Source organism: Emydura macquarii, unplaced genomic scaffold (genome assembly GCF_026122565.2).
Source record: "Emydura macquarii macquarii isolate MOO-44397 ecotype Brisbane River unplaced genomic scaffold, CSIRO-AGI_Emac_v2 contig_629, whole genome shotgun sequence".
Classification (NCBI taxonomy): domain Eukaryota; kingdom Metazoa; phylum Chordata; order Testudines; family Chelidae; genus Emydura; species Emydura macquarii.
Window position 1 is genome coordinate 4,220,019 of NW_027130766.1, and position 121,231 is coordinate 4,341,249.

Below are 121,231 nucleotides of genomic sequence, written 5' to 3' on the forward strand. Positions count from 1 at the left end.
CAGACTCACGTTCCCCAGCTTTTTTCTGCACCCATGAAGGCTAGGAACTTCCTTTTCTTTGTAAATGAAAGCTGAGGTTCTCACTGGAGCCGGTCGGGAATTTGTCAGTGAAATGGTTTTTCCATGAGAAAAATGGTGATTTGTCAAAACGAACACTTTTCTCTGGAAAGGGCTGGGTTTGATGAAACTTTCCTCAGGAAAGTTTCTCAGATCCTGGATGAAACTTCTGGTCAAAACCAGACAGCTCCTAGAATAGCCAATAGCCTAGTGGTTAGAGCACTCCCTGGGATTCAGAGCAGGACCTTCAACTGGAGTGTCCCATGTGAGTGCTCTGACCACTGAGCCATTAGCCAGTCTGGCTATGGAGTTTCTCGGTCTCTCCTGGTAGACCTGTTCTACCTTGTCTCAGTGTTTCTTTCTCTCTGACCCCAGTGAATATTTAGTTATTTATACAGGAGAAATTGACTCAGGATCTTGGGACTGGGTCTCCCACATGCCTGGTATGTGTCCCCAACCACGGGGCTATAGCGGCAGCCTCTTGTTCCCTTTCTGGTTTAATGCCAAGAAGGGTTCGGTTTCATTCCCACGAGGAACAGGGAAAATGTTGAAATCTTGACAGTTTTCAAGGGATGGGAAAACTGCTTCCTGCCTCGCTCTACTGACTCCAGGAGCTGGGTCTTGAAGAAAAACACCAAACAGCGTGAGGGTCAAGAGTCAGCAACGCTACAAAAAAAACCAACAACACTGGGGGAGGTGAAATCCTGGCCCCGCTGAAGTCCACGGAGTTTTGCCATCGACTTCAACAGGGTCAGGATGTCCCCCTGGGCCTGCAGGGCTCTCAAAGCAAGGCAAACTCACACAGGGCTCAGGAAGTGCCGATCGGACCTCCCGCAGGCCTGGCTAGAAACGGAGAGCCTGGAAGTGCCTGATTGCACTGCAGGGTTTCAAAGACCAGCTCACGCAGCGCTCGCAGATGGATCAGGCCCCATGCGAGAACATGGCCGTGGCCATGAGTAACGCTGAATTCTCCCTGAATTAGGCTCCATTTCTTTGGGTCATGGTTGGCTCCGCTCCTGACCAGTCACGGGTCCTCACGGCCTCCTTCCCTGGAATCCTAGAAAGCTTGAATCTCGCTGGGTTTACATATTCCCCAGCCACAGCAGCCTCCTCCGAGTAGGCAGGGTGCTTATTAACTGCTGGGGAATATCGCAACGGGAGAACTAAATTGCAGCCTTCAGGAGACAGCAATCTATCATTTCGTCTCCCTCAGTCACCGGGGAGAGCACTGCTCCGCTCAGACGTGATTTCATGAGCTGGGCCAGCCCCCGTCATCTCCTGCCAGCGCTCCTGATCCAGCACAATTCCTGCCTCACCACATACTGCTGGGACTCTGTATTTAGAGGATTAAAGGGAGGGGAACATGCCCACTTTGGGGGAGGGATGCGCTCAGAGGCACCGATAAAAATAATGGCTTAAGGGGAGCCAAGACATTCTCATCCGCAAAGGACCAGACTTGCTCTAGAGGGAGGGATGTGTGGGCTGGTGGTTAGAGCAGGGGCCTGGCAGGCAGAGCTCCTGGGTTCTAGCCCCAGGATGGTATAGAAGTGGAATTTAGTACATAAGGGAACTGGGAGTCAGGATGCCAGGTTCTACTGCTGGCTCTGGGAGGCAAGAGCAAGGGGAGTGAAAAGCCTGGATTCAGCTCTGAGTGGGAGCATTACCTAGTGGTTGGGGAAGGGGAGTTAGAACTCCTGGGATCTATCATCATCTTGGGATGTGACCTTAGGCAAGTAACTTCACCTCTCCTTGCCTCATTTTATCCAGCTGTGAAATGGGAACAGGACAACGTGGTCCAAATTCACTGGCGGCAGACAGCACAATTTAAGCAATTCAAATTTGCAAAGCCCTTTGAAAGCCATGCTCGAAAGGCACCAGAAAAGCACACAATGTTATTTAACAATATTAATTATCTGTATTGAATCCATTGGGGTCAAATCCCAACCTGAACAGAATCTGTCCAAAGCAGCCTTTCCAGAGGAGCGATCTAGCAGGGAATCATCCCTGCTTGCTTCTTTCCTTCTCTCCTGGGATATACGGAAGACTGTGTAAAGGCCCCCGCCTGCCCCTCCAACTCCCAAAGGCCCACAGAGCTTTCCCTTCTTAGATCTAGCTCTCCTGGATAATTTAATCTTGCTGCAGAGCAGAAAGCAGTGTGTGCGTGCACAAGGGGCTTAGTACATGTCAGGTATGCACAGCTAAAACACTCAGAATATATGTGAACCCTCTTGAACCAAGAGCCATGGGAGAACACAGCTTTTTCCCTGCACACAGCCCAGCTGAATATATTCTTTTGCTTCAATGCTGGCAGGTTCACACGCACCCCCCGTTTCCCCCTCCCCACCAGGTGTTTGCTTTGAGATCCAGGTTCTAACAAATCTCAAACCGAGCGACTCGGCTGCCGTTGCCACAGGCCACTCTGCTGTGGGTGGAATGTGTCATGTTACTTCAGTGCAATCTCCCCCACCGGACCAGCTCCCCCCCTCGGCTCACTGCAAATTGGGCCTAGTTTGTAAATCTTAGGGAGCCTTCCCTCGATCCTAACCTGGAGTTGGCGACAAAAGGACAAATCCAGCAAGTTCTAGGTGGATTCTGGTTCCTCCCGAATGAGCTCTCAGGGAGTTCAATAAGCTGAACGGCTGTAACAATAGGATCTTCATTCAGATCCCCATCTTTGGTGTGCAACAAGAGAAAACTGGCAGGACCTTCGCTCTTAATAGTCTAAGAGGGGTGAGCCGCCAGGAAGACGTGGTGCTCAGACTCCTTTCACTCTCAACAAAGTACCGGAAGGACAGCAGGGTGTTTTGTGATCTTTAGTTGTGGGCCAAATTCTCACCTGCTGGAAACAGGTGCAATTCCATTGATCTCCATGGGGTCACTTGCGTAAGGCAAGGTGCCAGGATCCAGCTCGCCAAATGTGCTCACCGTTAGAGCGAATCATCTCACAGCCAGAAGCCCTTTGAGCAGTCAGGTGCTGCTCTGATCTTTACTCATGATTATTTATTATCGTTTATATCAGCATAGTGCCCACAGTCATGGCCCAGGACCCCACCGTGCCAGGCATTGTGCGAACACAGATCAAAAAGACGCCGTCAGTCCCAAAGAACACATAATCTAGGGTCACAATTAAAGAGCTCTACGGCTTGGCTACACTACAAAAGGTTTGTTGATAGTTATATCGGTGTGGCAGAGGGTTGATGCAGCTAATGCTGACTGAAGGCATTTTTCTGCAGTCATCATAACACCACCAGAGAAAACATTCTCCTTTCGGCATAGCTGCGTCCACAGTGGGGTTTTGCTGGCATAGCTAGGTCGGCTGGGAATGTGGCTTTTGCACACCCCCGACCAGCACAACTATGTCAACAAAACTTTGTAGCGTAGACCTGGCCTCAGGTCTGCAGCAGGCGCGTTGCATGACTGGTTTCCAAGGGCCAGCCCAGAAATCAGTCTGTGTGAATTAAAAGGGGGATCTTCCAAGAAGGAGAAGGTGTGAGATCTTTCCAAGTCTAGCTACATTCACCAACATCGAAATTCCTCCTCTCTCCAGGGCAGGTTTCCCATTTCCTAGGGTGTTATTTACTGTTTGCAATCTTCCTACTTCAGGCCCAGTGAAAAAGAAGAGAAAGAAGCTACAATTCGAGTTGTGAGAACAACGGTTTGTTTCGGTTGCTGATGATTCCAGATTGTTTCAGGTCGAATCAAAAATGAATTATTTCAAACTTTGAAAATTATTTCAAAGCTGAAAAAAAATTCATTTCTGGTCAAACAAAATGTTTCATTTTGACAAACTCGAAACATTTCATTTCAATTTTAACCCTTTTTAAACCGTTTTTTTTAATCTTTTTTTTTTTAGCATGATAAAAGGACATTTTAAACCAAAAACTGGTTTTGAAACAAAAAAAAATCCAAATGTTTCTATTTTCTCAAGACATTTTTTAGGGTTTCTTTTTTTAACCCTGACCGAAATTATTAAGCAAAACCAACACACATTCACAAAACGTTTCAGTGTCACCAAATTTGCTTTTTTTTTTTTTTTTTTTTTTTTTAAGATTAAATAAAGTTTTAGCCAAAAAATTCCACCCATTCTAGCTACAATAAGCCAGGCCGGCTGCTCACCACAAAAGGACATGTGAGGCAAAGCAGTTGCCCATCCAAATTATGATGTGCTTTATGAGCATTGAAGCCCACGGTGCTAGGTACCGGACGAACATCTAAAAACAGTCCCTTCCCTTCCTCTCTCTACCAACTTAGCTTCCAGAACTCTACACGGAGGAAGAATTAGTCAAACCCTTGGTCTCCTGTATGGGTCTTGTAGCCAAACTGGCTAAGCAGGCTCAGGCAGGGTCAATACGTGGCTGGGAGATCTCCGAGAAACACCCAGCTGCTGCAGGAAGCGCAGCAGATGATTCAGTAGGTGGGGTTCTCCCCTCTGGGTTAGTACTAGACCAGCAGCCCAGCGTGGCTCCAGAGGGCGCTATGCCATCTTCCAAATGAGCTTGTGATCATTAATAATCCCATGGCCCTTTCTGTGAGACGAAGAGTATGAACATTGGTGTGTTGGCCAGATTCCAGAGTAGGCAATTGCTGTCTGCCCGTCTAACATTTCCCTGCACCTTCTCTTAGATACAGACCTTTGCTTTGCTAAACTGCTATGCAGTGTTGCTGTGTGCTGTTAACAGGTGCCACATTTCATCTCAGACGTGGCTGCATTTCAATGGGGCTGAATGTAGACTGCTTGTAAAATACACTGGGGTCCTTTGACATCACAAGTGCTACAGAGGGGAAGCATGGCCTTGTGGTTAATGTACTGCAGAGAGATTCAGGAAATCTGCCTTCAATATTCAGCTCTGCTGCTGACTCCAGGCATGTTTCTTCTTTGCTGTGTGCCTCGATTCCCCACAATGTGAATGGAAATACTTTTTTTTTTATTTAGACTGGAAGCTCTTTGGGGCAGGGACTCTCTCTCTCATTATCTGTACAGCACCTAGCACAATGGGGCCCTGATCCGAGTTTTGGATCTCGAGGTATTACTATAATAATAATAGAAATGCAAACTGCGATTAATTATCACTAAGGTAATAAAGGTATTAACAATTACTGATTCACTATAAGCTTATTATTAAATTTAAGATTGAAATAGAATGGAATGATTATATTTGAGATCCAGGGTGGGGTGTTTATGAACATTCAAACACAGCAATAAGGGGGGGGGGTGTCTTCTCCTCTGTAATCCTCCAAAGAAGCCTGGCAGGGATGGGGTTAAATGGGGGGCGGGTGGTACTCCTTGCCAGTGGTTGCATGGCAGAGAGAGAGAGAACATATATCACACGGAAATGTAAATAAATCCCCTCCTGCGTTCCCTCCTGGTTTTGCACGCCACTGCCTCCGCGCGAGCGGGGCTCGCTCACACACACTCACACACGTCCAGGGAGCCGAGAGGCAGCCGTGCGGCACCGGCTGGGGCCTAGCAAGAGACAGGAACAGGGCGAGGCCCCTCTCAAAGCAGATTTTCCTGCAGACCTGCAGGCACCTTTCGAAAACCACAAAACGGTAACCAAATAAACAACAGGGGCGTCTCCGGCTCGCCCCCACCCCCACCCATCCCCCTGCGGGCACTTGGCTACCCACGGCTGCCAAGCCGCTGGCTGGGTTGGCAAATCAGCCAGGAGCCTTTCCGTGCCAGGCCTGGGAGGGGAGGTGGGTACGGTGCTTTTCGACAGTCAGAGGGGAGGGCCGGGAAGAGCAGCAGGCAGGCTGCTTGGCAGAACTCCCTCTTGCCCTAATAGGACCCGAGCCAACCCCCCCTCGGGCGTGTGCATCCAACGGGCCAGCGCCCCTGCTCCCCGGGAGCCTCCCACGCGCCACCCCTACCTCCTCCCAACCCCCTCGTCGATTGCTGAGTCCACAGCCAGGCGCCAGGAGGAGGGGCCGGCGGACTAACAGGCCACAAGCGAAACGAGTTTGGCAGTCTCGGATGAATCACCGGGCATGACAGTCAGCCCGCGACGCCTGACGGAGAAAACGGCCGCATCTGACCCAAGAGACAGCACGAAGGGAAGAGAGGCCGGATTTGCCCTGGCCTGCCTTTGGTGTAAATCGGGAGTGATTTCCTTTTAAGTCAGTGGGGCTATGCTGTTGTAAATCAGGAGTAACTCTATTGTAGTCAACAGAGTTACACTGGTGCAAATCAGGAGTAACTATTGTAGTCAACAGAGTTACACTGGTGCAAATCAGGAGCGAGTCCATTGTAGTCAGCGGAGAGACACTGATGTAAGCAACAGGAGAATCAGGCCCTCTACGCCATGATTTTACTCCGAGCACATCTCCCACCTACCCCAGGCCTTCTCTGGCTTCCACCCTCCTTCCACATCAAGTTCAAGCTCCTTCTTGGTTTGTTTCCATACACAAAGAGCAACCGTGGGACACCTCCTCTTTATAGGAACACCCCCCTGAAACCTAGCCTGGTCCACAAAATGGGATCCACCTTGTGTTGGGTCTTGCTCCTGAACTTTCCTCCTGCCGGTTTTTGGAGTTTTACAACCACATTTTCCTAAACATTTTTCTCTCCCCTGTTAGTGTGAGAAAAGCCACAAAAGCAACAGGGGAAGCTGGCGCAATGCCTAAGCCAAAGCCCATTAAAGTCAATGGAAGTCCCTGTTCTGGAACAGCCGTCCAAGGGGACAAAAAACTAACAGGCTTCAAGACTGAGCCTGATAAGTTTATGGAGGGGATGATACGGTGAGACTGCCCACAATGGCACCCAGCCGATCTGCGAATACAAGCAGCAAATATCTTCAACGGCCAGTGATGGGGCGCAAGCTGGGGAGGGCTTTGAGTTACTACAGGGAATTCTTTCCCAGGTGTCTGGCTGGTGGGTCTTGCCCACATGCTCAGAGTCCAACTAACTGCCATATTTGGGGTCGGGAAGGAATTTTTCCCCAGGCAGATTGACAGAGACGCTGCGGCTTTTTCGCCTTCCTCTGCAGCGTGAGGTACGGGTCACTTGTAGGTTTAAACTAATGGAAATGGTGGATTCTCTGTAACTTGGAGTCTTTAAAACATGATTTGAGGACTTCAGTAACTCAGCCAGAGGGAAGGGGTCTATTACAGGAGTGGGTGGGTGAGGTTCTGTGGCCGGCGACCTGCAGGAGGTCAGACGAGGTGATCACGATGGTCCCTTCTGACCTTAAAGTCTATGAGTCTAGGAGACGTCATGAGACCCATACAGAGGAAACGGTGAGTCTAACGACCCAGAAAGTCCTGCACAAAGAATGCACAAGGTGATCAACCTAAAAAACCGCAGAAAAATAACATTTCCAGGACAGCGAAGGCAGGTGTTATTTGTAACAATAAAGGGGACAAAACCCCAGAGAGAGGTGTGAGGTTTAAGGGGGTGAGCTCCCTTAACAATCAGGGGTAACAACAAGAATAGAAGGACGAATTCTCCATGGGACACAGCACAACGTGCCTCTCTCTTGTAACAAACTGCATTTCTGCCACCCAACTGCCCACAGCTAACGCCTAGAAATTCAAGGACAACGCAATCGTAAGTTACATTGCTCCATAAGCCAGACCCCCACCTTGAAGGCTTCGATCAGCTCTGCCTGGCCTCCCCCCCCCCCCCACCCTTATTCCGTTTCACGCTCCTTTTTGCAATCTAAAGTCTGCCGCAGCCTCTTTTCTAACTGCTCCTGTTCACTCCTGACTTCAGTCCACTTCGTATGACCAAAAATGTGAGCTCCTGGCTCTTCCTCCTTCCAAAGCCATTACAGTGCCACCTGTTCCTAAAGTCTTCCAGCCACTACAAGCTCAAAGCTGCTGCGGGGTTGTGATTGTTTTTCGTATTAGGAATTTCAATAGCACTGGGGAGCCTTGACACCCAGGGTGCTAGGTGCTGTACAAACAGAAAACAAAAGGTCAGCCCTCACCCGAAACGGCCATACAGTCTAAACTTATGTATTTATCGATGTCATTCACCGAAGCCATCCGACAAAATTCACGGTTGTTTGCTTGTCATAGGTTTCCATGTCCACAAGATGAAATCCTGGCTACACTGAAGTCAATGGGACCGAGATGGCACCCGGGGTGTCATGAGATAGTGGGAGGGACTTCCAGGAAGAGCTGCTTTCTTTTAACCCTGGACAAGGAATTTTATTAGAATAAAGAAAACAATGATTTCCTCAAAGCTACCCTAAGCCGTCTGTCTGACTCCCCAGGCGCTGGAATCCATAGGTGCTACAACACCCCCTGCCTTGAAGTGGTTTCCATCATATCCAGGGTGTACAGTTTGGTTCAATGGCTCTCAGCACCCCCACTATAAAAATGGTTCCAGCGCCCCTGTCTGTCTCTGCTTCACTGTAGAGTGTCTGTCCAGAGCTTTCCCCAGCCTGACACCTGCTTATCTCCCTGCTACAGACTTAAAGCAGCGGTATCTTTGGAAAGAAGAAAGGAATGGTGGCTGAACAGTAACTCAGTTTTAAGGTCTAAAGGTTACACGAGGTTTAAAACACAAATGGATTCTGCAACTCTATAATAAAAAATAAATAAAATAATAACAATAAATTACAATCCAGATGCGCAATCCAGATCAGGACCCCTCCAAGTTCAAGGAAGCCACGATTTGGGTTCAAGCGCATCTTCAATAATAAATCTGTGGGGACTGAATGAATGGATATGGAGATAACAGAGTCCCTCTGGAGGTGTCATTGGCGGCGGCGTTCAGGCCAAGATACATCACAGCCGGCAAAATCTGAGCAAAACTACAGGCGGTGGCTGGTTTTGCAAAACCAAATCAGGACAGGTACAGGTTCATCCAAACCTCCAAAATGCAGGATCCTGGGACCCTTCTCAAATGCACATGGCAACTTAGTCAACGCCCCTGGCACTGCTGAGCCAGATCAGTGGAACAACCTCCAAAATATTGCTATGCAGGTGGGAGACTTTAAAGGGAAGCAGGAAGTTTCACTAGGGGTAGGGTTGATGGTTTGCCTAGATACAGTCAGCCTCTTCCGTGTCGTTACAAGGGCTTCTTGAGGAAGCAATGGAAGGTGGCAAGGTGACCGTCACAGGGTGGCTGGCTCTTTAGGGGATGTCTATACTACAAAACAAATCCCAACAGCAATGAGTCTCAGAGCCCAGGTCTCTGGGGGTTTGCACTATGGCACTAATCCAATGAAGACTTTCCTGCTAGGGCTTGCACCCGGGTTCTGACACCTGCCAAGGGGGGTGGGTCTCAGAACCCAAGCTCCAGCCCGAGTGGGAATGTCTGCACTGATCTTTTTAGTGCTGTAGCGTAGAACAAGCCTGAGTCTGTAGACCCTGGCTATGAGATTCACTGTCACAGGTGTTTCATTGAAGTGTCAACGTGCCCTATAGGGAAATTGGGCCCACTTACCTGTGCCAGATCAGCTACCACCCAACTGAGACTGATCATCACACCCTCTCTAGTTAGATCCTCAGGATTATCACCACCTCCCCTGGTGTGATCTTGGGTTCAACCTCTCCCCTCCAGTTCCTTGTGACTGCCAGAGAAAGGCTGGGAGATGATGACCTTCCAAACCACCAGCCAGGTTCCCCATCGTTCCAGGGAGCGTGGAAGTAGCGTGGGTCTCGCTGCTCTTGCTCAAAGGTTTTGGAAAGCCAGCTCCAGCAGAACATCAGTTCTCCACTAGGCCACAGCGCTCGCCGCATCGCTGGAGATGAAAAGCCTAGAGGCTGCAGCTCACCCGCACACACGTCCCTGCCTCCTCCTGCTACACCTCACCAGCCCTTCCAACATCAGCGTGTCTGCCAGACAGTTGCATGTTTGGGCACCGCAGATGGCAGACTTGGTGATTAAACGGGGAGGGAGGCGCAGCCATCTAAGACTACGTGGCTCCAGAAGGCTTTGCCAGGACACAATCAAATTACTCCCGAACCAAGAGAAAACTGATCTATGTCTGTCATCAGGTTGGTACCCGGTGGCGGCAGCCAAGACAGGGAATAAATATCCAGGTTTATGATCTGCACCAAATAAAACAGGGGAGGAGGAAACCGTGCGAATTCCTATCTCCCATCAGGGGCCAGCAAAGAGTCTCACTCTTGTATAGGAACCCATCCCAGATCAAATCATCTAGGCCAGTATCTTCAACAGGAGCTAATGCCAGATGCTTCTGAAGAAGGTGCAAAAAAGCCCTGAAGGAGAAAGCTATGGGATAACCTCACCACAGGGAAAGTTCCTTCTTGACACCACCAGTGAGGCTGGGGCTAGCACCCTGAAGCAGGAGAATTTATAGCTCTTTCAAAACTCCTGTTATTTTTCAGCATTTGCCATTGTTACTCTGCCTGTTCTTTTCTCCACATCCATGTCTGGTTCCTTTTTCGGAATGCTGCTAAGCAACCGGCCTCAATGGCATCTCGGGGCAACAGCTTCCACAGGCTAACTGTATTCCTGCTTCCACCCCACCCTCTGATAGGGGAGTCACTCTACAGCTCCCCATCCAATCCAGATCCACTCCAAGCCCCTCTTCTCCAGAGACATCACAGAGCCACCCCCGTCTCCCTCTGCACCCTACTGGGAATGCTACGGTCAAAAGGAATGTTAAAGAGACCAAGCCCAAAGGGGACTCTCTCAGCAGAACCAGAGGAGGGACACTTGTTATTCAGGCCTCAGCAACGGGACTCCCTAACTCCAGAGACAAGGCTGGCTTCATATCCTACCTCCCTGCCTGACCCAGAGCTTGTTGGAGTCAATGGAAAAATTCTCATTGACTTCAGTGAACGTTTGATCATTCCTTTAAGGCACAGTGCAAGATCTCTCTTTGCACGGGCCTCCTGTAAAGAAGGCTGCAAAACGGCTCTGTGATATCCACCTTCTCAATGATCCGTAGACATCTGATCACCAGCAGGAGTGGTTCACGAGCGGGTCCTTCACTGGACAATGTGCTTCTTTTAGGCTCTAACTCAGCAAGGCGCTTGCTTCAGTCCTGTTGACTTCATCAGTGGGACGGTCAGCACGTGCTGGAGTGCTTTGCACAGAAGCAGGCAGGGTCTCTGTTCTTGTATTTCGTGTACAGATGATATGGTGATGGGAAGGAGAGACAGATGAGATCGGGGGTGGGGGGTGAGGCAGGCCGTGCCCCAAAAGTCTGCGAGGCTCTTCAAGGCTGGGTGTATGTTAAATTCAAGTAGACACAAATCTAGATTTTGAATTTAAGACAATAACAAGAGGAAGGATGACCCAGTGGTTAGGGCACTAGCCTAGTACTTAAGAGACCTGGGTTTGAGTCCTCGTTTTGTCAGAGGTGTCCTGTGTGACCTTGAGCAAGTCATTTAGTCTCTCTGTGCTCCCCCTCCCAGTGGGGCTGTGAGACTAAATACATTAACTAGCAGGAGGCACTCAGCTACTTCAGTGATGGGGGCTGGATAATTGCCCAAGCCAGATAAATGAGTTCAGTTGATGTAACATACGCACTGGAGGGAGTAGGAGAAGGTATATTTCCCTTTACGCTCCCTTCTGTGTTTAGCCCAATGTGTTAATAATAGGGTAGTAAGATAAATAACCTTCCAATGAGCCAGTATCAACAAGCGCATCTTGCCTATATTCAGGCTGGGGCCAGGTTTTGAGAGGCGCCCGAAGGGCGCTGGGAGACGGGTATTTCCAAGGGTGGGATGCCATGCCAACCTGCTGGGCCCAGTGGATGCAGGTGAGATGAGGACGGTGGGAGCCAGCCAGCGCTGGATAGATAGATATCAGCGTGAACCTGAACCACACCAGCTGCGGTAGAACTCCGGCGACGCCGTCTACTGACTCGGACTGGATGCAGCAGAGGAGTTTGCGGTGGGTCAGTTCTGAGGCCTCGTGGGGTTAATCAAAGACACAGTGGATGGTTTATGGATTTTTTAATATATTTTTTTAAAGCCTCATTCATCTTATTTCTTTCTCTCCCTTCTCCACTCCCACCTTCCCAGGAGCCCCCGAGGGCAGAGCTGCTAGAGCGACTGAACTCTATGGTATGCGTGCGTACGTGCGGCTGACTCTTGGCAACCAGGCTGGGTGGTAAAATCACATCAAAGAGGCTGCAGTACCAGCAAGATGCAAAAGGGTGTAATTACCGCCCGGCTGAGCCATCCTACCAGACTGTTTGAAGTAGCTCAGAGCAGGGAGGCATCAAAGGGGAGAATGGCTCGCAGGAGCTGGAGAAGGAGGTAGAGAGAGACAGCCCAGGCACATCCTGTTATATAAAAAGGAACAAACCTAAAGGCATTTTACACTTGTCACCAAGAAGTTTCACTTAGATCAGGGCCTCTCTCTTCTGAGCACAGGAGCAGTTTTAAGGCAGCTCTGTTGGAAAAAAGGGAGCAGAAGCAGGTATATTTCACTCCTGACAATAGCGAACAGAACCTACTCATGGCCTGTGAGAATGAACCCTGGGACTAGCGCGCAGGATGCGGATCACCCTGCACTCAAAGACTGGGAGCAGAACTGGTCAGAAAACCGAATTTCCATCGCCCCAGAAATTCCAACGTTTTGGGAAAAAGTCAACCCGAAAAATCAAAATTTGAACATTAAAAAGAAATTATTCAGAAACATCCAAACCGCCTTATCGAAACATTTCATTTTGATAATGTCAGAATGTTATAATATAAAATATTAAGTAAAAATGTGTATGAATATATACGATTATATATAACATATTCCTATTTTAAATGAATATAATTTAAAAGTCGGAATGGAATGAAACAAGAACATCAACATGAAGTGAAAGGAGAATGTCAAAAAGAAATACTCCATTTCCATTTCAAATTGTTTAGAAATTCTTCCATCCAAATTGACACATTTCCATGAAACGTTTTGATTTTGACAAAACAACTTCCTCCAACGGCAAATTGTTCTGCTGAAAATTGTACCACCAGCTCCAGCTGTGAGAGGAAATCCGGATATCAGTGTCCTGGTGGGAGGATCCCTTCGCAGGCAAACACGGGACATGTAAATCCCGGCATCAGTGTGTGGATCCTATTGTGTTTGGAACTTGAAATGTGAGTCCCAGTTCACGCACGGGGCTAGGAGTCACAAGTCCTGCCTTCTACTTCCATCTCTGCCACTGACTTGCTGTGTCACCTTGGGCAAGTCACATCCCCTCCCTGTGCTTCAGTTTCCTCCCATCTGCAACATGAGGATAATAATGGCTTACCTACCTTACCCAGGTGTTGTAAGGGTTAACGTTTGTACTTTGCACAGGTAAAATGCTACATCGTGCATTGATAGAGTGTATTGCATGGGGCAGCTCTGGCAAAAGGAAGCAGAATGCACCACTGTCTCGAATGCCCACTTCCCCACAAAGGCTCTGTGGAACAAGGGAAGTAGCCAACTGACCTGGCAACCCCCCCAAAGAAGCAGTAGCAGGGAGAACAGATAGAGAGAGGAGACGAGGCGTGTCACACAGGACATTGCTGCATAGCAACCTGGTGAGCGGTAGATTCACACCCTGGCTTGCCGTGCAGTAACTTACCACACAGACAAGCCCTAACTTCCAAGCATGAAGCAAGACCTGAAAGCAGAGTTTGGGGTGGTTTCATGTTTTGTAACCAGTGCTGGCACAGCTCCGGCTGACAGGCACTGCCATGCGTGCCCTGTGTAGGATGACTCCCTCCCTTTCTCCTGCCTTGGTGCAGCTTGGGTGGTTCTCTGCACATCTCTCTTATGCAGCTACCCCTCCTAGTCCAGGGCAAAGGCAAATGTCAGGCTTAATGCTTCAGCCAGAGGTTTATGCTAGGAAATTTACAAAGCGTCCAGCCCTAAGACACTGAACATCAAATGTCAACATCGTTCCCTCTCCGCTCTCTTCACTGTCATCTTCCTACTGCGTGAGTCACGCCGGTTGCTAAATAAAACGTGAATTGGCAAACTCAAGTGGGAATATGAATGTGGCTGGTAGTGATAACTCAGTGAAACTAAACATATCAGTCATAGAGGCACTGGTGGGCAAATCTCCAGGTAGGAAGCATGTTTGAGAGCAACCCATGTGAGATTGTTAAGGGAAAAATCTCTTCCCTTCAACATTGCTGTTTGGCCATGTAAATGTATGGCACAATCAGTGGCTTTCATAAATAAATAACAATTGCAAACTAATAGCAATGAAGGTAATTGACTTGAAACAGATTGCTAAAGGATGTGGCGAATTCAGACTCTCCTGGAGTCTTTTGTTATGGCTGCAGTCAGCAGGTGACGCTGTTCCACAAAGTCTTACCAGTGCTTTTTGTTCACATGCCAGCACAGTTCAGCCTTTGAAGAAACGCTGTATTGTTAGTTTGCGATGTTTATTCTTTGCAGGACCTGTTGCAAGCAGCACAGGAGTTTGCTTTCTGCCTTGTTCTCTCTAACTAGAGTTGGTTCTTGGGACAGAGTTACTCCCCGGAAACCAAGCGTTGGTGTCGGCCTGAGACTTTGGAAAGAGGGGATTGCTTGATTGCTATTTCTGATCGCCTCTGTTCAAGGACTGGTGTGTCTTGTTGTAAATAAAACAAGTCACATTAAGAATATACCAACACTCTGTGTCACTGATTTCTCCTCCAACAGGAAGCAACCTGCAAAGCGCCAGTAATTTGGTATCATTCAGCAGAGGAGTGACACTTTGAGGTTGGGCCTCAGATTTCCAAAGCTACCAAAAGAATGTGAATGTCCAATTCCCTATTAAGATGAATAGAAATTGGATATCCAAATCCCTTCAGGCAGCTTTGAAAATCTCAGCAGTTCTTAAATAGTGCAACTATGGGGCATTGAGCAGGGTGCAGGAATCACGGGGGGAAGTTCTGTGTTATCTGGGTATATGAAACTCTAATAATAAAATAATAGTGTTATCTGGATTGCTGGAGAAGAGTTACCAGGATATTGAATGTAAAACTTCTAAGGACAGCCTCTGCCACGCTACGCATAACCCAGTGGTGAGTGTGTATCTTAGGTGACCCACTGAGCCAGTTCACCACAGTTGTGAGTCTGTTACAAACACAGCCAGGGCAACTTAGCTCTGTAACTCAAGCTGTAGCAGCTCCATTTAGCTCTGGAGGTCCCTGCGTGTTGCCTGTCACATCATTGACAAGGGAATTCAGGCCTGCTCTTTGCTGGGGATCTGGCCTGATTTTAGCCCCGAGGGAGGCAGAGAGGGCAATCCGCTATACACCGGTGCAGCGCACCCCATTTTCAAGCAGGAGTAATCGCCGCAGAAATGGAGTTCTCAAAAGCACTCAGCACTAGTCTGATTCTGCTCCCAAGGAAGCGAATGGTGAAGCCCCCATTGGCTTCAATAGGAATGGAGTCAGGCCAGTGCCGTGCGTCTGTGAAAACCCCCGCTCTTGTGACTTTGCCTGCCTACGCAGAGCTTTGCCCTAGCACAGTGCTTGCGCAACCGACACTGCACAGTACAACACAGTGGCCGTAATCGGAGCAATTCCCCAGTTTAGGCCACACCGTGCACAAGGGCTGATTTAAAACTAGATCAAATTATCGGGGGGGCCCTGAAATCTCAAAGGCATCTCCAGATTTCAGGGGGCTGCAGACCGCAAAGGCTTGGGTAAGCACCCCGAATGGAGGGCTCATTGAAGTTCACCCCAGTACTTTGGGCTGTGGTCCTGAAGTCATTATTCCCGTGCAAAAATCGCCTGGGAGAGCTGGCATACTTGGGGGTTGGCCCTATGGAAAAATGAAGTTTAAATGGACAGACTGAAAAATGCTGCAGTGTGCATGGTGAAGAGAGAGAGAGAGAGACCGGGGTGTGTGGGTTCGGCCCTTGCAGAGGAGGAAAACAACCTAACTGACAAGAGAGAAAAGATTCCAAGTCAGAGTCTACACAAGAATTCACATGTGCAAATGCACAAGTCTGCACACACTAGTGAACATGCCCATGCATGCACGCACGCACACCCCCCCCCCCCCCCACTTATCCTGTGTGGTAGCAGCACCACCATTTGGCACTCAGCCCAAAGCCATAAATCAGAGGCAGCAATCAAAGCAGGGGAGCTGCATTTCTGACAGGCAGGGCTGTGTTTATGAGCAGCTGCCACCCTCTCTCACCTTCTAATTTGGAAGTTTTCTCCATTAAACGTTCCTCCCAAGCCTGCTTTCCAAGTGCATGGGGACAGCTCCTTGAAGTGTCCCCGGAGACATGAGCTGAACTCAAGCAAAGAGCCGCGCAGGCTGCAACCAGAGTTTAGGGAGAACATCCGGCTCGTTAAATGGATGTGACTCTAGAGATATGAAACACCTCAGGGCACAGACAGCTCAGGCCCCAGGCGCGTGTGAATTTCAAAGCTACCGGGTTGATCCCTGCCACCCAATCAAGGCACCTTACTTCGCACCAGCACTCCCTCTATCCGCTCCATCCCCTCCAAACAAGCTCCTTTCACTGCCTTCCCTAACTCCTTACCCACCTCCTCCAGCCAGCCCTGGGGGTTCTCACCATCTTTCCTAGCCACATTTCTGGGCTTGACACCCCCATTTGCCCAGCTCGGTAAAATTATCCCCAACAGGGCTAATGAACTCACCTAGAGATAGGCCTGGTATTCATTCTCCCAGAGTGAAATTCGCCCCTACGCAGATGGTCAGAACAAAACATGGGTGTTGATACTGGACGCTTAGTGATCAGTGTGAATACTAGTGAGACACAGTATGCCCGATTTGCACATTAATAAGGTTTAATGTGCAAGGTTTTTTATAGATATATTAGTTGAATACAAAGCTGAAAATTAAGTATAATATGTTATACTTATTAAGCATGGAGAGCTAAGCAGTTATTTAGAAGGCTGTATACAGGAACGGCTTTTTTTAGGGGCCCCGCCAGGGAGTTAGTGGATTTTTTGGTTCGACTAGCAGCACCATTTGCGGAGTTAGGCGTGGATGGAGTGTGTTTTTTTTCCTTAAGTGGTAACTTTTTAATATTTTTTTATAAATAGCTTTTATTTCGTCATTTTGTATTTATTATTATATATGCTAATTATTTACACTGGGTTTTTATTTTTAATGATATGTTATTTGTATTATGATCATTGGGGTTGTCAAAACAACGTTTAGTGATAGGCAGGGCGGTGTAAAAACATGCTCCTTGGCGGTGAAAAAGCGTACCCCCAGACGTTTCAGGGTAACTTGGCTGTTTTTATTATGGTTATTTATGTGCAGCTGCAAGAATCCGTGTTGTGTATGTTGTTTTGTTATGTGCCCAGGGACGCAGACACTGAGACGTCTGCCAGGTTACTAAGTGGTCCTATTTATTTTTGCCAACCGGAAGATGTCATGCTACAGGGGTCAAATAGCCAAGCCAGCAGCTAAAGCTGGTAGGCCTGTATGACAGTGGTCAAGCAACTCAAATTGCACTGGGCCTCCAACGAAGGGCACCACTTAACTCCCTCTTAAGGCCTGTTTTGAGGCTGGCTGTAGCTCAAAGCCCTCTGTGCAGGGATCAATTTCACGCCTACTGCCAGAGCTGATGCCCGTCGTTTATCTCCCATCCTTAACGTGCTTATGTAGCCGTTATTATTGATCTGTGCTACGGTAGCGCCCGGGGCCCCAGTGCTCTAGGAATGGTATGTCCCCCTAGTGAGAGACCATCCCTGCCCCAGAGTCTGCAGACTCTGCAGTCAAGACTGAGGTGGGGGAGACCAGGAACGTGCCCGCCCCTGTTTTACAGAGTGGGAGCTGAGGCCCAGGGAGATTCAGTGACCAGCCTGAGTCAGTGGGAATTGAACCCAGGTCTCCTGAGTCCCAGTCTGGTACCTGAACCACAAGGATCTATAAGCATCTGCAAAATGCCCATCAGTGCTCGCTAATGACCGGTCCCGAGGCAGTGGCCCAGGGTGGCAGTTTGCTGACAGAAGCAACAGGATTGCTTGGGGCGCCAGGGCCTTCAATGTTCCCATGGAGAGGAGCAATGAGTCGCTTAGAAATATTCTCCAACACTGCTCTTCTACGCCCCTCACCTGCTGCGGGGTATCACAACAAGCCTGCATCTGAGCCCTTTGAGATCAGGATGGGGGAGAAGAAGAGGCTGGTGCTTACCCCAGGCTCCCGCCAGGTCCGGCGCTCACACATCAGGGAGGCCTTTTGCTGGGTGTGTGTGTGTGTGTGTTAATCCACACACGCACACACAAGACCAAAGCAGCTATCCTGAAAGCTCCATCTCACCACAGAGATAATAGGGGTTCTGTCCAGGAGAGGGGGTGGCAGGCTGGCTGGCTGGTGGGGGGGACTGTTTCATGTTCTCTGTCATCCACTGCAGGAGCCTGCAATTTGTGGGGACAGAGAGGCTGGTTTCTTGGGTGGTTCGAGCCTCGGGGATTGGAAGTTCCTCCCTGGCAGTGTCTGTCACCACATCTTGGGCCTTGGTTACTCCCTGGGAGGTCTCTGAACCCGGAGAGGGGGGCGGCAAAGTAAAATGATCAGCTCTCCCTCTTCCCCCAGCATAGACTGTCACAGGGATTAATAGAGGGGACAGGAGGGAACAAACTGCTTGTATGTGCCCCTTCCCCGACACACTCACAACTCCCAGGGCCCCCATGGGGGAAGCTGTAGCATCCTGCACAACCCTCATGTCCAAACTGTCCTAGGGAACTGAGCAGACGTTTGCTGTCTGATTTGCTCAACTGCTGGTTAGATGGGGCAGCTCAGTGTGTGTTACCCATCCTGGGGTCAGGGATAGGTTGCTCTTCTGGGGTTGATGCTAGATATTTAGGTATCTCTCTGTTCTGGCAGAACCTCGATTTTACCAACACCAGTCTTACCGGCAATCAGTCGTACAAACCGTTTTTCCCAGCAAGGGAGAGTTTTTTGGGGGGGAATCACATAACAAAAGTGATCTCCATGAAGAATAATGGCTGGATTAAAGTATCTTGGGGATCTGTGCACTATGGAAATGGGGGGGGGCTCCCCCACCTGAGTGGCATCACGATATAGCACCTGCCTGAGTGGCATCACGACCTAATCCACCGTGACAGGGGGGATCGGGGGAGGCGAGGGAAGGCAAATGGGCTAAATGCGAGTGAGTGGCATTGCAAACTGGCACACAGGGTCACAGCGCTACTCAGGGTTGGGGGGAGGTTTCCAGTGGTCAGGGTCCCCCTGAAATGAGGGCCCTGCGCAAGCACCTCGAGTGCACATCAGTTAACCTGGGCCTGTCGACAATCTCCTGTGTCCCAGGCATGTGCTCTAGCCACTAGCCCATGCTGTCTCCATGCTAGGATAGCATAGGTAGACATTATGAAAGAGGGCTAAGTCTTTTTATGAAGCCTCTGTACTTTGACCCCGTTTGGGGACGGGATACCAGACTAGATGGGCCCTCAAGTTGCTCTGACAACAGAGATCACCGGGATGAGACCATTACACAACTGATATCACTTTCTATGCAGCAGACAGGTGGCTCTGCCTCGGATTCTTGCCTGGTTCTGGGATCTCAGATGCGGTTGATTCAAAAGAGAGAGAAATTCGACCTTTTCCTTCTGCAAACAGCTTTGGCCACCCCCATTCATTTCACTGGGAGGCGTTTCCCTTTCCTCCTCCCTGAAGCACATAACATAGGCCATGGAACCTGAAGGATTCCAAGAGAGCAGATCCCTAGTCAAATGTCTTCGGTCTCTAGCCCGAAGTGGAGGTGCCCACCTCCCCCTAACATGCACACACTTGCCCTTCAGTCTCCTCCATTGGAAAGCAGGGTGCACAGCTGACCTTGCATTACAACACCCAGCTGCCGTTCGCAGCACCCCCTGACAAAGCACAGCCGATAGCCGTTCTGGTCCGACCTCTGCGCTTCTTCCCAGAAAAGAAGAAACTTTCTCACTGGGAAGAAAAACAACGACGTTTTATTTTCAGTGTTTTTCTGGGAGAGCATCCAGCTTTGGGGAGGAAAAAAAAACAACAGCAGCAGCAACAAAACCAACAAGGCCCAGTGCTCCCTGTTCCAGAGCAACTGGAAAAATGACATTCACTCTTGGAAGGAAAGCAAAGGAAACAGTTCCATTTCAGACTGGTCCCAGTTCCACACTGGTTTCACTTGAGCACGCACAGAGCTCCTCCCAAACTCCTTTCTAGAAGAGGGAACCTCTCTGGAATCAAGAGGGATAATTCTGCATGGTTCTTGCTGCCCCAGGACTGTAATTTACTCCCTGTGTGAGGGACATCAATGTCCCTAGAGACTGAAAACTAAAAACGGCATTCCCTGCTGCTGGGGTGGAGTGGTACAGTGGCACGGGGTCCCACAGAGCCAGCTTGAACCTTTTAACGCCACAGCAGTGGAAACAGCGGCATTATACACAGTCACACCAAAAGCAGAAGGAGTTGCAATGATCAGACACAGTCTCTGCCTCCCGAACGTTCTGAAACGTTCACCCTGGGCCCGATTCCCCTCCCGGATGCTGCTGTACACAAAAAGTAAATCCATTGGCATTTACACCGGCGTGAGAGATTCAAGCTCAGTATCTTTTCCTGCCCTGGACAGTAGCTTCCTCCTTCGCTGGAGCCTTCTCAGGCCCGGCTAAGGCGCTAGCACCGTCAGCTTCCCCATAGATGTGCTCTGGCAACAGCGTATAGCAATGCCCTAGCTCTCTGGTTTGGAGCACATGACAACGCTATGTTCACGCCCCCTCGAGAGCTCCAGAGAGACAAACATCCTCACGGCAGCACCAGCTGCCACTCCCCGCCACGGCGAGCTCCCTTGCTGCAGCGTCCTGAGGTCTCTCAATACTAAGCCAAGGGCTCCAGAAAAAAACGCCAGGGCTCCTGGCCGTGCCTGGGCGATGGCAGCTGGAGCTCCCGCAGCAGGCACGTTCAAAAGGGACTCCAGAAGCTTTTACAGCTTGCACTTCAGCACCATCGTCTTCTTCTTACCGGTGTCCTGCCTGGAGCGGCCACTCGGGTGTTATGAGGCCAGCGCACAAGACAGGATGGTCTCAGTCCTGCAGTCCTTACATAGGCAGAACTCCCATAGCACAAACGTCAGCAGACTGCATCGGAATCCCACCACTGTCTTCTGCTGAATTCTCTACCGGTCTCCACCAGTGGAGCGGTACCCCTAGGAACCAATAGCCCACTTGATGGGTGACTGTCCCCAAGAAGGGCTGGGCATCTGGAGCCAAGTGAAAATTCCCAACTGGAATTTCCCCGCTAGGCAATGGAAGTCAGGCCTGCAAGACAGGGGGGCCCTTGGGCTGCTGAAATGCCACCAGGCCAAGTCAGTGCCCGAGTTGGTGGCGTCTCTGCCTCCGCTCGGCTTTCCGGCCAGCTCCTGCGACCAGCCTGCTGGAAGGCGGGCGACCAGAGGCCTCGCCACAGCCAGCGCCTGTCTCTGGAGGGCCCTCCCGGGAGGAAATGTGGTTTCACAGTGGCTGCTTGTCCGTGGGATCTATTTGGAGACACAACCCCGCCCGCTTGGGAGCTTGATGGATGACCAGGCAGGAGGATAAAAGGCTTTCCTCTTCAAGAAGCCTGGCTAAATATAAACCCTTGCTGGCTTTTATGTGTCTTGAGCGCTAACTGAAACCAGCTGCAATGGTAAATCTGCTATTCCAGGCCCAGCCGCTGCCTCCAGGCCCCGGGGGCTGTCGCAGCCTGTGATGGGCCCAGCTCGAAAAGGCGGGCGCAGAGCACAGCTGCAGCTCACGTGTGCTCAAGTGTCGTATCGGGGGCAGAACAGGAGCAGAAGATAGCTGGCGGGATGGATTTTGTGTCCTTCCCACCCGCCCAGCTCCTCCGTGCTCCAGAGGTGTACAAAAGCTGTAACGATGCCACAGGAGCATTCCTGCACAGCAGGAACCCGAATTCTATTCCCCACTCTGCCGCCGGCCTGCTGGGTGACCGTGGGCAAACCTCATCCCCTTTCCGTGCCTCAGTTTCCCCACCTGTAAAATAGGGGTGATGATACTGCCCTCCTTTGTAAAGTGCTTTGAGATCTAGGGATGACCAGCCGCTACCTGGGAGCTAGGTCTCATCATCGTCATCTTCATTCGCTCCTGAGGGGGGTGCAGTACAGTCTGTGGCCGGGGAGGGCCATAAGCAGCTAGACAGGGCCTGGTCTGGGGTATCACAGTCACCGTATAACCCCGTCCCGGCAGTGAAGCAGCAGGGAGTTGAACATGGGCCGCGGCTCCAGGGTCAGGCCTTAGGTTGGAGCTGAGCGGCACGTGCTGAGCCAGAGCCACACAGATCTCTCCTCGCCGTTGAAAAACGAACCCAGGCGCCGTGATACAACGAGGATGGTCTGGGCAGGTTAAACCCACAGTCTTGGCGTCCCAGCGAGCCCAGCAGCGACTCAGGGGCCCAAGTGGTGGGCCACGGTGCCGGCCAGCCGCCCGCTGGGATGGAACGAAGGGCCTTCCCTTGGGAAGAAGATCACAGCATCAAGAGAGGAGAGCCCGTTTGGGGTGGCAGGCATGGAAAGAAAGGACAAAGCACGTTTTGGTGTGTGGAGGGGGCCCGGGTGGAGACCCACATTTTGGTGGGTCCAGAACATAACCAGGAGAAAGTCCCATTTATAGAGGCAAATGGAGAGAGGAAAGTGGCCACACGGTCTGGCAATGCATTATGGGAAGGGGTGGCATGACTGGACATGGGAGTGGACTTGCCGGTGAGGTTTGGGCGGGTGGGTCTCCTGTTGGAGTAGCACAGGGGGAGCCCAAAGCCGAGTCCCTTGGGGGCCGTCCGGGGCAGGGAAGGTGTTTGTGTGCATAGTTTTAGAGGATGTTTTTGAAGGAGGGAAAAGCGAGGGACGGGCTTTTGTTCTGCAAAACCTGATCGGTCAGGTTCGAATTGGAACCTGGGACTTCCAGCACGGGAACCACCAGCGGCTGCAGCGTGTGCTGGTGAGCCAGCCGCTCGACCCGCACCCTCGGTGCCGTGACATGCACTCCCAGTGCATCAGCTCCAGCTGGGGAGACCCGTCGGCTGCACATCCACCTGCTTGAAATTCAATCCAGGGGCTGGACTGCTCTGTGCTGCCTCCACGGGCCAGCTCACTCCTTCCCATCCCCCGCCCCCCCTCCAGCCCACCTGGGCAGCCGGCTCCCTGCCAGCCTGAGTCAGAGAGGGCTGTGGTCTGCACTCTGCCAGGGCGCCCTGCCAGCCTGCCCCAATAGCTCCTACGCCCTGCAGCCCAGTTTAGAAGGCCTCGTTTTACTGCTTCCCAAACACGGTGGGTTCGGCTCGGTGCATCTTCCCCGGTTTGCACTGCGGGGGACGCGGGCTCGAAATAGGCGAAGGAAGGGACAGCTAAAAATAAAACCTAATTACAGAGGGGCAGGGTGTGTGGAGTTCAGAGCGCTCGGCTCCGCTGGTCACTGGTCACCACGGCTCCAAGCTTGGACTGCCCGCTCTTCCTCTGCGGACGGGCAGAAATGAACCTCCCGGGGAGCATCTCAGCAACTGCCTTCTGCCCCCCGGGGCCAAATATGCCCGAGGGGAAGTCCTGTGGCACAGGGAAGCCAGCTATCCTTCCCCAGCCCCCATCCAGTGCCTCTGCTACTCAGCAAAACTAACTGCTTTGGGGGGACCCTGTCAAGATTTCCCCCCTCCCGTGGTTACACTCCAGGAGGTGTCAGGCCAGCCTGCCCTTTGAGCTGAGGAGGAAGGCATGGTGGCTCTTCCAAAGTGAATCCACATTGCTCCTAGATCAAGATATCTGCTAGCAATGGGGATGCTCAGTCCCCCTAAAGGGAGGGATGGGGAAGTGAGTAGCTTCTACCAGGCAAGAGATCAAGCCAGAAGCTGGACAGAGGGCAGCTGGGGTCCCCTTTGGAGTGGTCTGCCCTCATCTGAGCTTGGCAAAGAACCATTAGTGATGAAAGTCACGTCCCTCTGCAAAGGCAACCACAGCTGACGACCGAGGAGCACAGCGCCCAAATGACCACCCTATGCCGGGAGGTGGGTGGCCGAACTCTCTCACCCCCATCCACTCGTGGGATCAAGGAGTTCAGACTCCTCAGAGGCCAGGGCTGCTGCAGAGAGAGGAAGGTTTCTGTGCCCACTCACACAAATTCCCTTTGAGGCTCACTCCAGTGTAACTCAGCCCTGGCGGAAACCCCCTGGGCAGATCCTCAGCGGATACAAATCTTCATAGCTCCGCTGACTGCAGAGGAGTTATGCTGTTTCCACTGGCTGAGAATCCGGTCTAGTGACTTCAGCACAGCTTCCCCCACTTCCACCAGGGCTGCATTTGGCCTGAACATGCAGCACGATTGGCTCCTGCTTATAGAGATCCCATTCGGGTAGGTGTCTGGAGAGTACAAGAAGGTTTCAGCACTTTAGGTCTAGTAGTTTGCTAACAACTGTATTATTATTATGCTACTTCCCGTCACATAACCTTCCCTCTGAGATTATCAAAGCAGCTCCCAATCATTAATGCATGAATTCTCATTGCCCACCCTCCAAGTACCATTACCTCCATTTTACAGGTGGGTAAACTGAGGCAGGGGAGGAGGGGGGAAGCAATTTGCCCCTGGTCACCCTGGGAGTCAATGGCAGAACCAGGAATAGAACTCAGGATTCCTGATGCCCAATCCCCTGTTCTGACTGCTAGACCAAACTCCCTCCTTTCCCTGCCAAAATTCAGCCTCCTCTGGGGTGGAGCGACGTAGCAGCGCCTCATCTCAGTTCGGGACAAGGAGGATGCTGTATCCCACTGGAATTGTTGTGGGGTGTGGGGGCTAGAAGGTGCCAAATTTGGGCCCCCAAGGAAGGGCTCCCACACATCCATGACCCCCATTTTTGTAGCACGTGAGCACCTCACACTCTTCACTGTATTTATCCTCACAACCCCCTGTGAGGTTGGGAAGGGCTATTACCTCCATTGTAAAGGTCTGCCCAAGGTTACGCAGGCAGCTCATGGGAGAGCAGGGAATTGAAGCCCAGTCTCCTGAACCCCAAGCTGGCAGCCTCACTGCTGGGTCATCCCTCCTCTCAGCCCCTAGAACATTTACCGCTGCAGACCACCCCACCCAACCCAGGCCAGCTCCCGGTCTCAGCCACACCAGGCTAACGCTGCTCACTTCAGTGGGCTTGGGCTGAGGTAACCGAGATCAGCATCTGACCGAGTGCCTCTCCCATTGTCACGGTCCGGATCCAGCAGCAGGTCTCCGAAGAGGACAGCTCCGGAGGGTCGAGCGTCACAGAGCTGCTCTCCGGCATCAGAGCCCTTCTTCCCCAAGGGGCAAGAGACGCTGCAGACTTCACGGCCATTCCTCACCGCTCCACCTTTAATGACTCAGAAGCCAGTGGTGATGCTGGAGAGGGAGAAGGCCTGCTGATTCCCGGCCAGCCCATTTCTCTGGCACCAATGGAAGTCTGTTCCCCCAGTGGCTTTGCTAGGGTCACATCCAGTTTAGTGCTGTGTCCCCAGTAACTCCCCGCCCCTTGGGAAGCTATTCCACCGCTGAAGAGAGCTCACCATCCAGACATTAGCACTGACAATCAGCCGCTCGTTCACCCCATTCATTCCAGTTACATAACCTTGTCGCAGCTCAAATAATTCCTCTCTCCCCTGGGGGCCGGCACCCTTCCAGTGTGGAGATCATCTCCTCCCCATCACTGATCCGAGCTCTCCTTGTAAACCGGCCCCTCCAGCTTCCTGACCCTTCCGTTGCACTTCTCTGAACTCCCACCATCTATCTGATAAACCCTGGACATTGTCAAAGGGCTCAGCACCCACAGTCAGGGCCTGGAACTCGGGTGTATTCTGGGGGCCGTGCCAAACACTTTGGAAAATCTGTCTAGGTCTTCAGATGACTAGATGGGAGCTGGGCTCTTTGGAAAATCTGACACATGCACCCTCCTCACATGCATGCCCCCACACACACCTGAATTGTGGGTACTGAGACCTTGACAATCCAGGCCTGAACTTTTCTGCAATTACTGGGGGTAGGGGATAGGCACTAGGATCAGCAGGAGCTGTAGGAGTTCAGCAACTCTGAAATTCAGACCTGAGGCATCTCCGGTTGGATCCTGCAAACCTGGAAATCCATTTTGAAGATGTAGACTTAAGCAACTTACTCAGGCCCATATGATAAGTCAGTGGCAGAATCAGGAAGGAGAATCCAGGAGTCCTGGCCCCTAGGGTGAAATCTTAGCCCCACTGAAGTCAATGGGAGTTTTGCCATTGGCTTCCATGAAACCAGGATTTCCTCTTTTGTTTCTTGCTCTCGCCACTGGGAAAACTTCCCCCTCTCACTAAGAGAGTCACTGAGTTCTCAGATCGGCTGGGTGTGAACAGAGATGCAGCCTAGGTAAAGGCTAGAAGTGCAAATAATGAGAGGGCTGAAATTCAGAATCCCTACTGCTTTGGGTCAAATTAGCCATGCAAGCCAGTGACGCAGGGGCTGACCTACTGTGGGTGCATAAGGGGAGATATTCACCCTGTGCAAAGGGCTTTGCGGGGCCTCTGCAATCTGGGATCTAGAGTGGATCACACACTGAACATGTCAACAACGTGATGCAGCTGCAAAAAGAGTTCATATCATTCTGGGCTGTATTCACAGGAGGGTCATATGTAAGACACAGGGGGTAACTGTACCAGCACGGGTGAGGCCTCAGCTGGAGCACTGTGACCAGTTGTGGGCGCCGCTCTTTAGGAAAGATGGGGACAAATTGGAGAGAGTCCAGAGGAGAGCAACAAAAACGATCAAAGGTTTAGAAAACCTGCCCCATGAGGAAAGGTTAAAAAAACGGGGCATGTTTAGTCTTGAGAAAAGACGACAGAGGGGGGACCTGACAACAGTCTGCAAACTTGTTATGAAGAGGCCGGTGATCGATGATTCTCCACATCCGCTGAAGGTGGGACAAGAAGTAAAGGGCTTAATCCGCAGCGAGGGAGATTTAGGTTAGATATTAGGGAAAACTTTCTAACCAAAAGGGTAGCTGAGTGCTGGAGTAGGCTTCCAAGGGAGGTTGTGGACTCCCCATCATTGGAAGCTTTTAAGAACAGGTGGGACAAACACCTGTCTGGGATGATCCAGGTTTACTTGGTCCTATCTCAGCGCAGGGGGGTGGACCTGATGACTTCTCGAGGTCCCTTCCATTTCTCTGATTCTCTGTTTCCATTTCACCCGTGATGAATAACCTCTGCTCCCTTCTGTTCCTCTTACCCCCTGGCTGTCCAGGCTGACTCCAGTTGATCCCTGAGCTGGAATTCATTGCATTTACACCTCGGCACAAGCCTTTGCACATACCACTGCCCTGCCTCTTACTCCAGATCCCGCCCTCTGCCCCAGTTGGGGTTTTCCTTTGAAGGGGACGAGCTTGGAGATGGTCACCTCTGGTGAGGCCTTTCCGGGGCTTCACCGGTGCCCTCTTTGTTAGCATGTAGTAACTCGTGCAACCTGAACCATGCTCTGCCCAGGTGGGAGCAGTCACATCTACAGAAGCAGGGAGACTCCTAGGCCTCATGTTGGATTCTCCTCTACATCAGCCTAACTGCTCTGTTTCCCATGTCTCTCTCAGATGCGGCAGTATCTGCAGAAGGTGCTAGGCCTAACTTACAGGAAGCTTTGCCACCTATTAGGCAGTGTTGGGCACCAGATTGGGATGCTATATCTATTCCTAGCTCTGCCACCGATCCGCTGCGTGACCTTGGGCAAGTCACTTTCCCTCCCACCCCTGGACTATCTTATCTATTCAGGCTGTAAGCCTTTGGGGCAGGGTCTGGGTCTGTCCAGTGCCTAGCAGAAAGGAGCCTGGGTCTTAGACAAGGCTTCTGAATGCCACCATGACATAGTAATTGGTCAAACCAGGCCCTACCCTCAGCTCGATGGCATTTCTCTATATGGAACGTGCTGACCTTTGAACGCCACAGCCGATCGATTCCAAGACGTCAGGGAATGCTCTAAGCATCAGTGGGCAGACCCCAGATTTTGGTGAAAATCGGAACACCGGAAAAGCCTGATTTCCACTACTCAGGCCCACACAGAGTCTGCCCCTGTGGTGCTGCAGGCAGAGCACCCTCCGCGGTGCGTCCTGCTGCTGCTGCTGCCGCCTATACATATCCCAGGCAAGGGCTTGGGAGGCGGCTCTCACTGGACGTACAGCTTGGCGGACATAAGCTCTTTGGGGCAGGGGCTTTTTGCTCTGTGTTTGTACAGCACCTAGCACAATGGGAGCCTGCTCCACGACTGGGGCTCCTGGGTGCTATCCCCGTACCCATCACAAAGCAGCAGCAGCATTTCCCCCACGATCTGGGTCATCGGCATTGCTAGCAGCCAACGGGTTAAAGCTACATTAGTCAGGCAACGGGCAGGGTGATGTGCCAAGCAACTGAAGGGAGCGAAGCCAAGGGTGGAGGCCTAGCGCCATCTAAAGGCCATGTTCTGCATTGGCAGCTCTCTGTGCTGAGGTAGGGGGGACCTTTCTGACTCCATGGAGTGTTACTGGGAGTTTACGCCGGCCAAGTGAGCGCAGGAAAGGACTCATCACACACTGGGGCAGGCAGCCACGCCAGGTAAAAGGTCCCTGCAGACTGAAGAGGCTCTGCCTTCACCCATTGCTGGGAGAGTGAGCCGCCACTAGCCTCTCCCTCCAGCAGAGCCCAGTGGCACTGGGTGGCACCTGGCGTGTTTGCAGCTGAAAAGCTCCTGACACAGCGCAAAAGCCAGAGCAGAGCTTACACACGCCGTGCAATGCTGGGTCTGTGAGTGCTGAGAACAGAACGGCTAAAGGGCCCATAAATTTGTCAAGAACCCAGCTCTCGCTTCTCCACCAGAAAGCCCAGCTTCTTTCTGAATCCTGCCACGTACATGGGCTTGGTGGGTGAAGGGCAGGGATGTGCTTAAAAGCATACTCCACTTATTATTCTGATTGATTCTTTGTACTGTGGTAGCAGTTAGGAGCCCCAGCCATGGACCAGGACCAGATGGCAGGAGGTGCTGCACAAACACAGAACAAGAGCCAGTCCCTGCTCCCAAAGAATTTATAATCTAATAATGTCTAATCCTTACGGAGCTCTTTCCATCAGTAGATCTCAAAGCACTTCACAAAGGAGGTCGGTGTCATTATCCCCATTTTACAGATGGTGAAACCGAGGCACAGAAAGGCGTCGTGACTTGCCCAAGGTCACCTAGCAGGTCAGCGGCTGAGCCAAGGATAGGACCCAGGTCCCTGAGTCCCAGACTCACGCTCTATCCACTAGGCAGCATATATGTAAACTTTCTAAAGCAGCCACCAGGCAGTGATGTACATCCTCCAGAGTATACGTGTCACACACAAACACACAGCTGCCCCAAAGGAGGCACACACCCCAGCACAGGGATGGCTGCCCTCAAAACGTCATGCCTGGCAAACATCCTTTGCCCCTGAACTTGGACACACAGCTGAGTTCACTGTAAAAAAGAACACGGTAAATGCGTACTGGTTTGCAGAGAGAGGGAGAAAGAAGGCAGACTTTGCTCACCCCACACCCAAGACAGCCAGTGGATTAACTTCCACCGGACACTCAACAGGCGACTGTTCAGTAGATTTCCCTGAAGCTAGAGAGGATTCGCCCTCTGCCGGCTGCTGAGAGCAAAGCAAATCCAGCAGTAAAACATCTTGGATTGACATTTCAAAGGAAATTTCCAGTATCTTTTGCGCACCTCCTCGTGGGCGGGTTAGACTCCGAAACACACGAGAGCGGCCTATTGAATTAGCCAAGTGCAGCAAACGATACAATTACACTGACAAAGAAATCAACAAGTGTGTAAGGCACCAGACCCCTGCCTCGGGGGCAGTATGTGATCAAAGGTCTCCTGCCATTAGGTAAATGCTCAGTGTTGGGTCTTTGCTCTCTACACACCATTGAGAATCTGAGGAAATCACATGGGGAGAGATAGTTCCAGATAACCAACATGCAAGGCCTCGCTACGCATACACACATTGCTGCTCTGCTGGCTTCTGGTGACTTCTCCAGCAGAAGACAAGGAGGCCTACAATTCTACCCTGACTAACCAGTTCACTGCTTTTGCCACTAGCCAGGCAGCCCTCCAGATACAAGTTAACCTTGCACTGACTCTTATACACCAGATGTAGTTAATGTACGAGCCCAGTTCCTTTAGAAAGTTCGGCTACCTAAAGTCTGAGCTGTGTCATGGAACATGGGGTAAGTCATCACTAGCCAGGAACGCTGCAGGGTGGTAGACTCGCAGACAGACGGGCCTTTCTCAGTACATGCAAAACGCTATAGCCTGAAAACAATTAAACCTTTTGTACTTGATAAGTGCAAAGCGATGCACATTGGAAGGAATTATTTTGAACTGCGCATACACATCGATGGGATCTAAATTAACTTGCAACCACTCATCAAAGCGGCCTATGAAGTCAGGTCCCCAAAAACCTCAGTTCACGGAGACCTGACTGGAAGAAAAAAAAGCAAAGTTGGTAGGCTGACTTACGAAAAGGGTCAGGAACAACACTTAAACGTATCACGCTATTATATACAAATGGCAGTGCATCACCTTGAACTCAGTGGGCCCCCCATTTCCACAGGGGTGTAGCAGAAATAGAAGCAATCCCGAAAAGGGCAATGATAATAAAGAGAGACCTGGAAAGGTTTCATGCAAGGGGAAAACGAAGTAACATTTTCAAAACTGCCTAAGGCCCATTTCCTGAAAGGTATTTAGGCACCTAATTCCCACTGAACTCAATGCACCAAAATACCTTTGGGGATCTGGGCCTACATGGCTTAGGAGCCTAAACCCCATTTTCAAAAGTGACACTTCGGCTCCTAAGGCCCATGTCCTCAAAGACATTTAGGTGCCTAACTCCCATTGATTTAGAAGCCTAAATCCCAGTGACTTTCAGTGGCCCCTAAGTCAAGTTTGAAAATGGGATTTAGGCTCCTACATCACTTAGGCCTAGGCTACGCTTAAAACTTTTGCTGGTGTAGCTATACTGGCAAAACCCCCCTAGCAGCAGAGAAAGCAATAGCCCAGCCTCATAAGGCAATCCCCATGTAAGTAAACAGGCCACAAACCCCTCTGCCATCCCCAAACCGTGTGGTAACCGACTGCAACCGTTCTATCTGTGATAACGTTTATCATTCCAGTCCACGCCTCCAGACAGGGAGCAACACAGAATGGAACTTTTCAAACTACAAGCAGACATGTGCTCTTCCACTGTGGGAATATCGGATGTTATATCAAACCACGGGTGCCTATCAGCTCTGAATCCTGCCGCTGGTGATGGGCATTACCTGAGGTTTCCGTGGAAAACAAAATATAAAGGCTTAAGACACCTAGGAAATTGCTCAATGCTGCTCTCTTCATAAATATTCCTGAGTTATGCCCTGTTTTGCAAAGGGCCCGCTCAGTGCACAAGAAACACACTGTCCCCTACCAAGCTGCAGGCTGAGAACCTGCTGCTTCATACATCCGCATAACAAATAGTACTTTAAATAACCAGGGGCCCCGGCTCTCCTCTCTTTCATAGGGTAGTGTCTCTCCTGGGCAGCTGAGGTTACCTCTGATGGTAGAGAAACACTTACCCCATCTCAGGGCATCCCTGGCAAACCAATGTCCTCTCCTGGCGTTGGCTCCTTAGGGGTCATCACTCAAGGGCACAGGCTCAGGTGCTTGCATGTCACTCCACAAGCAGATATGATCCCGGTGTTGTCTTACGACTTGATCTTCACTTAAATGGCCTTCCAAACACAAAGGTCCAGTTTGTTCTTGGACAGGATCATCTCCAGTGTGGACAGACATTCAGCATCACTTATGTCTGTGACGAAGATGTCATCAACCCTTCATACAGCACACGGGATATCTTTCAACACGTTTTCCATGGCTCTTTGGAAAATCCCTGCTGCGGACAATACTCCACATGGCCGTCTATTGCACAGTGAGTCCTTGAGTGTTTATAGGGAAACATTTCTTAGAGTCTGCCTCCAGTGTCACACGCTGATATGCCTGCAACATGTCCAGTTTGCTACATTTTTCACTGCTACCCTAGCACCACCAGAAGGTCCTCCGTCCATGGAATGGGGTTGTTGTCTAACTTGGAGACTTGATGCACTGTGATTTTATAATCCCCACAGATATGTATGGTCTTGGTTAGGTTGCGCTCTGGACACTGTAGATGTTGGCCATTCAGAAAATGGCACTGGTGAAATGCTGTCCTTATTTTCCAGCCTAACTCAGTCTGTCTTTTCTCTGAGGGCATAAGGAACTGGTCTTGCTCTAAAATAAAATTTCTAAACAACCGGTGCCGGTCACGGAGATCTCCCTGACACAGTTTAGGAAGGCAGCAAGCCGGTCCCTGGTATCAAAAAGGTTGAGAAACACTGCTCTAAAACATTTTGGCTTGACTCCATCCTGGATATAAACTTCCAAGCAAAGTCCTCAACCCTTTTTTTCAAATGGCTGGATGAGCATCCAGGATTTTCTCAAATGCTGGTGTTTTGGTAGGGTCTAGTTTTAAAATTTCCTCCCAATGCAGTTTTCGTTCCTACAATCAACCTCTGCCTAACAGTTTTTTTGCCATTGTCCCCAGATCATTAGGACTTGTAACTTTTTCTTCTGGCTTTTATATTTTAGAAGGAAGCACAGACCCTACCACCTAGATGGGTTATCTGGTGTAGGTTTGCAGGGTAGCTCCTGTATTCATTAGTGGGCTTGGTCCTTCTTTGCATTGCTACATATATATCCATTGATCACAGTAGGCGAAGCCCCTGGCTGTATCTATTTCCAGTGGTACTGACTGATTGCTTAATTAATAACTGTTACTTACTAAGGTCCCACTGTCTTCCCTTTTAAGCGATATACATAGTATGTACCTCCCCCTCAAGGTAAGAAGTCCTCTGCTTTATCTCTTCCTCTGCTCTTTTAGCATCTGCCCTCCTGGGTTTCCCATGCTGTTTGAGAGTCTCCTTTGCATTTTCTGCCTATGTCCAATCTCGAGGCATTTATGACACTGGGCCATTTTAAATTTACAAACAAATGCAAAATAAGCTCCTCCACACTGGAAATGTCCCTCAGAAGCCTGAGTCCCTTGCAGCTGGCTTTGCATTTTGTTTACTGAATCAGTTTAATTATCCCTGCAGTCTGAAAGTGCAAATTTGGCAAGATTTTCACTGCTGCTTCCATTGCTAATTTTGCTGCTTTGAGCCAGGTTAACTTCCTCTCTGCCAGCAATCATCTTTGAATTGTCTCATTATGAATACCACAAACCTAGCCATCTTCTAGGATATTTCCAAATGAGTGTTATTCTGTTAATCTTTTTATCTTTGCCACATACAAAGCTACAGTCTCCCTTGCTGCCTTATGAAACTTGAAACTTTCTGCAATAATGTTTGGCTGTGGTGCAGAGTGCTCTGGTAAGATCTTCTGCAGGTCTTCTAAACAGCTATCTCCTAGGGTGGGAGGTTGTAACAAACTGCTTCAAGGGAGTACGTTTCACTGCCTCAGACAAATGATTTATGCTTGTCCTTATCTGTAATCTCATTTGCCAGAAAAGTGGCCCCGTTTTTCCATGTATTACTGCAATCCTCATTTTCTGCATTAAATGTCTCCGTTTTCCCATAAACTTCCATTCTTGTATTTTCCTCATCCCCCAGTTTTGTAAAGGGACTGCTCAGTGCGCGAGAACTCAACTTACAGAACTGCCGGCTGGGAATTTGCTGCTTGATTCACTAGTACAATCCAAGAGAGAGGAGCCAGGAGGGAAACAAACTAAACAGAAAGGAGGGGGTGGAATGTGGCTCCAACCCATAATGCTCTGAGCCAGTTAACCTCTTGATGACCATTTTCCTACACCCTGAATTTTATCTTACCACATGCCCTGTTGGCTGTTTTTGAGGGATATGGGATTTAAACACTGCAACAGAAATCAGGAAGGACTGATTAAGTGGAGAAGACACCAGATTAGGAGTCGGGAAGGGGTGAGTTCTCATCCTTGCTGTGCCAATGACCTGCCAGATAGAGGAAGGATGGCTCAGTGGTTAGGGCACTTGCTAACGTGACATAGAAATCTAAGTCCTGTTGATTTTCAATGGGATTTAGGTTCCCATGTCATTTTGGAACGTGGGACCACACTCCTAAGTCACCTAGGCACTTTTGGAAATGTGACCTCATGTCTACAAAAATGAAAACCTATTGGTATGATATGAATGATCCTACATTTATCCGGAATTCTGCCTCGCTCTGCTTCTTTAGCTTACATAAGAATTCCTTGTTTCCCAACCTCTCCTGGGCTTTGTAAAGATTCTTGTTCTACGGTTGTCCTGAGCAATCAAAGGTTTCCTGGACAAATAATAAAACTCAGAGGAAAATTACAGCTTCTCCACTGCAAGAGAAAGCCTCTGATTCCTCCGTCCCTTGCGGCAGTGTTGCGGTCAAGTTCTCCATGTCGTTTAAGAGGCCGGAAGCGACATGCAATCCATCAAAAATGATTAAAAGGCATCCAACCCTGTAGGTGTCCATCAGGGGCCTCCTCCTACTCCTCAGCAGAGCGGGCTCTACATCAAGAGAAGGGAATATCCTTTCAGTGGGTAAGTGCCGGTGTCAGCTAAATAAATCATCCCACTTGGTTCTGGGGGCTTGGCATTTCGGTGTCTAATTCCAACATGAAAATGCTTTTAGCTGAGCGGCATCAAGGTGACCTTGCTCCAGATCTAGGAGACTCTCTTTGCAGTGGGGCACTGGAAAGAAATAGACAAAGTGGAGTGGGTTCAGAGAAGGACAACTGTAACCCACTGGTGAGTGTAGTGTGAACTAGAGACAGCTGTCGTGAACAATCCTGCCTGAAGCTGTGATAGTTCAGCGTCTTTTCTCTTCCATACGCCGCTTAGTAAAACCCTCATGGATGAAGGAAGAAACCTGCCTAAGGGGAGAACATTCTCCATCCTCAGGTGGGCCTGCCATTCTCATTTTCTTCCACCTGAGTTTGTGAATTCACAGTGGCCCTCAGCTACAGTCACCGCAGAACCTCATCCAAACATGTTCTATATTAAGGACCCCAGCCTGTCATCCTATGGACACTGCGGGACCTCTTGGTCCCCTTCTCAGGTAGATACTCTCCCTCACAGACCACCAACCGCTATCTCCACTCTGCACCCCCTGTATCTTAACCCACTGCCCTCCTACTGTGGTAGGTCGCCCAGGAGCCCTCGAGTTCCCGCTGCAGGTCACAGCAATATACTAGGGACTGACATGCCGGACCCAGCTGAGATCAGAACGACTCTTGCCCAAAGTTGAATCCCTCTTTTGAAAGAAATTCCAGCGCTCATTGGGATGCACTGAGCATCTCGCAGACGATGGCACTGCTTCTCCGAGGGTGAGGTCTGTTTTCTCTCTCTTCCTCTGAGTTATCACAAGCCCTGGGTTTCTAAAGGATGGCCTTACACAGCCCATTAGCCTTCCCAGGGTGATATTAATCTCTAACCTGCTGCTAGGAGGACAGCCGCAGCAGGAGGAATGGGAGATGAGGTTAATTCACTGTGAAGGAATCAAGGACCGTGCCTGCAGTGTTAATAAACCAGGAGAGATCTGTAAGTAAAACAACCGCACCGCCCACACTAAGGATACCAGGAGAGGACGAAGAGCTTTTATTTTGCTGCAGGGCCCATGCTGCTGGTGGAGAGGCCACGTCTTGTCGGGATTTAGGGAAGTCAGTGGGAAGTCAGTGGCCCTTGGGTTTTGTTTTGAGCTGGACTCTGGCCCCACCCTTATTCCCTGACTCTGCAGTGGGGCCCAGTGAGGGGCCAGTCAGTTAATCTGGTGTGGGGAGCTGCAAAGACTGAGCGGAAGAGATGCTTCCTATTCAGGTGCTGAAATCAATCATGTCCTGGAGCCTGGGGCCCGGGGAGGGGCTGGCACTCAGCATTACAGAGCCAGTTCTCTTCCCTGGCCTGTTAGCGTGGCTGTGTACAGGGACCAGGATTGCCCCTCACCCCCCGGGCCAAGTCACCCCTCTGCAGGGGAGGCCAACACAAAGCCCAGGCACCCCTGAAACCCTGGGAGTGTGAATTCAGGACTAGGCCGCCTACTGGCCCTCTGACCAGGGAGGGATGTCACCCCCAGTGCAACCTTAGAGACACTGGCAAAGGTCTCTCAATTTGAGGATGAGAGGCTGACTCTGGTCCCTGCCTCTATACGCCTCTCTGGCAGCCTGTATGGACTGTCGAGGAGATGCAAGGGAGCATGGGAGAACCCCCACCACCCCATGTACGTGCCTTTCTGCTGCCCCACTCACAGCCCCCAGGGTCGGGCATCCTCCCCTCCCCTGCCGCCAGCAGCTTGGGGCTACTGTGTGTGCAAGAGCTGGTCTACATGGCGGAGTTTTGTCTACAAAACTTCCCTGGGGAGCTGAGCAGCTGGACCCTGGCGAGAAGTCCTGGGAAGCTTCCCCTGGCTCCCAATGGGGAAGTTGGGGGTGAGGGGCAGCTGCCGGGAGCCCAGGATTCTATGGGGCAGCTGAGCTCCCAGCAGGGAGTCTCAGCCCAGTCTCTCAGCTCCCCACGCTGCCCCTCTTAGGTCGGTGTAAATGCTCCTGGTGAGATGCACGCCATCCGCCCAAGCAGAGTAGTCTGGACATCCGCCACCGCAGTAATTAATACAGTGGCTGTAAGTCAACCTAACAGAGGTCGATTTCTCTTTGGAATGTAGACAAGGCCTCAGTGAGGAAGGAAGGCCTGTTCGTTAGGGTCATTAGCCTGGACATGAGGAGATCCAGGTTCAGTTCCCTACTCTGCTACAGGCTTCTTGGGCATTCACTGGTCTCTCCGTGCCTGTTCCCCCACTGGTGCAACATATGTTTTGTCCTCTCCAAACCGTAGGGTTGCCAGTTTTGGTCGGATATGGTCCTGGAGGTTTCATCACATGACGTAATCTTTAATGAAAGATTCATCTTTAATTCCTGGAAACTCCAGGACAATCCTGGAGGGCTGGCAACCCTACGGCCTCCAGAGGGCTAGTGCATGTTAGAATCTACTGTTACTAGCAGCTAACTACTGCTACAGAATCACGACTCTGGCTCCAGAAGCACAGGCCTGTCCTTTTAGCCCTGAGTTCAGAGCCCATCTCACTGATGACACACGGTGGAAGATTGCTCTCGTTTTAACGGCTTGAGTCGCCAGTCATACCTGTGCAGAGTGGGCACTAGTAAGGTCACATTCTCTGTGCACAGATGTTAATGGCTACTCAAGGAGCCGACAGAATTAGGCCCATGATTCTTAACGGCGTTCCTTAAATTCACAGCACAAAACCCTTGACTATATAAAACATGCAAGAGCTATTCACTTCCCCCGGGGCTGTTTTTCTCCCCTTTTGTTTTCTCTTTCTTTTCTGTTCCTCTGCTATCATCCCAAACTCAAGCTGGGTGTTTTCTTGTGGTGCGTGGGCAGGAGCACAGGAGTGTGTGGGGGAAAGTAGATTTAATTATAGGGAACGCTTTTAAAAATAGAACAGAGTTTGCCCTCCCCTGTTTGAGCTGATGGAAGATGTGGCTGTTCCATAGTGTCGGAATAACACGGAGGAGGGATGGAGTCACGCAGATGCACTGTTCCACGTGGGTTAAAGCTGAACTCTGTGTTAAAGCGCAATCACAATAGAAATGACCAAAATAATGTCACCTATTTAGCTTTCCTTCCTTCCTGCTTCTCCCTCCCTCTCTTTTTCCTCTCCTGTGCTTGATAGGAATATCAGCCACCTATTCCTCCCCGCAGAGCCTCACACACAGATGCATCATTCGTTACCACATCCTGCCCCAGGCGATTACATCCAGAAAGAAAAGCCAGCAAGGCTTTCAGTGCGAGAAAAAGAAACAGCAACAGGAGCCAAGGGCTGGATTCCTGGCGTTCTGCGTGCAGAGGAGTGTATCGTAAAAAAAAAAAAAGGACCTGTGCAAAACATACCAAACTGCCCCACTGTGGTGAGACGTGAAATCTGAGTGTGCAACCACTATAGGGATCCAGAATACGTGAGAACCAGGGGGCCTGGGGCTGTGGTGGTATTTCAGAATGATACTGGGGAAAAAGAAAGAAAGAAAGAAAGAAAGAAAGAAAGAAAGAGAAATTAGAGCCCTGAAGTCAGCTCTCAGACATGGTCTAGTCCCTCCAGTTCATGACAGCCCCCAAACTTTGTTTCTGATGTTAGGACCTAGCCCTTCAAGTTGCTCAGCGCTCCCCCATCCCCACTGACTTCAGTGGAAGAGGAGGGTGCAGCACCATGCAGGATCAGGCCCTTATCTGGCTGCTGCTCATCCACCCTTCGCCCCCATGTGCCCCGTGCTATGGTGGTCAGCTGGAAGAGCTGCTCTCTGTCTGCTGCCCTTGCAAACACCGCCGGGGACCTGTCCCCTTTCTCTGGCATAAACAGCCCAGGAGCCTTATCATTACAAAGAAAGTTGTTGTTGTTGTTGTTGTGGCTATGACAACGACGATGCTGAACGAAAGTGCCAGTTGGAAGCTACAAAGGAAAGGGTGCTTCCCTGCCTGGGTCGGGCTGAGCAGCCATCTGGCATGGAGCGTGGTTGCTACAGTCGTTTTGTCCCTTGTGGCCCCCACATATGCTCCCCTGGCCTCCTCATTAACCTCCCCGCGAGAGTCAAGTGTCTCCATTGTTTCTGGCCTGCTCCCCCTCAGAGCAAGCGGGGCTGGATTTCCATGACAAGGCTGAAGCACCCAGCTGTCCTGCGTGGTGTTGTGATCGCGGCTTCCAGCAGCACCTGCCATCTCATTACCACCCCCTGGATCCAGGCCCCGCTTGCAGCAGGGCTGCACATGTTCCATTGTGTTCTGGGAAGGGGGCAGACTGCGTTTCGGAATGGCCGTGTCTCAGAGCAGAGGATCTCCGGGCGTGTCTGCACCGCCAAGGGAGTTGTGATCTGCAGCTCAGGTCGGTATATACCCGCATCAGCTTTAATCTAGCTAGCATGGCTCAAAAGAGCAGTGGAGACATGGCAGCCCAGACCCTGGTACAGTCCACGCCACTGTGTCTTCTCTGCTATTTTTAGTCGGGCTAGCTAGATTAAAGCTAACGCAGGCATGCCTACCTAAACTGCAGTCATACCGCCAACTGCAGTGTAGACGTACCTTCAGAGTTCCAAAAACTCTGCTTGCCAGCCCAGTCCATCTTGCTATAAATCTTAGGCAACTTAAATAGACAGTCCATTCCCAAGAAAGCGAACTACCTCTATATCCTCACGATCCTCTGCATCTGCTGAGCCGGTAGCTGAATCTTTCCTGGGTGTCGTCAAGGTGGCTGGTGTACGGCTTTATGAACCAGGGAAGCAACGAGCAGGCTGGGTCCCCCAGGATCACTCTTGGCATTTCAACATCGCCGATGATAATCTGCCCGTCAGGAAAGAAATTCCCTGCTTGTCGCTCTCTGAACATTCCTGTGTTCTTAAAGATATGAGAGTCATGCACCTTCCCTGACCAGCCAGCATGGATGTCTGTGAAGTGTCCCTGGTGATCCACCAACGAATGCCTGCATAGCCATAGAAAAGTAACCCTTTCTGTTGATGTGCTCTGTGGCCAGGTGATCTGGTGCCAAAATAGTGATGCACGTGCCATCTATCACTCCACTGTCGTTCGGGAACCCCACTGCTGCAAGTCCATCCACTAAATCCTGCACGTTGCCGAGAGTCACACTCCTGCATGCCCGGAGACAATGAATGGCCCGCACACTTGCCTGATATTGGCCCCTGCAATGGATTTTCCAACTCCAAATTGATTTGCCACTGACCGGTAGCAATCTAGTGTTGCAAGTTTCCACGGTCTATTTTGTTCTGGGAAGGGGGCAGGCTGCGTTTCGGAATGGCCGTGTCTCAGAGCAGAGGATCACTACAGCTAGGAATGGTCTCAAGACCTGATCTATGAGCTTGAACATTCCTTCCCGTTGTTAACGTTAACTGTAAGAACTCTGGACATTTTGATTATCCAAATAAATATCCAATCCCCTTTTGAAGCTTGCTAAATTGTTGGCCTCCACAAGTTCAAAAAATCTAATTGCACAAGGTGTGGAAAAGAGTTTCCTTTTATCAGTTTTGAATGTCCCACCTTTTAATTTTAATCAAGTGACCTTTTATTCTTGTGTTATGAAACAGGGAGAACAGAAGTTCCAGTCTACCTTCTCTAGACCATTCGTTATTTTACATAATTGTATAAATCCATCTCCTTTCTAACAGGTAAACTATCCCATTTTTTCATTCTCTCTTCATATGAGTTTTTCCATGACCCTCTGCCTGTCAGAAGATTAAATATCTAAGGCCTGGTGGAATCTTTAATAGCTAATACATGCTAGAGGCTGCTATTTCAATATTAATAATACTTTGAGCTTCTCTAGCATCTTTCATCTGAGGGCTTGTCTCTCTGGGAAAGTTTTACCTGTTATACTGGTATAATAATACTGGTCTAGGTAAGCCAATATAACTTCCTATGTGTACACTCTTATTGCAGGGACTTTTTTGGTTCATCTTAAACTGCTTCCCAAGTGACATAAAATAAACTGAAAAAAGGCTCTCTTATACCAGACACAGGGAGCTATACTGGTATAACTACAGTGCTTTAAATTCACCTCTTAGCTTATATTGGTAAAACTTTCCCATGTACACAAGCCCTGAGAATCTCAAAGATCTCTGTAAGCATTCATTAATTAAATCTGTTTTTCAGATGGGCAAACCGAGGCACCATGAGATTAAGTGAATTGTCTAAAGTTACACAGCAAATGAATAAAACCCAGGAGTCCTGGCTTCCACATCCCCAACTAGACAGACTCTTTTCTACAGTAGAGGAGCGCTGCTAAAGTGTTTTATACAATAGGTCACCAAGGGACGTTGTGAGGAAGAAGAGATTTTCACTGAATATCAATCTAATTTTTCCTAATCTAAACTCCATTTCAAAGTGTTATTTCAAAAGAGGGTTTTAAAAAAATCCCTCCTACACAATGCAAGAAGTTAGTCAAGGAGAATCTGGGTAAAGGTCTGACTTTCTAGCTCATTATCTCTCCCTGCTGGCAGGGTATTTAGCAGCAGTGTCTATAAACACAGCAGCAGCAGGAGCATACAGCTAGCAAGGCAGAAAGATTGCAGTGAGATTCCTGAAAAGTACAGTAAGATGGGGAGTTTTAATTAAGTCCTTGCTCCTATAGTAACTGTCCCTTCTAGGATTTAACTATGACAAGATGCTCTCAGAGCAGGTGCACGGAAGGTACAGGAGGAGTCAGACTGCAGATGAAATGTAGAAGCTATTCAATGGATGAAAATGTACAGCTGACGTCGTAGAGGGAATTTTAACTGATATGCACAGTTAAATATGCTGATAAGGAAATACAGGATGCAAAGAAATGGATCAGAAAAGAGGTCCACCTCGTCCATTACCAGGCCTTCCACAGTGGCCAGTACCTAATACTTCCGAGGAAGGTGAAGTCTTTTCCCCAACATTCATGCATTTGTCTGGCCAAATATGTAATGTTGTATATCAGCTCATGCCTGCTTGGTGACCCCTGTATTTGTGGGCAGGTTTAAAACTGCTTGTTGGGGTATGTTTTTAAAGGTGGCACAACTGGAAAGATCAATACTGTGTTGTGGGGGGGAGAGAGGGGAATCACTGGCCAGAAACAATGTTTGGCAGGTTTAATTGCATGCTTCTTTGCCGTTGAGTGTAGAGTTAAACTGACTCTCAGAACATTGTGGCTGGTTTTGTTCGGTGTGATTTCGGAGCAATGAGACCCAACGTATCATTTCTTGGCTCAAAGGAGGGAGCTGTCCCTTCTGATGAGCATGAAATGGATGGCAGGAAGAGGGATAAAATGACACTTGGCAGTGAAAGATGAAGTCCTAAACTCCTGAATTCCTAAGGGTCGGAGGATCTGGCATCCCCCCTGAACAGAGCATCCATTGGAATAACCAAACTTCAAGCAGATGACACGGCATTGTGTGTGTGAGAGAGAGAGGGAGAGAGAAAGAGTGTATGTGTGCTCTAAAGAGGCAGGCATACGACTTCGGCTGCTCATTTTGTATGTGTGCAAAAGAAATGCTGCAGACATCAGAGGAAAGGATCGGTAGGTAACATGAACCCCAAGGCTGGGTAGGAAGCTAGGCAAATGTATTTTGTAAATCGGAATAGTTAGTATCAGAAGCCTTTACAAAGGGATAAGGAAATGGCTTTGCCATGCAGCACAGTCAATCTGCCTTGAGGTTTGAGCGATGGAAAGAGGAAATCAATGACAGGAGGACAGGGGGAGCAGAGAGCATCCCTCCCTCTGCCGCACAAGGCCCTCCTCCTCCTCAGAGATTTACCCTAGAACCATTGGGGTACTTTGTTAGGTCATAGCAGTAGCTGCTCATCGATTGGACTGGGAAGGTAAATCCCTTTGAGAAAACTGGATAAATAGAGGCAGCAGAGCTCAGATTTGGAGACAGGTTAAAAGAGAACCTTGGACTTTGACAAGATAGAGGAAGAATAGAGAGAAACAGGCATTGAATTAGGGAGCTGATGTCTTAATGAAACTGATGTGCATAGCCCTTGCTCTTACCAACTTACAGTGCAACTATAGGACAGTAATAAAGAAAGAGGGAGGGGCAAACCCAAGATCTCTCCTCCAAACTCCCTCAGCAGAAGGCAAAAGAGCCCCAACCTTCTCACCGAATTCTTTAAAACCCAACTATTTAGACAGTTGCCAGCAGAGGGTTAGACGAGGATCTTTGTCAAGAACTATGGAAAGCTTGAGAGGTTTTTTCCTGCTGATCTTTCTGTGTTCACAGATTTTCTGTTTTGAAGATGATGTGCCCAGTCTGGAGGAAGACCCTTGGACAGCCCTGTCCCTGAAGGTAAATGGTTTATTCTTCATTTCTTTATGGATTTTTGAAGGCTGGGAGAGTATTTTGAAGCCATTAATAGCTTGGGGAATGTATTCTCTCAGTATCTTAACACAGCCTGATTTAACTTTATCTTCTCCGGCAAAGCAGGACCATTAAGAGCTGATAGAGATGCTTTGCACTTATGTAGCACTTGATCCCTTCAAAGTCCCTTCCAAACAATACTCACAACACCACAGGGAAGTGTGGTAGGTAGGGAGGTATTTTTTATCCCCACTTTACAGATGGGAAAACTGAGCCCCAGACGGGTGAAGTGACTGCATCTCAAGCTCCCCTGGCTAAAAAGGAAAAGTATGTAACAGATTTTTAAAGGAGTGATTTCTAAGAAGGGAAAAACATCCATCAGTAATACCATTGGTGCCTAGACATCACAGCAACAGGTACATTAGAAATTAGGTACTTCGAAGGGATACTTCATATGATATGTTTCTAGACAGCTTATCTGCTTTGAAGTGCAGTTGCATACACAAAAAAGGCTAGGCTGTGTTAAATAAAGCACCTTCTTCAAGTCCTATCTGCTCAGTTCTGTATCACTAGTGTTAGCCAATGCAGATAAGGTACAGCAAGCTAAAATATATTCTGCCCCATGTATCAGCAGCCAAATTGACATGCTAGGTTCCACTAAGTAATCTATTTCATTGGTGACAGAGGGGAAAAAATAACTGTATTTAGTTCATCTACGGTGCTTTTCATTTGTAGTTCTCTAAGCACTTTACAGAAGATTATGATATTCATGCCCACTTTACATGTGGGGAAACTAAGGCAGAAAGCAAGGCCATGACGTGTCCCGAGTCATAGAGCAAGTCAGTGGAAGAACTGAGAACAGAATGCAGGAATCCTGACACACCGTTCATGCCCTTCCCGCTTGACCACACTACCATCCCAATGTGATTTGGAGTTGCAGACCTCATGTGGAGCTGACAGCCCTGTTATGATTTGTAAGCTGTAAGCAAATTTGACTGGGAAATTGCTGAAAGCAAAAGGTGGAACCCTGTAGTGCCATTCACGGTCAAGCTGAAGCCTCCCTGGTTTGGGGATGGATTTTTGCTAAGGTAAATCTGAGACTAAATGTTCTTTACTGCCTTTCCACATGAAGTCAGTCTTGGAGTAGCAGACTCAGCAACACCCAGGGAAGTTGTGGCTGTTTATACCAAGGCTGGATTTTACCCCCAGGCTTTGGAAGTTGCTCAAAAACTTGACACTTTGAGTGATTGGTCAGCAAAGATTAAAGAATCCTCCCTGGGAGATTAACAGTTTAGAGAATTTGTAGAGTAGGATTTGTATGAAATGACTGCAGCTCATTGGCTGTGACAAAATCAACTTGTCTGTGCCATTATTCATTCAAACCCTTCATAGCCGATTTTTTTTAATGTTCTGAGGCAAGGCTGGTTTGTTTGTTGAGGGTTTCCCACTGTGTCGCTTCCAAAGACTGATCACAGATTATAGCATTTTCATTGTCACAGCAAGGGGAACATTGTACTGAGTGGGTTTAATGTTACACTCAGAAGCCAGGTGCAGGGAGCTGCTAAAGAGCCTGGGGGGAGAGAGGGGAAGAGTGGGGGGAGATGTAGAACACCTTGTTTCCTTTACAGCTATGTCCATTCTGTCACGTGGGCTGGTTAGCAACTTGCATCTAAATACTATAGTGATGAGCAACATCATAAATGGATGGATGGATAGATAGGCTTATTTCTATCTATAAGCCTCTGTGGTCTGTTCATTTTAGGCAGTCTTAATAATACATAGGAAGTGCCAGACTAGATCAGATAATTCCACTATCCTGTCCCTGACAGCAGTCAGCATCGGCTGCTTCAGAAGAAAGTGCAAGAACCCTACAGCAGGTAGTTATGGGATAACCTGTCCATCGGGAAATTTTCCTTCTGACTCGCATCCATTTGGGGTTGGCTTATGCCCTGAAGCAGGAAGGATTATAGGCCTTCAAAAACTCTGATTTTTTAAATTTCAAACATTCTTTTTAACAGCACAGTATACGAAACAGGAATTAACACCTGCCCTTTATGAGTTCCAGGGCATGAGGTTAAAGTTAAAAAATCCCCACCTTCATGACTTGTGTTAACACATCTAAGACTCTTTACACTAAAAGTGGCACAAATCAGTTACATGCGAAATCTCAGTGCCTAGTTAGAAATAAGGCACAAAAGAAAACGTGGAATTGTGAGTCTATTTAAAACCGAACACACACAGCTTGACTCTCTATTGCCCTGCACCTTGTTTTAATACTCACTATGCACTGGTGCAAATGAATGCATGTGGTGCAGGGCAACGGAGAATTGAGCCCCTACAGATGGGGGATTACTTTACCTCGTCATTTGCAGAGTATATATAGCAAGGCTGCTGCTTTGTCTCCTGAGGATTTATAAGAGCAATGAGCAAAATCACTCTTTGCCATTACATGGTGTATTATCAATTAATGTTCACAAGTGGTTAAAATTATCTAGCTCTAAGCAGAAATTTCATAGCCTGGACTATGTAACTTCAGGGATTGGATCACCTGGAGTCATTCCAGTGGAGGAATGAACTAGGGCAATGGGCCAAGTTAAGCAGCACCATGGCAATTAATTGTCAGACTGTGCTATTGAAGTCCTATCAAATCTCTGTGGATACCAGTATCTGCATGTGTAGAAAGCTAACACAGTAGCGTGACCAGTTTGGCATTGCCTAACTCTTTCACCCTCAACGCTCCAAGCTGCTGCTTGAAGGGAAGGTTTCGCTCCCAGACTCTCAGCTCCTTGTTCATTGCTAACAGCAGGGATGAGATTTCAGCTTCTGCCCTTGGCTCTTCCTTTTGCTTTTTTAGGATGAGAGCTTGCAGGACAGTCCACTCCAGCGCTTTGCACAGCAGGTGAAAAGGGGGAAATTCCAGCAGTTCTATGGCCTGATGGGAAAACGGGCTAGTGGTAAGTTCAATGCTTATCAGAAATTTAACCAACAGGAGTCCACCATTGCTTAGACCAGTGTTTCTCAATTAAATTTGGCCACGGAACCCTTTTGAACTCGATAAATAATTGCGGAACCCCCTAAACTCTTAACAGTATTTTTACATATGGGGCCAAAAAAAATGTCAAAATAAGCAAATTATATACAAACAACTAGGTCAGCATTGCTCAATTAAATTACACTTACACTCGATACCCTCTGCCGAAAAATCTGGGACATCTTCCCTTTTTCGGCGGCGTGCAGAAGCGGCGCGGAGAACGGCTGATCGGCGGCGTGGAGAACAGCTGCTCGCGGAATCCTAACAGTGTTCCTGCGGAACCCCAGGGTTCTGCGGAACACCAATTGAGAAACACTGGCTTAGCCCATCAGAGGAAATCCCATTGCATTTATAGCACGTGACTTTGTAGATCTCTCTTGAATGGGGGCAGGGTAATAAGCAAAATGTACATCTGACTTTACAAAGATCACTTGGACAGGTTCATGGGAAAAGGATAAGTGTTAACCCCCAACCTTCATTTCTTTTTTTCTTTGCAGGGGTGCCACAGACCTTGCCAGTGGGACGGAAGAGTGAGTGCTTCTTTTACCCTCTTGTCTTTCTGCTTGTAAAGCCAGTGATGTATGTTCACCCCGACCCACAAGCCAGAGAGGCAGACACATTCGTTTTGCATAGTCACCTGCCTCTGTATCCCTTAAAATGGTAGATGGGCTTTTCACCACGAATTCTGAACTGGAGTCTAAGTGATATCTTAATCTGTTGCTAACGGGAGGAGAAACGTCACTAATGAGAGTGTTGTAACATGCTGCTGTCTTCCCTTCTGTCTGAAAGGAAAGATGAGCACAAAAACCATCTTAAAACCTACTTATGCTGCTTACCGCCCCCATAAAGGCAGATAAACAATACCATTCCTATTTTACAGATATAGAAACTAAGGCAGGGAGGTGAACTGACTTGCCCACAGCCACTGGAGGAATCAGGGGGATTAAAAGTCAGATGCCCCTGGGTCTGAGTCTCATGCTCACAACCTCAGAATACACCTCTCTTTCAAAACAGTGAGGGGCCAGGGGAAGCTTGAATCTTCTATCACAACCATCCTGCCCCCAAAGGATACTTATCTGCACTGGTCAACACCCAGCATCTAATTCTTGGCTTTTCTGGTCTCAGGTTGATCCAGGCACTAATTTTTTCCAATCCCTTTTTTTTTTTTCTTCATAGCTTTAAACCACAGAAAACTTTTGGACCAAAGTCCCTATTTAGAGACAGTGCTGTCTTTGCTCAGCTCCAGCGTAGCTCTGGGCCTGTGGCAGAGGAAGAGACATAAGGCTCTTCGCACTTCTGGAATACGGCTGTTTGGCCATGGACAGTGGCTCACAGTAATATAGGAGCAGGGGAATTGGTGACAAAACCACAGAGGGGTAAGAGGTTGTCTACAGCCAATTTGAATATTGCTTTAGCTATATTTGTTTGAAACCCATATAGTTAAAGCAGTACAATCCCCCTAGTGTGGATGTAGTAATACCTGTATAAAGATGCCTTATACCAGTAAACTGCAGTCAGGCTCTGGGTTTTCCTGCTTGAAACTATTTTGGTAGAAAAATAACAACCCTCACCAACATAGTTACACCGGTACAAAAACTGTGTGTAGACCAGGCCTAGGAGAGGATGAAGTGATTCATTTTCCTTTTGATTGTAGATGTGGCATTGGTACGGGTCCCCGTCTATTTTTCCTGCCTGTAATAGCCTGCATTTAACTTTTGTAAGTCTCTTTCCCAAACTCTGTCTCTCTGCCATGCTAGGGCATCGAGGAGAGGTATTCATAGGACTCATGGGACGAAGATCCTCCAGTGGAGGTGAGAGAACTCTCATGCCAGATACTACTTAGGAGATCAGTCTCTCTTCCATGTCAGCTATTCTAACAAGTAGCTCTCAGCTCATTTTTTACCTGTCCTCCTCCCCTGCCCTCTCTTATTTATAAGAATCCTGTAGTTGCCGGAGTCTGCAAGAACATTGCTTGCTATCAACTGACCCTCTGGTTCGAGTGTCTCTCTGATGGCATTTGTGTCTTAGTCCATGCAGCACTGGGTCTTTATTATCCCCCCAGCTCTTTCACTAAGAAACTGCCTCTGGGCAATTTACCATCACACATACTGCATTCTGCTGATTTACTAGTTCAGCTCCAACTCTTGAGAAGCAGTAGTAGACAAGCAAGTGTAGACAAGTGTGAATCAATCCAAATAGACTTCCTTCATGCAGATATTTTTCTTCCTCATACAGAGTCGACACAGGACTGGGACAACAGTCAGCCACTGCCTGGATGGGAGCCATAGCATGACATTCCACCAATGATCAATATCCGCTCCTTTCCTTCACAAACACTAGATTACAGTAGCTATGCCGTCTACTCATTTCTATTCATGCCCCACGAACACAGGAACAAAGTGCTTTTCCAGTACCAGAAAAGCACTTTAGGATCTTTTATTTCACGATGGTCTCCTTTTGTCAAACTGCTATGTATATATGGTATAAATATATCACTGGCACTGGGAAGAGTTGGTGCTTTCTTTTCATCACAGCCGCTGAATGCAGCACAAGGTTTAGTGCATCGCTTCTTTACTCCTGTAAGCAGAGAGAGAGAGAGAGACACACACACACACACACACACACACACACACACACACACTTTGGTTTCCTTATTCCATTATTTCTAAGGAGGTGATAAAGCCTGAAATTTAGATTAAAAATCAAAACAGAGGAAGGAATGGCTTATCTAGTACCTTGTTTTTCTTCAGTTTTTTAGTTAATAACCTGACTGCAGGGAGTGATTAGTTACACAACTTTTGTGTTCTCCAAAGTGAGCATAGGCTTATAAGTACAATTTACATGGCAAGAAAGCTTTATTTAAAAAAAAACAACCACCAAAAAAAACCAACTTTGTTTCTCTCTTTCATCTCCGCTTTCAATTCATTATCTAATAAGCACCCTTTATGTGACAAGCACAAAAGCAGCACCTGAAAAGCTTTCAGTCAACTCTTCATGGGTAGGGATGGAGACTTTTTGTTCTGTATTTGTACACAGAACAATTGCTCGGCCATGTTATAATGGGGGGCAGCTGTATCACTCTGGTAGTTTAGGCCAAAGTACTCTTAGCCTAAAGGTGGAGAGTGCGATTAGGTGGCTACTGCATTCAGTAAACTTTCAGCACTTGGGGAAAGGAAGGTGGAAAGAGATAAAAGCCATTATTAAGAGTATGATGAATTTCCCAGTAATCAATAGCAGCCTCAGTGCAATGAGATCACAGTGTGTCTCAGCACCATCTTCACCTCTAGAAATACATACAGCTCTGGTTGAGAGAGAAGAGACACTCCCCTCTACACCCCCACAAATATTGTGCGATCCTCACAGAAGCCTTGAGCATCACTTTAAGTATTTCCTCTTGTCCCTGTAGTCTAATAAATGGGGTGGTCCATTGGTACAGCTACAAAGATCAGTTGTTCTCTGCCTAATTCTCCATGATAGTTGTTTCCTAAGGCAGGAGTATCACACTTTACTAGGGTGAGACACTCCATTATTTCTAATCTCCAACCCTTCCACTATAGAAGGGAGGGGGAAAATGATGCCAGCAGAGCTATTTAGCAATGCACTAATCATCAAGGTTTCATATATTCTCCTTGCTGATCAAAAGTTCTTCTTCATGGAATAACAGATGAAAAGCTGCTGGGTCCAGATGGCAATGCAGAGATGCTCATCCCAACCAGAGTTTAAGAAAGTAGAGCAGAAAAAAGGAGAACCCAGGCTGATTTGCTGCCCACTGGGAACCTCTGGAGAGAGACACAACCAGGGTAGTTTGATTAGCTTCTAATTTAAATCAGAAATTGTAGCACAGGCTCAAAATCTTTGAGGTCTGCCTTGAACTTCAAACTTTTGATCTTCAAAAGACAGAGGCATAGCTGTTCAAAACTCTCCTGTGGGGTAGGAAGAAATAGGTCTGGTTTCACAGAGTTTAAGGCCAGACAGAACCATTAGATCAACCAATCTGATCTCCTGTGTAGCACAGCCCATTAATTATCAGCCAGATACTCTATATTAAGCCTGAGGACTTTAGTTAGACTAAAGCATTTCAGTTCTCAGGAGACTGTGTGCCACACGCAGAGAACAGGAGACCAAAAGGTGCCATGGTCATGGAAGAACAGAGAGACTAAACAACTAGGACCATTAGTCCCAGGAAGCTCCTCCCTTCTTACACCAACTTTGGGTGGCCACTACAGTCTTAGCTTTGTATGAAGTATGGAAGTTGGAAGTATGGTCTTAGAGCTATTGTACATGGCAGAGTTCTATATTCCCAACAGCACCATCCACTGTAGAGAGCCATTTCTAAACAAAGAAAATACAGCATCTAGGACATTTCTAACACAGCCAACCTGAAGTCTGCTTCAATCACTATCCTCATTACAAGGACAGTATAAAGGCAGCTTCAAAATTAAAGTCTCTTGCAAATTAGGAACAGAAAAGCAGCCTCACTTGACTGAAGAGCCAGCTTAAACCCCCATTGCTCAGGAAAACCAAGAGGAAGGATCTGACAACTTGAGCAGAGAACATGCTTTATTGAGAAGTAGATACAGGAATAGCACATTCTACCACATCAAGGGAACAGGGTTTAGCTTTTGTACGTGACTGGCCTTCTTTCCCATCCCTAAGAATTCCACTATGCCAGTTGGTTCCAAGAGTATGTCTTCAGCTACAATGTAGGATTCCCATGGCACTTGACAGTAATCCTCAGTAATACCCACAAGGATATAAATCCTGCACTGAGATCTACTTATTTAGGGAGGCAAAGAAAAAGGCACAGCCCACCATGAAAGGGCCCGTAGAGAACTTCTCCACACTGGGAATGATCAGTGGTTAACAATGGCCCTTATGTACCAGCACATGGTAAGCATTTCATTTCAGACACCACAACGAGCGATCATAGGAAGGGTCTAAATGAAATGGGCACGATGCAGGTATCACTCACCTCACGCCTGTCCCCTCCCTGGAGATAGATAGGAAACTCGTGGAATGAGGAGAGTGGTTATACTTGAAAGTCATTTTATGGAGGTTTCTTTTGGTGGTGCAGGGGGCTGAGGGAGTGTCACTGTTGTTCTACAAGAACAGACAGGATGCACTGTCAACAGAAAAGCAACCATCCACACAGCTAGCCGGAGATGCTGTTGATGCACAGAATGTATGCTTCAGACAATCCAACAACCGATGATATTGCTTTATAGACTTTCTGTGGCTGTTTGGGCAAGGTTATCAAAAATTCACCTGAAATTAATATTTTATTCCTTTAATATAGAGTCCTTTCAAAAGGCTAAAATTCAAGGACTGTTTTAGGAGAATGACTAAGTTGAAATAAAAAAAACAAGTTTAGTGTATATGTGTAAAGGAAACCACTAACTCCAGCAACAGGGAACCAATGACATCTGACCTCAGAGGCCTCTCCAGCTGCCAGAATACTGTACGAACCTCAGGAGAGCCTGCCACACCCTAAAGGGCTACTCTGTGATAGTGTGTCAAATCACAGCGCTCTCGCACTATTAATCTGGACTCTTCCAGGGTAACACCAATGATCACACCACTCGCTGACAGGTGCGAGCTGTGCAAGCTTCAGAGTGTAGAATATTAGCAGTCAATTTTTGTTACAGTGAGACCTGCTATATATGTGGGGAAGCTTTCTTTAAAGGGATGTCCTGCTGTCCTATTGAAATGAATTGTTACATGGGGCAAGGAAGTTCATCAGACAAGGTTAGTTAGCAATGCTAAAGTCAGTATACTGGTAACACGTTGGAAAACCTGCTTGGATGCAGATTTACAAACCTTTTCCCAAACAAAATGTTAATAGAATAATTTGGAGAACAGATTTTTAGACTTGTTCAAAGGCCACAGAAGCTGTCCTGCCCATTACTTAGAAGGCAGAGTGCCTGAAGGAAGGAACACAAACAGATTATAGGACACAACACAACCTCATTGGAATAAGAACATGAGGGTAGGACCAGTGACTGGACAGGTACAGTACCAGATATCAGAACTCCTTGGGCCAGTGCTGCTAGGAGCTTCATGTGGGTCCTACACAGATCCAATCCTTGCAACCTCATTGAGGCCGAAACATAAAGTTCCTCAGAACCAGCGTCTGTGGTGTGCACAAAAGGTCTGGGCCAGAACAGTACCAAAAGGAACTGATCTTCCTGGAGGGTACTGTACCAGCCAATCACAACAGCAACAGATACAACAGAGATCCCTAGGGTACTTCCTACTTCTGGGGTTCTTCGCTGGCTTCTGGAGTGATGGACAGTTAAGTTCCCTTGGGCGGGGTCCATTTCAAACAACTGGGATCCATTGTCTTATTGGTGTTTGATCTTTTCGCCTCTTTGGCTATCCACTCGTCAATCAGATCCTGAGAAAGAAAGCGTGAAAGGGCAGGTTAAACCTAAGAAAATTAAACAGATGTGAATTATCCATTGGATAAACCACATGCGAGTCCAACACTATGGAGGTGACACACCCACCATCTGCTTAGTACCACAGAGATGACACGCTGTGAATGGAACAGTCCACACTACTTTCTGGGAACCCCACTGATAACATACATCAGGCTGTCTTCATCTATGGGTTAAAGCCCCAATGAGGGGAAATAAAAAAGCAGCAAAGAGGGGAGCTGAGTTTGGGGATTTACTTGCTTAAGACAAGCAATGGAATTTTCCTATGTCAAAAAAACAGCACAGAAGGAGATTAAAAAGCAGAGGATTTCTACACTAGTCAGGGGAAAAGGGGGAGGGAAAAAATCAGCCTGGGGACCCACCTGAAGCTTTATCAGATATTTTGTTTCGCTTTAGGATTAGAATGCTGCTTTACCAGACTCAAAACTCAAGAAAACCGTACACAATCCACAGGGAATGTAGATTAAGATAGGATATTATCCTATGGACCGAACATAGAAAGCTGAACTGTAAGAAACCAGAAGTGCAGGTGCAGCCATCAGAAGTCTTACCTGTCTCTTTAAGACCAGGTGTTTTCCCTTCCAGTATTTCAGCATCTGAAGTGCCTGCAGAGTACTAACGATGTCAACAGGGTTCACTGCAGTCTCCTGGCTGATTTCTGAAAAACAAGACCACAGTCCACAAGAGGATAGAAGGCAGCAGGGTCAAAGCCCCATGAAATTCCCTCAAGACTGCAGCAGGCAGTACTTGTTTAGTTCTCAAATACAACTTGATTTTATGCTGTACCCACCCTTCATAATTATATCCACAAGATGCCTTGGAGATACTGAGATCTTTTTAAGTTTAAGTTTAAGAGTCATTCCTCTGATTCAGCTTGGCCAGTGATTAGGGAAGCAGTGTATCTAGTGGTAAGAGCAGTACTGGGAGCCCAGAATCCATTCCCAGTTGTATCACTGACTTGCTACGTGATCTTAGGCAAGTCATCACCTCTGTGCATCAATGTCCTCACCTGTGAAATGGGGATAATTGTTATCTCCCACGTCTTAATTGTTTGTAAAGCACTTTGGAGAACCTCAGATTCTATAAAAGTGCCTGTAATGAAGTCTACAGATCTATCATTGCATATATTCTAAGTATTTTTAGAAATGTCTGGAAATCTCTCCTTAGCCAAACAGTTTTTCCTTTTGAAATTAATATTCTAAATTAGAAAGGCATTTAGTCTTCTAAAGAAAGCCACAATAGACCTCAGTATTGACCTCTGTGGAGGAAAACTATAAAGATTTACTGGTTTGTCAAACAACTGTAAGTTCATACAAAGACAAAGAAAAAGAGAGGCAAAATGGCCCCATATTTTCCTGATCTGAAAGGAAAGTAATGCTGCAAGTCAAATATTTCCGCCTGCTGGCTACCAAATCTCAGAAGAACACAACTTGGATTTACTGGAAAGGAGTAGGAGAATACTCACCACCTATGTTGGGTAATGCAGCAATAGAAAGGGTTGAGTTTTGAATGCACAGACATGAACTAAGCAGCAGTCCATGTGTCTATTAACTAGATCTGCCTAGGACTTGAGGTGTATATCGTTACATATTTGTATCTAGTTATTCAATCTTGCTTTTCTGGAGACTGAGCTGTGCAGCAGAGCTGCTCAGAATGGTGCTGACTTTTAAGCTGCGGTTTAGATCCCTATCAATCATTATTTTTCTTTTTAGAAACAACCATTTAATTAAGGGCATAGATGTGGGTGCTTTGTGAGTCTTCAAAACCCAGCAAACTAGCTTAATTTTAAAAATAGTGGGGTCAGACAGCAAGACAGAACCCCATGAAATTGCAGTCTAGAGGATCCATGCTGCTCCAAGAACCCCAGTAAGAGAAAGCAACTCATCCATCAAGGTAAAATGGGACAAACCTTAGCCACCACGGGTTTGGAAAAGGGTGAAGAACAAAGAGCACAGAAACATTCCTGAACAAATTCTCTACAAGTTAATTTAGCACTAGAACATACCCTTAATAGAGATCTCTTTGCCTTGGAAATTATGCAGATAACGAAGAAGAACTTCCTTCCAGTAACTACGGTAGCTGATAAGGCCCAAGTCAGACAGCGGGCGTTCTGGAGAGCCAACTTTTTCTTCCACTTTGGAAAGTAAATAACCTGTGAGCAAGAGAAAACGTTTACTCATAACAAATATATGTCATGTCAACTAGCTACAGCTAACTGCAGGGATCCCTGGCTGGGATGATTTAGCTATGGTTAGTCCTGCTTTGAGCAGAGGGTTGGGACTAGATGACCTCCTGAGGTCCCTTCCAACTCTAATCTTCTATGATTCATCATCATGGATGCCCAACAAGCAATGTGTGGTGTACAAGTTCACCAAGAAATAGTCAATCTGGGACAACAAATGTCTCCTGAATAACCGCCTCATCTGTAGCACTGGAAAAGTAGCTCAGAAGTCTTTTCCCATGCAGACAGATCAACTACATACTTGGAAATAACCAAAACAGGCAACTGTGGAGATTTTGTTAGCATAAGTTTCCCTACAAGGGAGTAACAGTACCTGGATATGAACCATGCTAAAGGCCCTTCTCTTGACGTCTGCACCCATATATCTGTTACAGTCCTGTCCTGAATGGTCCCTCTGGCACACATACATGCAAAAGGGTATGTTCAACAGCTCTTCTGGTAGTCAAGGGGACTGATACACTATGTACAAGCTTGAGTTGAAGGAACCTTATCTGATTCAGCTGTGCATTTCTCTGCTTCTCAAAGGTCAGTGCAGGAATATAGAATAGAGACAAAATCTGATCTCTTGAAGATAGAAGGTTTGCCTCATTTCACAGACACTACTAAAGATTTTGCCATAACTTTTCCATATACTTACTGAAGTCAATGAGCATTTTGCCATAACCCTGCCTCATGTACTGGGGCATTGTCAGGATACAAGACACATTGTAGTTGAGGAAAGAATTCTTCTCCTGAAAGCAAGAAGGGGGAGAAACTAGATCAGCAGGTCTCAATCTCACAAACCGCAAGTACACTTCTATTGCAGCAGGCAGAACAAGGCAACATAACTGATGCAATATAAGTAGAGTGAAATAGCAATGTAATAGCCAGTCTGACAACTAACTTTCAACATGAGCTCCACCCACCAAGCTGGTTTAGAGTTTATTACTTTATTAACCATTAAACTGGGCATTCACTCTCATGATTGCTAGGACTAGGATGGAAGGCAAACAGAGTCCCATCATGAGAGATTATTGATTTAAAACAGCAGCCAAGACATTAGAGTTGTGCTGTCACTGCAATCTCTGTTCTGAACCCAAACAGCCTTCTTAATTGCAAATGCAACATAAAGTTAACACTGCATTAGAATTATAGTGCAGAGTGTATATCAAACAGTTTAGTGAGTGAAGAGACCCACTAGGGCAATGTTATCCTCAGGCCAATGCAGGATTTTTCTTTAGAGTATGTTTCTTTAATGCTTTATCCATATTCAGGTGACTTAGGAGACAGAATTTCCAACACTCTCCTTGGGGGACTATTCTACTGTCTAATTGTTCTCATTTGCTGTAATTTTTACTCTCTCAGGACAACTGCACCACAGAAACCGGACCCAGCAGAGTTCTAATCATCTTTATTGGATTTCAATGAAGACAGCAAGGAAGTGTGTTTTGCAAAGATGTAATAGGCATTAAGTAAAAAGCCTACACACACCTCTGAGGAGGCAACATGGTTGAGCAGACAAGGCTCAGGACTATGAGCCAGGCGACATGATGTCTATCCCAAGCTCTGTCACTGACACTTAGTGTGACCTTGGGCAAGTCACTTCACCTGTGTTCCTCAGTTCCCCTATCTATAAAATGGATATAATGATATTTTCCCATCTCAAAGTGCTTTATAAAGCTCTAGACATAAAAATCATTAAAAGTGCTAACTATTATTAGAAAATTAATCTAACTTTTTCACAGAAGAATTCATCTCCATTTAAGACAATGAGATCCTAGCTAACTTGTATACAAGTAGTTATGAATTACTGGTTAACATAACAATGCCGCTTTGCAAAAGTTTGACTTTGCTAGCCCTCCGGAAAGCTGCAATAGTAAAGCATCTGAAAAGCTTTTGTAGTTTAGCTTTGAAATTTTAGCTCTTCCTGCACACTTTTTTGCTACTTGGATGTTGGACTTGCAGCAAACTGAGGAGTGAGGGGCTGTACTGAAGACATCTGTCTTAAGCCACAGCATTAGTAAAGGATTGGAGTAAAGGATTAGTAAAGGTCTATATTGGAGGTTGATTTCTACTGACCTTGGAGAAGTACCCTATCAGGTGACAGCCAGTGTTGTCAGCTTCTGTCATGACATAGAAGAGGAAGGGTTCAACATCGTAATACAGAGTTTTATGGTCCAAGAAAAGCTTCGCTAGCAGGCACAGGTTTTGGCAGTAGATCTGGAAGCAGAAGGAGAATATGACACGCCTGTTTGTCATGGTGCAGCATCTCTGAAATAGAACCCCTTCCACTTTTGAAAGGATGAGAACTGTAACAAAATACAGATTAGGGTAGATCTGTTCCTCCACCAAATGGCTGTCTTCTCAAAACAGCTTCATGCCTAGCCATGGCATTTCAACCCCTCAATAACCAATTTCTAGCAGGGCCTAGAAGGGTCCTCCTCTATAGCAATGGTTCTAGTCATTTGGAGGCAACTATACCGCTTCACCAGACTCAGGCCTCAGTTGTACCTGCCAGTACCCACTACACACCAGTCAATTGTGAATGCTCTAGCCAGCAATGGAGCTGGGCTGCTCCGCTGCATCTTACAGCATTCATAATTGAATGGGAGACAGGCAGTGGTGGTATGAATCCAAGCACTGAGGATCCTCAGTGAGATTCAGAAAGGGAACTGGCCATACAAGTGACAGAGGCTACTGCACTAGTCCTTGAATGTGAACCAGCAGATGAAACCACGGACCTGCAGGAGGCTGAAAAACAGCCACGAGGAAGATGCAGATCGATATTATTCAGGTACACTGTTGCAAGAACCATCAAGTACATTAAGATAACTACTAGCATTGCAAGAAGAGACAGGGGAAGCACTAGCACCCCTTCTGGAATCAAATGGAAAGAAGCCATCATCTTGTGCTTCTCTACAGTGTAAGGCAGGTGACATACAAAGTGCATGAGAAAAGTGAACTCCAGAATCAAAACTGTGCCATCACTGCAATTCCAGTTACCTTGTTCTTTTTCCCATCCACTTCAAACACCGAAATGGAACCTTTGCGGTAAATTTCGTCCCCTGGTGGATGTTTCCAGACACATTTTGCCTACAAGAAAATGAGTCAAAGTTAGGTAACATTACTGCTCTAGCAGCTGTTCTGAGAGCAGAAAGAGTTGTGCCACCTGTTGGATACAGAATAAATAGATGGAGCTCTACTCCATTGGGATCCATCCTGCTGGCCCGAGGATTAAGACTAAATCTGAGAAAACCTGTCTTCCTTTCAAAGCTGTGCAGAGCTATGTTTTCACTCAGTGGTTCAGTCAGGCAGGCTCCAAAATGGACCATTAGAGCCCAAAACTGCTATTGTGTTTTAATGTGTTTTCATCATCATGTCAATCTCTAAACCTAAGGAATTGGGCAACTATCACCAAGGACTTACCATGTGCCTGCGTAGTATTGTCTGGCTCTTCATGTACTTGAGACAGAACTCGCACATATAGAGACGTCCCAACCGAGCATACTCCTCTGGATAGGGAGAATGATACCAGGTGTCCAGCTCATAGCGGCCAAAGGCAATTGTTTTAATCATGTTGCTGCCTTCTGTGATCTGGCCCTGGAGCCGTAACTTCTCCTATCAGCAGAAGGGAGGGAGTGTAATAAAAAAGGAAAGGGGGAAAAAAAAAAAAACCATTTATTTCCCTTCTGTGAGTCTATTCTAGAGCCATCTTACAAAATGGAGATCCCAAGGAGCCGTTCCATGCTTACCCTTTAGCCTGATACACATTAACAAGTTTCTTGCCATGCCAAGATGGCCTGTGATCTCTGGGGCCTCACACCACTCAACCTTAATTTATATTGTTAATGTCAAAGCAATTTACCCTCCATGCCACTTGGTATTTTTTTCTCCCTCACACAGGGGGAAGAAGGAAGCCCACTATTCTTGTTGAGGTGGCCACAAGTTAGCAAAAGAGACCATCAAAATTGTTTCTGGATCAGCTTTGGGGGTGGGAAATGGCACCTCAAGAAGCCCTTATCAGTCTAGCTTAAGATACAGTTCTGAACTCTAGGATGACAGCATGCTGACAGGCTGGCCTGTGGCAGAGCGTTTAAGCTCTCAACTCAATCAACCCTCAGATATTCTTTCAATGTGTGAAGCTGTTGCCCATTCCACCCAGGAACATATTCATCTTCTCTCACAGGAGAGACGCTGAAAATGAGCTTGATAAATGGGACTGGCACCGAATACTTCTCTTGCCTCAGAGCTTACAGTATCCAAGAGTGGAAATGCACAGCTCTAGCTGTATGTTGGGCAAACTTGTTGTCAGACACCTCTAGCTTCCTTATATTTTTAAGACCTAAATATAGGGAGACAGTCAGCCCTGGTGTAACTCCAATTGACTTGGTTCTTATTTTGAAGATGTTTCACTATGCATTCTATTGCCATTTACACTCTGTATGGTTCAGAGGTGATTCTTCTCACACACTCTCACTTATCAGCATAAGCACTGCAGACTCTGGGGACATTCAGCTCTTGGAAAAACAAAGGCAGCTGCTATCAGACATGTTAAGGGTTAAGAGTCTCACCAGGTCTTCAGAGGCCCGTGCTTGTGCTCTTCGGAAAAGCTCTAAGTCATACTCGCTAGTCAGGTTTTCCAACAGGGGTTCTCTGGTGTTGCCATAGGTTTGTCTGTGTTCCTGAAACAATTAAATATTTGGAGCTTTAAATCTCTGAATGATCTATGGGCTGCTTAATGCCACAGCCTTGTTAGCCCAGCATTTTGCAGGAGGAGTGGAAAGACCCCCAAGTGCTTGTCACACTCTATAGAAAGGAACTAAAGAAAAAAGTTGCTGCCATACCATGTACTTTTCTTTCTGCTCCTTGGTTAGTCCCGCATTTCTTTTCTTCCTCAGCTCTGCTACTTTCTCTTTGTATCTCAGCTGTCTCTCTGTTGGTGCCTGAAACAGAGAAGTTGGGAATAGTCAACATATTTAGCATGCTTCATATATTGCCCGTATCCTTTCGATTCTAAATAACTCAGCATTCTTTGTGTTCCCCTGTTCATCAAAACTTTCTCTCCGGAAGCGTTTGCTCAGTTGATTGATCATCACCAATAGGCAGGCAGGGCAACATGAAATCACAAGGCTACATAAAGAAATATAGACTATGGTATGCGCGCAATGGTTTGATAAAGTGTGGTAGCTGCATCTTCCATAAAAATGTGTTTAGGGAGTTTTATGAATTTCAAAGCTTACAACAGAACACAGACCAGAACCAGGCACAGCACAGGCATGGAAAGGAGATAGTCCTCTTTCCTCCCCAGCCCTTTCACTTCTCTACTAGTACATCTCAATCCCAATACACAGACCCATACTCTGTCTATTAGTGGTTTTATAATGTGGACAAGTATTCCTTAGAAACAGGCTCAGCTTAAACTTGTGACAAAGATAAACTCATCTAGTCTTGAACCCAAGTGTCCAAACTTTGAGAAGCATAAACTCACTGAAGGCCTTCTTTTTGGTTTAGCAGTGCATTTCTGTAGAAATATATTTGCCCTGTATCCCAAAAAGCGTGAACAGAGAATAATCCCTCAAAACAGCCAGAGCTTATTTTGCACAACTATAATAGATTACTGGACTATGACGTTTGCTATAGCAGTTGAGGCCTGCCATTGCCCATGTTCCTACCAGCAACCAGGATTTGGGCTGCTCCAAACCCTCGCCTCATGATTACAATGGACTAACCCATGCACAAACAAATGGGAGGTGGAGGGTAATAGTGCATGAGGGCGCAGCACAAAAGCCCACCTCAAAGATTAATCAGGGAGAGAAATGCACAAAAGCCTGAAGGCCCAAATTGAGGTTTTGTACCTGGATTTGGGAAACACTGCTTATGCAGAGAATGCATACCTGATGTCTGGTGGCATGCCTGTTGTTGTCATCCTGTCTGTGGGACAGCATCCTCTCCTCGATCTGTTTATCTCGGCTCTGCGCTCTCACCTGGAAATCAGAACAAACCCCTCAAAGCATGTGATGAGTCTTTTCCATTTCCCCTTTGAATTCCAGTATACAGTATGCACATAGTGACACAAATAAGCATAGTTGTTTCATATCTGAAGTGAGACAACTCTTGCAGCATGATAACCATTAGTTTAATTCTAAGGTATTAATGACAGGTCTTGACATGTCATACTGTAAAAGCAGAATGAGAACAAAAGAGGAGAGAAAGTTACCTTGCACTCATCTGCTGAAAGATTATGATATAGTGGGCATCCTGAAATGGAAAAATGTCTCTCATGCTTCCCTGTTAGGTGTCCTATAGAGAAAGAGAAAAAATCTTACAGCAAGTAAGTAAAAAAAGCCAATAATGAAAACATCTTGAGATCAGGTGGTTAGATGTTGTGGCTGGGTTTCAAAGAGGGGCTAAATATGTTTATTACCAATAAAACAGGAAGAACAAATCTCATGCTTCAAGAGATAAGCTGTAGGGGCCAAATAGGAAACCCAAATATACACGCTACATGACGTTATCAGGTTAGATCATCTTCCTTCCAAGTATTCTCCTGGCAATAACAAGTGTCTTACCTGAAGGACCCTATATTTTCCTCAAGCCTTTATGTTGATGACCCATCTCCTTTCTGACAGATCGCTTCCCCTTCACATTACATCCATTCCCCTTGTACACTCACCCCTCCACTGCAGGGTGCAAGAATTCCACCAGGATTTACTAGGATTGGAATATTAATGTTCCATGCAGAATTCAGAAAGGTATCATTTTAAACAGGTTTTTTTTCATTTTGTTTTAAAGTGAATTTAGTGCTGATTGCATTGTCTACAGAACAGGACAATTTCAGGTAGCGGCAGGACATGTTTCACCCACACTATCCTGTCTCAATTTTGACATGCCTGGACCACCTCAAGTTTTTCAAACTCCATGGCCCATTCAGTTGCTCTCTTTGCTGAGAAACCATTGAAAAGGGGGCAACTGAAGTTTTTGTACTAGGGAACTGAAGCAAGATCAAAACTATTTCCACATATGCCAAAGAGCCAACAGGTGGCATGACATCTAGTCACTACTAACAAACTGGATCTCAACTACTGACCTAGAAGTTAAAGACTTCATATTCAACAGACCTTCCAGACCAATTCTGCAGAGATTTTAGCAATAAACTCAGAGCTTTTTGTAGAAGTGACAGTGCATCATGAGAACTCCACTAATTTGGATGCAGATAGAGGAGCTCAGAAGAATCAGTCCTGTAACCATCTATTTTCAGTCTTTTTTCCTCCACATCATCCTCAAAGACACCCCTGGAAAATATGTACTGAGACAAATTCCATTCCCCCAAAGGGGCTTTCTGCTTCAACCACCCAACAAATACCCTGATCCCAATAAAGTGCATGCTGCTGAGACATGCAATTCTACCCAGTGGGGTTCTCAACCCTGTGAAACATAGGCTACTGAGCTCAATGTCAGAAATGGAAGGAAGACAAATTAATCTTGGAGTCGGCTTTACCTAAGGAGTTGCAACCAGGAGTAGGACACTTCATGTTGAAGTTGTAGCTTTCATGGAAGCGACGGCGCTTGGGGCGGTGAGACAGGTCACTTCCAGAATCCTTCATGGACATGTCCTTGGCAATGCTCTCATCATGAGACACATTTGGACTGGATATATCTATGTCAGACTCTGAAGAGGGGGCATTCCCAGTTGGGGTGCGAGGTGGAGACTCGTCATGATCCACTGCATTTTTAGTATCTGAATAAGAGTTGAGACATTTAGATTTGCATGAAGGGAAGTTTATAAAGAAATGAATAAAACACAATGCATAGCCACCTGCTGCAAACTCTCATCCTCAGGGCACGGTATTAAACCCTCAATCTCATAGGGCTTGTCTCTGAGAGAAAGCACACCTCGCTGGGATTCTGCAAGCACTCAAAGCCACACCTCATCCCCATACCTCTATCGGAGAAGTCAACCACTTGCTCTGTTTCCGATCCGGATGAGCGAGTCTGTCGGAGTGGATATTTTTTCGGAGTCACAGGGGTGGGCTGTTGTTGACTGCGGGTCACCCTCCTAGTAGAATAGGCAGGCTCCTCTGCACCAAATGATGGTGGATTACGAACTGGGCTGGAATCTAGTTTAATAAAAACCATAATTTAATTGAGGGCAACTATTACCAGTCACTAACCTGCCTTTCTGCCTAACCCCAAGGGCAGGTTCATATTACCTCATGTTCTGCTCCTATCAACAATCCAAACTATAGGTTGACTCTCATCTGACAGCTTGACCCCAACAGCAGGGTCTCTCTTCCTACACCACTGGTGCACCTACTGGCATCGAGATCTGTTCTGTTCTTCTGAGCTTCTTTCACAGTTTTACAGACACTATGAGCCACCAACAATCTGAGGAATCAGGGACAAAGTAAATTTACTCTGTACTCCATCATTTTTCCAATGGTTACAAACCATCTACTGAGAAAGGGAAAAAGCAGCAGGGGCAGATGAGAATCATTACTCTTTACATCAACCTTCTGTATACCATAGTGGTTTTGGTGCAAGGCAGGATCCTGCATACCTGCAACCTTGGAGTGTTACCACCCTTAATAAAAATTCTTATGCAACAAGTTTTCCAGCAAAAAAAATGTGTTTTTTCCTTTTTAATTACTGTCAGTTACGAACAACAGTTCTTAAAACAACTATGAGAAAGTGGAAAAGTAAAACATACTCTCAATCTAGATGCCGAAATGCAGAAACATGCAAAACATCCCCAACAGACACAATATATTGATTAGCTGAAAGCCTGTTGTATGATGGAGTATAATTTGAAAATGCACCCCCTTCACAGCACAGAGCCTCAACTTCCACATCTGAACACCTCCAAGCAGCCTGAAGTCTCCAAATACCAACTTCACTCTGTCTAGTTATTTGTATGCTGTTCTCATCCCCATGGTATCCAAGAGCTTAGTGATATAACTAAGCTAAAATTCAAGAGAAAAAGCCCTGAGGTCCAGTTTCAGGGATGTGGTTACAATGAAGCTCTAACAGAACAGCAAATTCCAGGTGTGCTAGGCCTTTATACAAAGGCGTGTTTTGAAAATTACTTTTGATTTACAATTCAAACAGCTGTTTCTTAAAATAACTAAGGTGACTTTGAATGTTCCCAAAATTCCTTTTATGTGAATGATACTTAGCACATCCGCATAACTACACACTTAAGAATCTTTAAGTGCCCCAAAACCACTAAACTGAGCATCACAAAAGTTTGTATTAGGTAGGTAACATCCATTATACATATAAGGAAACTGAGTTAGAGGACAAGTGACTTTCTGAAGGTTTCAGAAAATCAGTGACAAAGCTAAAAATAGAACCCAAGGGTTAACTGCCAGTCCCTTTAACTACTGGACAACACTACCATTCAGATCAAGGAATAGACAGGAGATCAGACTTCCGACCACCTGTTTAATCATTAGATTGAACAGCCTCATTTATGCAATGCATCCTTGCAATGCCTTTGTTCCCTTCCCTGGCACACCTGTATCCAGTGAGAGAAAATAATGAATGGGATTAACTAAAGTGAAGGTATTGATTCACTAAAATTCCTTTAAGTATTACCAAGCCAAGAAAATTGTGGTTACCCAGCCAGCTGCATCTGGTGGGTCTAGGAAGGTACTTACCTTGAGAGCTCTGACTGAGCCTGGCTGAAGAGCGGGTCACACGGGCGGATCGCCGTGACGTGCCATCGCTTTCAGAGCTGTCAGTGTGCTCAGGATCTGTAGAGAAATCGGAGTCTTCGGTTCCATCTGAACTGCTGCCTGCATTCCTCTGTAACATCACAGACCCAGACATTACCACAGTAACATTTCTACTCGGATACTTGTAATAATACTAGAAATAAGAACATTTGATGCTGGAAGGATCATTTCAATATACAATAAACAAACTAATGGCATTCAGAGAGTTTGCTTTGGAGGAAAAGCTCTCTTTAGTACAACAAACAAAAGATGTAGACAGTATCATCCATAATACAGGATTTCTGCGAACTGATCAGGTCCATTAAATTACAGATGACACCAATTTCATTTAAGAAGAACATACTTGAAGTTTCAAATAATTCAGACATTTGGCGCCCTAATTTAACACAAAAGGTTCCAGACTGACTGCTCTCATTCCAGGCCTCTCACTGCACCGCTACACACATAAGCAGCAGTGCTTCCCCTATACCTTCTGAAGGCATGCTCTTGGCAAGAAAGCGAGACAGCTGAGCCAAGCCCAGTGTATCCTAGTGATGTGCAACCGCTGTCAGACTTAGCAGTGGGGGAAAGGGACTCCAAGACTACATGTCACGACCAAATGACCATTCACGTGCAGGGTTTGGGCTCCAGAGTGGGAGCGATGCGAAAGAAAGCCCAGGAGGTAATGAACGTGCAGGCTCTCCTGCCATGACAGGTTGATGAATGCAGATGCATCACCTTGAGCCTTCTAGACACTCCTATATACAGGAAGCCCCAGCCACACAACAACAGGGTGGAAGCGGGGCATGGTTCGGGCCAAGGTTTTTTTTCCAGGGGGAGGGGGGCAGAGAGGAATAGCAGGGGAATGTGAGGGGGTATAAAGGGGAGCAGCGGATGAAGTCCATCAAGGGTGAGCTTTGGCAGTGGTGTGGTCTAGGGGGCGTATGGGGGAGCTAAAGCTGCCCTGGGGGAGGGGTACACAGCAGGAATAACTAGTGGCGTGTGTGGCACAGAGGGGAGTATTGGGGGGGGGGGGTAAGGAGGGTGGTATAGAGAAGAGAGCTAAGGCGGGGGGGGAGGGCACAGAGGAGAGCAGGAGGGGAGTTAATGCAGCCCATGCAAAGGGATACTACAGCAGAGCATATGGGGGCAGCCCTGAGGTGAGGTGAGGTGCTATAGAGAAGCATGGGGGAGGGACCCATGGCACTGCCTGGGGGAGGGTGTGGGACCCCCTGCATCCCCCATGGCCGCCCCCTGCCGCTTTGTTTTGCGCCTGCAGCCGCACGGCTCACTCAGGCGCGCTCCCCCGCCTGGTCCATCCAATCACGGTCGAAGAGGGGCGGAGCGGGTAGGGATCCTCTCCAATAGGCATATTAATGAGAAAGAGGCGTGGCCCCCAGGGGGTGACTGACGGGAAAGTCCGGCCTATCAGCGCGTACCGCGCTGCCACAGAAGCAGCCACTCAGGGAGGGCAGACTGAATGGGAGGGAAGGGAGAGCGAACGGAGAAACAAGGCACGCGTGCGGAGGTGACCATGGGGGGCAGAGACGGGCAGCAATGAGGTCCAATAAGCGTCCAGCTGAGCCGTAAAGCAGAGCCAATCAATGATCAGGTCTCTAAGTAAGTGTCCAATCAGAAAGACAAGGAGGCGGAACGTGCTCCCAACCGGGGAGGGGAAAAGGTAACCGTTGGGGCGATGAGTGATAGCAGCGGTGACCAATCACTACTCAGCAGGCCCTACTGGGGAACCAATCTGGTTGCAAGGTGGGCGGGTGCAGGGGGCTGAAGGCCGCTATTCTCACTCGGTTTTCATGCTTGTGGGGGGCTGTTCGGTAGGGGGAAAAGAGGACAGACGATGTCCAACCTCCTTTCCATTCCCCAGCGCTTCTCCTGCCCGCCCAGCCCCGTACTCACCTTCCTGCGCGGCATCCTTGGTGGGGGCGGGGGCAGTGAGGGCGGTTGGTCCCCGGTGCCCCCGGCCCGGGAAGCGGCGGTAGCCGCCGCGTTAGCACCGGTGGGCTCCGTGGTGACAGCCGTGTCTCTCGTCCTGCCTCGCTGACGGTCACTCCGTGCCAGGCCGCTCCTCCGCCAACAGCCCCCGTTCCCAGCTAGGTCTCTCACGCTTCCGCCGGGACACGGTCCCACACCCCCGTCACGTGACACAGAGCCAGCCTCACGCCAGCGGCCGCCGCCATCTTGGATTCGGACAGGTACACAGTCAGACCCGGCTGACGGCGAAGCTGGGGCGGCCATTTTGGATGTGGGCCACTGGCTTTTCCAACGGGGGGACTGGCCGCCATCTTGGATTAGGGCATTCAAGCCGGATCGAGCCTATTGACGATGAAAGTTTGAGGGGCCGTTTGAGATTCGGACTGGATGCTCTCCGTGTAGCCTGGGAGCCGTGTTGGTTAGGGCAGGCCCCGCCTCATCGTGCATGCTGTCAGTACAGCCCCTTGCTGGTTTCATTGGTCCATGAGGTCGGTGAGTGTCGATGATTTTCCCTTGGGAAGAGGGAGCGTTAGGAGGTTCCCGACCCCTCGTGCCTAGGGCATTGTGGTCTCGGTGCCGCTCTTGCCCTCCTCTCTTCCTGGCCACTGTGGGGCTTGTGGGACTTCATCCCTGGCCTTTGTCTCCTCCACATTCCGCTCGGATGCCTGCGGCTGAGGTGGGGTGGGACGGGGGTGACAGGGGACTGGGTAACAGGACTCCTGAGTCCTTTCTTTGGTACCCAGCTTAGGGTGATGGATGGAGCAGATCACGAGGAGACCGGTGTTTATTGTAGGGTTGGGGCCTTAAATAACTTTCACATCAGAACTCACACCCTATAGCTCTTTCACATTTCAGTGAGACAACACACAAAAGTCAAATTCCAGAGGCTTAAAACAGCCCAGAGTTAGATAGGCTACTATTGGGATGTAGGCCTCTACGTCACTTTTGAAAAATTTGCCATTAGGGAGTATTTGGGGTGAAATCTTTTAGCAATAAATGAACTAAGAACCTCAGTTCCCCATTATTATTTTCACGCTTTGCTGTTCCTTACTCTGGCATCGTGATGCTGTGTGATAAGGTCACTTTTAAACACTTTACCTTTCTGTATCTGTTTCCTCATCTTTCAAAAAAGGATCATAATACTTCTTACATGGATTGTAGCTATAACCCATTAATTTTGCCAATGTGCTGAATGGAATGAGTAAGTAAAATGTATATAAATATTTATTTATTTATTATTTTGTTATAGTCTAATGTTGCAAACCTGAGAAGGAGAAAACTCTGTCAAATGGAAAGTCTCTGTGCCAGTCAGGAATAATAAAAAAGATGAAAAGAAATGGGATGAATGTAATAAGTTTTTTAAAATTGCAATTCCTTCATCTCCACTCAAACAGATAGTTCTTAGAGGCATTGAAAAACAGATAATGAGCTAAAAGTTCATTGCAGAGATTGTTTATCCCTATAATATTATTTGATGATGATTTATTTCATTAGCACCATATGGCAGTACAAAGATCTCAAAGTGCTTTTAAAAGTGAAGCCTCACAACAGTCTTATAAGGTACTGTGGATAAGGCCAGATCTATTTTAGAAAATTTTGCCATTATAAAAATGTTGCTTAGGGGTGTGACTCTTTATGGCATTTTTATACCAGCAAACTGTGCGTTGGGTGAAGAAATACTTCCTTTTGTTCATTTTTTGACCTGGTGCCTATTAATTTCATTTGGTGACCCTAGTTTTGTGTTATGAGAAGGAGAAAATAACACTTCCTTATTTACTTTCTCCGCACCAGTCATGATTTTATAGACCTCTATCATGTCCCCTCTTAGTCATCTTTTTTCCGAGCTGAAAAGTCCCAATCTTTTTAATCTCTCCTCATATGGAAGCTTTTCCATACCCCAAATCATTTTAGTTGTCCTTTTCTGTACCTTTTCCTATTCCAGTATATCTTTTTTGAGCTGGGACAACCAAATCTTCATGCAGTATTCAAGATGTATGCGTACCATGGATTAATAAAGAGGCAATATGATATTTTCTGTCTTATTATCTATCTCTTTCCCAGTGATTCCCAACATTCTGTTAAGTTTCTTGACTGCCACTGTACGAGTGGATATTTTCAAAGAACTATCCATAATGGCTCCAAGATCTCTTTTTTGAGTGGTAACAGCTAATTTAGACCCCATCATTTTGTGTTTATATTTGGGATTATGTTTTTGAATGTGTATTACTTTGCATTTATCAACACTGAATTTCATCTGTCATTTTGTTGCCCAGTCACCCAGGTTTCTGAGATCCTTTTGTAACTTTTCGCAGTCTGCTTTGGACTTAACTATCTTGAGTAGTTTTGTATCATCTGCAAATTTTGCCACCTCACTGTTTACCCCTTTTCCAGATCATTTATGAATATGTTGAACAGTATGGGTTCCAATACAGATCCCTGGAGGACACAACTATTTACCTCTCTCCATTGTGAAAACTGACCATTTATTCCTACCCTTTGTTTCCTATCTTTTAACCAGTTCCTAGTCCAGAAGAGGATCTTCCCTCTTATCCCATGTCTGCTTACTTTGATTAAGAGCCTTTGGTGAGGGACCTTGTCAAAGGCTTTCTGAAAATCTAAGTACACTATATCCACTATTCTGCCTCACTTAAGTCTTCTTTTAAATTCAGTTGGATAAAGAAGACTTTGCTAAATTATTGTATAGTGTTTCTGCACATTATTAAACTGCCACATCCAACCCCAGCAGTTACTGTATTTCAGTCACGGGTGAAGGATTTCTCTGTACAGCTTGCACATCAATTATAGTTTGTAAAGTGTTTTGAGATCAGTGTGGCTGAGAAGTTATATGCAAATGAAATTAAATGTGCATTTTACACCTGGGGCTTATGATTTTTGTTGTATGTTATTGCTTAAGTTAACTTCTTGCAAATGTGCAAATCCTGTCAAGTTACTCACTTCTCTGGAAGTGTCAGTGCTGACAGGAACTATTGGCTAAATGGGACAGACGATTCTGCTGTGACAAGACTTGATTCAGGTTGTTTTGCAGAAGTTAATAACCAGCGTTTTGAAAATTGCTTAGAAAATTGCTTTCTGACCCTGATATAATAATTGCCTGTTGTTCCCAAGAGACAAGAGCTGTAGAACTGAGAACAAAGGACATTTTGTGATCAATTAGACATTAATCTCCATATTTAACAAGGCCAGGGCATTATTGTAGGTCTAGTTGCATTTTGTTATAGCAGCAGAGCTCTCTAAGCAACATACAGTGTATAACTATGATGATTAGAGTTGGTTTATTAGGCTGTCCCTGCTCTATGTCTTCAAAGTCAATATTCACTTAGAAATAAGAGTCCTGATCCGGTGACATGCTTGCAACCTCAGCACTCTAAGTGAATGAAAACTCTGTTTCTAGGAGTCTTTATTTGCAGTGCTGCAATTTGTAATATTTTGCACTTAGCCATAACATTTCAGTTGGGAATTTCAAAGCATTTCACAAAAGTGGTAAGTATTTGACTACATTATACAGATGATGAAACTGACACTGAAGTTCAGCAATTTGCTCAAAGATGACAGAACTTGGAACCTAGGAGTCCAATCTCCCATGCGTCTAATAGCAACACTGGCTCACTTTTATAGTTTTTAAAACAGTATGTGTATGATTGACAATGCCTCTATTTTTACAAAGTATGTGTGAATGGTAAAAACACATTATTCTCTTGCAAATCTTTATAGTTTCTGTTCAGGTGCCTGATGAGAAAGGAAGATAGATGCCTTCATTGCTGAGCTTTTCCATCTTCTGTTGGAAGGAGGAAGGGACCAGGTAATGACTATTATGCTATAGCTTGCCAGAACTTTTCTCACACAGATAAATCTACGATGGAACTAATATTAGGGACTGGGTGGCTCAGGTGATTGTTAGTGGGTTTGCTGTTTGCCTGCTAGTTCAAAATCCAGTTCAAGTTGGGAGTGTCTGGGAAATGGGAAATTTGATGGCTATTCAGTGACTTTTGTGTGGAGTTTGCTCAAGGCCCTGTCCAGGTCCTCACAGAAATTCCACTATCACTTTACTAATCAGAACCAGTGGTATGTATTGGGGCGGGAGTGGACGGGAGGGGAGGGAAGGGGAGGAGCATAATCCAGAGAGTTGTAAATCAGTACTGAGGTGCATTGGCACAACTATATAGTAAAAGTTTGTTTTGCCTGCCCACATTGTGCTTGCTTTAAACTCTAGTACAGTCAGTCTCTTTCACTAGCACAGATTGAGTGACCTTTTAAAGATGTATTAGAGAGAGGGTAAGGGGAGGACATTATTCTATTTCCTTTTGTTTTTTGGCAATTGTGTTTAAATAAATTCCCTTGCATGCAGACCTATGGGCTGTGTCGGGAATGAGAATCCTTCTTTCTGTCTCTGTTTTCAGGAGTTATCTTCATCACCTCAGAGTTTGGAATAAGGTATTTTTACAGAAGTGTCATTCCTACACTAACTTAACATTACCACTAGATGTCACTGTAAGAAGCCACTTATTTATCCTTCTAGATCTAAACAAGCTCTTAAATTAAAGGGCTGGATCTGATTCCACTGCATGCAATAATCAGATTAACTTTATCTATGAAGAAAAAATGTTTCTGGCTGAGTTCTAGGGACAGACCTCTGTGGTCCCTTACCCAGGACTGAAAACCTTCCAAGGAAGACCCAGAATGAAGAATTTTCTGGAGTCCCTTTGGGCTAAATTTTCAAAAGCACCTAAATAGCTTAGGAACTTGCATTAGGAGCCTATGTCTCATTGAAAGTAGTTGAGGTGCATTTGAAAATTTTACCTGTTGTCCAAATCTTAGCAGTGCCAGCAACTATAGGAGGTGAAACAAAAAGCATTCCTGAAAAATGGTGTGATTCTTCTGAAGAAAAAAAACCCCAACCTTTCTAATATCTAGAGTGGCAGTGGTATGTAGTGGTTAGGACAGAAGACTGAGAGTTGAGAGACTGAAGTTCCATACCTGGTTCTATACAGGCTAGCCACATCATTTAACACTGTCTTAGGTTACCCCCTTGTAAAATGGGGATAATACACATTTGCCTTAATGGGTGTCATGAGGCTTAGTAAATGTTTGTAAAGCATTTCACGATCTTCAGTTGAAAAGTGCTGTACCAGAAGTGTTATATTATATATTGTTAGTTGCCATGGTGGGGGGGTTATTTTTAGTGAGACATTAAGGGATCACTTTACCTGCAACAGCACTTAGGTGAAGTGGGGACAAATGACATATGAGTAAAACATGACACACAGGCGATATCTGAAACATTGGCTCTTTGAATGATTGCAAAAATCCATTCCATTTCAGGTGTGTGTGTGCGCCCCATACACCATAGTCACAGATTTTTCCCTTAGCGATCGCTGTCAGGATGGCACATTGGACATAAAAGAGACGGGTGTTGTCTCTTTTAAAGACAGTAGCTACCTCTCTTGATATTCCTGTTGAGATGGTCCAGGAGAATTCTCACAGGCTAGTGGACGTTCGGGGTTTGGCATGGCATTCTAGAGTGCCTCTACCTATCAACAATGTCATCAAGAGTCTTCAAAAGCTTTGTGTCAGACACCATCTTCTCTCTGCATCCATCAGCTAAGAAAACCGAGAGAAGGTACCATATCCCATCCCAAGGATGTGAACATTTTTTTTATACCCATCCTCTGCCAGGTTCCTTAGTTATCTTGGCAGTGAATGAAAGAGCTCATCAGGGTCATCGCGGCTGAAAAGTCCCAGTCCTATTAATCTCTCCTCATATGGAAGCTGTTTCATACCCCTAATAATTTTGTTGCCCTTTTCTGTACTCTTTTGAATTCTAATCTGTTTTTTGAGCTGGGGTGACCAGATCTGCACAGGATGAAAAGGCTTCCAGTCTTGATGCAGAGCATTTCGTCCTGGATTTCATCCTACGTGTGTCTGTGGTATGACATTGCCAATGTACCTGCTCCAAGCAGGGTGGTAGCACACTCTAAAAAGTCTCGAGCAGTTTCCACAGCTTTTTTGGCTCAAGTAACTGTAACAAACATTTTGTAAAAATGCAGCTTGGTCATTAATACCCACCTTTACAACTCTTCATGCTATATCTCAGCATTCCAGAGATGATGCCAAACTTGAACCAGTAGCCCTTCAGTCATTGTTCAGGTAGTCTGGATTGAACTGCTTGTGAGTCACCTGAAACTGAATAAACGTGTAATCATTGGAAGAAGAAAAAATGGTTACTAACCTGTTCTGTAATTATTATTCTTTGAGATGTGTTGCACATGTCCATACCATGACCTGCCCTCCTTTCCCTCTATACCGGAGTCTTCTCCGGTAAGAGGGTACTGATAGAGATCTGGAGTGGCTCTGCCCTTTATACTATTGTGCATCAGCACAAGGCAGCAGAGGGCACTTGGGCTGCCCCGATGAGTAATGCTAGGGGATAAGCCTCTGACTAGTGCTCTGGGCATGCATGTACCTGAAGTGGAATGGACATGTACACTGCATCTAGAAGAACAACAGTTACAGAACAGGTAGTAACTTTTTTGGTTTTGTTTTTTTTTCCTCCAAAAAGTCTTATCTGCTTACATACAACTCATCCAGGTGGTCAGCTCTAAAGGCTAGAGGTAGAGATGTAACAGCCATTTAGCGAGAACCAGCCTAATGGTTCGGTACCCTTTTTAAGGTCCTGGGTTATGGCTGTGGATGTGTAATGGCCAGTGACTTCCCACTTTTTCCATTAACAGATTCCTTTAGGTGGTTACCAAATGGTTTCAATCAGTTCATTTTCTAGCTTCACAGAGTTGTTCTAAATCTGCCTCTCTGTTGTCTTGGTTTAACAGCTCCAGCCAATAGAGCTGCATCAGAAACGTTTCTCATTCCCAACCATATAATGCTAGGACAATACCCATGCTCAACTATGCTCTCCTTGGAGAAATCTTCAAGTTGTACATGACAAATGATCACTGTCTTTCACAAAAGCATCTCTGCTGCAGGGCTGATGGTGACTAGATGCTGCAAACTGGATGTCACTGGCTAAGAATCTTGGGCCTGATTCTTTACTGTCTTGAACCTTGTGTAGTTATTTATAGCTGTGCAAATAGGGTGCAGAACATTCTGATTTGGTAGTACTTGCACCCTCTTCATGTGAGTAAATAGATGATACAAGGTGCAGAGCAGTAGGGAATCTAGTCAGGACAGAAGAGAGTGGATGCAATTTCACAGTAATAGGCCTGGCTCTGCAACCTGTTGAGCTTCCATTTCAGTTGGAGTTGAGGGTGCCAAGCGCTTCTCAAGAGGCCGTTGGCACGTTTCAGGGTTAGGCCCAGTATGAGTGAACTTGTGTTTAAGCCCAGACTGTAGCAGTCATGAAGAAGTCTAGGATGTTGGATTTATTTCCATGTTGGCACAGTGTACTTATTCATGGATTTAGCCATTCAAATATTCATCAGCTGTTGCATGCAAAGGGGTGTCTAGTTTTGAGAGTATGTGCCTAAAGTCCTTTCAGCAAACAGCTGGTTGAGATGAACGGATGCCTCTTCTTCATTCCCTTCCTGCTCCGATCTCCCATGAAGCAGAGGGCAGCTCAGAATCCTTCTGTCTGGCAACCCCAAGTTCCTTTTCTAAGCCAGTTTGAATGTAGCAAGGATACTGGATTGTAGTGTAAACAATAGCTACAAAAATTGTCAATATTGAGAGTCTTGGACACCTACCACTTACTGAGTTGGAAGTTTTTACAGGGCACAGCCAGCTTTAGATAGACAAAGGTACTGCAGGAAACTCCAACAGAACCCTTGCAATTACTTTTTCTACTTTGGCTCTGACATGCTGGCAGCTGTCTGGAGCCAGCATTTTCTTGCATCCAGGAACAAGGTCAAGCCAGTTTGGCCCAGCTGACTTCTAGTGTAACAGAAAGCAGTCCAGTCTGAGCTTTGCTGAAAGTGGAAAAGCTTTCACTGAACTATAGCTGCATAGAGTCAGATTTCCTGGTTTCTTCTCCTCCTCCTCCCCCTCGACTCTTAAGTTATGATTGAATGTATTGAATAAAATAACAAATAAATTTTGCTAAGCCGGGTCAAAACACCTCATAATGGGCCAGATGTGTTTATGCTTTCCCTGCCCTACCCCCATCAAGCTTGGGTGTTTTGTATCCTCTTGGCTGCTTTTGAATTCATGACCTTCTCCTTCAATACATTCCTTCCAGTCTAGGCAGTGCTCTCCAACTGCCTGGCACTGATATTAGTGTCTTGCTTCCTGATCAATCAAGTCCTTTACACATTTCCTTAAAGGAAAACTCTGCTCATTTTATTCAGTCCAATGGACCAAACATTCACATGGATAAAAAAACATTTGTCACCAGGAATGAAACTCTAACACACGTGGGAAGGGAGATTAAAATGTTTATCTCACTTGGCATTTCTGACCCTATCCTGTGGGCAATCATTTTCCCCTAAAACTGACCCAGGCAATGTGTATAAGGAGTAGCAGAGACTATGTAATTTCCTACCAATCAGAATAATGGTTTAACTGTAATAAAGAAAAAAAAAAGCTTTAAGCACAGATTATGCCCTTGATTACAGCTGGTCAATTTTCCTGGAGTCAAGAGCGGAGCTGAGGGCAGGATCTGGTTTGCAGTGTTTCAGTATTTAAACAGTGGCCCCAATTCATCATTGCCCTGCACCTTTTATAGTCACGCCAATATGTGTAAAATGTTACCAGATCAGACTGCTAGCATTTTGTATTCACTTTGCCCTGCATTACACCAGTGCAGTGATGAGTTGAGTCAATAACATGTACTTTTTCTAATGATTGTCAAACTGTTGTTAAAGCATGTGGGGAAACAAGATGGCAGTTCCTTCCACTGGTCTTGTACTCTGCCACAATCGCTTTTCAACAAGATGGCCGCTCTAGGAGAAGGTTCAGAAATGCCAGCTGGAACCCCACCCAAAAAAGACCAACCTTCTTTTCATGAGAACATATAGACTGTTATGCTGAGCCAGATGTGTTGTTTTCCTTCAGTATCTGCTTTTTCTTCCTACCTTCTACCAGTTACTAAACAGCTCTCTCTATCTACAGTGTTTCCTCATTCATGGGGTCTTCAGCTTTTTCATAATGTGAAACCCATCTTAATAGAAAAATTGTTGTTGGAACCACCTTGCCTCTGTGATAGAATAACATTCCTGTGCCAAATATAGCAGTTTACAGGGAAAAGTAATATCAGGAAAATGTTTAATGTATGTTTAACTTCTTCTAATGCAATTTAGTAGCTGGAAACAAAGAGAGCCAACACCATGTGACCAGCCAGCTGTCTGCAGGCCACCAGCTAATGCTCAGTGGATCACACTTGGTCCATAAATAAGACTTCTAATTACAGAGGGTCTCATGCCCTAGTTCAGAAGTGATGTTTCCCCCACCCCAGGAATTTAATGCTTCCTCCCAATGTTTTTTAATGCATTCTCTTAAGCAAGCCATTATTCTGTGACTATTAATACTTTTGCATTTTACAAACATTAGTTAGGCCTCTGAGATAGGGTCAGTTTTTATACCCATTTTATTGTGGTGCAGTGAGTTTCTCAGGATGAATCAATGGCAGAGCTGGGAACAGAACCCATGAGTGGAGATTTCTAGTGTTTCATTCTAACTGGTAGACACCATTCCCACATTGTTTCCCTAACCAGGCCCTTTAACTTCTGAATCCATACATTAGCTGGCATTGATTCCTCAGTACTTGACTGGCTTCCTCTCATTGGTGCCATTCTTTATTCATTTACATGCTCCCTTATTAAACTGGCAATGTTTGACATCAGTGATTCCTCTTAAACTAACTTTTTCCTTCCTGCTGTATGATGATACATGACTCAGTGCAAATTGCCTGTTTCATAATACTTTGTCTTACTTTTGCTAGGGGTTAATGGTAAAGGTCCCACTGAATTCAGTGTGAGCTTGATCAGACTCGTTAAGTAGCTTAAATGTGTGGTGAATAATTTGTCAAAGCCTCTAATTTTAAAAAATAAGATCAGTTATGCTGTCTTACAGTCTATAGAGCAGTGGTGCACAAACATTTCCAGTCTCTCACACACACCCCCACCATTAACGGAATCTCCACACCCACTCGCATTACTGCACTGCCAAGGCTTCTTCAGCAATGGAGATGGAGCTTGGGCTAAGGGCAGAACTGGGGATGGGGAGGGTGGCAGTGGCTGGGGTAGAGGTGGAGGTGGGATGGGGGCGGAAAGGGAATGAGGACAGAGCTGGCCTGGGAGTGGAGTGGGGCTGGGGGCAGAGCTGGAGCGGGGTTCAGGGTGGAGTGGGTCTGGGTGTTGAGCTGCTCTTGGGGCAGAGTGGGGTTGGAAGCATGGTGCTCCCTTCCTGTCCCCATGGGGGCTGGCTTGGGTCCTGCCCTACACCCCCCTGAACATTCTTCCACAACCCCTAGGGGGGTGTTCCCCACAGTTTGGGGATCACTGCCATATAGAGCCTTTCATCTCAAACCATGTGAGTATACCAGCTGCCCACTAGTGAAAAGCAGCCATCTTTGGAGAATGGGGGTGGTAGGCAGGTAGCCATTTTATGTAACAATTTAGAGTGAGTGAGGAATTTTGCTCAAGGACACTGTGGGAAAGCCGGGTTTATACAAAAACATGCCCTTTGAAGTTTCATTTCCACGTTCAGCAGATCAAGACCTTAAAACTAAGCTTTGTCTCCCTCCCACCCATAGTAAACAGCAAGGAATTTCCTTAATCTCATTCAGATCTTGCGTGCTAGACCAGAATGGTGGTACTAGAGCTGGATCTGTTCAGCCTGAGAGAGTTCCCGTTTGCTTGTCAGTCTTTCAAATGAAGCTAACGAACTCTGAGCCAAGGAGGGGACATGTGATGGAGTTGGGCTTTTTTGGGTTTTTTTTAAAGGTGTGACTCAGAGCAATGGGAGGAGGAAAACCTGTTACACAGAAATAGACTCTCCTACACATGCAGAATATAAATACTCAGCATAGTGCTGAACAGACTGTGCTTTTTAAAAAGGCTGCTCTTAGGGAGACTATTGACTAGATCAGCACTTCGCTTCAGATACCATGGGACAGATTTGATAGATTCTGAAGCTTTGATGCAGCATTTGCTCTTCCTGATGAGACAGTCGGCATTCTGGAGTTCTGCAAACAGATGGGTGGGAATGACAGTTGGCTGGCTGCAGTATATCAGATCTGCTTCTTGACTGTTCAGGGTTGGAAGGTTACAGAAATTGCAACAGCAGGATTGATAGAAACAAGCAGACATAATAAACAAAACTTGGGTTTGTAACCTATGGCCCTTAAGCACTCACAGTAAGACTGCATCACTTCTGCTGTTTTGCAGCACAGCTTTCAGGAACCTCTGTTATGAAGAGATGACTGCATTGTTCAGCTATATTTGAGTGCAACATCTAGGATCCAGCACATCAGAAACGTAACTGTTTTCCCTCTGCCATACTTGGAGCTGTGGCAGTGACTTCTGGAAGTACCGCAGCTCTTGAAGAAGTCCAGAATGCACATGTAGATGTTTGCTCCTGTCACAATAGAAACAAACCTTCCATTCTGGGATGATGGGTGAGATTTTAAGATAGCTGCAGTCCTTTTGATAGATAACAGATAATTGTTTTCCCATTGTGGGGTAATTTAAAACCAATGATTTCTAGCAGAATGCCAAATACTGCAGCTGTCAGCCTTGTTAATGATCAGCTCAATCCCACTCCTAACCATGCTCCTTACTTTCAGTTCTTTTCTCTCCTTCTTATGGAGCTCTGCCTAAAAGTCTTACAGCTAGTAGAGGTGGTGATCTTAGAGGCATTGGCAGAACGAAGTAGATCATGGCTGCAGGAGACCTTGTGGGTAAGGCTATGTCACTCTAATCTTGAAGTGTAGATGCTTTCTATTGTGATGGAAGGGGTTTTTCCATCACTGTAGGAACTCCATCTCCCTGAGCGACAGTAGCTAGGTCAAAGGAAACAGTCTTCCATCAGCCTCGCTGCATTTACACCGGAGATTAGCTCATTATAACTACGGTGCTCAGGGATGTAGATTTTTCACATCCCTGAGAGCTGTAGCAATGTTGACCTAACTTTTAAGTGAAGACCAGGCCTAAGAATCTAGGGAAGGAAGAAACAACTTGGTGTGGAAGACTGGACCAGATTGAGAAGATGATCTGGAGCAGTGCTTCTTTTCAAAGTAGCAAAGCTAAGCTACATCTCATTTCAGCCTGCAAACACCCCAACTGTATTTATAACACACAATCTGGTTAACACAAGCACTGGGACACATTTGTATTACCTCTGTTATGCCAGAATGAAGCAACAGCATGAAAACACCAGTGTTGAGGCGGCCATGATAGCTTTCGGTTTGTGTCCCATTGTAGAAACTGTTTGAAAGTTGTTTGAGCTTTCACAAGGTGTGGATTGATTGATTGATAAGGGATTAATAGGAAGGCGAAGCTACTAGTTTAAAGCTTAGACAAGAGAATGCAGTCACAATTGTCTCTATTCAGCATTCCTAATTCCATTCTTCACTGTATTCTTATGATGGAGGTGTTCTCTTACCACCTGCCCTCATCAGTTCTTGCTCCATTCTTCTTTCTTATCTCTTGGTGCTCCTAGCTGACTTACATGCATCTTCTGTTCCTTTGACACTATTCCCTCTGGACCTTGAGAGCTAAGTGTAGTTATTTCCAGGGTCAGTGGTTTTCTTTTGAAAAGTCTTTGTGTACAAAAAGGCAGAAACAACCTAGAAGAGACTGTCTCTAACATATGCATTTTACTCTTAATTTCATACACACATTTTGGAGGAGTGGATTCTGTGTGGTCTGTCAGGAGAACAGACTCAGGGACTCTCTAATTAACGGGAAGTTAAGGTACCAGTATGAGATTTCAGATGAATTGAGGAGAACTTGTAAAAATAGTATCCAGCAGAAGAAAGCCATCTGGGAATATGTAATATCATTTTCCCCTGCATTCAAGATAGTGATTCTGTGAATAAGGTCAATAGTGTGTCCTTCTGGGAGAGGCTGGAAATAGAGTGTTTGGTTTTTTTTATTATGTATGAATTATTTGTCTTACTGTAGCACCTAGGAATCCCAGTCAGGGACCAAAACCCCATGGTGGTAGGTATTTTACAAACACAACAAAAAGATGGTGAGTTTGAGCTGCCACACAGGAGATCCTAAATAATTCCTGCCCATGAAGGGGTAGGATTGGAGTGGATATGCGCTCCCACCCAAGGACTGATTCTACAGTACCCCTAGTTAGGAGTGATTGGACTAGGAGTTTTTATGGGGATGGCGGTAGGCAGGTATATTTTTCTTTTAAAGATTTTAGTAACAAAGAGTTGTAGCTTATATCTCATCTATGGTTCAATAATAAGAATCATTCTGTGTGTCTGTTCTTCCTTCATTAACTGAAGTATTGCAACATATGCACGCACACCTCCTGCAAGAGAGTTCTTCTTGAAATAAGAGGATGAGTGCGTTCAATGCAAGAATTATGTCCTGAGTGTTCCCCATGCAAATGGAAGCAGCCGGCCTTGTGAGCAGGGAGATAGAGGAGGAGGATGAGGAGCATTGCTCTGCTGTGATACCCACTAAGGGAGATCAACTGCTCACTTCTGTCACATAAAATGTTCTTGTCTCAAGAAAGGTCAAAGTGGAGCTCAGGCTGCTTTGCCACTTCACTCCTTTTCCTCTTATCTAGTTACTTCACAGCTTCCCAGGCTCTGCTGCGTCTGCATGAGATATGCATACCACACCTATCTGTCTGCACACCAAACATCCCCTCTGAAAGCACCCGTTGGAAAGCAGAAAAATGATGTCTGAAACCATAAGACAGATTCTGATCGCAGGGTGGGCCAGGACAGGATTACAAGAGCCACTGAGAGTTTTTATAACAAAATGGCCCTTGGCCTGAAGTTTGATCACATACATTTGACATGTTTTGTATGAAAACTATTATGCAATATATAGTTTTGTGTCCTAGTCTGAACTGAAAGGTAACTACACAGTTCTAATGTGAGCAAGAGCAGAAGAGATGATCCCAAATTATATTTGAGAATTGGAGGTGTGGGTGGGATGGTGGAAGAAGAGACAAAGAGCTAGTGAAAGGCTCTTCCAAGCAGTGGGAGATGCAAAGGAGAAGTTCCTTGCACCTGAAGGTGTGAAGGAATGGACAGTAGGTTGGTTCTAGGAGTCACATTTTCAAAATATCTCAGGACCAGATTTCCAATTGGCCCCTATAATTGGAGCTCCAGATTTTCAGCACCCAGCAGCTCACATTGTGAGACTTGTGAACAGATTTTCAAAAGAACTCTGCAACCAAAATTCATAGCAATGGTGAAAATGTGGCTCTGACAGTGGGTGTTAAGTTCTCTTAAAAACTCTGGCCTACCTGAGTGGAAGAGATAAGGGAGGGGAAGAGTAGATGAGTCTTGTGAGGAAATAAAATACAACTCTTAATACCAGTTGTACGGTCGTACTTGTGTGAGCAGACCCTTGCACCCATGCAGAGCTTTTGAGTTTATATGTGAGTGTAGGAGGTCTGCCTGCCTGCAAGGATCTAATTGTAGGACTGAGTCTTATTTTTGTTCTGAATATAATCTTTTCAAAGAAAATGAGTTCTCAAAATACTTGAAGTTAGCTATTTCCAGCTATCAGACCGTAAATGGTATAAATTACAGAAAACTGGTGTGAAGGCGTTGTATAGTGAATAAGTTTAAAACAATAAGTGAAGCCAACAGCAGAGGAAGAAGTTATCAGACACGACTAATAAGATATTTATGCTGGTGTGCTATGTGTCTCAAATAATCCCTTATTTTAGAACCTTCAGGGTACCATTTAAACTTTCCAAATCCAGGAGAAACAAAGCTGCAGCTGGCATCCTATCACTTAACCTCTGTGTACTGTGAGCCACCATCACTTCATAGAAGATGCACCAGGCACAAGACGAAGAGTACATGTGAGTCTTGCATACCTGACATATGACGGTATGGAGTAGCTAACCTGCTTTGCTGTCCCTCTGTTATGGTACCCATGGTACGTTGGTTTGTCCATTGCCTGGAGGCTATTGCAGTACCCCAGTACAAGATAGTTTAAGGGTGTCGTCTGCAATTCCTGGCTTTTGTGAGGTTCATCCAGTTCATTAATGCTGTTTGAATATATTGTAAAATGTAGCTTAATTTCCTGTGTGTGTTTGTTTCTGTCTTTTCCCTACAGGATTTGAAGAAAGTAAGCTGGAAGTATAAAGCAGAATGGAACCAAATTCATCCACTGCAGTTGACTGTTACACTAGGGTCTGAATTTGGCCCAGTTCATTCACCATTTTCTTGTGATACAGCTTTTAAATATTTTATATGATTTGGATCTTGTGTGATTTCTTTTAAGCTTGTAGATTTTGAGGTGCCTGGAATGCTGTGGCCAGGTAGGTGATATCAAAATAAAATATATTAATAATATGGGGCCTAACCTTGAGATCTGTTTTTATTCATTCCAGAGTATTTGAGCTATGTGTATTATCACTGTGGATTCACAGGTTGGACTAACAAACTGGGTCAGCTTGGATTTTCTCTTCTTCTCTGCAGGCAATCCAATGATCCTGTTTTTCCCCCAACCTTTAACCCTTCCATTGTTAAAGACCTATACTGCAGTGATCTCCTCAGGCAGGGGCTGGGGCACTGGAAGGGACAATCTCTGGAGGCTACAAATGCGGCTCCTTCATTTAATTAGAGCCACTTCCAGAATCTACACTCCTAGGGGTCTGATCCTGCAAGTAGCACAGTATCTTTGAGATCTTGAATGCAATCACCCCATTAAAGTCCATTTGAGTTGAGGGCACTGTGTAGATTAGAGGATTGGCACCTAGAGAGAGAGGTTCCGATCTTACTGAAGTCAATGGCAACTGGAGCTGGATCAGATCCTAAAACCTGGACTGGGGATCAAACCCTGGAGGTACAGAACATCATCACTAAAGGCTTGCGTTCTTGGCACCAGCGTGAGTTACTCTGGTTGGAAAGCAGCATACTTTGCACTAGTGCAAGCCCTGTTGTATGCTGGTGTACATCTACCCTGAAGTTTTGCATCAGTGCAGCTCCGCTGGTGCACAAATTGCTAAAGTAGACAAACCCTAACCTATCACTTAAGCCCACATGGCTTTGCTTTCTGTGCCCCTACCTGTTTCTAATTTAAGTGTTTATATTCTGTTTATCACTGTGGCATCTGACTAAATCCACAGTAGTTGCTTATTTTTTCCTCTTTGTTTTCTTTCTCTTCTTGTTCACCCACCAGATTTTTAAAATTATATTATTTTAGTGGGAAGCTGTGCTGAGATAGAACTCGTGGATTTCAGCTGGAAGAAGGGAAAGCTATGGTTCCTCTAGTAATAAATAATAGTGAAGCTGCTGTTAGGAGAAAACTCTCCTTAACAGGTTTTTCTAGTTTAAAGACAAAAAATGAACATCTCACTGACTTCAGTAGAGGCAGAGTTAGGCTAAAACTCAGTGCTTTGGAAAATCTCAGCCTTGTACTTCAAACACTGAAAGACACTATGGGGCAGTGGACTGAACTTGAAGCAGATACTAAGAAGCCTGAGTTCTAATCCTGTATGGCCATAAGCAAGTCATTTAAACCTCTTCCTGCCTCAAATTTCCCCAACTGCAAAAAAATGGTTAATACTTAAAAGCCTCTCTCACAAAGATATTGGAAGGATTAATATTTGTACACTGCTTTGAAACTATAATTGCTAGGTATTTTCATTAGTGTGACTTGTTCATAAACATGCCTCATTCTGAGGATCCAGCATTCTTCACAAAAATTATATCAAATCAAAGATAATAGTGTAAACACTTCAGACAATTGTTGTTAGAAATGGCTAAGTTATTTGAGGTGGATGATGGGATACAGGTGTTGTTAATGTACTGTTCAGTCAAAAACATATTACTGTAAGTGGATACAAAGATATCTTTTAAAGCAATGGATTTCATGCAATTATGAAATAACTGCAGCAATATTTTTGTCTTCTACCCCTCCTTTCTATGCTTCCAGTCATTATTAGTGCACTCAGGATTACTTGTTGAGAAAAGACTGAAAGGGTGTCCTTTTGATTTCTGTTCTTGCATAATATATTTTTCCAGTGGTCAGATCTTTAAGTTGAGCAACCCATCACCTACTGATAAGTGACACTTAGCTTAATTGGCTGCTAAGGAAAACATTATTTTAAATTTTAGGCTATCTGAGCAAATGTCTGTCCCAGTCTCTTCTCCCTCCTCTTCTCCCCCTGCACCGTGATAACTTTATGCTAAACTTTTAGAGATTGGGGCAACTATTATTTCATATTTTGTTAGATAATTATCAGTACCTCCCAGCAGTACACTTGTTTCTTTAGCTCTGATACATACGATAATGCTCCTTCAGCTATATTTCAATGCTGGCAGTAAGAAAAAGTTTCCTTGAAGAAGCATACTCTGTGAAGTATAATATGGGTGATGCTGCAAATGCATCATATGATGTTTTGTGTCAAGATAAATGGATTTACTTACTTCTAAATATCCTGTAAGATAATTTCATTTTTAAAAGAAACATCTCTAAGAATAGGAGTGCTAATAGGACTCTGAACCAGTTAAACTACCTTTTTCTTCTTCTCTCCTCTCCCCCCCCCCCCTTTTGAATTTAGGAAATTCAGTAGCAGGGGCCTGAATGATTTTGGAGTATTCATAGAAGAGGTGAAAGCCTTAGTTATGGTGTTCAAATCTGAGCAAGGAATGACTGAAAGTTGGTATCTTCTGACAGCTAGTCAGTGAGGCTCACAGGCAGGGAATTGAATGAGGGATGCTCTGCTGTACCTGTATTGTGAATAAAGGGCTTCAATCTCTTGATCTGACATCTCTTGGGAATGCTCAAATTGATAAAGATGAGATGAGGTAAGTGATCACAAACAATCTCATTTCTTATGGTCTCATTGCTGCCATTTATCCTGCCATCCTCAAACATCTCCGTGACATCAACTGGAGTAGTGCAATACAACTGTTCTTTGTTTACAATAAAATCAAATTCAAGCTTTATAGTTTTGGTGGATATTGGTGCATTTCAGCTAAAATTGCTCTTTATCACAGTTATTTCCTATGGCATTAGGAAGCAGTTGGTATAGTCAGGAAACTATTATAGGTTAGACTCCTCGGTGTTCAGGAATTATCTTTCTGTGCCAATCTTTGCTCCTTTTATTCCAGGTCATGCAGGAACCCCTATTAAAGGATTATTTAAATGCAGACCAGTAGAACCCTCTTATAAATAAGTGTTTTCTTTACAAAAGAGGTTCACTGTTAGTAAAGGTTTTGCTGTGCTAAAACTAAAGGTCCAATACACCTAAGTTCCTAATAAGAGGGTCTTCTTATTAAATATTTGGTGAAGATAATCACATATACATACAGTATTAGTGCTCAATAAAAGTATCCTCCCTTTGGAGATTGAGAAAAGAGACCAAGTTGCCGGTTAGGTGTGCAGTTTGGCAGAACCGCTGCTTTGTCCTGCCAGTAACGTAGCAGTGAATGAAACCTCCACTCTCCCTAATTGAAGAAGCTCCCATACTGGTAGGTGAGCTTGATGTTCCGTCAGTTCACAATTTTTAAGGTGTGGGTGCATGAACCAGTAAAATGTCGGAGCTCCTGTTAGACGATATTCCCATTCCAGAGATAGACGCCGAAGCCAGGAGTCCTGACTCCCACCCCCATACTGACCACCTATGATCCTATCGTGGGTGTTTCCTGCAGCGGAGGGTATCTGGTAACTTTAGGTACTAGCGGGGTAGCCTGCTGTATGCTCAGCTCAAGCACTAGCACAGCGCGCTTCCCCCCGTGGGCCTGGGGTAGGCTTCGCCTTATTGCCCTGCAGTAGCTGGCTCTGAAAATGAAAAAGAAACTCCCTCTCCAACGAGGCTGGGCCCCAGCCCACGCGAGAGCTAAGGCAGCAGCACACCTGCCTGACAGCGTAGAGAGGGGGCAGGACTCCCTAGCATTTCCTGCTCTCCCGATTGGTCACTGGGGAGGGGGTTGGGACGCAAACATGTCCTCCTTTTCTGATTGGTGCCTGGAGTAAGGGGTGGGAGTCTCGTTGGAGATTCTGATTGGATTCCGAAGAGAGGCGGGCCTTCCCCGTGCTCCTCCATTTCTGATTGGTCTCTGAGCGGGGGTGGATAGCCCCTCTAGTGCTCTTTTGACTGCTCTCTAGTCGGGATAGGCGGGGACTGACTAGGATGTTATCATTTCTTTCTCTTCTTATTGGGCCCTGCGTAAGGGGCGGGACCTTCGCCGGTCTCCTCCCTTCGAGCCAACACGCCGCGCGTGCAGGCGGCTCGACGGCGGCCCCCCCATTGGCCGGTGGGCGGAGCTAGCCTCCGCCGGGGCCCAATAGGCGGCGAGGTGCGTTGGTTAGCTCGGCCCCCGAAGCGCTGATAAGCGGCAGCGCGAGGGGTGTCCGCTTGCTATCGTTGGGGCTCGCGGGAGACGACGGTGGGGTCGGGTCTGAGCTGGGGATGGCGGGGGCCGCCGGGGCCTCTTGCTGCCGGGGCGGAGCAGGGGGGCTGCAGCCGCTCAGGGCCACCATCCCGTTCCAGCTGCAGCAACGGCGCGGGGCGGGCGGGGACGGCGGCCGGGCAGGTAACGGGCGCCTGAGGGGGGTGCCAGCGAAGGGGGGAGGGGCCCACCGAATGGGGGAGGGGGTCCCGGTGAGCCGGGGGCAGGCCCTGGAGCTACTGGGGGAGGTGAGGGGCGGGGGCCGCGAGAGGAGGGAGTTGGGGGGCCCGACCCGGTGGGATATGGGGGGCCCGGGGTGTCCTGCGGCATGTGTAACGAGGCAGTGAGGGGCCGCGGAAGGGAGGAAATTGAGGGGCTATGGAGGGGAGGGGATGGTGGGGGAGGGGACCGTGGAGCTGGGGGGCGGGGAGGGCTGAGGGGCTGTCGGAGGACGGGCCCCCCGGTGGCTCACCGAGACCCTACCCGGGAACCTCCGCTCCCGAAGCCCACCCGGTTTGGCAGCGCCACCGGCGAGTTCCCCTCCCGCCCACCTGTGTCATTTGGGGGGGGGGGCGGCGCTTCTGGGGTCCGGCCGTGCGCCCCCACCCGCCACGTGGTTCAAGACCTAGCTGTGCGTGGCCGGCCTTCCCACCCCGCACCCCCTATCGCAACAGCGCCGCCGGGTCCGGTAGGGCGGTGGGGTGCATCCTGAGCAGTGACCTTAGGGCTCCCCGTGCCCCGGGGCTAACCAGTGTACCCCTTCTCCCTGGTCAGGGCTGACAGCTGGCCAGTGGTCCAGGTCCTGTCCACCTATTGCCATTTAGGTACCCAGGTTTCCCCTCTGTGGCACTGTGCAGTAAGACTTGTTGCCAGCCCAAGTTCTTCTCTTGCACGTGCAGTAAACAGGTGTGTGGGATGCATACAATACAGTAAGGCCTGCAGGGATAATTATTGTGTAGCACCACAGGCAGACAAGGGTGGTTGAGTCGACCAGAGCAAGATTGAAGGAAGAGGACGGAGAGGCCGAACCAAGAAGTGGTGGGATGTCATAAAGGAAGACATTTTATTTTGGCATGCGGTGTGATACAGGATATGGCACTGAGCAGAGCATTTTGGGGAGAGAGGACTTGTAGAGCGGACTCCATTTGATGGGATTTACACAAGGAAGAAGACAAAAGCTGCTACTGAACAAAGCCAAGGCCCTTTTCCCACCCAGTGAGGCATCCTCAGCCCCATAGCTGTACTCCTACAGAGCCTAATCTATCCTTCAGGGCATATGGCAAAGTAAAGCACCTCTGTTTACTCGAGCTCTTGCTTGAGGATTGTGATGGAGAGGCTTCTACTTTGGTTGTTTAGGTTAGGTTGAGTTTTGCATAGTGTTTTACTGTTGTAGGTGAGCCCAAAACCTTTGTGGTGAGCTGGTTTTTAATCGTGGAAAAATAGCTTATTTCTAGTGGCTAGTTAAAATTGTAGTAAGTGTGTGAAAAAATACTTAATGTCCACTGCTAGAGCTGGATCAAGTTGGAAACTTAATTTATCTGAATTTATCATTTGGCACTGGCCTTGTTATGGTGACATAATTCTGCAAGTGCCTCCAACTCTTTGCCTTGCATTTCCCATTGGTAAAAAATAAATAAGGTACCTTCCCTCATAGGGATGGTTAGGAGAATTACTTAATGTTTGTAAAGAGAAGGTGAAAAGTTTTATTAAGTGTGCCATTATCAACTCGGCTGGCAAATGATTCCACCCAGCATATAGGGATCAAAGCTTGTTAGCTACACAGTCTCTGATGGAAGAATGTGTATGCTGAGAAAGTGGGAAGGAGCAGCTACATATAATAGAGAGCTAATATATAGGATCTTTTCATTCATTCATTTTATAACAGTAATTCTGGTGATTTTTGGCTTTCTTGAACCTCCATTCTCAGCTTCAGAATTAGTTTCGAGTTTAAATCTGAACTGTAGCAGCTGCTTTCCTGAAGGGGGTGGGTGGAAAGCAGCCACATCTTAGTCTAAACATGCTCTCCAGTTGATGAAACTTGCAGCTTACAATCTCTTTATTCTGTCCATATCCTCAGTCTGAGCAGAGAGTGACTTTGGTGCAAGCCACAACTACATACAGGTCAAATGGCTGCAACTCAGGCTTAAACTGAAATTATATAGTGGTGCAAGTTTCAGGCTCCTGGGGCTTCTGGTGCTTTTAGAAACAATTGAGATTATTAACATTTTTTTAAAGTCTCTCCTCTTCGTGAATTACTCCAATGCATTGTTTCAGCTGCATACCATGTCATTTGTATTAAGGCCTACTCAAGATATTATTCACTACATAATGTTGACACTTGGCATACTTCATTTTTTTTAGAAGGGAAGTAATTTGAATCCTTATCAAATACTGTGTCAAGGGAAGCAGCATTGCCTAGAGGTTAGAATTGCAGACAGTTCTGAGGCTTGTTTTCTGTTCCCAACTCTGCAACTGACTTTGAGAAAGTCACACTGCTGATTCCTGCATCCCTACAAATAGGGATATGTACCCACCTTCGTAAAACATTTTTAGATTCACTGATGGAAGTGTCTGTTCAGAGTATTAACGTAAGAAAAGTACATAAAATTAATATGTACTTGTGAATGCTTTTTAAATACAAGTTGAGTGGGTGGACCTTGGAAGTGAGAGTAATGAGAACCTGGAATGGGTGAGAGATGGGAGAAAAAACACTGAGGCGGGGGTGGTTGGGAAGAGAAGCAAAGATGATAGTAGAAGAAGAAAGGTGCGAGAGCTGAACTGGAAGATGTTTTTAACTGCATTAAAACAATTCTGGTAGATGCAGTAAGTTGAAAATTCCATGTGGGCATTCTAAGTACATGCACAAATAAGGAGCTTTCCTCTTTGGGCTCTTGAGGTCAACAGGTCCCTTTTGCATGTTTGCCTGTTTGAGGCAGGGAAAGTTTCTTTTCTTTGCCTTTGCATTATAACAAATTTTGGCATACCACCCTTGACAGCATCCATTTGAAATGCTTTTATATCTGGTTTTATGCACCAGTTACTTAAATCTACTTTAGGGTGGGTCACAGCAATCACTTTTGAAAAGTGAGAATTAATGGCTGTTCCAAGTGTTGTGCATTTAATTATTTGAGGCTTATAGTAATAGTTGGTTTCTTCTGCCACTGGCAGGATTAGTATTGATCAGAGAAGCAGTATTTTGCCCAATTTACACTTGAAATGAGTTCATGAAAAAAATACATGGCACATTTCTTTGAGCGCTAATCTCCCCTCTATACCACCTCTACTCTGAAACTGCTGTGAATATGGCAATTTATCATTCGACTGTCTGAAATCTTAGAAAATTAAAGCAAAACTTTATTGAGAAACTAGGACATATGTAGGCTAGCTTTTTCTGCTGTCTGCACCATGGAGTCCCATTGTGGCTCTGTACTGCCCTGTGACATGACATTAGATGTTTATAGGTTTCCTGACGTTAGAAGGCTGAAAATCCACTGACAGTCTATTCACAAACAGGAATTGCTGGACTTTGTTTCTTCTTGGCTTTGTGCCCTCACTGCTCAGGCTCTAGCAGCTTGAATTTTTCCTTTCGATCATAGTCATTTTATATATAGTTTGAGATGTATTTAAATTTCCGTTGCTGTGCCCCAGTCTCTCTTCATACAATAAGCCTCAATTTACCATTTGTATGTTCAGGAGCTACTGCAGTAAATTGGCTGTGGTTTAACTAAAAACTTTCAGTGTTTCCTAACTTTAAAACTTTCACTGTAATCTTGGAATCTCAGCGCTGAACTCTGTTACCATCCGGTTTTTTCCTCCATCCTGTGCCCTGGCTTATTGGATTGCTCATGAGTTGCTTGGCTACTGGCCTTCTGAGATGGGTTACTCTTAAAAAGCTTAGGCCCTGCAGCTTCTCCAGTACTAGCTGTGTGTCTTTCCATGGCTTCAGTTGACACATTCAGAATCAGTTGTGTAGAGCTGGGGAGGAGACCTTAGTGAGCCAGAGTCTGATTCTGCAGCTGCTCTGTTAATAGAAAATCCCACTGAAATAAAATAGGGAGCAGCTGTTGAAATCTGCCCCTTAAAGAGCTTCTATTAAACTGCATCGATGTTTTCGTGGCTCCTCCATTGCAGAATAATTCTGAGGAGACTAGGGTTTGTTGTCTTTGTATTTAGAAGTCTTCATGCTTTGAAGTTTATATTGTCTTGCAGTGGAGGGTAGCCATGGTGGTTTCATTCATCCCTTATCTCTTCAAGGGTGTAGTTTATGTTGGTAAGAAAGGTAAATTACTACCTGGTCTGAAGATCCTATTCTGATACAGGCCAGACTCACCTCTGCTGTCTTCTTTTACACCAGTTAGATGGCTTTGAGACTGCTGGTGCAATCAAAATTCCATAGGTGCAATAACACAGTCAAGAGCCTATGTTCTTACAAAGGTGGAATTAGCTCTGTGGAAACTGTTTAGGTTTATTTCAGTTCACTATAGACAGTGCTGTGTGAAGCTCCAGTTGTTTCCTCCTAAGTATACTCCAAGCTCCACATTAACTGGAAAATTTCTCTTCTCAGTATCCAAACTCTAGTCTCCACAGGGACCTATGAACTACATTTCTTCATGCTTCATGCCCTTGAATCTACTGGGATGAGAACCAAGCAGTCTTGGCTTTCTAGAGATCTTGCACCAGATGGCTGATATTTGGCTTTCTAATTGTCTAAAGTAAATTGCTGAGATCCTCTGAGCTTTCTTCTTGCCAGACTGACCATTGGAAATGGCAGCTGTTTAGAAAATGGGGATCTTTATGTATGTGGCAGCATGAGTATGCATGGTGCTTTATAAATGTAAGTGGACAAACTATCTGCCCTGTTGACCTTGCAGTCTAAATTAGACAACACACAAAAAAGGGGAGGGGATGGAGCAGTCAGTGCACCATAAAACCAAAGCAACTTCATAATTCTCTGGTTAATAGTTCCAATGACTTTTAGTTCTAGTAATCCCAATGATGTTGTTAAAAATAACAAATAAACTTGTTTATACTGTAATGTAAGCTATGTTAAAGGGTCATGTGGTGAGTCAGAGATGACTGGTTAGCAGTGGACAGGTAGGCACAAACTGCTTTTCTAAGAGGGTCTTGGAGGAAAGGGAGGGCATTTCTTGATCCACTGGAGGAGAGACTCTTACATAGAGTGGCATGAAAAAAGTGTGTAGTGGGTGGAGGACATAAGAGTCAATAATTGATGGCAGAGTGTAGTGCATGAGAGAGGGAATGTGGGAGACAAGTAGAGATGCAGAAGAGCATCTTCACCTATACATGCGTGTAGCTGTGGTTGGGGAGGGCACTGGTAAAGGATGACTTATGCCAATTTCCATGCCCCCCTGCCAGCTAAATAGAGGCTGTATTGGTAAAGTGAAGCATTATGGACACAATCCCTTTATTGGTAACTTCTCTTGTCACCAGGACAGAAAAGTTTCCTCTGCCCTGTAGCTTATAGAATTATATGGTGTTCTTTAACTTTTCAGGAAGTTTCTATTAACTGAGGTGACTCATCTAGCTGGGATCTAGTTGCTTGCTTTCTGAATTTTCCTGCTTCTGAGATGCCAAAACCTTTTCTTGCTGCGTAGATCTTGCTAAACCGGTGAAGAACTGAATGAGCAAATTGTCATGATGAATCTTTATTTGATATCTGTGTGAAACCATGTCTGGTGTATATTATAGTTTTTAAATTGGTTGGGACTCTGTTTATAAGCAGTTTAGTCTGAGTGTATGCTTGGTGGAATAAAAATGTTGTTTAGGAAGAAAAATGTCTGTTTACCCCTTGGAAGCATTCTGAGTGTACTTTATCTATATGGTACAGATAGAGCAGAGCCTGGCAGCCAACATTCTTCTCCTTATTCTGCCATAGCAGTTCTAAAATGAACGTGAAGGCCTCTGTTTCTGGATTTACTAACTGGACACTTGCTTTGGGGGTTCCAGTGTGTACCCTGAGGACACACCCAGAGGCTTTCATTACCGAAATAGTGACCCAGGTGTTTGTGGTTTTGCTGTTCTTGGGATTTTCCTTTGTGCTGTTGAGTAACACCTGTAACTTTCCCAGGTGCATTTATGCAGGGATGGTCAGAGTAGAGCCCATGGCCTAACCCTCATCTTTAAGGTGTACCTGCATTGTGGTAAGAAATTCTTCATATGAGTGATTGCTTGGATCAAATAAAGAATTGCATGCTGGGATCTGTAGTCTCTGTATGCCGCAGCCATCCTTTCCTTTAAAATAAGGAGTTGTAACCAATTGTCTGATTTAGTTTAATGCAGGTTAGCTAAAAGTTAGATGGCCTTGCAGTAATGGGTCACCTGCTAACTCTGGCAATTCCCTCCAAGGGATTTCTGGACTTCTGGAAGACATGTGAATGTGATGTTGATACTTTGTTGAGCGAAGCTGAGGATCTTGTTGTTGATGATGAGAGTCACTTTAGCCGTCTTCAGTGTTCATTGTTGTTCTGATTCAGTATTACATCTTGCATTGTTGGTCTGTTTTTTCTTGGGTGGAACATGGGCATGTTGGCCGGCTATATGATAAAGCTTCACATGCCTGTGTTTAGAATGTATAGAATGAATCCTTCCCTGTGATGAGAATGAAGTTGAGTGATTTCATTCAGCAGATTTTAGTAGCCCTTGGATTGGTGGTGGGTGAGTAGTTGTCTAATTGGCAATCTGCCTGTGATTTGGATGAAGGATGTCTCAAGCAGCATTCACAGGTGAGGTTGTGTCAACCATAAAAAATAAGAAAATTAGTCCACTTTCACCCAAAGTCAGAAGGCAATAATTGTAAGAGGGGTAACTCAAGACACTGTGAACTCATGGGATGAACTTCAGTAGTAATGGTCAATAATAGTGTATAATCTGGATTGTACTGTGCTGTTACACAGCAAAGACACTTGCACACCAACTCTGCTCAGCTCAGAAGGAATAAAACTGAACTAATTCTTGCAAGAGACATGGAACAAGATCCTGCTGCCTTCTCCTCTTCTTTAAAGGCTTTTTCAAGGGTGTGTGGATTGAGAGGACTTGAGGGGTTAGGGACAGGGAGGAAGTTGTCCAGAAAGGAAACATCCTTAGGGACTGGATTGAGGATGGAAAAGTCTTGAAATTGACATTCTTGCTGCTGCTCTAGACAAAAGCAATTCGCCTTTGCCCTGTGCAATCAAGTCAATTTTCTTTATCTTCTATAATGTATGGCTATATAAGGCTCTGACTTGAGGCCAGGTGCAAAACACAGTGATGTAATGTTAAATGTAGAACAAGTTTCTCATGAGCTGGATCATTAGAGCCACTTTAAGATATTGATGGCGTCAGCTGATATGGATCCTACCTTCACTGTGAACTTGCTGCTCTCAGCTAGTTGGAAAGGGGGAAAATAAAGAATGTGATTCTGTGTCACTAATTTTGACTTGTGTTGACAGTTCTGTAGCAAACAAGCTGCTCCCTGCTGTAAACATGCAGCATGTTCTTTAAAATTCTGCTTCTGTTGGATAAGTTTGAGATTAGTGTGTGCCCTGAAGCAGGGCCCAAGCATAATTTTTTCAGGCCCAGTACAGACCTGTAGCATGGGGCCCCTCCCACACACATACCCATGGGGGTTGCAGCCTGGGCCGGGCCTCTCCGGGCCCTGATAAAGTGTACCCTTCCCCCCACCCCCTCATGTGGGGGCCCTGCCCTGAAGGAACTAGATGGCTTTTATGGGATATCTGAATGGCTCTCTTGAGATAGACTTGTGGGTTTGTGTCTCTGGATCCTTTCTTTTCCATCAGAATTGAAACAATAGTGTTTCCGATAGTCTATCAACACATTTCAATGACATGGCTTTGAGTATGGTACAGAACCAGAAGCACTGGAAATTGTAATCTGTTAGAGACAGGGATTGTAAACTCTGAAATCCAAGGATTGTTTTACTTTGTGTTTGTATAGTGCTTAGTATATTGTTGCTCTGATTTCAGTTGAGGCCTCTAGGCTCCACTATAGAGGTTCTCAATCTATTTACTATTGTGGGCCACATATGCAGTTCTCTGTGTTATGTGAGCCGCATCCACACAATATATATGCACTACCTGTATGGCCCTGAGGATGTCACATGGACTGCAGCTATGTGTTGATTGGGCCGCAAGCAGTCTGTGGATTGAGAACTACTGCTCCACTGTAATACATACAATACATAATAAAATAACTTTTGCTGTGGCAAATAGTTGGGTATGAAAATAAATCAGCCCAGTTTAAGCTAGTTATGTTCAACAGCAAGCTGATCTCATTGGTCACACTTTCCTGCTCCCCAAATTAAAAAAGCCATAAGAGAGATTTTGGTAACACATACTGTGTGTTGTAATTCCTTGCTCTTTTTTACTTTTGCACTTGTCATGCTATAACTTGTTAACTTCTCCTACACTTCTTACTCTGCAAAATTTATTTAGCGGCTTCATGTTGGACACCAAAAACGGGTGGCAAGGCCTGGAAGGTTTCTAGCATGGTTTTTTTTCTGCTTGTTCTTAACTTTAGAAATATTAGAAATATCAAATCTGATCTGTTTTTTTACTGGAATATTTCCAAGGACCAGAGGATTGGATGAGTATTTCCTCATGCTTTAGTTGAGGACAAAGTTGAATCTTAATGATCTCTACTCCTAATAGGCACATGTTTTATTTTAAATAGGTTTTACAAAAACAAATCAAAGTCTTTAACAGGGACTAGAAATTGGCTCTTAATTGCTGAGGGTTTCTCTTTCTGTATTTGACATAATCCTACTAGTTCTTGAGTCATCTATAATCTACTAGGTAAAAAAAACAGAGTAAACAAGACCTAAATTTCAAATGTTAAAAACAAGCAAAAGCCTATTTCTGAAGGAACCCTTCAAGGTCCGTATAGAGGCAGCAACTCACCTGTTCTTCTTTGCAGCTCACCCTTAACCTCCCAGAGTGTAAAAGCCAGTCCAGAAGTCCTGTATTTGTGCGCCAGGGGATAAGTGATACTCTTGCTTGAAGCCCGTGTTCAAGAGTGCCTTCACACCAGACCAGGCCTGAGAATGTCCACTGGAGCCACAGATTTCAAGTTGGAGGATGTTGAAATCCTCCAGATTGTTTTTCTAATAAAATAAGCTTAGAGACTTAAGATAAAAGGTGAAAAGTTCGGCTCATTTCCTCTAGTAACTGGGTGTTGAGCTGCAGTCTTGGTCCCTAAGTAACTTGTTAGTAACTTGTTCAGTGGAGCTGCTCCTTAATGCATGCATTGTCTTTGGGTTTGATTGAGTGCCACAGAAATGCCTGAACTTCTAGTATTCCTTATTGAATAATTTCCTTAAATTACATCTGCAGATGGCTTTTTTCCTTGGACAGCTTTCTCCAGCTGCATTCTAATACAGCCGGTAACCAGGGAAATGATTACAAAGACTGCAATTTCTTTAGTTTTGCTTGCAGGCCAGATCTTAAAACTCCAGCCCAGTTTAGCAGTACCTACAGGACAAGTTTATTTGGGTCATGACAAATGTCAGTCCAGCTCTATAACCTGTCATAACCTATAATCTTGTCATATAGACTGCTCCTTGCCCTTGGCTAGGAGTAAATGAAAATTCTTTTCCATAAGATCATTTAGGGACTGCCTCTTTCAGTGCAAAATGGTAGCTTAACCTCTTGATTCAGCCTATAAGTTAGATGACTGGAAAAACTATTGCATGTTTTTCAGAGGGTTGCATTTTTGAGTTGGATGTCTTGAAACTGTCTTGGAGTTTGGAATCTGGGTGTCTTGGAACTGTGTGCACAGATCTTATGCAAGAGTCAGAGGGGCACTGCGGTTTAACCTCAGCTTCTGCCTAATCACCGGAAGATGCAGCGGCTTTCAGTGCTTCCAAGGCTGTGCAGCTTGTATATATGTTTACTGAAATAGAACGAAAGGCTGTGAAATGGGTAACTGGTGTGTGTGTGTGAATTTACCCTGTAGGTTGTAACTCTTTTACAAGTAAAAGGATTATAATTCTAAAGGTGGAATTGTAGAACAGAGGCAGAGATGTGGAACACTTGCTCTTCTTTGAGTAGTGTCCCTCTGGATGCTTCACTATAAGTGTGTCTGCGCCCCTGTGCTGCCGATCTGAGAATTTGGGTAGCAGTCCGTCCTGCCCGTGTATGCGCTGCTCCCCATCTTCCATGAGGCCAGCCAACGTGCATGAGCATTCCCTCCTCAGTTCCTTCTCAGCCACCCTGGGCTAGAGAAGGAGCTCAGAGCTGTCTGTTCATGGATCGCTAACTCCCTTTAGTTTTGTTAATTTTAACTTCCCTTAAAGCTTTCTTCCTTTGTTAGCTCATTTGTGTTTTGTTGGCCAGGTCAAAAAAAGGAAGAAAGCATTTGCCCCCCACCAACTCTGATGGGGGGGACCCCCCTGTACAAGTTTATGCCTGGCCTGCCAGGCTTTAAAAAGTGCCTCAGTTGTAAGGTATCTATCCCAGTGACTGAGGGCACTCATGGTGTATTTGCTGCCTGGGAGAAAAGCACAATCCACAAAGGTGTGGTTGGTGCCAGCAACTAAAACCCAGGTCCCGGAAAGACAGTGTTAGTGCTCAAACACCTGCTCATGGAGTTAGCCCTTCAACCCCAAGAGTCCAAGTGAGAACTCTCACTGCAATCTTCTACTTTGAAGGCAGGTGACTCCAAAGAGACAAGCCATTCACTTTAAGGCTGCTAAGGAAAGGTCTGAGCTCCGATCGAGCCAGAAACCATCTGACTCCATTGGTACTGATGGCACCAAAGCAGCTTAATGCTAGTACCCAGGACAGGCATGGCACTGAGCCAACAGAGTGAGTCAGTCTGTACAAAGACTTGATGGGCACAAGCAAAGAAGTACCAGTACTGCAGTGGCGTGAAAGACAGAAGATTCGCTCTAGGGAAGGCTATGTCGGCGTGGACATCGGTGCCGATATGGACCCTAATGCACGTGGCACCGATGGACCATATGGCCAGGTCCGCATCTCCGACTTCAACGGTGCAAGCCTCTTGGTACCAACATTCACCACTGGTATGGACTCTTATCTGCACCACTGGATTTTGATGCACGCTGGATCTCTGTGTTTGACTTATTGGACTCACCCCTCCTCAGTACCAGGGCCCCAGCACTGAGTTCTCCTAGAGCATTGGACTCGCCGATATCTCCCTGCCGCGCACCACCTTTCTCATCATCGGAATTAGAAAATAAGCGAGAGGACTTAGGTTCCCACCGCTCTTCTTACCTGCTATGTGGGATCCAGTCTCACTATGGGCACCAGGCATATCATCCACCTGACCCTCAGATTGTGTGGTTTGGCCAACCATGATACCAGCCCCTTACCTTCAATGGCCATACTGGGACTTAGAGGCTTAGAGGCAACAAGCCTTCCAGGCCCCTAGTGTGGCATACCAGCAGGCAAGGAGACACCCTCCTTCAGCTGCGGTTTTGAAGGCTTTGGACACCCCCCCCCCCTCCGAATAGCTGGGGGAGGAAGTTGAGGCAGAGGAGGAAGACACTTCTCAAGCTCATTTCTCATCATCCTCAATAGACAAGGCAGTGATGCCCCCTCTGCCATCTATGGCTGATAATTTTAAATCATCCTAGGACCGAGTTCGGAGGGGGACAGAAACCCTGCATACAAAGTTGCAGGAAGTGACTGAGCCTCACCACAAATTGGTGGACATTTTACACTCTTCCGCCTCTGTCAGAGTGGCCCTCCTGGTTAGTGAGGCACTCCTGGACTCTGCTAAAGTCAGGTCCCTGTATCCATCACACCAACATGCAAGTGGACGGACAAAAAGTATTACGTGCTGGTAAAGGACACAGGATTTCTATTTTCCCACCCGCCTCCCAATTCCATCATTTTGATGCAGTTAATTCTAGGGGCCACCAGCACCAATCTAAATACACCCTGTATGACCAACATAGGAAACGTCTGGACTTGTTTGGCAGAAAGACACATTCATCAGCTACCCTCCAGTTCTGCATAGCAAATTACCAGGCATTGCTGGCAAAATACGACTACCAGAATTATATGTAACTCGGTCTCTTTATTGAATAGCTCCCAGACTCCCATAAAGACCAATTCAAGGCCATAATCAATGAAGCCAGCTGGTGGCTAAAATGTCTCTTCAGTCTGCATTAGATGTGGCTGACATGGTGGCATGCTCGATTTCCGTGACCATTGTTATGAGGCAGTCTTTGTGACTGCATTTGTCTGGCTTCCCTAAAGAGGTCCAAACCACTGTGGAGGACATTCTTTTTGAAGAGATGAAGTTATTCACCAAGAAGACCGACACATCTCTTCACAAGCTGAAAGATTTGCAGGCGACTCCTCTATCCCTAGGGATATACACGTCAACCTTCAAGAGAAAATACAGCCCTTAGCCACTCTTTAAGCCCCCGTTCATCACAATATACGTCTCAGTTCTCATCACAAACAGCTTACGAGCCACAGAGGAAGAAACCGAGGTTCCCTAGGCGAAAGCAATTGGGACCCCAACCGACTGCATCTCAGCGCTTCACCTTGAAGCATCAGTTTTGACAGGGTGGTCAAGGCACTGATAGAACACTCTTCTTGCAACCTCATGCTGGAAGACCTCGCCCATCCTTTCGGAGACCACCTAAGCCCATTCCACAGCACCTGGGAACAGATAACCTCCGACAAGTGGGTACTGGAGATTATCCAGAATGGACATGCCATACATTTCTCCCCCTCCCCACTCCCAAACACCCTTCCCTCTTCCTCTTAATGGACCCTTCTCACAAGCACCTACTATGTCAAAGAGGTAAACCATGTCCTCAGCGTAGGAACTATACCTGTGCCCATACATCTCAGAGGCAAAGGCTTCTATTCTTGCTATTTCCTGATACCAAAGAAAGAGGGAGGTTGGAGACCCATGCTGGACCTCAGAGTGCTCAACAGATACGTCAAAGTGCAAAAATTCAAGATGGGCACCTGATCAACAATCATTCCAGCATTAGAGGAAGGAGATTGCAACTTGAAAGTCGAGAGCCAAGAACCATACTTCCACATTTCCATCATACCGAGTCAGGCATTACCTCAGATTCACACTTGGCCAGGACCACTGCCAATACAGACTACTCCCTTTTGGCCTCTCATTGGCCCCCAGAGTATTCTCCAAGGTCCTTTCGGTAGTGGAGGCTCATTTATGCTTTCAAAGCATCATGATTTATCCTTACCTGGGCAATTGCCTTCTCGGTATGGTTCTTTGCAGAGGCCCAACAAGTCTCACAGGCCACACAGGACCCATTTCTGAATCTGGGCCTACAGATCAACGAACAACAATCGACCTTAACACCAGTACAGAGGCTAGAATTCATAGGAGCCAATCTCGACTCCACTCAAGCAAAAGTGCTCCTACCACATCATAGATTTCTCTGTCTTTCCTTGTTGGATTCTATTTTCTCTATCAACCAACAAATCTTGGCCAGACACTAGCTTCTGGGGCACATGGGTTATTACTCGTGCCAGATTACACATGAGATGCCTCCAAGCATGGTTCAGTTTGGTTTACAGGTTGAACAGAGACAATATAAACAAACTTCTGTTGATGCCCACCAGGGTCAAACGATCCTGGGACTGGTAGAAGGACCTGGCAAATATCTGTATAAGACTCCCATTTGCTCAGACTTCCCCTTCTCTACTCCTGACCACTGGTGCATCCTTCATAGAATGGGGTACGCATCTCAGTTGTCGCACAACACAGGGCGAATGGTCCCCAACAGAGACATACCTTCACATCAACCTGGTCAAGCTCAGAGCGGTCAGAAATGCATGTGCTCACTTCCTCCCACTGATCAAAGATACTCACACTGAACTGGTCTGTTAATAAGGCCAAGTCTTTGCAGTTTTTGTAGTGGTGTAACAATGTAGATTTGGTGTGATTTTTTTTAACCAATATCGTTATTGATACAACCCATAGTGTGGACACAGTTATGCTGATAAAAATGTGCCTTACCGTGTAACTTATTTCCCTTCCCGTCTAGTTAAAATGCTATATGCCAGTCTAGTTAAAGCAGTACAGTTTTCTAGTGTGGACATGACCCCTTAGATCGGAGATCACCAAAGACCCATCTACGTGATGGAGAAACTGTCATTGCTAATTGAGGACTGGCCATTCTTTTTAGATACTCAGCCAATGGCCTAGCAGCTTGATGTTCGGTCCCACTGTGCTGTGGGAGGTCTTTTAGATTACTTGAAATCAAAGTACTTTCTGTGGTTTGCAAGAACTCTGATAAAATTCCAGCTGGGTGTTTGCGTTCTATCTGCCTAAAATTCCTCTTGTCGTTTCAGTTGGATAAAATATTTACAGTATGCTTTGAAGAGTTTCTGCCCAAGTGAATGAAGTGAACTGTTCATATGTAATGAAGTGAACTGTTCATATGTAGCTTGTGAAGCTTGTTGCATGCTTTGAGATATTTGGCCGGTGGGTGCTGTATAAATCAGTGATTGCCCCTAGTAATCCTCACATGATGATGGGCGTGGCTTTGGCTGCATCTTGGGTGCAACTTATCTAGTGGATTCTCATTTTCATGACCCTCTTAAAAAGTAGACATCTTGCAAGAATCTAAAAATGTAATGCTTGAGCGAATTAGCTCAGAATTGTAACAAACTCCTTGATGTGTCTAGGTATCACAGCACACAAGTAAAATTTCTCCACTGTATACTTGTAACAGCCGGGCACAATGGGATAAGTTTAGCATCTGTTCAGCCTTAACTTTGATTTTTATCTAAACTCTGTCAGTTTAAGCCAGACTCTTAAAGGAACACAGTAAATTTAAGAGTTGACATATTTCAAGACTTCAGTATCTGATTAAACAGCATGTCCTTGAACTTGTAAAAACATTTTTCTGCTCCCCTTTTGATAAGGGTTTGTTCAGCAAGAGAAATAATATAAGGGGATTGTGAAATAAACTATATACAAATGCAAAAAGTACTGGAAATATTTTCCTAACATCTCTCTTGTATTTTAGATGTCACCTATAACTATGTTGGGTACAAAATTTGCAGCTAGAAATTAGTCTTTTCATGGTGATTTCCCTTCAATGACTTTTTAATAAGTTTGTCCAGGATCTGATCTTTCCTTCTGCAGATCATAGAGATGGGCACTTACTTTTTCTACGTACAACTCCCTGGAAAGCTAGATTAACTGAGATCCCAGTGCTAATGTGATAGGGAATTAGAGTCCAGAGTTCTATTATAAAAAATGAACTAGAAAGGCACCTACTTTAAACTCTCAGGTCACACTTAACTTGAATGAATAAAAAGGACTATGAAAAAGTTGTTAGTGCAGCAGTGGGAGACAACCAAGTGGGTCTCTGAGATATAGCGACGGTTCTGTTATCTTGAGTGGCTTTGCTGTCACATGAAAATGGAAAGCCCTCAAACTTGACTCTTGTCAGCTGTGTAGTTAGCTTTGGACCAAATCCAGAGCCTACAGCCAGGTGGCAGGGTTGCTTGGACTTAGTGCAATAGGATGATAATAGAACTGCTGTAAACAGGACACTCCACCCTGCCTCGACTTCTCTCATGCACCCTCTTTGTCATGCTGGAAACGTTCTTTTACTGTCTCCAATGCTTTTTTTAGGCTTGTTCACTGACTGGAAGGGGGGCACCCCTCATCCAACACAAGCCTGCCATCTGACTTCCTCCACACCCTTCCCCCATCTTAGATTTCTCCTGCCTGTAAGGGAACAATACTGTCCACTTGCAGAACTGATCTCCTGCAGTGGCGGGATCCTTCATCTGAGAGACGGTATTGAGGCATGGCCACTCACGTATTGCAAGTAGACATTCCTTCCACAGGACTTTGACCTATGTGTTTATGATTCTTCTGTGCAACAGGCATAGCTGTCTTAATCAGGAGACGGTGTTCAATGCCCACACTCATTTCTCATGTATGCTGTAGAAGTCATTTTAGAACAGAGAGAAGCTGACATTTGCCAGACCATCCCCACCATCCAATTGAATGTTTGCAAATGGAAAGGCGTCTGGCCTTATGTATCAGCAGGTGATGGCTAAAGCAACACAAAGGGCCTTCAGTGGTGGTGTAAAAGGAGTTTCTGGGTTCTATTGGATATGGTGGTAGTGGGGAGGGGCGGGGTTGTCCAATTATGGTAGCATGTTTAATTCCTCTCCTGCCAGAAACCTATTCTTGAGGACCAGCATGCGTGGAGGAGACAACTGATGCCATATATAATTGAAACAGAAGTGATGCAACCTGTGGGGCAGAGAGTCATTGAAAGGACCTGCTAACACTTGAGCAGGTTTTTAAATTATAATTAGGTTGGTGGTTTTTCTTAGACTGTAAGCTTTTTGGTGCAGGGACGTCTTCATATTTCTACAGGTCTGTCCACAATCCCATTTGAGCGTCTCGGTCCTACTGCAGTACAAATATTAAAAAATCTTTTCCAGCCCTCCTGCATGTCTCTGGCTAGTTGCTTTTTGTTTCCATTCCTCTTCCTCTGGAACTCAATTTCCATTACTTAAGTCATTTTTAGATGATACAGAATAAGTTGATAGGCAATCTCATTGGAAACATAAAACTTAGTAAACAGATGGCAGCCATTTCTGAGCATTTAGAATGCCATGCATCAAGGACCGCAAAGCCTTTGTGTATGAAATCATTTGGTTAACGGAATATAATACAGGCTTAAATTACGTTCTAAAACCTACGTGCTACATTGTTTCTTGCCCCCCCTGCTGTGAATCTGGGGGGTCTGTATATAAAACACCTGAAGCCGGGCTGTCCAAGGCCTCATGGAGTCTTTGCCAAGAGGCCATTGGGCTGATTCTAATTTGCATATTAATTTACATGTCTAATCAAAACTAAATGCAAACAAACCCTGCTGTTGGCTTGAGCTTGCATCTTCCTTGATAGAATAGAAAATGTTCATTTGACTTCATCAGTCATAAAAACCTGCTGTTCTCTTTGTCACTGCCCTGCAGTTCCAGGGAGAAGGGGACTGTGTGTGTACCGTTGGGCCACACATGGAGTGAGTGCACACCTACTTTACAGCTGACTAGGAACATAATATGCTTGGGGGGTGAGGTTGTATGTAACAACATCTCCCCTCTTTCGGTATGCCTGCCAAGAGAGAAGTTTGGCGTTCTGTACTCATAGCTGTTGGCATGAAATGGAAGCACGTCTGCGTACACAGTTACTGACATGGGAACTTACGCTGGTGGTGTTTACAGAAGCTTTTCTGCTCATCATGAAGCTGCAGTTGTGAAAATATTACTCTGTATAGGCAATGTATTCATTCAGTGGACAGCATGAAACTGTGAGCCAGGGCTCCTCTGAATTTTAGTTCTGGCTGTGACACTGATCAAGTCACTTACCCCCTCTGCTTCATTTTTGCTCTATAAAATGGGGATCTGTATTCACTAACCTGCCTTAGTGCTTACATAGCACCTTGCATTGGAAGATCCCAAACTGTGTTAGTCATTAAGCTCAATACAACCCTGTGATGTAAATAAATATTATCCTTTTTTTACTGAGGCATACAGGGGAAACTGAGGCATATCGGCTTCAACTTGTACACACTCATTTTTAGCTTAGAATCCAGGTTTTCTGACTCAATAGTGTACTCTGGCCACTAGGCAACATTGCCATGCAGGCTTAATAAATGTTTATACAGTACAGCATTAATGCAAAAGTATTGTAGACATGCCAAGTATTTCAGTATGCCATTGTGCTGTGACTACCTTGAATTCTTAAGTTTGATTGGAATTTCTAATCAACACTTTCAAGCAGCTACTTCAGCAGTGAAATAAAAGTTCTTGCACTAGGAAAATAATCTTTCTTTGATAAATATTAGCATAAATCTCTGTAGTGGGGGTATTTAGGCACACTTCCATTCTCTGGCCAACTAGCCAACAACCATGGTGACTTCTGACAGCTGATCATCATGCTTAACGGAACTTTCATTGTGGTCTAGATTCAGGCTGGGAGATGGCAGGTGAAAACATACACAAGCTTCTGATACTATGATGGCATGAGTGCAGTGGATTAATTAGGAACAATAGGGCTTCTCTTGTTGCTTCCAGTAACTGAAGCTGATTTCTCTATCCCTATCTGTGCAGTCTGGTTGCTCATAATCCTCCCTGAAATGGGTTTTCACTTGGTCACACTGTGTCAAATGGAAGATATTTAAAGCAGTCTGTGTTTCTTATTTATGGACAGAGACTTAATTTTTTCTGCTTTTTTTTTCTTTCTAGCTAGCGTTCCATGTGCTACCGCTGTTGAAAAGACCTGCCGAACCAGAGCACCCATAGTGAGACGCACCTCTTCGCTAGATACCATCCTTGGATCGTACCTTCTAGGACAGTGGCCACGGGATGCTGATGGAGCTTTTGCTTCATGCATGAATGACAAAGCTACCCAGGTATGAAAGGTACCCTTGCAAGGTCTGAGGTAGGGGGAGGGTTACAGAACGCTGGAATGGGGCGGTGTAAACTGAAGACTGTTAAAGAAGGCATCAAGCATTGGTCAGTGCTGCTGCAACTTTCTAGGAAGACTTCCCCTCTTGCTTGTCAGCCTCACTTCACTCTGGTTTGGTGCGGCGTTAGAGTTCCCTTGGCCTTCTTTGGAGGCAGATGGGCTCTGGCTCTTTGCTCCGAATACTGGCTCGGTATTAGGGTTTTTTGCTGGTTTGCAGCTCTGGGCCAAATCCTTATATAACACTCATGCCACACACAGTAAGAAGTCAAGGGTTCTCCCACAGACGCACTTGCTCAGTGCAAGCCATACAGCTCTGCTGTAGAGTGGAAAGGCTCCAGACCTTGGTTCTGCATGTGGAGAGGTGAAAAAATTGAGAAAGATTAGAGCATCTGTTCACTTAACCTGCTATTTATTTAGCACATTAAAGCTGTCTGTTAATGGAGTGTTCATTCTTCAGCAGTTTATTACTCACTGGGCTGTTTGCAGGAAATTCTCAATTGGGTTTCAAGTTCCATTGTCCTGCTTAAATATATTCTCGCCTGTTGTCTCTGCTGCAACAAGCCTGGTGTCCTGGAGCAATTCTGGGGTTAGAGGGTGTTCTGAACAGAAAGGGAAGGAATTCCTTTGCCTTGTACCTTTGAGGTAGGAGATGAGGGAGAAGAATGTATCTTGAAGCATATCAGCACCAGTAAGGAAATTTAACCCCACAGTGTTCAGGATCTGCAACGAAAAAGTTTATTTCTTAGGCATTTGATCTGCTTTCCAGGCTCTCTGCTCCCCAGTATGTGAAATGCTGATATGTTCATTTGACCCCCACTCCCAGTGTGCATTTAACCAGTGTGGTCCCTAAAGCGAATTATGCCAATGAGGTAATAGTACCTACTGTCACACTGACTGAAAACTCTTTGCAAACAATAGTAAACTACAACTCCCAGCACACCTGTGAAACAAGTAATTAGTACTACTATTTTGTGGCTGGCGAAGCTGATGTTTAACAATTTTCTGGAAGAAACTAGTTTAGGATAAGGCACTGGTAAATACTGGTTCAAATAGGGAAATGGGGGAGGGGGGAAATTGCATCAGTGTGCAACAAGATCAGCAAGCAGAGAATGAATCTTTTCAAATTTGGGATACATCCATTCAAAACTGGAATAGCAGTAGGCTCAGTCTATCCAGTACGTCAAAGTTGGTCGTCTGTTACAGAATGTTGCATGGCTAAATGGACCTGGACTAGTAGGCTGCAGCTCTGTGTACACCTGATTGCTTAATGCTTCAAGCCCATTACTCTGCATTATTGTTTTTATATAATCAAATATTTTCAAGTTTTGTTTATACAATATTGAAAATGGAAATGACTCCTGGCATGTAGAACTTCCTTGAGAAAATACCAAACCAACATGTATAGACATTCCAGTGTTCAGTATTATAATCACATATATTAGTATTAGGCCCACTGCAATTTTACTTTTCTTTTGTACAACTCTAAATTAAACTACAAATCTGCCTTATGTCAGCACAATTTGAATGTATAACTAAAACATAAGTGTAATGTGGTGTGCATTAATTAAACAGTTTTTAAAATAGAAAATGCCTTAAACTGGGACTAACTAGTTTTTCCCAGGGTAGTAAAAACCATCATTTTATCTGCTAAAAAACACCTCTGGTAAATACTATGCCATCCCTGGAAATTGAGGCACATAGGTTGTGACTTGCCTAGGTCACACAGTAAACTTGTGGCAGAGCTGGGAGGAGAGCCCAGGCTTCGTAGCTGCCAGTCCTGTGCCTTATCCACATCATGTTCTTCCACCTGTCATCCCATTCTAATGTTTACCGTGATACAGGATAATCTCTGTTGCTGTTCTGCAATTTGCCAGACTGAATTTTTTACTATCTTCAGGCCCAATGAAGCTGAGAACTTTTGGTGGCTAGTGCATGTTCACACTCTTCTTTAAATAGCTCCTGATCTACAGAGTTTTGCAAAACAGTTGATCTGCTAGCTTAAGGTGGTTAAGTAAGATGCAGCTGCAGGTGCTCAGTATGGGGGCGAGGATGGCAGAAATGTACATGATTGGAGCTTGTGGTTTCATCTTTCTTGCTGCGCGAAGCATTTTGTCCCCTCTCACTCTGAGGGGAAGTGGTTTTTGCCACAGTTAGTACAACAGGTTCTGTAATTTCCTTCTCTGCTGACAGACTTGTCCCTAGAGAGGTGGTAGGCACATGCATGTTCATTCTCCAGGTATTCCCACTCCTGTAGGGTTCATTCTTCCTTTTGAGGTTCTGTTCCTTCGGTGTGAGCCTTTAAGCAGTGCTAAGTGTTCTGGTGTCAAGGTTCTCTGGCCCTTGATGGAGAGCAGAGCTCAGTGTAGATATCTGGAGCCCACTAAGGTGGTGATGAATCCTAGTGCTGGAAGTCCAGTGACTGGAAGAAAAAGGGGATCAGAGGCAGCTTTAGAGTATAACACTCCCCCCCCCCCCACTGTGAGGGGCTATTGGCATTTTACAAATAACTTGGGATAAATTGTCTTGAATTTCCTTCTCAGCATTGGTTCAGAAGTAAGTACATGAGGTGACCAACATTTTAAGAAGCTGAGTTACTTCAACACCAGACCAGTAGCAGCTCTGACAGCTGCAGTTCAAGCATCTCCATCAGTGTCCCTGTTGCCTTGACCTGGCTGCGAATGCAGGATTGGGTCAGCCCCGTACCCATTCATTCTTTGATCTGGCTGATGCTAGTTTATTTCATGGAAACCACTAAGTAGCAAAAAATTTCAGGCATGGCAGGGAACAGGACTCTGCTTGTTTGAGGTGGACAGCAAGATCCAATCTGCCAGCGTAAGAGGACTTCACTTAAGAAGTTTTTGGTCTAGTGACTGCCCTTCTGTCTGCATGCTACCTCAGGCAAAAGTGCTGCTGCTGCTATCCCAAAGAGAAGCTCCTAGCTAAAATCACAAGCTTGTTGGTGGAAAAGCAGCATGGCTAACCTACCCGACGGCAGGTGTGCTGAGCGGGTCCAGTTCAGTCCCTGCTATTCAGTAAAAGTTGGAGCACTCTCTGTAAATCTCTTGAATCTAGTCACAAAGCTTAATCTGTCTGAGGAAATCTTGTATCTTTCCGAATAGTTTGTCTTGTTCCTCTGGCTTGGACTGTAATTTTTAAGCAACTTTCTGTAGAGAGGATTCTGCAGCCTTAGTGACTCAACAGGGCTGTTTAAAACAGCTGCTGTTTTCGCAATGACCTCTCCAAAGAGGTCAGCTGAGCTGCTTGGAGAGGAACTGTTCTCAGGCCCTTGCACCTTCTGGCAACTTGTCCAGTGAGGGCTGAGGAGGAAATTAACATCAAACCCTCCCACAGACATGGCAGGGAGGGGAATGATTTGGGATGAATGGTTTGAAATGAGTTTAAATGTGGTGCTGGGGGAAACAACTGCTGATGCATTTGAAAGTGAGGTACTTTAGGACTCGTTTCTGATCCTAATATTTCATCCAACTTTTAAGTTGATTGTACTCTCAGTGCAGGGAAATCACATGCTTTGTCTAACGAGAGATTGGCAACCCATTATTTTGGTGAATGAAAACTAGTTGTCCCCTGAAACCCACTTCTGTAAAATGGTGCTGAGGTTCTGTTTCCCCAACAAGTTCAAATTTGTTCAGTTTACTGTCAGTCCTGCAGTCTCAGAATGGGATCTGAGTCAAGCTGGATTCTTGCATCACTCATGCATCAGCACCAATAGAAGACTTTGCTGGCTACCTTCTGCTTTTGGTTACACGTATGAACTCCCACTAAATCTTTATTGAGGTAGGACAGGTGTGATAGGGAAGAAAAATCTGGCCTAACAATCAATCAAAACATAATGATTTCCTCTGAGTTGTGCTGACTCTGCTAGGCTAATGGGAGTGACGTGCATACTTTCTTTTTCACTCATATCAACAGATCTGCCTGGGAACACGTAGGAGGCAGAAGAGGTCATTTGTACATGCCCAGTTTTTTCTCTGGCTATGCATAACAATATTATTCATTACTGGTACCCGAGCACCTGATAAGAAGATAAAGCCAGTGGCTTGTTGAGTGATTCCCCTTGCCTATGCCAGTACAGGGAGAGGTAGATTCAAAGAACCACAAACTCAGACAAACATTGCTTGATTTCAGAGTATTAAAATAATAACTATTTTCTTATCTGTTTTACTGTGCATAGTACTGTAACTCAAAACTGTTAATCCACAGCTGAAGGAAAGACTGGAGTATAAGTGTGGCTGGGCAGTACTTGTTCACCTTCTTAGAAGGTCTTACCCCTGCCTAGAAGACAGTAAATTTGGTGGGTGCAGTCCTAAATAATCTCTCTCCTCTTCAGACCCCGATGTCCTGGTATGAAGTGGAAGTGGGGAAGGCCAGTGCCAGTACCCATAAACGTTCTGCATCTTGGGGTAGCACGGATCACCGCAGAGAGGTAAACACAGACCCCCTCCTACAGCTTAGCAACTAATGCAAATCGTACTCCTTATGGACAGTGGGGGAAGAGGGTATAACTGAAGCTGAGACATTTAAACGCCCTTCGTTTGAGGGCTGCATAGCCTAAGCAAATACTCTCATTGTGTCCATAAATCTTACAGGGCAGGTCAGTTTGCTCTTCCCAACACCCACCCTTATTGGATAAACTGCAAGTCCCCCCTCTACCAGGCACCATTGTAAGGGGATTGACTGTAGCTCAGTGCATTGCTTGTAGAGAGTCCATGCCCGTAACAGCAATCCTTGGGGTGAGCTCATTGAGTCCTGGTTCAAAACTCATGTTGTAAATGGAAGACTAATAAATCAGGCTTCTAGAAAGGGAAAGCTGTCTACACCCTTCTAAAATGGGGGAGTTCACTATTAAACCTCTAGAATAGCTTCCTCCCCATCCTCTGAGAAATGTCCAAGGTTTGTTCTAGCTTGACTCAATATGTCCCTCTGTCTTGTAACATCCTGTGGGGGAAAAACGGGGAGGGGATGGTGAGTTTTGATTTGTAGGTACTGTTTTCCTCTCCAGTTCCATAGACACTGAATTTTGTTTGCTAGATTGCTAAACTGAAGCAGCAACTCCAGCGAACTAAGCTAAGTGGCAAAGAGAAGGACCGGAGCTCCCCACTCCAGGGGGATCATGCTGTCCTTGGATCAGTCAGGGTAAGTTGCATGTCTCCCCTTCTTCCCAATCTCAGGTTTTCAGTGTACCCTAAGGAGGCTGGGGAACACAGTCCAGTTTCTGCTGCTGGATTACCAATCCAGTTTCCATGTGGTTCTCAGTTTTGTTTAAATTTTGATATCCAGTGTTTAAAAAGGCCTTCTTCCCCATGTACCCCGATGGCTTTGGACTGCAGTTGGTGGATTTAATATACACTCTCTCCTCTCAAGGCCTTTGCCAATCAGCTGACCTCCTAGAACATCCTGGCTAAAAACTTCAGAGCTGTAGAATAGACACAGCTGTGCTGGGAAATCTGTATGAGTTTGTGTGGATGCAATGGACTCTTGTGCCTCAGTCTGACTCTGTTGTCACAGGACTCCCCTCCTGGACTTCCTCCTGCATCTCCCATTTTGAGGCTCAGTCCCTGCTTACATAGGAGCCTGGAAGGACTAAACCAGGAGCTGGAAGAGGTGTTTGTGAAGGAACAAGGAGATGAGGAGCTTCTGAGGGTGAGTTACTGTCCCTTTGGGGGTAGAATCGTAAAAGCATAGAATCATAAGTGTCAGCTGGAAGGGACCTCAAGAAGTCATCAAATGCACCACCCGGCACGAAGGCAGTAACCAGAACTTGCCAGAAGATCAAGTGACCTGGACCATCCCTGACAGGGTTTTGTTTCAGCTGTTCTTAAAAACCTCCAAGGATGGGGAATTCCACAGCCTTCTTGAAAGCCTATTCCCGAGCTTAACTACCAGTATAGTTAGAAAAAACTTTCTAATATCTAACCTAAGTCTCCCTTGCTGCAGACTAAGCCCATTACTATTTGTTCTATATTAAATGGACATGGAGAACAATGTATCAGTCTTCTTTATAACAGCCGTTAACAATTTTGAAGATTTACAAGGTCTTCTGTCGTCTTTTCTCAACATTAAAGAAGCCCAGGTGTTCTAACATTTCCTCATAGATCAGGTTTTCTGAATTTTATCATTTTTGTTGCTCTCTTCTGGACTCGCTCCGATTTGTCCATCTTTCCTAAAGTACAGTGGCTGGAATTGGGACCGTACTCCAACTAAGGCCTTACCAGTGCTGAGTAGAGCAGGACAATTACCTCTTACATATAACATGCCTGTTAATACATCCCCAAATATTATTAGCCTTTTTCGCCACTGTCACATTGTTGACTCCTTTTCCATTTGATCCATTGTAACCCCCCAGGTTTTTTAGCAGTATTACCACCTAGCCAGCTATTCCCCATTTAGTAGTTGTGCCATTGGATTTTTCCTTCCTAAATGAGGTACATTGCACTTACCTTTATTGAATTTCATCTTGTTAAATTCAGACCAATTCTCCAATTTGTCAAGGTGGTTTTGAATTCTAATCCCGTCCTCCAAAGTGCTTGCAGCTCCTCCCAATTTAGTGTCACCTGCAGATTTTATAAGCATGCTCTCCACTTTATTATCCAGGTCAATAATGAAAATATTTAGTACTAGATGCAGAACTGACTCCTGTTGACCCCACTGGATATGCCCTTCCAGTTTGACAGCAAACCATTTTGTGCCTTAGCCTTTCCAATTTTGCCCGTACATGTTTGTGCTGTTCTTTTGTACTCCTCAGCAATTTGTCCATGTTTCCACTTTGTGGGATTCCTTCTGGATTTTCAGGTAAAGAGCTCTTGACAGAGCCATATTGGCCTCTTGCGATTCTCCCTGTCTTTTCTTTGCGTCGGGATCGTTTGCAGTTGTACCTTTTAATACAGTCTCCTGGCAAAACTGCCAGCTCTCCTGAACTCCTTTCTCCTAGATTTTCTTCCCATGAGACTTCACCTATCATTTCCTTGGGGTTGCTGCCTTTTTTAGTCCATTGTCCTTATTCTGCTGCTCTCACTCCTTCCTTTTTCTAGGAATCATGAAATCTACAGTTTTATTGTTGCAGATTTTTAAAGGTGTTTAGGCACCTAACTCCCATTGGTTTCAATAAGAGTAGGTGCCTAAATACTTAAAATCCAACCCTAAGCGACTTTCCCATGGTCACACAGGGAGTCTGTGGCAGAGCAGGGAACTGAACCAAGGCCTGTTGAGTCCCAAACCAGCGCCCTAACCACTGGGCCATCCTTCCTCTTGTTTATGGGATTGTTCTTGTCATTAAAACTATAGGAAGCAAGCAAGGAATGGATGTTCGTGATTATCTGCTTATTTGTCAGCTCTTCTCTCCTTCTTCCTCATGTCCTTTGGGTATGGAAGTCCATCCCAGAGCTGAGCAATAAGGCAGCCTCTCTGCTCCAGATGCATCTTCAAACCCACTTCTGCAGTGACATTTTTAAGAAATCAGCTAACTGTAGTGTTGCGAATATGCTGATAACTTAATACGCTTTTTAAAATTATAGTAGTGCCCAAAGGTACACAGGATCACGGTCCCCCTTGTGCATATGCAGAAGAGTCCTTACCAGAGAACTTGCAGTCTAAAAGGATTGTGCCTATGCCAGTTGTGTATAGTTGATTGTCCCGCATCATTTGTATGTTGCTTGTTTAAGATTACATAAACTCTTTAGAGCAAGGGTTGTGTCTTTGTGTCCAGCCAGGATCTGTCTGTGTCCAGCAAGGCCCCCAGCCTGACTCAAGTATCTCGACGCTGCTGCAATATAAATATTGAATTCTTGTCCAAGGCGTGTGGCATTAAAATGGCAGGAAAAGGGAATTGGTCTGAAGGCTAGTAGAGAAATGGCTCTATAATCCAGCACTTCTGTGTGTTGTGAGTGGGTATATGAGCTGCCCTGGCCTGTATAAATCCCAAAATATAGGCTGGAGCATTAGGAGTGCTTCAGTCAACTGAGTTCTAAATGCCACTTGTAAGTTCTGCCTGCCTGTGTGAAAGGGGCCGAGATGGGGGTTTCTGTTCAATAAGTTTTCCTCCCTCTAGATTCTGGATGTTCCAGATGGCCACAGGGCACCAGCCCCTCCCCAGAGAGGCTCTGAGGACCTTTCTCTGCTGACCCTGGAACCCAGCAGTAGCAGCTGCAGCAGCCTTTCTCTTTCCCCCTCCCCTTCGGTGGCTCTCCAACCTTCTCCACATACCCCTGTGAGAACAGCTACAGAGGAGCTTTCCTCTGCCCTGGAAGAGCCACTGCCTGACCCCAAGGAGAAAGGTAAACGGCAATAGTTAGACAGCTCAGTAATGGCCTGCTCACAGCATAGGGAGATCGAGGAGTGTGAATGGTGGTGTGAACCCATTAACCTTTTCAGTGTGGCGACCCAGCTCTCACCACCTCCCGTGTGTGTTTTGCATTGGGATTGTGGGAACCCAAGAGTTAAATAGGAGAGGGGGTGAGTGAACTGGGTGTCTTGGAGTAGGCGTTGGGAGAAATTGCAGTTGCATGGACTCTTCTGTGTAGGTTTTTTTCTCAGTCACTTGGGAATTCTCAGCGTCAGGCTGACAAGAGAATACAAGCTGGTAACTGAATGCAGTGCTGGTGCCATGACTTTAGGACATGGCTGTGATTTCAGGGAGCTTATCTTGTGTCGATTTAAAAGGGCTCTGTTGAATTCTTCTAGAATCTTCTCAAAAAAGTCTTCCTTCCCTGCTAGAGGATGGCCGCTCCTCTCCAGTTCTGGCCTTTGCCTCGTCTCCTCGACCCAATCACAGCTACATGTTTAAACGGGAGCCTCCTGAGGGGTGTGAAAAGGTCCGGGCCTTTGAAGAGGCTTTGTAAGTATGAGCAGGGATGCAGTCAGGGCAGAAGGTTTTTAAATAAGATGGTGTCGAGGCAGCACGTTGTTGTAGGGAAGAGAAACTGCATAACTGCCACGCCCCACCTCCTTGCCCTGACTCCAAGGAAATAAATCTCTGAAACAAAATGGAGTTGGGGAGCAGCTTCTCTTGGGAATATGCTGACACTAGATGTGCTGCCCTCTTCTGTTGGGTGCAGAAGCAATGAATCCGAGTGCTTCTGACATACAGGAGGACTCTTCTGTGAAGATGACTGGTGGTGCCTGCCTTCCCACCACACACACAAGCACTTTGCTTACCTAACCAACATGCCTCCCTGGACATCATTAAATCAACTCTGCTTTTTCCAGCCCCCAGCAGGATGGGTTGTTGACCTTACCTGTGCTATTGACTCACCTCAGCCTGCCTGCTTGCTCCCAAAACCACCCACACTGCCCTGGATGCTCCCAGTCAGCCTGCTTCCCTTCTGCTGGTCTCCAGCCCAATGGTTGGGTTGAGGGAGGGCAGCCAAGAGGTCAGTGAGGGGTTCCTACCATTGACAAGGGTGACTTGGGTCTCTTTCCATCCCAGGGCAGGTCTACGCTTAAAATGTTGCAATGGTGCAGTTGTGTGCACTCGAAGGGCTCCGTTCCTAACCCGTTCCCTTTGTTTCTCTCCCTCCTTCAGGTCCCCCAGCCCTGATCAGACTTTCCTGCCCTCCTGTCCTGATAAGAACAAAGTCCACTTCAACCCAACTGGCTCTGCCTTTTGCCCGGTCAGTCTGGTAAAGCCTCTCTTTCCAAACATGGGCTTCCTGTTTCGAAGCTTCCCTGCTACCCCCAGCCCTGTGCCACCAAGCACGTTCACCTCCTGCCAATCCACTGCCCCAGGCCCATTCCTTGGGTCGCGGAAAGACTCCGCAGCAGACGGCTTTAGCGAAGTCTCTAAATCACCTCCACTGAACTTTGAACACTGGAAGCGCAGCCAGACGGAAGAGAGTGTCCTCTTTCATAGCTCTCTGGTGGTCTGAGGCCTTTGAAAGACCTGGCCCAGCAAAGCATTTATGGTTCTTGGATGCAGTTTAAACAGCCTGTGGAGGTTGGTACCTTGAAGTTTGGGACTTGAGGGTTGGAGGGGCAGCCCTGGGATTGAAAACCACAGCACGTTTCCTCCCGAATGACGGTGAAAACTGTTAAGTACAACGTGCCACCGGACTCCTCACTGCTGGAGTGGCTCCCTTCTCCGAGCCCCCGGTACTAAAAGCACTTTTCTCTCCTGTGTTGAAATGTCATTGTTTCTGGTGTGATTGTTTTGCTGTCAAAGAGCAGCTGGGACTCTGCTGCTGTGAGCAGCATGGAAATTCAAGCTACCCCACTTGGAAAATGAGATTCCTTGACGCAGGTATTCCGGGGACACGGGAGTTTCCTAGCACTTCTCATCCCCACAGTTGTCACATGGACTTCCTCCACCAAGGGGGGAGGGAGGCCAGAGCTTGGTTGCCTCCTGGCAAAGCTGGTAGCTGGATTCAGCTAAGCCAGGTTCTATCTGAATGTATTGGGCTGAATTTGACAAAGCGTCTGCACTCTATCAAAGGCAGCTTGAGCCACTCAGAGCACTCACAATACAGAAGAGAAAGACATGAGGGGTTTGGAAGTGGACCGTAGATAGTTTCACTACTGGAATATCCTGACCCCTTGAAATAGCCACATAGAGCTTTCAGGAACCTTTTGGAACGCCTTGCTGTAGAAGGATAGAGAATGCAGGTCAGATGCCTGCCAGTGTGCTTTCAGGGGCTCGGTATGCAGAGGACCTGCACTCTGAGAAGCTTCTTACCCAACAGAGGATGAACAAGGAGAGATGTGCTGCTGTGGAGCTGCCTGCATGGCTTCTTGGTAGGTAGGGGAGGGCCTCCCAGACCCCCACAGCCTTTTTGTAGGGAAAGAAGATGGAAATCTAAGTCAGAGTAGCATACAAAAAGTTTCCACTGACGTGTGGAAGGTTGCTGCTAGTAGAGATGTTACATGCTGCTTTCCAACTGAGTGTCATGGACAACCTGACTGGTTCTGATATTTTTTGCGTGTGCAGGGTTGGAGTTGGAGATCCAGAACCATTTTGTCTCACTGCAGAAAAACTTTATGCACACACATAAGATTATTCTAACTGCACCTGTGCAGGAGTCTGAGATCCTGCAAGATCCAGCAATGCTTATCCCAGCACAAAGCCTTATAAGGTGAAACTATAACATGGGGAACTCCTGATTGTAAGGCCTCTTGAAAATGAAAGTATTTGATTTGTGTTCTGTTACTAAGGCTCTGGGTTGTTATTGAAGAAGCCTATTTTCTTGTATCTGATGTAGAAACTCTATTTTCTTCCAAAGACACTATTTTTGCAGCTGTTTGAAGTTTGTATTTTATGTATGTATTGCAAAGCTAAAAGGAGGAATGTTAGCCTTGAAGTTTTCTTGTCTTGTGTTTAGAGTTTTTGCAGATCTTGGTGTTGCCAGTAAAAAACAAACAAAAAAAAAATCCCGGCATCCAAAGCGCCTTTTCTCTTCCTTGGGGGTGTCAACGTATTTAGTCTAAAGTAGAATCTTTGGCTAGTTTTATAGACAAATGCTGAAACAACAAATAGGCTGGAGAGACCGCGTTTTCTGCTGCAGTGGCCTCTAGTTGTTGATGCTGTAGCTTCAGCTTGCGTGTGGGCTTCTGCTGGTGCACAGCAAAGGGAGTGGTTCAGTACTATTTACCACGATCCGCTAGACATGCCATAGCTCCGTTTCAGTGCATATGCTATGCAAGAGAATGTTTCTAGGCTTAGACCTAACTGTTTCTGAACTGTAGCCACCGAGGTTCAGTAATGCTAAGCAGCAGATAGTGTTAAAACTGCTTCTCTCAAATGTATTAAAGGTGTGTGCTCATCTTAGCAGTATGAAGACAGCTTCTAAATTAAGCTGTGGAGAGGAAATGCAGCCGGCAGGGAGGAAAACGCCTACATGCACAAACTCTGCTTCATTCTACAGCACGCACTGCAAAACCGTCTATTTCACTGTAACCCCCTGAATTTGGTCATGGCATTTTAGTGCTGCTGGGGGGGGCAGCCCTGCAGTTGTTGGTACCAAAAGCTTATTGAAAAGGAGAGGGGAAACTCACTAATCCAAGTAGCCATTTACCCACTGAGCTGGGAATGCAGAGCAGGGGAAAACTGTGCAGGCTGAAGTTCCCCAGCTCAAAGCACATATGTCAGATTTATTAGAGGGAGGTGCAGTGAACAAGGTACCAAATTTTTTAAAATCTTGAGTCCCTTTGCCCAGCTGTTCTTGAATTTGATACTGTAGTGAGGGAATGCTCTGCTACCAAGAGGAGTTCCAAACTGCTCCCAGCTCCTTGGCTGTTGCCACCTTCTGATAAAACACCAAAGTTAGTTTTTTATTGTTTTTTTGGCTGGGAGAGATGAGGGAAGATCCTTTAAACTAACATGCCAAGTAGCCTTTAAAAACGTATTTTTGATTGCTTATAAACATGAATTAGAATGTCTTCCTGACACTCTGCAAGTCACTCCATCTGTAGGTCTGCCGCCAGTACAATCTCTGATCCACACCTGCACTACTGCAGTTTCTTTGGGAGTAAAGGTGGTTAACCAGGCTAAACTGTGTGGAGAAGAGAAATAGCAACGAGGTATCAGGAAACAACTTGACATCTGCTGTCCCTAGGAATATCTTTCTTTGCTGTGTTAATCTGTAAATACATGATTTAACTCTAAACGTCATGGGTAATGGTCTATGGGCCCTGTTGTGCTCCTGTTCACAGCATGGCAAACTGTCACTCAATGCCCCGGCTTGAGAGAGATGTCATGGCACCTTGTATGTGCTGTGGCCAATAATGAGCTCTTTGTGGATTACAAGCTTGCCGTATGATTCAGGGAAGCAAGATGGAAAACTGGCCGCCTGATGGAACATTAGGCTTCTCATAAATTGCTAGTGCATTCATTTCTCTGCACCCCCTGCCTGCAGCCTGAATGATATACTTCAACCCTCCCCTCCAGTGTGCAATTAAATCTTGATGGTAGTGCCCTGCTGGAGCACTCCTTTCACCAGTCTGCATTCCAGTCAAGTCTGGGATTATTTTAATAAAGAACCACTACTGAAAGGAGACAGAAGCAGTGAGGAATAAATGAGTAAAGAAAGGGGAAGCCAGCATTTAAAACCAAGGCGCCTTATGTTTAGTTGTAGCTAGAGCAGGCCTGGTTCCTGCAATGTGCTCCTCAGCCATAAACTCCACTGCCAGCTAGACTGATCATTCCTTCTGTGACCAGAGCTGGGACAGGATGCTTCGTGTGCTACTTCTGTACAAAAATGCCCAATGCTTTCTAGTGGCTCTAGGTTGTCCTGTTGCTGTGTTGATGATGGAGAAATACCCTAACTGAATCAGGTAAGATTCTGAATGACAGGAAGCTGGGCGTAGACCAGTGCTAGTGCCTTCTGTCTGGGGTAAGTAATGGCAGTCTTGGATAACGGGAGGAAAAATCCCACCGTATGCTTCCGTCGGCAATATTTCATCTCTTGTCTAACCTGTAGTTCCTCTAGAACTTCTCTTTTTCTTGCCAAGTAGTGGACAATGTGGAGACACTAAATTACTTGAGTGCTTTATTCACAATCTAATTACAGTTGCATGCAGAGCTTGGACTTCTGAAACTGAGTGGAGAAGATAACATTTTTACAATGGGCAATAATATTATACAATTAAACTTAGCAAAGTTCATTTAGGGAGGGACTTGTATATTGTAGTTCAATTTCATCTTGCCATTTGTAGGGAGGAGCAACAACTATTTAAAAAGCATTCACTGCCTCCATATATGTTTCCTCTCCAGAACCTCACCCCTACCCTCCATGATATCCTTTAATATTATGGAGGTGGGTCTGGTAGCTAAAAGGTCTGCCTTAAATTTACGGGACTTAGTCGGGTTCTAAAATTACAAAGCAGTTTCTGTATCTCTATTAAAATTAAGTTCTAATAAAAATACCTCCCACTTCTATTGCCATAATCATCTTAGCTACTGCAAATACGCTGCTCAGTGTGACTTGCTGGTTCTTGCATGGCAGCAGTGTTGTACTGTTTGGGTTGCAGACAGGCATGTTTCAATATACACTTTTTATTGGGATTCAACTTTACAGAGCCACTTATGCTTCTAAATCTGGGCAAGTACTGATATTTACAAATCACAGGTTAGGCCAAAACCAGCCAGTCTGGGCCTCTTTAAACAACTAACCAAGCTGACCAATGAAAATACAACCTATTCCAAACCCTGTACGTGGCAGCTAGAGGCAGTGTCACTGCCACACTCCCACTAAAGTGGACCTAGTGGGAAAATCAAACCTGCTGTCAGCTGCAGGCTCTGTGTTTAAAAATACAGGGCTGAGCAGATGTGGGGGGAATGAGTTCAGCAGGGGGTAACCATTCTTGCTGGGCAGTCAGGGTAGCAGCAGATTAGAGGGTTTGCTGAATTACCCTTTAGAAACAAGTATTGCAGTCTGAATGTGCAAGCTAGCACAATGCTAATCTCCACATACTACTGAAATGGTTTCTAAATGTCTATCTTCGAGCTGAATCTCTGCAGAGCAACCCTAACCACATCCTGCTTTCTACAGGTGCACCAATATTCTGCATATGTATGTCCTAAATGTCGGGATTTAGTGTGAAGAAAAACAAAGCAAATGTCCCATGCTGCTAAATGCAGGGTGTGGTCCTCACACAAATCCCCAAGCCAGAGCTTTAGGAAAGTGCCTGGTGGAGTTGATATTTCTTTTAAAGAGGGGGTGGGAGGGAAGAGAACATTCCTCCTCCTGCTGCTGCCTGTTAATTGACACATAGGCAAACACTCCTTTTTAAAAGCAAAAGGGATGAGATGTGAGAACCTGCAATGCAGCCCCTTTCCTGTGACTAGGCCACCTCCTGTAGCAGTGCCTTCTCTTCAGGGGATGTAGAACTGGTTGTATGAGGGCTGTTTCTTCAGGGTTTATTATGACTCTGTTGTGACCACAAGATGAACATCACATAAGCAGGAAATCCCTTCTGCTTAATATCTTCATTTGCATAGGGATTTAAAGCCCAGTGTGAGGCATTGCCTCTCTGTTCATTTGCTTTCTGGACAAGATTTGACTTGATCCTGTAATGAATAGGCTAACGTATGGGGGCTAGATGGACTCAACTAGACAACTTCTGCTTTGTGTAGTTAACAATGTGCTTTTACTGTAAATGCCACTAGCCTCTGCTTGTGGAACAGCTGAAGCCAGGGTCTGGCCCTAGTAACACAAGAATGGGGTAGTGCAGTGTTTCTCAACCTTTTAAGTAGTAAGTACCTCCTAACTTCTGGAAATTTTAATAAGTACCCAACACTCAATGTTCCACTCTGAGAAATAAAACCTTTTTCCCCTTTACGGTGGGATGACTGTATTTCTGGTAAAGCAGGGGAGTTCTGCATTCTGCAGTGCCGTGGCAGATCACAAAACTCCCTGCTGGTTCTCCCCTTCTTCCCTTCCTCCATATCGGAGCAAAGGTCAATGCCAGCCAGGCACTATGGCCTGATGGCGGGGGCACATGGTGTTCTCAGAGGCTGGAACTTGTGAGGTCTGAGGCGGCACTAGCAGCCCACCAGAGTGGATAGCAGCGCTCCCCATGGCCGTCCCTAGGGGGATGTGGGCCTGGGGCAAATCACCCTGTGTGGGCCCCTCTTAAGATTTTTATACCAGTAAAATCTGGGGCTGTCACAGCTGTCAATTTCACTGGTGAGCTAGAGCAGTGAGTGACAAGTAAACCCTTGGGTAGAGCCCAGCTCTGGGACTGGGCAAGCTGCTGGGCTCTCCGCCTGGCTTTCTGGGCACTGGCCTTTGAGCCTGGGAGGGGAGCTGCCGCCTGGCTGCCAGCCCAGGAGATGGGCGACTGCCACCTGCTCTGAGCTGGGAGGAGGCTTCTGTGTGAGCTGGGACCTGGGGATGTGGGCAGGCGGCAGGCAGCTGCTGCCCATCTTCAAGCCAGGGCAGGGGAGGCTGTCTCTCAGCTCAGAGCCAAGGCACAGGTGGCAGGCACCCAGCTGTGAACCCAGCTCGCAGGGTGCAGGAGGCTGCTGCCGGGCTCTCAGTTGGGCCTGGGCAGGCCATGGGCGACTGCTGCCTCGCTTCCCAAAAAGCCTCCCAGCTTCCCAGCACTGGGCCGGCTGCCCTCTACCTCTCAGCCAGGAGCTGGGACGGCTGGGAAGCTGGTGACTGCTGCCCCCCTCCCTTCACTGGGTTTTTTGCCATGTACCCCCTGCCAGTGTCTCTCATGCCCCCAGGGGTCCGAGTACCACAGGGTGAGAAACGGGTGTAGTGGAGCAGATTTCAAGCGAGGGGGGTTCGATCCTAGCTGAGGGAGACTCACCGGGTGAGTTAAGCACCTCCCTTCATTCCCTCGAGGTTCTTATCACCAGCCGGATGTGACACCCGCTGCCGGCTGCGGTACTTTCCCCCGCAGCCTCTCCCCAGGCGGGGACACTGCACAGCAGCAGACGGGGTGGTGGTTCTGCTAAAGGGCCCTGGGCTCTGGCGGGGGTAGAGAGGGCGGGCAGCTTGCACCCGTGCAGCAGGCCCTGGGAGGGGAAGGGGGGGGGACGGTCTCTACTTGCTCCGGCCACAGGCTCCGAGCAGCCCGTGCGAAAGCTGCTCGCCTACACCCACGCTTACCCGGACAAAGCTCCCCGGGGCCTGCGGGCTGGAGCTGCTCCCACGGGCCTGCAACGCGGGTGGGGGGGGGGCAGAGCGCAGCAGGGCCCGAGCTGCTCCGAAGGGCGCTTGCAGCGTCCCGTGCCCAGGGCCCTGCCCCTGCGCAAGCGGGGGCTCGTGCTCCGCTGTAGGGGGGCCGGGCTGCGGTCACTGGGGGGCGGGGTCACGGCTGCACGTGCTGGCCAGGGCCCCCGGGGGGGGGGGGGTGTCAGGGCTTGCGGTCACTGCCAGACCCCGAGAAAAGCGCGCCCCGAGCACGTGCTACCGGCGGGGGTGGGGGGGGCTGGGCGGTGACTAGGAGCGGCAATAAAAGTAGCTGGGGCCCGGGCCCCGGCCCTAGGGAGTGGCTGCGGGCCCCCTGCCTGCCTGCCTGCTCCCCCCCTCCTTCTGTGCCCCCCTCCCCCCGCTGCCGCTTCCCCGCCGCTGGTGGCGTCTCTCCCGACA

At 46.3% G+C, this 121,231-nt stretch overlaps 3 protein-coding genes and 1 long non-coding RNA gene across 6 annotated transcripts; 3 read left to right on the plus strand and 1 right to left on the minus strand.

The window, feature by feature from the left end:
- Window positions 1-42,676: 42,676 nt before the first annotated feature.
- On the plus strand, window positions 42,677-48,281 carry TAC4 (tachykinin precursor 4). The gene is made up of 4 exons (XM_067540890.1): window positions 42,677-42,790; window positions 45,657-45,756; window positions 47,591-47,644; window positions 48,069-48,281. The coding sequence occupies exons 1-4, from the start codon at window positions 42,677-42,679 to the stop codon at window positions 48,119-48,121; spliced, it is 321 nt and encodes a 106-aa protein (XP_067396991.1). The 3' UTR covers window positions 48,122-48,281.
- Window positions 48,282-50,375: 2,094 nt separating this feature from the next.
- On the minus strand, window positions 50,376-66,243 carry KAT7 (lysine acetyltransferase 7). 2 transcript variants are annotated; one of them, XM_067541087.1, is made up of 15 exons: window positions 66,119-66,243; window positions 64,148-64,295; window positions 62,432-62,608; window positions 61,990-62,229; window positions 60,709-60,791; window positions 60,386-60,475; window positions 59,336-59,434; window positions 59,063-59,173; window positions 57,918-58,109; window positions 57,495-57,584; window positions 56,571-56,711; window positions 55,150-55,243; window positions 54,276-54,422; window positions 52,822-52,928; window positions 50,376-52,227 (listed from the first exon to the last, which is right to left on the minus strand). In XM_067541087.1, the coding sequence occupies exons 1-15, from the start codon at window positions 66,131-66,133 to the stop codon at window positions 52,126-52,128; spliced, it is 1,836 nt and encodes a 611-aa protein (XP_067397188.1). In that variant the 5' UTR covers window positions 66,134-66,243; the 3' UTR covers window positions 50,376-52,125. The 2 variants fall into 2 exon arrangements, with proteins under 2 accessions (XP_067397188.1, XP_067397187.1); XM_067541086.1 differs by lacking the exon at window positions 66,119-66,243 and having other exon boundaries at window positions 64,148-64,319.
- A 62-nt stretch (window positions 66,244-66,305) lies between these two features.
- On the plus strand, window positions 66,306-80,088 carry LOC137148372 (uncharacterized). The gene is made up of 4 exons (XR_010918512.1): window positions 66,306-66,685; window positions 69,937-70,013; window positions 70,612-70,645; window positions 79,910-80,088. It is a non-coding gene; the product is annotated as an uncharacterized lncRNA (long non-coding RNA).
- A 5,603-nt stretch (window positions 80,089-85,691) lies between these two features.
- Window positions 85,692-115,567, plus strand: FAM117A (family with sequence similarity 117 member A). Of its 2 annotated transcripts, none has more exons than XM_067541088.1 (8): window positions 85,692-85,853; window positions 103,961-104,127; window positions 108,532-108,627; window positions 109,233-109,337; window positions 109,710-109,844; window positions 112,249-112,474; window positions 112,881-113,034; window positions 113,722-115,567. In XM_067541088.1, exons 1-8 carry the CDS (start codon window positions 85,730-85,732, stop codon window positions 114,062-114,064), a joined length of 1,350 nt encoding a protein of 449 aa, XP_067397189.1. In that variant the 5' UTR covers window positions 85,692-85,729; the 3' UTR covers window positions 114,065-115,567. The 2 variants fall into 2 exon arrangements, with proteins under 2 accessions (XP_067397189.1, XP_067397190.1); XM_067541089.1 differs by having other exon boundaries at window positions 112,914-113,034.
- Window positions 115,568-121,231: the final 5,664 nt, after the last annotated feature.

Bases quoted from the DNA above. Each gene is read 5' to 3' on its own strand.
- TAC4 (XM_067540890.1), top strand. From the start codon at position 42,677: ATGGAAAGCTTGAGAGGTTTTTTCCTGCTGATCTTTCTGTGTTCACAG. The intron at 45,757-47,590 runs GTAAGTTCAATG...CTGCCATGCTAG, and splicing joins GATGGGAAAACGGGCTAGTG to GGCATCGAGGAGAGGTATTC. The intron at 47,645-48,068 runs GTGAGAGAACTC...TTCCTCATACAG, and splicing joins ACGAAGATCCTCCAGTGGAG to AGTCGACACAGGACTGGGAC.
- FAM117A (XM_067541088.1), top strand. From the start codon at position 85,730: ATGGCGGGGGCCGCCGGGGCCTCTTGCTGCCGGGGCGGAGCAGGGGGG. The intron at 85,854-103,960 runs GTAACGGGCGCC...TTTTCTTTCTAG, and splicing joins CGGGGACGGCGGCCGGGCAG to CTAGCGTTCCATGTGCTACC. The intron at 109,338-109,709 runs GTAAGTTGCATG...CTGTTGTCACAG, and splicing joins CTGTCCTTGGATCAGTCAGG to GACTCCCCTCCTGGACTTCC.
- KAT7 (XM_067541086.1), bottom strand. From the start codon at position 64,319: ATGTCTGGGTCTGTGATGTTACAGAGGAATGCAGGCAGCAGTTCAGAT. The intron at 60,792-61,989 runs GTAAAGCCGACT...CTTTCTCTATAG, and splicing joins TCCTGGTTGCAACTCCTTAG to GACACCTAACAGGGAAGCAT. The intron at 54,423-55,149 runs GTAAGTATATGG...TCTTGCTCACAG, and splicing joins CAAAATGCTCATTGACTTCA to GTTATTTACTTTCCAAAGTG.